The sequence below is a fragment of the Lygodium microphyllum genome, chromosome 2, assembly GCF_053477565.2.
Source record: "Lygodium microphyllum isolate KBCC chromosome 2, Lygodium_microphyllum_v1.1.10, whole genome shotgun sequence".
Taxonomy (NCBI): Eukaryota; Viridiplantae; Streptophyta; class Polypodiopsida; order Schizaeales; family Lygodiaceae; genus Lygodium; species Lygodium microphyllum.
The window spans coordinates 47,812,997-47,957,175 of record NC_141136.1 but is presented as its reverse complement, the minus strand read 5'-3'; the positions used below and the strand labels follow the sequence as shown (position 1 = coordinate 47,957,175).

General features: G+C 42.0%; 1 protein-coding gene across 4 annotated transcripts; it reads left to right on the top strand.

Annotated features, from left to right (window-relative positions):
- The first annotated feature begins 49,789 nt into the window (after window positions 1-49,789).
- Window positions 49,790-139,778, top strand: CAT9 (cationic amino acid transporter 9). 4 transcript variants are annotated; one of them, XM_087693215.1, is made up of 10 exons: window positions 49,790-50,165; window positions 86,833-88,993; window positions 89,189-89,704; window positions 89,806-90,218; window positions 122,052-122,228; window positions 122,343-122,567; window positions 122,665-122,841; window positions 122,946-123,182; window positions 137,687-137,776; window positions 137,986-139,136. In XM_087693215.1, exons 3-10 carry the CDS (start codon window positions 89,671-89,673, stop codon window positions 138,148-138,150), a joined length of 1,518 nt encoding a protein of 505 aa, XP_087549341.1. In that variant the 5' UTR covers window positions 49,790-50,165; window positions 86,833-88,993; window positions 89,189-89,670; the 3' UTR covers window positions 138,151-139,136. The 4 variants fall into 4 exon arrangements, 3 of the variants coding, with proteins under 3 accessions (XP_087549341.1, XP_087549332.1, XP_087549321.1); XR_015693170.1 differs by lacking the exons at window positions 86,833-88,993; window positions 89,189-89,704 and adding an exon at window positions 139,246-139,778 and having other exon boundaries at window positions 137,986-138,261; XM_087693206.1 differs by lacking the exon at window positions 89,189-89,704 and having other exon boundaries at window positions 137,986-139,140.
- Window positions 139,779-144,179: the final 4,401 nt, after the last annotated feature.

The following is a 144,179-nucleotide window of genomic DNA, read 5'->3' as shown; positions in this document are numbered from 1 at the left end:
TTTATAGCAACCCGTCTTGCCCTAGCCGATAGAGTTGATCTGTTATTAATTGATAGGGTTGGATTTTGAGAATGAGCCGCCACAGTCCGGCCTTTTCTATGGGTCGGTCGTGCAAGTGGTACGTGCTCCAGTACTTGGACTATGTCGTCTGCCCATCAGTATGGCATCAAGTCAGCTCTAAACAGATCTCTTTCGTTGGATAGGGTGAATAGATGTGCATCAGGTAATTCATCTCCAATGCCCTGTCTACAGTGGCTTCTCCCATGGGTATGCAAGACATATGATCAGCCATATAGTGTCGCTTTCCCTTGCGTACAATGACAAAGAAGTCAAATTCAAGAAGCTGAAGTAAATATATGCATCATGTGGCACACGATTTTTTCACTAGATATAACAAGGTTTGATGGTCAATGAAGAAAATAAAGGGTGTAGCCAAAAGATAATGCCAAAATTTCTTTATGGCAAACACCATGGCTAACCCCTCTCCTTCAGTTCTGGAGTATTTCATTTTTGTATCTATGAGTTGTTTGCTAGCAAAACTCACTGGATAGTCTAAATTGTGGTCACCAAGCTGGCACAACACAACTCCAACTGCGAATTTGAAAGTGTCGATATGAACATGAAATGTTACGCTCCAGTCTGGGGCCCTTAAGATTGGTGCGGTGGTTAGATCCTTTTTCAATTCCTCATATGTGTGCTAACATTCTCGAGTCTATTCAAATATTATCAATAGCTTGTACATTTGGTCTAGCAATCAATGTATAGTTTAGCACAAACCGTCAATAGTACCCTGTATGGCTAAGGAAGCACTGAATTCCCTTGTAATCAATTGGGGGTGGAAGATTGTTAACCCTCAAACAAATGAAAGTGGAAAATCCGGAAAAGCTAAAGCAGAAGACAAAGACAAAGGCCAAGAAAAAGAGAAACGGAAGACAAAGACGCACAAGGAAAAGATTCTTAAATAAGGGAGAAAGGCGCATAAGGAAAAGCGCAAGTCAAAACTTTTGTAAAAGAGTGCAAGTGCATCATGGTTTAATTCAAGGAGCGCCGGGCTCTCACCCATGCAATTTGTAAATGTAGATGGGCGGTGGAAAGGAAGCTAGGAAGATAGAAGGACAATGGGAAAAAGGGCCTAGGCTACGGCCGGCCATGTAAAAAGGGGAAAAGGGGATGACCGCCCAAAAGGGATTTAGGGTTTTGTATATAAAGTTGAAAAGTGAATGAGAAGCTCATTCTTGTGTGTGGCCAAAAGTAGCTCTCCTCTTCTTCTTCTTCTTCTTCTTCTTGCTTGCTTGAGCTTATGCTTGAGAGAGGGAGTGTGAGAGTATGAGGGAGTGAGTGTGTGAGGGTGAGGGACCGAGGAGGAGAAGCTCTCCATCTTCTCCTCTCTTCTTCTCTTCTCTTCTCTTCTCTTCTCTTGCTCGCGGCAATGGAGCTTGGAGCTTGGAGCTTGAGAATGGAGCTTGCTTGAAGCTTGCACTTGGATCGTGGAGCTACCGGAGTGCGTGGGAGAGGAGTAACTCGAACGGCACGGAGGTAAGCTCACTACACCCGTAGATATGGATGGCACATCGGTTATGTGAGAGGTAGCCATTAGTGCTTGGCTTGGAACACTTGAAGCAATAAGCGGTCCGTGGGTCTTGGCGGTTGAGCGAAAGCTCCACATTTTGGTTCCCTTGCTGGGACCAACGGATTCAAGCCTTGAGCGCTTTGCGCGCTTCGAATCGAGCATCAAAGTAAGGGGTTTCCCCCGAATCGGTACTTGAGTTAGGTAGGAAGGGAGGGGGTTGAAGATGGTATTCGATCTCCTTGGCAAGTAGGTTTTTTGCTTTCTTGAGATTTATGTTGTGGAATGAAGTAGTGTAGGTATTTACTTTGTGATTTGGGTGCATTAGGGTAGGAAAAAACAAAGAAAAAGAAGAAAAACAAGCATCAGGGTTTCTGCTGTCATAACAAGGCATGAGGGTTTGATTCATTTGCTGATTTGTGTTTTGGAGTTTATTGACTATCCCAGGTATATAGATCTCTTCCCCATCACTCCAGCATCATTCCTGTGGAATCTTATAGCTTACAATAAACAATACCCTAAGATTTTGGACGATTTCATGCTCGAAAGTGCGTTCGGGTCGGCAAAATCGGATACCCGATTCAATGTCCGAGTCTCAGAATCGGACGTTCGATTTTGAGAATCGGACGTTCGGACGACCGTCTGATCGGACCAACCCATCCGATTTTGGGACTCGGACCACTCAGACTCAGACCACTCGGAACAACCTTCTTGATCGGATGCCTCGCCCAATCAAGAAAATCGGACCCACCCCTATCCGAATCGTAGAATTGGACCAGTCCAAAATCAGATCAGGACCACCCTGTCCGATCCGATTCCCAGAATCGGACCACTTTTCGATCCGACTCCCAGAATCGAACGTGACCAAAATCGGACCACTGGGCCAATCGGACCAACCCAAAATTGGACGTCCGATTTTAATAATCGGACTCCTGAAAGTCGGACATCTGAGAATCGAACAAAAAACTATCAAAATCAGACAGGTATCTAGAACACAAATTTTGACGCATCTAAACCCCGAAATTGACCTCAAAGGCTACGTAGAGCTAAAGGCACATCACAGATCCATCACTCGATTGAAACTTAGAGCAAGTAGTTCAAAATTTGGCTATAAACGGTCCTCCAAATTGCGCATGGTGTTTACCGTAACGGCCCTGCGGGCCGGGAGGGACTGCCCCCCCCGGACCCCCACAGAGGGGGATCTGCCCCCTCCTCACCTCCCCCAAGGAGGTTGGAGAGAAAATGCGCGCCGTGACAGGTCCTCCAAATTGGACCCTAGTGTAGTAATGGCTCTACACGAGCATGGATTCTCCCTTGCAAAGGAGCGACCAAAAGCCCGTGCCCGAATAGAGACAAACAGAGACCCTAGAACCTCAAAGGGCCCATCTAGCCAACAAGAGCAAAAAGGCCACACTGCAAAAACACATACGTATTGCATTCGGACTGCATCTAGTCAAAGCGGAAAGCAACAACACCAAGCTACAATAGCAAGAATGACTAGATATGACAGTCCTGACGATAGATGCTCCTTGAATAGCACTGCACAGACAACCCAAGACATTGGTGGAGAATCCACGTCTGGTCATGCAAGTGGGGACTCAAGGGCATCTGTCAGAAGGCTTAAATTTACAAGCCAGGACCTAGAAGATGAAGACATAGTACCACCTGCTTATCTTAGGGTCAAACCCACCGCAAAAAGAGAGCATAGTGTTGATGCTCTCATTGATGAAGAAGCAGATTTCAATATCTTGACTTACGAAGCATGGATTCTACTAGGTCAACCAGAGCTCAAACCGACTAATGCAACTCTTAATCCTTACGGGGAACACCCACCACAAGCACTTCTAGGAAAGTGCAGAATCCTTGTAACTATTGAAACGGAAAGCTTGCTAGTGTTGTTCTAAGTTCCTCCAAATAGTGAGAATTCTAGAAAGGAAATCCTCCTAGGAAGACCCTTCAAAAGGGCGGCCAAGTGTGAAGCCGACTATGTAGCATAGAGGATACACCTGATACTACCGGGTGTGAGGATAGTCACAACCTTTAGCAAGGGTGACCTCATCAAACCTCGAGGGAAAGGCAAGAAAGGTGCTGATGTAATAATCAAGCCTACTAACGAGAGCAAGTTCTTGTTGGAAAAACTGATACAAGCACATGTCGAACAACGAGAACCAGTGAGTGAGGCCAGGCCTGGAACAAGAAGGTCAAGAGACAATGCCGAGGATGGTGGGCTTTGGACTCACAAATATCGTAGAAGACCCCAAAAGAAGCCCAAGCCTTATAGACGCAGGCATCGATGGAGGGTCAGCACAACGCCGCGATGGATATCCAAAGCGTTGCTACGTGCTCAAGGGTATTATGCAAGTAATCGATGGATTTGGGTACCAAAATCCCCTGCTAAACCACCTCTATCAGCTGAGGGCTAGAGTGCATCAAAAGCAACAAAGCACAGGAGGAAATCTAAGAGAAACTCTAGGTCTCGAGGCAAGAAACCAAACATGAGTGTTCGAAAGAAAGAGCCACAGCCTAGCATGCTTAATAAGCAGATGTCATGTGTAGCCATTGAGCATGCCGAAAAGCCATTAGTGTCCAAAGAGCCTTTGATTTTTCGAGAGGATAACAAGCATCATAGGCACAACATTGCTCAGGGCAAGGCTGATGGCTCAACAAAGCAAATGGCACAATCATCTAATAGCCTCGAGCAAATCATTCAGCCACCAGTGCCAAGTCCACCTAAGAGTCCTAGATCTCCTACATCCTCTTTTTCCAAACGGACACAGGAAGCACAACAGCGTTTGTCAAGGGAAACTGCTCAATTCCAATCTCTATCTCCATCTAAGCTTCCAAATGTCCAAGAGGTGGGACATGACGCCATCTGTAGCTCTCGACCCAAGGATATGCATGAGCAACCTAATGTGACTAGATCAACTCATGCTCGATCTACACAAATGAGTGCTCAAAGGGCAACAAAAGACATGGCCACTTCCGATCGCCCTAGGGATTTGACACCGCAATCCACCAAGGGTAGCCAGCCCACTGAACTAGCTACTACTACTTCCAATCAGGGATCATAGCAGTCACAACCCTTGGCTGTGACAAGGCCCCTTGTGGAATGTGTCCTTAGTAGTTTACCTGTGGAGGAGGTGTCGCAACCAAATCCCTCGACAACTCCAGCACTTTCAAAGTGCCTAAAGCCTAGGCTGGAGGAGTTAAACACAAGGGAGTTGGCTGAAGAGCTAGACTCTCCGAAAAGGGAGGTAGTTGTGTTCTCACAACCTAGCGAGGCTATTCAGTAGGCCACGGCCATGACTAGGTCCCATGAGGACACATTAGAGAAGGGAAATGCTGAGGCCCAACCAAGCACATCAGCGGTTGACCTAGCCCAGGGTACTGAGCTGTTAGATGCACCTGCACTGACCAAGAAAAAGAGGAGAAAACAGTGAAAACAACAACCGTTGCAGATGGTTGCAGACCCCAAGGACATTGGGATGAAGAGTACTGGAGAGCTGATGAATAAAGCATCGAGTCCATCCACCAATGAGCCCACTGAGGCCTCTCCTAATAGCAGTGAAACCTCAGACACATCCGTGTGCTCTGAAAAATCAAAGCAGCCATTGCCATCAATAGTTGCTTTCAACACTCAATCCACCGACAATAGAACTCACATCGATCAATCAAGAGTGGATACAACGTCGTCACAACAGGGTGACAAATCTATACCAGTCACATCCGAGAAGAACCATGACAAATAGCAGCAAAACCTCAGGAAGAACACACAATCACTGAGAGCATAAGCAATCCTAGCGTTAACCAATCTTGCTCATCTAGGCCTGAACCCCCAGCTATGCTAAAGCCTAGACAAATTCCTAGAACCTTGCATGAGATGGCAATCGAGCAAGCCCTCGTTGAACATAGAAGTGTCGCAGAATGCTTAACTGAGTTGGATGCTAAGCTCAAGGTGTTTGCACGAGTTTACGTCCTTGCGGACGTGGGCACAATCCCCAAGGAACAGCTTGGAGACTACTTGCCCTTCCCTTTATCTTGGGAAGAGCAGGAACACCTTGATGGGCACTATAGCAAGCTCCTACACGAATGCTTGCAACTCGTCTCGGACGAGGAGGCTGACAAACTGCGCTTAACAGTCACGTTCAATGAAGTGCTCTGCCGATCGAATCTCATAGACATAGAGCAACTAAAGCGACTATCAGCAGGCCAGAGTCAATTTGAGCAGCATTGCTGCGAACGCCGCGTTGTAATGGCCGAACTAGGGGCTCAGATCATGACAGTCTCTGAGGAGCAATTGGCCAAATGGCGATCCCAAAGGGACCCAACCTAAGTAGCACCAACTTCCCTTCGCGTGCTGGCTGCCATTCAGGGTATAGACTTGGCTGAACCTAGTCAAGAAAACTATTTGTTGGATAAGGTTCTCACTTAGGAGGAGCTACATGTTGCCAGTAGACTCGGACAAGGGTCCATGCTGCTTGATGTGGCAAAATATCTATCGGTACTAAGCTGCCACGAGTGCTGGATGTGTGTGCCATGCTCCAGTACAACCCCGAGTTCTACAATTGGTTCTTATCCCCGTGAAGTAACATGGATTCATAAATATGTATATAAATAAACATTGATTTTTGTGTCACCGTGTATAAACAATATCAACACACACAAGCAATGATAGTCAAGCGCAGGGAGAAGAGTTGGGTCTGACAGGCTAAGCTTCTCAAGTCCTCCTCTCATCACGCATTTAAGAGCCGTGTCACCATCCCCACCTCCAAGTGAAGGGCATGCAACCCACATTACTGCCATAGGAAGCCTTGATCAACAACTCTGATGATGTAGACAGGGTGTAGTCCTTTTCTATACACCTTCTTCCCTTTCCGATCTATCCTTCCAAGGTTGAGCCCTGCCTAAATTCATGACCACCAGCCGACGTAACTCAGCATGAGCCAAGATCTACTAATGGCAGGAGGCTAAATATACATCATGGGGGCCATCCCTCTACAACAAGCACTGCATGCCCCACCCCTCCCCTTCTCGTCCTATGCGCTTGATAACATGCGCTATAATCCCTTACATATGAATGGTCTTATCATGTAACAATCCTAATCCTCGATTTGCATCTTACAGGCCACCCGCAAGGAAAACATGGAGAACCAAGGGCAACTAGCTTACAAGGACACTCTCCAGCCGACGGGAACATGCAGCACACGCCCCTTTGCCAATGCGGTACGTGCCCACTCTTAAAAGGTATGCCAAGAAACGCGGCCCCAAGCGACACTGCCCCGAACAAAGGCCGAAGAATCTGCAGGCCAGGGGAGTGGACGCTCAAGGAGGCACACAAAATGTGGCAATGCCAGTTGCACAGACCCCCAATGCACGCTCGGGTACCAGGTGCTCACGAAGTGACAAGGCGGCCAGGGATAGGGCAGAATTTAATGAATTGTTTAAAGACATTCTAGAAACGGTAGCGTTCCGGGACTACACCATTCATGTCTCGGCCGACATGTTCCTTGCCCAGCCTCACAGGAGCCCTGCACTAGCACTGCCTCGGTCGCCCAGCCAACCGGACTCACCCCGCCTCGTACCTATCGACTAAATCCCTATGATGTACAAGTAGCTCGACAAGTCAGTATGCCAGAACATTTTGTTTTTTTTAATGAAGTAAAGGGACAAGATCCCCACTTGTACACCTTCCCGTTACTTCTTGTTAATGCATGCGACCTTAACAAGCAATAAAATAGGCATCCCAATAGACATCATAGAATTCTGAAAAATTATGTATTATCATGATTGCATTTGTTTGATACACTTAACACAAGCGAGCATATACTCTCACGAAATGACAAGTGGATGCAGGATAATATAGGTCCTTGTGCGAAAGTGTTCAATGCCCGATCATCGCAAGACCATTGACCCCACAAAGAGCCGTGACAAAGCCACGCTGCCGAAAGCAAAAATCACCCTTGCCGACCACCCACATCGCATGGCCCAACGCACATTCATGGGCCACGCTCCCTATCTCGGTCAAGCTCTATAGTTGGCTCACGACAGTCGTTACCTCAATTGTACCAACATCGTGTGTGTTGCAAGGAGGTTTGCAATATCTCAAGTGTATCTCCCCATCTCAACAACTGCTTCTCTAACAACGAGGCTAGGGCACAATCATCACTGTAATATCCATTTCTTGAGCCTTCGAGCTTGACATTTTCCAACCCACTGAAGGGCTAATAGCCTCAACATATTGCAATGGTTGTACTTAGGCAAGTCAAAAAAAAAAAGGAGAAAGAAAGAAAAAAAAAGCACGAGAAAAAGCAACAAAAATGAAAACAAAAAATAAAGAAAAAAAAGAGAGAAAAAAAAAACAAAGAAAAGAAATGAACGAAAAGAACCACCCACAATCACATCACAGCACCTAGGGGTCCTCAAATTAGGTACGTCCAGTGACCTTGATCGACTGGCTCCGTCCCTAGTCCCCTAGCCCTTTAGCATCACCCACAATTGTTCAAGGCACATCAAGGGCAGGACATACCTAGGGAGCTTGTCTCACCTATGGTTAGACCTGTCACCCTGACCCACTTGCACAATTCCCTCTTGCACTTTGCCTTAATACCATTGCAATCAATTGTGGTAAGCACCGCATGATTGGCCATGAAATGTACACTGTCCTCATCAAGCAAGTCCAATAGCTTTCAGCTACCGAAAGTGCGGTGTCCCTGTATTCAATTATGCTCCGTCATGCAGTCACAATGCAAAGGATGTCTCATATAGCTTCACGTGAACTTCTTCTCAACATGGACAACTTTGCTACATCAACACATTGTTACGAGAAACTAACCCGCGGTCTTCTAACTATATAATATCTAAATATGCACGAGCACTCACATAATATTTGCACCGAAGTATATACACAGTTTGGGTCCTCAAGTGCAGGATAATACTCTCAGCTTGCTTAGAGTTTGACCTCTCTCCCAAACTAATCAAAATATGTCTTGTGCACAATAGAGAAGACTAGCACTACCCATAGGGAGAGACCACATGAGAGGTTTTCAATTGCAGGTGTTGAAGACTCCAACGAAAGTGTCATTTGCTCTTCATCAACATCCAACTCTGAATGCTTATCCCTTACCATCCAACAAGCCTGCAAAGAATTGTCATGTGCAAAATCCCCAACAAACCAACACTTATGCTGGCCATCAATGCAATCCCCAACACAAAATAGCCCTACCACCAATTCCAACAACCTTCCACCAGCCACCTTGGCCACCAACAGGCCCCCAGGACCTTCTGCCACACTACCACCAACACTCCTCCACGAAAACCACAGGTGTCCTTGTCACCCATGTCTTCGGTGCATACTCTAGCCTGCTACCTACGACGGTGAGTGCCATGGGACTGGCACTCGTCTAGGAGGGGGTAATGTTAACCCTCAAACAAACGAAGGTGGAAAATCCAAAAAAGCTAAAGCAGAAGACAAAGACAAAGGCCAAGGAAAAGAGAAACGGAAGATAAAGATGCACAAGGAGAAGAGTCTTAAATAAGGGAGAAAGGCGCACAAGGAAAAGCACAAGTCAAAACTTTTGTAAAAGAGCACAAGTGCATCATCGTTTAATTCAAGGAGCGCCTGGCTCTCACCCGTGCAATTTGTAAATGTAGATGGGCAGTGGAAAGGAAGCTAGGAAGATAGAAGGACAATGGGAAAAAGGGCGTAGGCTATGGCCAGCCATGTAAAAAGGGGAAAAGGGGATGACCACCCAAAAGGGATTTAGGGTTTTGTATATAAAGTTGAAAAGTGAATGAGAAGCTCATTCTTGTGTGTGGCCAAAAGTAGCTCTCCTCTTCTTCTTCTTCTTCTTCTTCTTCTTGCTTGCTTGAGCTTGTGCTTGAGAGAGGAAGTGTGAGAGTGTGAGAGAGTGAGTGTGTGAGGGTGAGGGACCGAGGAGGAGAAGCTCTCCATCTTCTCCTCTCTTCTTCTCTTCTCTTCTCTTCTCTTCTCTTCTCTTCTCTTCTCTTCTCTTCTCTTGCTCGCGACAATGGAGCTCGGAGCTTGGAGCTTGAGAATGGAGCTTGCTTGAAGCTTGCACTTGGATCGTGGAGCTACCGGAGTGCGCGGGAGAGGAGGTAACTCGAACGGCACAGATGTAAGCTCACTACACCCGTAGATATGGATGGTGCGTCAGTTATGTGAGAGGTAGCCATTAGTGCTCGGCTTGGAACGCTTGAAGCAATAAGTGATCCGTGGGTCTTGGCGGTTGAGCGAAAGCTCCCACAAAGATCGACAATAACCCTGACCTTTGAGAAGTCAATGGCAATGCTGTTCTTGGACACCACATGCCCTAGAATGCATGTGCGCTTTACCTAGAACTAACACTTTAAGGGGTTCAATGAGAGATTATATAGTATGCATCGTTCAAAGACTACTCGGAGTATATCTAAGTGTTCCTTCCAATTGGAGTGAGCACATAAGTCATCAACAAAGACCTCTAACTCTTTCTTAAGCATTGTCCTTGAATATTGTGCACATGAGCCTTTGAAAATTAGCATGTGCATTAGTCAACCCAAAAGGCATGACTATGTAGGGAAAGACACCCCACTTAATGGTGAATGCAGTCTTGTGCCTGTCGTCAAGGTGCACTTGCACTTGATTGTATCCTGATAAGCCATCCAAAAAATTGTAGGACTCTTTGCCCACTACTCTCTCAAACATGTGTTCAGTGTATGGCTACTTGTCCTTCTTGGTAGCAATGTTTACCTTCTTGTAGTTGATGCATACTCTAATCTTTGCATTCTTCTTCAATACAATCACTCTAGGTGAGACCCAACCCATGTGTTCAATCTCATAAATGAATCCTACCCTTAGCAGCTTGTCAATTTCTTCCTTGACAGCATGAGCATGCTTGGGATTCATAGGGTACGATCACTGCTTGATCGGCGTTGTATCGAGGGTCATGGGGATATTATGAGTCACGACACTCGAATCGACCCCTTTCAGCTCACTGAGGGACATCCATCTACTCTCGCAAGAGAGCAATGAGACTTGCCTCCTCTTCCTTGATCAATTCATCTGCAATAAAGACGGGTCAAGATGTCTCCCCCTCCTTAGCTAGATTAACCTCCTTGACTTTGGATGGTCCTTCTATTGGTTGACTTGCTTGCCCTTGTTGTTTGGCTCCTAGCAAGATCACTATCCTACCACCTTTCTTATACTCAGTAAATCGTTTTGGCAGATCTTGTGGCTTCATTTGCTCTTCAACTTGTGTATCCCTAGTATGCTTATGCCATTCTTCCTTCAACCTTCAGTGCCTCAGATGCACTCACAGGTTCCCTTTGGCATGTGTGGTTTTAGGTGGTTGTGGCACCTCAAGATCACTATCTGAACTTACCTCCGACTTTGAATCAAGCTCTCCATCTTCGCTAGAAGAGGGAGTCTCGCCTGGTGGTCATAGTTTAGATGTTGAATCTATCATAAACACTGACAAAGCACTTGGCTAAGCAATGCCTACTTGTTCGTAGTCAATTGCCCCTACATGCTCTAGCCAATCTTGATCACAATCAATGCGCATGACTCCTCTCTCAATTCTAAAGGCATTCTTCCTAGGCGGTTTGGAGTAAGCTTGAATTTTCTCTATCACCCTTCCCTCGATGTCATATTCTACCATGTCCATCTCTCCTTTGCTTCCATCACTGAAGCAACAACAATCCTCGTATTCTTTGCTAATAGAACCATCCTCCTCTAACTACTCGTCATCTCCTAGGTCTTGATAGGGCCTTTCCTTTTCATCGGTGACTAAGGCCCAATTGTACATTAAGTTTAAGTTATGCACTTTGGTCCATCGCCACTTAGGTTTGTTCAAGAGATCTTGGAGAGTTTTAAGGTTAGTGGCTAGATTGCTAACCAGCTTGCTTGTCAAATATTCTAGGATCTCAATGAGTTCTCACTTGTTACTTGGGACATGGATTTTGATGGGGTTTGATTGTCTACTCAAGCTTTTGGCCATCATGCAGATTGGCACTAAGGGTGTGTTTCTGGGCTTATCAACTATCCTAGCAGCTTGTACTCCTCAACTATTTGAGAATCATAGATCGATCATGGCGAGCACATGCATCCAATCCCGTTCATCTACAAGACAAGGGATGTACTTGGTGAGTGGACCATACAATTTTCTAATTTGTGTGTCACCCTTTAGCAGGGTGGAGATGGCATCTAGGTCGGCTGGTGTGGTCTTCCATGTATCCATCTCTACTTTTATTGCATCGGTTCGATTGCCTAAGAAGATTAGATTGTTACCCCAGTCTTCTATGACACGTGCATTGCGCATCTAGGGCCGGCCTAACAGGTTGACATAGTCTACTCCCTTCATGACTATAGCATCAACAGAGAATTGATTCATGCAATCTTCAATGGCCAGTCCTTTAATACTCCAAATGGCCACACTTTCATTCCATTGGCTAGGGTGACATTGAACCTAGCATTCTCAACAGGTGAGTTACCCCAATCCTAGAGTACTCCATGGCTCAGCACACTAACTCCTACTCCCATATCCACAATTCCCTTTCTCGTGGTGTCTCCTAGAGCTAGGACAGATAAGATTGCATGCATTTTGGTGCCTTCCCAAAAAACATTGAAATGCAAAGACTTAGGCACCGAGTGCAGCATCAGGCTAGGTATCTGAGTTACTACATTATGATCATGTAGATCCACTGCCCCTTTCTCCTTTGGTCCTTCAACCCACTGCTTCTATTGTTGCCATAATGTCGAATATTGCCTAAGTAGATCTCATACACTTAGAGTCACTGGGGTGGTCACTAGCATGATGAGGAGGTTGTTAGCTGCCTCCCTCTCTCCTAACTCTGTGTTTCTTGGCCAATTGCCTCAACTAGTTTGATGGCCCGTAGCATGTAGGCTCTGTTTAAGCGGCACTGCTTGTGGTATGGTTGTGTCCCCCTCAACTTTGGTCATGGAGGTGAGGCTAGTGTGCTTATGCTTGAGAGATCATCAATCTCATCTTCCAATATGGACTCAGCATCCTTCAAGTGCTCTTAGGCTTCTTTTACTCATTCCTTGACCTTTTGAATGGCCTCGAGTTGGCGCTTCGGGTTGGGGTACTCCTCAATCTTTACGCTCCCCTCTCAGCCATCTTTGGAGATGACGTTTCTGCTTCTACATTTGTCACCTTTTTTTCGGCAGGTAGCATCGAGGCACTCTTGGTTTTTAGCATGACCTTAGCATCAGCTTTCTTTCTCCTTCACCTATGGCTCTTCTTTCCTATTAAGGATGCATCTAAGTTGTTGGGTCCAAGTAGTGATATGACGGCCTACTTTGTCTATGCGCGGATCATGACATGCAACGGGATGGGTGTTTCCTCTCCGTTAAATGTCCCAACTCTGAATAGCCCCAAAGGTATAGATGGTTCGTTTGTTGCATTAGAGGATGGCCTTCATCTAGGGCATTTAGAAAATAGGTTAGTGATTTCACACTATGGGCATCTAAGATTGGCATTTTTCCAATTAGCTTGCTCCCATTCAGAGTAGTGTGAGGAGATATTTCTAGGTAGTGACCGCAATTCCAACAAGAAATCGGTTCTTGGGTTTGCCTTCCTGGGCCTCTCACTCTACCCCTACCTAACACTATCACCGGTACAGGTCAGTAATCCATAAGGATTGCATTGCCCTCTTTGTCATATGACATGTAGGGGTGTACATAAGGATCCTCATCATTCGACTCCTCCACGTAGTGGACTGGACCATTGATCGGTAGATGGGTTACATAGGGTCAAGGTAGTCTATGTATGCCTATGGGGTTTATCTCCATCCTAGGAATGGCTAGTTTGGCGTCATTAGGTGCCGGGAGAGCCAATGGGGCTCCGCTTTCGAAAAAAATTTACGGCCTATTCTCTAGGTAAGGCTGTCCATATGGTTGCAAGTACGGGAGTCTCCTTGCTAGCGTGCAATGAGGGTATCATGGTCGAACCTACTGCAATTGGCACAAGGTCAAGACCTTGGGTCCTAATACTCGACTCGCAGGTGGTTTCCACCGTAATACACTCATTGGACGTGAGGGCATGTTGGTCGTCTCATCATTTCTTGTAATTTGGCTAGCTTTGTCTTCATCTCCGCTAGCTCTTGACTTGAATCTGTGCCCTTTCCCTTATCCTGAGTGCATGGGCCTGATTTTTCACTTGACGTTGAAACTCTCTCAGAGTTTCTACCATTAGTCTCCTCTCATGTTGAGCTCTTGAAGCTTCTCTCTTTGAGCTGGTTTCCCACTCTAATCGCCTCGTCAAAGACCCTAGCTAGCGCATCTCACTGCAAGCTTCAATTGCCTGCCAAAGCCTTGTAGAGTTCCTCGCTCCGTATCCCATTGATGAAGACTAGGAGACTACTTTTTCGATGGGTCGCTCATCGACTATGCATGTGGGTGACGTAGTCTCTGATGTCCTCCTTGTCTTTTTGCTTGACTTTCATCAATCATACTAGAAGGTTATTGGAGTACCCAAGCTTAGAGAATCTCTTAATGAAGAGACTCTTGAGATTGTTGAAGTCAATCCACTCAGTAGCATCCAGACTCGTGTACCAAGTCCTATCCTTATCTCCTAAGCATAAATCGAAATCTTGTGATCGCAAAGTAAGTTTAGTGAGGCCATTGGCCTCGCAGACTTGCTCAAACTGCTCTACGAAGCTATATGGATCATCATTTGGCTGGTACTTGTCTAGTTACTTAGCCATGATAGGGATTCTTGATTGGCTCATAGAGCCCCAATTAACTCCTAAATCTACAAGCAATGAGGTTGCCATTGCAATGGTGCTCTGCTCTACTACTGATGAGTTTTCTAACAATCGCTTCATAAGAAGCTTGATCAATGTGAGATCACCTTTCAGCACTCTTTCCCTCTCTACATTAGGGCATGTCCTATTTATGCTTGCTAGGGATAGCACTCGTTGAATCTCGCGCATTTCTATGTTTTGTTGCAAGCTTCTAGCTTGTTGTTCCTTATTGTAGGCCACTATGCCTTGCAATGCTCTAGTCTCTTCTCCTCTTTGAGGTCCCCTATGATATCATCGAATGTCCTACCGTGGTGGTTTGTTCGAGTCTGTAGATCGCAATTGGAGACTAGCCATTGGATCTCTATCAAGAAAGTGCTTGACTCTGCCATGTTCACGCTCTCGTGCTCCACCAGGTTGTCGATGAGATTGATCAAGTCAGAGGTAGATCCACTCCTCCAATGGTGTTGGTCTTTGCTTCATCCTACGCTTGGGGTTCTCGATCACCTGACTACATTTCAAGTCTTCTCCTACTAGTGGGTTCATTTTGATGGCTAGGTCTGAGTGAGTTCCTTATTATTTACAAACAAACCTCAACTTAAACTCACTCGATGTGTGTGTGTGTGTGTGTGTGTGTGTGTGTGTGTGCGTGTGCGTGCGTGTGTGCGTGCGTGCGCGCGCGTGCGTGCGTGCTCTCTTCCGTGCACCGTGCGAAATCAGGCCTTCAGCTTTTCTTAAGTGCACTTCAAGTGTTGGAAAACAATGTGAGTGTAAATAAAAAGTGACAATTGCAAGTTTCACACTCTCATCTATGTACTTGGCCTAATGGGACTCTAGGCTCCTAGCCGCTTCTGCTAGTCTCTAGGGTCTGTGCTACGTTGTTCATCTTGCTTAGGGTCAAATGGGGTCTACTAGGTGGCCTACGGCTCTAAGTGTGTCAAATATGCTAATGTGAGTGTCAGCACTATGCCTATCCATTCGATTGTGGTTTTTAGGGTTAGATTTGCCTGTGAGTCTTGCGGTGAATTCTCTTATTGTGAGTTGTGCTCTCTGTCGTTCTCCAAACGTGCTAAATTTGTCAATTTTGATGTGTCAAAGTCTGGTCCGATTCTAAAGTGTCCGATTTTAGGAATCAGACATCCGATTTGACAAGTGTTCGATTTTGAGATGTCTAATTCTGAATGGTCCGATCATGGGATGTTCAATTCTAGGAATCGAATAGGGTATGTCTGATCAAATAGGTTAGGATGGTCCGATTTGAGTGTGTCCGATCTCCAAAATCAAACATGGTGGTCCGAGAGTCCAATTTTCAAAATCTTTCAAGGTCAAGTCCGAGTGTTCAATCCTCAGGATTGGATACGTGGTAGTGGTCTAATTATTGGGTGTCCAAGTCTGGCGTGTCTGAGTGTCCGAGTCCAATTTGTTGGGTCCAATCGAACCGGTCAAGTTGGTCCAAGTATTGTCCATCCAATTCTCAAAATCAGACGAGTGTAGGGAATCCAAGTGTTTGATTCTAGGAATCGGATGCCTGCGGATCATGTCTAATTCTGCTGGCACGTAATCAGTGGAAACAAAAATCACTTTGCACCAATGATTTTTTGCCATGCATGCTACCAAGATTCACCAGAATCCAAGGTTAGATACACATAAAGGTTTCTACACACCTGATCCAAGCAAAAAACTCCTATGGCCTTTGATTGATTAATTGGAAGCACCAAGTCTTGCACAAGCTCTCTCTCTCTCTCTCTCTCTCTCTCTCTCTCTCTCTCTCTCTCTCTCTCTCTCTCTCTCTCTCTCTCTCTCTCTCTCTCTCTCTCTCTCTCTCTCTCTCTCTCTCTCTCTCTCTCTCTCTCTCTCTCTCTCTCTCTCTCTCTCTCTTGTGTAGAACCTAAATATGAGGTCTCCCTTACCTCCCAAGGTCTTAAACCCTTGTTAGACTCAGCCTTAATCTACCCAGTGCAATATTAACACCTCTCCAAGCACTCTTTTTTCCATTTTTCTCCATGTTTGTGCCCTGTTTGGGCCTGTTTAATAGCAGAAACCCTAAAGATTTTTCCTTCGATTTCTTAGTCCTAACCTACTCTAAATGCAACAAAAATCAAAAGTAAAATGCTGAAATGATTCCTCCTACTTGCCTAATCATCAAAAAAAAAAAACTTGCTTGTTGCCAAGATTAAAAACCCAAAACCTCCTACCTATCTCAAGCTTCCGGTTTGGGGATGAAAACCTTACTTTCTTGCTCGATTTGAGGCACGCAAGTGCTCAAGCTTGAATCCGTTCGTCCTAGCAACAGAACCAAAATGTAGAGGCAAGCTCACGCTCAACTGCCAAGACCTACTGACCGCTTATTGTTCAAGTGTTTCAAGCAAATACCTATGGCTATCTCTCACCTAGCTGATGCACCTTCGATCTTACCAGGGTGTAATAAGCTTATCTTGATGCCCAAATGAGTTGCCTCCTCCCTCAAGCACAGGGGTAGCTCCACGATTTGTGATGTGAGCTCAAGCAACCTCAAGTCTCCACCTTCAAGCTCCATACTCTATAGCCACGTGCGAGACAAGAGAAGAGAAGAGAAGAAGAGAGAAGATGGTGGAGAGCTTCTTCTCCTTGATCTCTCACCCTCACACACTCACTCTCTCACACTCCCTCTCTCAAGCACACACAAGCAAGCAAGAAGGAGAGAAGAAGAGAAGAAGATAAGTCCACTTTTCCGCACACTAAAGAATGAGCTCCTCATTCACTTTTCAACTTTATATACAAAACCCTAAATCCCTTTTGGGCAATCATCCCCTTACCACTTTTTTACATGGCCAGGTCCTTTTTCCCATTGTTCTCCTATCTTCCTAGCTTCCTTCCTACCATCCATCTACCTTTACAATTTTCACAAGGGAACTTGGCGCTCTTTTACAAAAACTTTTAGGGGCGCCTCTCGCATTTAAAAGTGCACTTTTGCCTTTGGCTTAGCTTTTGAGACCACCCTTACGCTTTTGGCCGTTTCCCTTCTTGCTTCTTCTATTGTGTCCGATTTTCTTCTGGGATGCCTCTTTTAGGTCCCGACTTGCGCTTTTTCACTTTTTTTGCTTTTTCTTGTAGTGCAGTTAAGAGGGTTACTATTTGTTGGTGGAGCTTGATGAGGAAGAAATAGTTTATAAGTGGTTTCCCTTGCAAAATGTGCAAAGGAACTAACCAAGTCAATAGGCTAGAGTAGGTAGGTTTTATCACCATGGATCACTCTAATATTGGGGATCTTTGGGAAATTTACATATCATACTCCCTTTCTTGATACTGTTGGACATGCCTTCTTGGGTAGAGATAAAAGAGAGGATTTGCCCACTATTCCTTTCAAGAGTACATGAAGGATTTCTAGGTCATCTTGTTGCCTTCCAGGAATGGGATAACACCATTCTAGTGTCATGCCCATACTTTCCTAGGCTCTAGTTTTAAGTAGCCTCCCCTACTTTCTTGAACTCTACATGACATTTGATAAGCTTTCACATCTAAAGTTTCCAGCCACAATAATATTTTGAGTTGTCATATAAGCAACTATATAGTGTGAAATGGGAGTGGCTTCCTAAATCTACTCTCTTTATTAACCTTGAAGTCAAATTTCATAGCATTGTTGGTCTCATGTGTCTGATGTTACTTTTATACTCTCTTCTCAAGGTTTTCTCCTTCTTCCTATGGTAGGAACTCAAGGGAAATGGGTAGCACTATTAGTCTCTTCAACTGATCTTGTAAGGTTTGGATCATGGCCTTGTAGGTCCCCTTTTTTTTTTGGGTCCTTCTCTTAATCTATTGGATACTATTTTGACTCTTGTGTGTTAAAATCTAGTAAGTCTAGTAGATATATAGGGAGCATCATGACTATGGATGGCTCTAAAGTGACGTGAGAGATTGGATAGAACCATCGAGTTTGCATCAGACATGAAGCCTTGACTTCATGATCTTCATGGTCTTTCTATCTGAATTATGATATTAATCTATCCTTGACCCTTTTATCATCACATCGATCCCTTGAATCCTCTCCATACTTTCCAAGGTTTTGGAGAGCAATCCTAGTTGGGTTTTAAGCTCTTCTAGATTGTACATGATCTTCATGATCTGTCTACTTTAATTAAGAGATTAATTTCTCCTTACTTGGCCATTTTGGCATCACATTGATCCCTTGAATCCTCCCCATACTTTCCAAGGTATTGGAGAGCAATCATAGTTGGGCTTTAAGTTCTTCTAAATTTTTCGCATTCAGAGATACAAGTTGTCATCATAGCTTTCATGAATAGCTCTTGCTGCTTCACCATGACCAATTTGTAAGCCTCCAACTAAGCTCTATGCTAGCTTTGCTAAAGGTTGCTTCTAGGTCATTTGAGAGCTTCATGAAGGTGGTATCGTAGAGCCTTTGTGTCTCATTTTCTAACATACTCATATGCTGGAGATGGTCTTGTGTAGACTTGCATATGAGGTACTCCATTGGCCTTGTATCTGCTAATAGTCTAGATGCCATCTATCATACATATCTATCTTTGCTTTCTCTTGGGCCACTTTGATTTTAGCACTAGGGAGCTAGTGGTTGATTTCTATTAGCTTTGGCCGTTTATATTATGTAGCTTGTGAGTGATTGGTCTTGCTCCTTAAGTCTATCTTGAATCTCATTCATGGTGGTCTCCTATACTTTAAGCTAATTTTGGAGCTTTTAAACATTGAATCATGCTCCTTTAGTTGATTTTCAAGCTCTTCCATATGTTTTTCTTGAAGATTCTTTAGCACAGTGTCACACTCCATTAGTTGGTTTTGGAGATTCATGAGTACCAAGTTGTACTCTTTTAGTTGGATTTGGAACTCCTGATCTTTTGTCATTTCAAGCTCCTTTAACATATTATTGCATTCCTATAGCTAAGCTTGGAGCTTCTCAACCTACATCTCAAATTTTATCAAGAAGCTTTTATATGCCACTTTTGTCCTCTCCAATCTTCCTTGGAACTTCTAGTTGTATTTGAGTGCATTCGCTTTGTCTTCTTTAAGTTTCTTGCATATCCACTTAAGGGTTTCTATTCTTCCTATTGCACTCTATCCCTTAGAGGAATCTTGTGCCTTCTTCGCAGTATCAATTGGGTGAGAACTCTCTTCTTTTGGATTAGTTGTGGTGACTTTCGGTATGGGTCTTCCTTTTGCCAATTGAGATACTTTTTCCTTTTTAGGCGACAAGATTTGCTACTTGCTATGTGATGGATTGGTCCTTGCTATGCATGGCCTCTTCTAGAGATGCTCTAGTGGCTATTTCATTCTCTTCTTGTGATCGCCTCATTTTGGCTTCTAGTTTTCTCCATTCCTTCTTTGACTTCTTTTAGCAACTTGGAGATCCTATTTTGTGTTCTTCATTAGAGTCCTTTGAAGACGAGTTCACTTCTTCATCTTCTTCTTGCTAGTGTCATGATTATGCAAGGGTTTCCTTCCTCTTCTCTTTACCTGTTTTCTCTTTCCACGGTATCCTCATATGAATCCTTGGACAATGTGGGTGCTTAGGTAATGCAACATAGTGTGAATGCATAGCCATACCCAACATGGAGTCATTTAAACTCCAAATTGGCCATATATCTAGAGTCTGCAAAGTTCAAACCATAGCACAAATCTGCATAGGGAGTAGCAAACCCAATATAGGATAAAAACAATCAAGTTGCGAGAGAGGATCCAGACCTAGTGGAGTGAAGAATTTAGGTAGTCACCCTGGGATCCACAAAGGCAAGTAGTCAGAAGTTTATCTTGACAAGCAGAAAAATCGATTACTGGATGATAACCTCAATAAAGAATAAGATGAATCCAAAAGATTACCTTGGTCAGAGGTAATTTAAAGGTCTGGATGCTGACCATGATAGAAGTAGAAGTCATCAGCGTGGTGCTAAGCACACAACAATAGACCGAGAACATACCAAGCACTTTAGCTGTTTTGAACTCATCCAAAGGATCAATCAGATGGGGACATGTGAATATTACTATGTAAAGTCTAGGTAACCTCTTAAATATTGTCCCAACTTTCAAGGGTCACCTTGTGAAGATGATTCAATCGGAGTGTCCTATATTACAAGAACTAGAAGTAGCAACTATGATAGCCCATGCTCTAAATGCAATAGTTTGAAAAATTCAGCAAGAGCTAGTGTCAGCAAAGCACGGCCCCTGTCTAGTCTAACCATTCAGGTTATTCCTGTTTGGTGCAATGATTGAATCATCCAAAATGTCTTACTGGACAGTGTATCATATCAATATCATCCGCATTGGCCACTTGTCAAGAATTGGGATTGATGGATTGGAAACTAACTCCCTTCTTAGTAAGAATGGTCAATCAATAATAACATGTAAGACCTCTTGGTATCATCTGCTTTGTACTTTTGGAAATTGCCACAATTCAATTTTTGGTTTCCTTATTTGTGTTGAATATGGAGTATGCCAACGAAGAATTATGCCCACTATTGGAAACACCTTGGCTATGCCAAGCAAGAATTAGCCATAACTGGGATAAAGATTAACTTATGATCCATAGGAATCAATATAAAGTAACTATCTTCTTGACTAGTGTTGCCTCACTTGCCCTAAACTACAAACTAGTTATCACTAAAACAATCATGTTCTACAAATTAGGAAGTAGTACATGCAACCACAAAGTCTATAGTCTAAAGTCCTAGAGAAGGAATAAGAGGACAATAGTTCGAACAATTTCGAAACTCAGAACCTAGACTGTGGAAAAGATAATACTAATGATGATCAGATTACCAATGCTTATATCAAAGAAATCCTAAATCAAGAGTGTGAGTTTGAGGCACAAAAGCAAAAGGTCACAAGGGTAAATGAAGATGAATTCGACACAATATATCTTGGTTGGAAGAAAAGACCAAACTAGTCAAGATTAGTGCAAACTTTTGTCAATAACTCATTGATTTGCTGACTAAGTTCAAAGATGTTTTCACTTCGTATACTTCAAGATGAAAGGACCATATCCTCACTTCTATCATCGCCAAATTCCTCTAAGACTAGATGCTATCCCAGTCTAGATGCAATGCTATTGCATGAACCCTCACATGGCCAAACAAGTTAAAGAGGAGTTAGATTATCTACTGTGAGCTCGCTGCAAGTTGCATTCATTGCTCCAGTAGATTGAGAAAATTGAATTTTCCTAATTTTCATAGTTTCGAAAAAGAATAAGAAGTTGTGAATATCAATAGACTACAAAAAGCTTATGCAACCACAATCCAAGATCCTTTCCCCATCTCCTATTTGGATACTATATTGGATGAAGTGGCTGGCCACAAGATGTACTCCTTTCTCAATGGTTTTAGTGGATAAAACCAAGTTCGACTTGCTCTAAAAGATCAATTAAAAAAATAGCCTTTATCACAACATTGGAAGTATACGTCTGTGTAGTACAGTAATGTGGTTCGACCTCACCGGTCTCTTTTCAATAAGACATGATGGAGAACTTTGAGCCTTATTTGATTGTTTTTATGAGGGTTTTTTTGGATGATTTTAGTTTCTTTGGAAAAGCCACGCTCCATCTAACGCACCTCCAGCTCTAGCTCACACATTGCTGCAAGGTAAGTTTAAGTTTAAATCCTCTAAAATGTGTGTTTGTTGTTCGAGGTTGCATTTTACTGGGCCACATCATTTCTCAAGATGGCATTGTTGTGAACCCCACCAAGGTGGCCGCAATCATGCAAGCTGTACTATCATATTTACCATTTGTGTTACTCAAATTCGTGGGCCAAATTCAATGGCATGGCTGCCACCTTTTGGCACACTTGGTTGTCCCCTTGAATAAATTGGTGCATGTGGCCAAACCAATCCATTAGTTGAATGAAGAAGCTAGCTTAGCATATATGTGGCCAAACCAATCCATTAGTGGAATGAAGAAGCTAGCTTAGCATATCTTTCACCTCCAACTATTACTCTCTAGAGCCGCAATCGAGATCCCACTAGATTGGGTGAAAACTTTCCATGTATTTGTTGATGCCTCCAATAAGGCTATTGGTAGTGTGCTTATGCAATAGGATGCTAATGGATGGTTTCGACCAGTGTTTTATGCAAGCGGACGATTGTCCCATGCAAAGAGAAACTATTTAGTCATTAAATGAGAATGTCTTGGTATGATCTACTCAATCAAGACGTTTTGGCATTATTTGCTCCAGTAGGCTTTCGTTTTTCATGTGAATCTTTCAGCTTTACTCTACTTGGTCAAGTAGTAAAAAGTCATTGGGCGACTTGCAAGATGGATTTTGGCACTACAAGAATTTGAATACACAATAATATATCACCTCAAAACCTAGCATGTCATTACCAACTTTCTATCCCTCCTTAATTAGAAAGAATCTCCAATTGGTGTCAAAGGTGACTTCCTAGATGCACAATTATTTGCAACAGAAATGGATACACCAAAACTTGAGCCACCAAACCCTCCTTGGTCATGGTATGAAGAAATGATGGATTTCCTTGAAACCAACGTGGGCCACTTGTATTACCGCACTCTCTCTGGAGTGCTACAAAGAGTAGTACTCCCAATGGAGTAGTCTGGTATCCTAGAGGCCCATTAAGGAATTATTGGTGATTACTTCGCTGCTAAAGTAGAAATCCACAAAATCCAACAAGTTGGCTTGTGGTGGCCAACCATGCATAGTGATGCCTGCAAGTGGGTCTAGCACTGCAATTCCTATCAAAGGTTAGGTTGGCAGCCTGGAGCCAGAGATTGCTTGTTGCTTTGACTAATCCTACCTCTGAAACCATTCCAAAAATGGGGACTAGACTTCATCGGTCTTGTTTCTCCAACTATTGCTTACACAAAAAATAAGTATATCTTAATGGCAACAAATTATTACACCAAATGGGTAGAAGCATGGGCTTTACCAAACAACACTGCCAAATCAGTTACTAGATGTTTATTCCCGAATATCCTCACCAGGTATGGCACTCTGATTGAATTGGTCAGTAATAAAGGTACACATTTGATCAATTAAGTCATCAAATAGCTCACCTCATTTTTTTTCTCATTGTGCATAAAAAGTATTATTCTTATTATTCTCAAGCTAATGGATTAGTAGAATCAACCAATAAGGTCCTGTATAAAAGTTTAACCAAGTTGGTGATCAAAATAGAAAAGATTGGGATACTAAGCTTCTTGCAACAGTATGGGCCTTCTAGACTTCCTTCAAGGTTGCTACCAACATGACTCCATACAAATTAGGATTATGTCTAAAATCCATTACAACCTTGGAGTATGTAGTACTAAGTTTCCAACTCAAGGTACAAGATCGACTCATTCCAGAGGAATCACTTCCATTCCAATTGGAAGCTATTGCCCAACTAGAAGAAGACTAGATCTGCAACACCTACATTCTATTTGAAGTTTAAGCTCTATCAAAAACACCAAGTCAAACAACTGTCCAAGAAAACATTATTCTAGAAGGGCCAACTCATCCTAGTCTTTAAGACCTAGATGGGTAAGCTTTTGGGAAAGCTCAAGTTTAGATGGAGCGGTCCTTTCTAGATATTTCATAATTTCAACACTAACTCATTCCATCTGACCAATTATAGGGTAAGCTGTTGTTGTTAAAGCTTGTTAATGGATTCCATCTACATCACTATCATGATGAAGGCTTCTAGTGCCCATTTCCTACCACACCGAATCTCCTTACCACTGATTTGCAATAAAGTTTCATATTTACTTCCCCTTGATTGCCCACATGCAAATCAAATGGTTGCTAGATGTCACTACTCTTGCTGATGTGGTGTTCATTTATGAAGCCCACTCATTAGCTCATACCTTGATGGCGCTATGGTATCTCAAAAAACCCATTCTAATCATATCTAGTTATGGCTTGTTTTGTTGATGTGGCACACATGCATTGGCCACAATCCTTTCATATTAATCACATGGTCTTTTATTCTCCTCTTTAACACCCTTGTTTCTTGCCCAACACTTGTGCATAAACCTACTTTCACTTCTCTTGCTTTCTCTGTGTCTTGCCCTTTCTCCATCCTCTTCCCATGGCATCCTCACCACTGAGGAAGTTTCACCCCCCAAACCCTCAAGCTCTTATAGATGCCTTGATTTCGTGTAGCTCACCAACTTCATCAACCTCCCATGGAGTGCTACCCTAGTCCACCCCAGCACCCAAACCATCTTGGAGTAGCTCCTTACAAGCTCCATGGTCCACATTCAAGGCTACAAATATACACTCTCTACAAAGAGAGTGTAGGAGAAGTTGTGCTTGCCCAGCCATGGTGTAGCCAACCCACTAACACTCTCCATTGTGATCATTGAGGACATATTTGGCCCAATTCTCAACAAGGAGTACCAGCTGAGTAACCTCATTGAGACACCCACAAACCCAAGCTCGACTCCCTCAAGTTCTTGGTTGAGCCACTTTACCTGCAAGCCAAGGTGTTTAGCATCTCTAAGCAAGTAGCCTCTCTTTTCTTCTCTCCTGATACCCCCATTGCCTACACCCATGTACTTCAAAAATGCATCTTCATTGAGGCGAGGCACCTATCCCACAAGTTTTCCTCCACCAAAACCATGAAGGCAATGTGAGGAAAACACTTCACCACCCTGCTCTTCTCCCCACCCGCCCTTCTTGTCCCTCCCTGCCAACTTTCCTCACCTACGGGCAAACATCACCTAGTCCCACCTTAACATAAGAACCATGCCAAAGCCCACCCCTGCCCCTGCCGAGGACCCCATGGAGTTGCACACTAAAGACCAAGTCCTCAAAAAGGAGGACCAACCCACCAATACCACTGCCTAGTAACTCGTCGAGTAGGACTTACCACCCCAAGAGTGCCAACCTCCCCAGTTCTCCAAGAAGTCCAACTCTACTACCATTCTCTCCACTAAAATCCCCCTCATCAAGTTGAAGAGCCAAAAGAGACAGTGGGAGGAGGAGACCACAGAGGACAACAACCCCCCGCTCTCACTTCTATCCTCACTAGTCCAGATGGCACCTCCTCTACTACCACGCCCCTCACTGCCAACTTGCCCCAACAATTGGTGCCGATTCCCCTCGAGTTCAATGAACTACGAGATGGCTCACCAGTCATAGAAATTTATCAATGGGTTATTGACCACCAAGTAGTAGCATCAACAGCAAGACCTCATCACCTAGGTCGATCGCCTCAAGCAAGTCAATATTGCCCTCTACATGAGAAACTCCAACAAAAGGACACTACTATGGAGGCATGCTAACATGTGTAGTTGACCTTTGCTAATGATGTCAGGAGTAGAGTGCAACAGTTGGAGCATGATGATTTTTTTTCCAAACACATATGGTTGGAGTAGAGAACTACAACTATGAAGTGGAGTGACTTGACAAATGGGAAAAATCTCCAATGATAGCTTCAGGCTGCCATCATCGACTCCTGCTCCAAGCTTCCATCCCTGCCTGATAAATTGAATGAGCTAGACTTCAATGCCAAGTCCACTCCCCTTGTCCACCATCAGCCACAAACCATAACTTCACCCCATCCACCACAACATGATGACAATGCACCTACTACTAGCTTCAATCCCTCTCACTCCCACTCTACATCAAGCTTCGCATCAAATTTCAAACTTGTTGCCTTGCCTCGGACTGGACTACCCACACTTTAGATCCTTGTAGATTGGTCACCTAGGGAATAAGTAACAACGTCAAGTGCCCCCTACCCACTAGTAAAGGCAAACATGTTGCCATGAAGGAGCCTGTTGGCACCGTGAGCACCAAGCTACTTGGACTAGATAAATTCGCCATTTTCAAGAACAAGCTTGGTGTATGTAAGTAGACATTTGTACTTTAGGGGGGTGAAGAATTATCCTTATAATTAGTTCTATACAAAATAAAAAGTACATATGAAACGAGATATGAAAGGTAGTTTTGAATAATTGTTGAAAGAAAATAAGCACTATACACGGTAGTTCTAGATAATTCTTTATAAAAAAACAAAGTACATATGCACATGAACAAAATAGCTTTACATGTACTTCTCGATAGTATAGGTACTTTTAGATAAAAAAGTATAATGACTTATAAATGGAGACCAAATCATTATGGGATGACATGGCATAAGATATTCCATTGTGATCTACTATTTTTACACATGAATGCTCAAAGGATGCCTATATTCTAGGCGCAATTTTTCTTAGATATCTACTTTTCCTACATTTTAGGACTACAATATACACCTAACTTCTTGGGAAAATCTAGAATAATCTAGCTATTGGAACAAATTGATGTCTTCTAAGAATTGTTTCTCTACTCATGATCTATATGCTCACCAATCATGTTGACCATATTTTACTCCACCTAATATAGAATCAACATTTGTTGATTTGCAGATTTCAAATAGTAAAGTAGTCTACCACATTCATTGTTATATATATTGAGCTAGTCTCGATGCATTGTATAGGGATTGTATGAGGGATCATATGTGTGAGAAAGAGAGTGAGAGAGTGTGAGAAGACCAAAGTTGTCTCTCTATTCATTGTAGTACTTAACTTGAATCAACATGTTATCTTCTCAAGCGTGTTCAATCACTTCTATTATTGCTAAACTATTTGCTTCCATTATAGTGTACTTGATTGTGAGCTCATTCCAATCAATTGTATACTTGATTGTGAGCTCATTCCAATTAGTTGTTCTGTCATTTCCCTATTATCTACTTTCAAGTGAGTTTGTTGAAGTGTTGGACATCTCATTCTCAAAATCTTATGAAGAGAGGCTTGACGTATCACATTGATTTAATCAATTCTACACACTCAGAACATAACCTATGTCTCACCTAGGTCACTCAATATTCAAGTTCATTGCTCCCTCTTACCCTACACTCCTATCCCAAGAATACAAGCTATATAAAAAAGAAAGTCGCCAAGATGTACAAGGATTCATAAAAGTATTAACTCTCATCATTATAGTCTAGATGGTTATAGAACAATGCTTTGATAGCTTCTAGGGGGACTTCTCATCCACCAAGGCATATGCTCCACGACTCCTCTAAATCCAATGTCTCTAATGTCTCCTTCAATCCATTTCCTCCCCCCACGAGTTAAAAAAAAGGCAAGAAAAATATATAAGAGAGGGAGATATACAAGCAAGAGGGGAGAAGCCTTGCATCCTCAAGCTCAATAACCTCAAAATCTCACTTAGTTACCCTCACCCAAGCTCAAGCTATGGTCCATAAACAATAAAGAAACAGATTGAGAGATTTGAAGCCACAAGATAGCACATACAAGACTCAAATTTTTATCTCTTTTATAACCTTATGTATGGGATGATTATGATTCCAACCTAAACCTCTTACTTTAATCCTTTGGTCCATTTCATTTGAGTACAATACCTAGCTCTCAATCTAGGCCTTCATGGTATATGCCCACAAGATGTTACATGTTTCATGAGGGAGAGTTGAATGCTCAAATTTAAAATGGATTTTCATAAAGACTATAAAATAATAAAAATATATTAGCTAAATGAACAAACATTAGAGTTTGTGTTCCATGATTGATGCTTGAGATCCATTTAAATTCTATGTATATGTCATCCTTCTATTTTACTTCCTTTTTCATGCAACAATTTCTCCCTTATCAAATGCATGATTGTTATTTTGGCTATTTATTGAATATTTTCCATGCCATTTGTAATAATCATGTATTGTAAACTACATGGTAATTGATTTATTTGTTGCATCATGGTTTGACAAATGCTTGGTTAATTTAACTTATACAATACTCAACTCGTTAGGCAATTTCTCTATGCTAGTGCTAGCATGTTTTTATGATTCTAATTGTTCTCTATTTATGTAATAGTTAACAAGTGAAATAGCTGCAATACAACTACAATCTCAAAAGGACAAGTCTACATAGTTATAGGACACTCCATTTTCAATGGCTCATGAGCTATTTGGTGTTAGAAGAAGCCTTGTTTCATCATTAAGATGATTAATATGTGTTGTTGAGAAATGTTTGGAAGTTTCTGTAATGTCTTTCTTTGTTATCATTGACGAGCTTTAAGAATGCTAATGCAATGTCTTCTTTAACTCAAACATCTCACTTTTCATATTAATAAGGCTTCTCTAAGTGATATTGAAAGTTAAGGCTATTATTCTTCAAGGATTTCAAATTCTCATGACCCATAGCTAATCATAATTGCAAAGGTATGTGATTATGAACAATTTTCCTAAATTATTTTAACAACCATTGCACTTAACTATATAATAGTTATAACAAGTAGAAAATATAAAGTATGACTTCTATTCAATACAACATAGCTTGATGTATTCATTGAGTGCTTGCATTCGAGTGCTTAGCTTGAAAAGTTGGAGCCATGAACCTATTTGGCTTTAATAATGCTACATTTTGCAATGATGAGGATGCAAATTTAGGCAGAACTCCCTTCTTAGTTACCTAATTTCCTTTAGGATAACAAAGGGCGGTCTCATTACGATATGTAGTGCATAAGCATTGTTGCACCCCTAATTAAGTTCAATGTCAAGATGTCAATAGAAAGGGACACCCAAGTGGGGGGAGATTGTAATCCTCTATAGTCTATGCTATGTATGTATATATGTATGCACATGTTTAATATATAAGCATCATTTTATTACTTGCTACAAATGGGTTGCACATGCAATCAAGCATTACCCTTTGATATGTGAAGACAAATCAAAATGGCTCCAAGAAATTGAGGGAAACTTTTAAGTTATGTGCTAAGAAAAATGCATACAAATAATTTATGTAGGGTTTCTTTGGAGTTTTGAGATAATTTCTCACAAAACTCATGAATTTTACATGCCCAATTCATTGGAAATAAATTGAGTGCACAAGATGGAAACACTCAAGTAACTATCACAAACATATAATAAATCAATGGAATTTACATACCCAATTCACTAGAAAGAAATTGAGTGCACAAGATGGAAACATGCAAGTAAATTTCACAAACATATAATAAATCACGAGTTTTCATGAGACTTACTTACAAATTAAGATGTGTTGCATGATTACAATGCCAAACAAAGAAGTCAAAGGCAAGATAAAGAAAGTCAAGAAGCATATACTCAAGAACATTGGCTCTAGCATATGGGATAACTTGATTAGGATCTAAGATTTAGACCATGTAAGAGAGGATTTACGCAGTATTGGTAGGCCACAACAAGTGGCAAATGGAAAGACCATTCTACCACATACACAATATGTATTGACAAGAAAGAGGAAAAGCTTGTGAAAAAAGGCATAATAAAGTTTCGTACACCCATGGATTGTATGAGATGTTAAAAGAGGGCAATCATAAAGACTAGATGAAGGAAGAGGTGTGGTGTAGAAACACTCGCATGAAATTTTTGTATCAATATATTACGTGCTCACTATTTACTTTTGCAAATGGAAGGAAATTGATTAGAATAATATCAACATCTTGACAAAAATAGAAAGAATAAGACAAAGAATGTGGGTCCCCTTTCCTCTTTCCATTACCACAACTCTACCTCTTGTCATTGTCACACCTTCCCTTCCATTATTCTTGCTTGTATGCCATTTTGTTCAAAGTATTGTCTTTGTGACATTGGTAGTCATCTCTACCTTCCTCAATCACACATTGTCGTGACGCTGCGCGTCTACCACTAAGAACCTGAGGGCGAAATTTCCTACCAAGATATTGGACTCTTAAGCCAATGTCATTATGAGTTTATTTTTTGTTGTGTGTTTCTTTTGTGTTTGCATAACGCACGACAACATGTAGTTAGGCTAGGCACAAATTCCTCAATGCATTCATAATTTTGTGTGAAGCATCGCTTGATTGATTGCATTGCATGGAACCTAATTTGTAGACTGCATGAGTGATTGGGCACGAAGTTCTTTCCCAAAGCATGTTCTTGATAGGGCACAATGCATGGGAAAATTGATTCACATAAATGATTCTACTTTGAAGATTTAAGGTCTTGAGGAAAAGATTGTAATGATCCTTCACTTTGGATTTTTCCCATGTGGCTTGTAATTTGGATGTTGCGAGTGCAGATTCAAGGTCTCTTCAAAGGAAAACTTGGTTCAACATTAGCAGCCTACAAAGGCTAAAAGTTATCCGCTCATATCATGGCCATTTAAGTGGAGTATTGCTACATCCGACACTTATATTCTTTGTAACGATGGTGTGAAGTTAAAACATACATTTGGTATTGACAAAGCTCATCGAGACTACACATACCTTGGATAATGGTCTCTCTTGGTATCTATTGAGATGTGAGATGGAAGGTTCTGGTTGCACCATTCGGACAAGCAAGCTTTAGAGCTAGCAGAAAATGCTTGGAAAGAGAAGCTCTTTGAGATAATTAATGTAAATCATACCTACATGCTTTATTTAACATCGCAAAAGCTTTGAGTGCTCTCAAAAACCTTAAGAGTTTGGGGCAACTTGTCTTTGTCTTACTATACAATCAACAGGCATTGGTGTAAACAACAAAAGGCAATTGAAGTGATGGGGGTTAGTCTTGTATGGTATTATATGCTTGAGTGGGATATGGTGTCTAAACATGTCTTCTATTTCTGGTTAAACGAAAATACAAATGATGACAATGGAGGCTTGGTGGCATGGATCCTAGACATTACATTGGGCAACATACTTACGTGCTAGTCACATGAAAGGGCTACTGAGCCAACGGGAATCATAACAGCTATAAATGAGGCAATCAGAGAGTCATCCATGATGAAAGCCAGGGGGGCAAAAAAAATTAATGCTTTTAATAAGTTTTTTTTAAAGGCGACAAGATTGACCTAACACTGACAACTTTTCAGAAGCTTTTCTCGGGAAAAAAAAACACAAGCTTGTGAGCATGGATGACAAGTTTAAAAGGAGACGAGATCAAGACACACTGCTTCGTTTCGAATGGTGGACGTTACAATGCTACAGGAGCGGCTTGGCCACTGGGCATGTTCCATGTGCTGGGAGGCATAGAAGAAGGAGGAACAATGACGAAGCGGAATTGAAGAAAAGCCGGCAAGCATTGCAAAAGGCGAATAACGAGAGCTTGTAGATGAACGATGAAGGTGACGCAGTGAAGGTGAGTTTGGCATACAGAGGCGAAAGCGAGGTCGGTAGGCAGCAATGAACACAGCAATCAAGGCGGAGTAGAAGACATGTAGATGAAGATGGCAGACGAAGCTGCTGCTGAGCGAACCGACGGGAGGAGACACATCAAATGAAGAGGATGAGGTTGTGATGCAACTCAAGAAGAATATAAAGGCAGAAGAGGACGCATGACGAGGGGCAGACTTTGGAAAGCTCTATAGATGACACAAGGAGGTGGCAACGGCATTCACACGTAAATGAAACGTATTGGTATAAATAAAATATCTTGACATTCACACATAAATTATATTTATATTTTGAGATTCACACATAAATAAAAAATATTGGCAATATTCACACACAATTGATGATCTATTAACCCATTTGAAAAAGTTAATAGTGATAAGTATACTTACGCATTTGATGTATCCAATGCTAACAATAGTTCTCCTTCTTTCTTCTTCTCCACTTGAATCAATTGACATAGAACTCTAACATGTCGCGAAATATCTTCATTATAAACTACATACATCAAATAATAAAATAAATAATTAGTCAAAGAAGGAAGTATCATCACAATAAACAAGAGAAAGCAAGACAACACATAGCTACCTTCCTTTATCCTCTTCATCCATGTCTTCAACCTATGATTACCATCCCATACCAAAAACTTGCACCCTCTTAAATCAGCCCACTCATCAGTCAATTCATCTTCAAACCTTTGGTATACTTCTCTCCAAAGAGAGCCCCACTCTTCCAAATTTTGGGGAGATACATCCATTAGCTCACCAGTGGGCCTTCTCAAAGAAACCAAAAATTTCCCCATTGTTTCCATATACGAAGCATTATTGAAAGATGAAATCAACCATGTAGCAGAACTAGATGCAAGCCTTATAGCCTCCGTTGTTGTTTCCCTCAGCGTCGACAAGTTTTTTTTTAACCCTTTGATTGTTGAGCTTAGCTATACAGCTGCCGCCGCTCGTGGCTATCTTGGCTATGGATCTCTGCTAATCGTGTGAAGGACGCAGATATGGAAGGTGATTCACAGGCAATATGAACGTGAGGAGTTTTGAAGTTGATATTTAGAGCTTTAAAGGACCAGTTCATAGTCTTGATTCCAAGGAGTAAAGGAGGGGGCAGTAAGTTTGGAATTCCACCTTAGACTTTTCATGCAAATCAACAAAAGTTAAAGCTGAAAGAAAGTGAAGGCTCTAGAGCACTTCCAATCATTCTGAAGTTGTCAAGTGATGATCGAGTTATTTTGAAGACTAAAATAAAATTATCCATGAGCATAAGAAGCACATATAGAATTCACAGGCTCCTTTCAAGAGTGTCCTTGATCCATTGGCTTCCCTTCTTTGTATGAACCATTTTAATCTACCAATAAACAAACTTATCATTCATGATCACCCATCAGTCTTGTAAACCTTAAGTCCTCAATCTTGCATTCCTTGTTCTCAAAACCAAACAATGAGAAGCCTTAGAAGAATCCATTGCACATAATGCAAACATGTGTGCCTTCAAAGAATCCTCTTATGAAAAGAAATCTAATGTCTATGATTCTAATGTCAATGTGTTTACCTTGAGTTAAGCACTCTTGTTCATCCTTGTTCCCATCTCAAAGCATCCCTGCAGCAAGCAACTATCATGAACCCCATGCGTGAATCCCGTGTGACACCTACTGAACCCGACATGAAAGAGTCGCTTATGAATGTCGAGATGGGAAACTCTTCAAATACACCACCCACTTCATCATCGAGTGCTTCTTCCTTTTCGACCGATGAGATGAAGAATTTATTGCAAACTCTATCTTCGGCTATTATGATGGAGAATCAGCCAATGCAGTTATCTATGAGCATCATCATAGCTGTTACATCAACAACAATTGGATCAACAAAACGAATGCTACATTAAGAACAAGAGCATACACATGGAACAACCAAAGTGATCGAGGCCGTGGTAAGTGAATGTAAATTATTTGATGGCCGGAATGTCTCAACTTATCTTAAAACTTTTGAAAGCCAGATGCGCTTCTTTGGAGTTCCTACCAACTGGAGCAATTATTTGTTACAACTTGTCACACCTACTTTGCAGGTTAGAGTGAGTGATTTATTTATGCAAGATTCAAATTGGAATGTCTTCAAGAAGGCACTCAAAGATGAATATTTCCTAGAGGATTATGGTATTGCTACACTCGAAAGACGTTCAGAGAGTGGATCTATCAGCCCAACAAAGAACTTCTTGCTTCTGAGTTATCGTGCGAGTTTGAAGAACGTTACAACCAGTTGGATGAACTTGAACAAAGAGCCCTAAACTTAGAGAAAGTAGTGTTATTCTTGCAGGCAGCTGATCATGCACTTCAAGATGAGTTGGGAGAACTTCTTGAAGACCGTACGTAGTCTATGGGATTGAAGATGGATTGGCAAGATGTTGTTGATGCGGTCTCCACATTAATGAAGAGGTGAAGATGGAAGGCTCGCCTACAAAACGGTATGCAAACTCCCCTAACGATGTCTTCTCCTACCTCCACTTCTCCTACTTCTCCTGTTGCTCCTTCCACTTCCTCTCCTACTTCACATCCCATGTCTATGCCTACTTCTATGCCTATGCCTATGCCTATGCCTATGCCTATTCTTGCGGCAGTTGTCAGACCATCTACCAAACCAACAGTCGAAGACATGGTGGAAGAAATTTCAAAGAACTTGAAGAATCTTTAGATTAAGATGGCCAGAAGAGATCAACAACCACTTAACCGAGCTCCAACTACTATCCCATCCTCTTCTACTCCTATGAATTCTTCCAGAAATGATCGTGTTCACCATTGTATAAGGTGCGATAGTCCAGACCATGAACGCAAGAACTATCAAGACTTCGAAGAGGTGAAAAGACTAAAGTTGGTGGTGTGGAGAGACAAGATAATATATTTCAGAGACACAGAGCAACCACTCAAAACAAATTTCGACAAAGGAGGTATGAAGAAATTATTAGAGGAAACTCTCTTACATTCTTCTTATGTGAAGCAAGAGGCGGCAAGAGAAACTGTTGCCTATAGTCTTCAATTGGAGCAATTACCGAAAGATAAGTCTCCTTTATGGTCCTATGCATAGCATGCGGAAAAGAAAGGTAAAGCTTATTCATCTAAACTTTCATTCATAGGAGATGTGATTAGAAAAGGAGCCGAATTGAATGATCGTGTAGATGTCTTCTCTATCTATGCTTATATTACAAAATCTCAAGGATTTGAAGCACTTGTTGAAGAAAAGCGCAAAAGAGATAATGATCAATCTGAAGGTTCAAAGAAGACAACTAGGATGAGTGAACTAGTTCTTCAGCCTTCTTCTTCAAGATCGGAGCAAAGTATGACTGACGTGCAAAAGCCAAAAGTGCAAGAAGACCAAAAGGCCCCAAAGTTAAAGAATTCAAAGCTAACGAAGCAACTTGGATTCAAGCTGCTATCCGACATCGAGATATCCATAGACTTGAAAAAGATACTTGAGGATCAATTTCTTAATTGTAAAATTGAATTTACACTTGGAGAAGTTTTGGGGATTGCCAAGAGAGAGTTTCATGATGTTATCATTGACATCATAAAAAGAAAGCACCAAATTATTGAAGAACCAATGCAAGATATGATCCATCGAGCGGCTTATTCTCTATGGATTACAGATCGAGGAGGTTGATTCTGAAGAAGAGATCATCGAGGAATCGATAGATGGAGCTCTATGTATGCAGTCCAAGAAGTCTCTTCATCCTTTACTTCATCCCATGCGGTATGATGAGAGAGAAGATGCGCCTAGATTGGTGCCTCGTAGCCATTTTTCTCGAAGTCAGTGGGCTCATGCAACTACAGAAACTATCATCAAGCTTGATGAGACTGAGACTCCTTGTGTTGCTCTTTTGGATCATGGTTCCCAGATTAATGTAATTGTGCAAGGTTTATATGATATTGGTAGATGGCCAGTTGATGTTGATCATGGTTGGCGCATGTGTGCGGCCAACAACACTGTAAGAGATTTATATGTTGCTTGTCCAAATATGAAGATTTCTATTGGAGATGTGGGTGAGTCTTATCATTTCTTTGTACAAAACTCTTGTTCTTATCCTATTATTTTGGGGCAGCCATTTATTGTTGAGTCTCGGATGGAGACTAAGGTTCTGGATGATGGGTCTGCCTATGCATGAATCTGAAGCAAGTATGGGAAGAGAGCTATTCAGCTCATGATTATTTGTATTAATCATCAATAGAATAAAGATTCTTTGAGGGACTCCCCAGGAGAGCTGGATTTTTGTTAGGTACCATTGTCTTGCGAGACGATGGTGGTACAAGTCAGGGAAAGCTCTCGCCTCCTGGCAGGGGCAGTTTTTCCTCATGTGGTTATGGTGTATCCACTGAAAGTACTTTGTGTTTTCAGCATATTTCTAATATGCCTAGAGCTGCCACACAGTATGTAAAAAGAAAAGAAAAAAAATTAATGATTACGTATGTTTTGCAGGAAGAAGACCTGATAGATGGTCTCTATGATGGCCTTTCATGCTCAGATACCATGGAAGAACTTTTGGTTTTGCTAAATGCTAATAATCAAGAGATGTCATATGTCTTATAGGTTCATTCTCTGGCGATGTATTGTGAGATTGTTGATTTCATGCTTCAAAAGAATATGGGTGCTAAGGATTCTCAGCAAAAAGAATTCCTTGTTGACATATTTCAGCAAAAAGATTTGGGTGTTACTGTTTATACACAACAAAATTTGTGTTTCCCAGGGTATTTTCATCGAGGAATGAAATCTGCAGGTTGTAGCAATGAAGCTAGAGTTCAGACAAAGTATAAGACAATTGATAAGAAGGTTCGTCGACCAGTTATAGGACTGCTACCTTTGGACAATGATAAGATGATTAGAAGGGCTACTATGCAACCTCATTTGTGAGATCCTACAGGTATTGGACATAAGTTTTCAGTTGAGACATTGAAAGAGATGAAGATTGGGACCAAAGATTTTCTACTTCCTGAAGAGGTAAGATGCTGTAAAGAGATGTTATGCAGACATGAAAAAGTTTTTACTTTCTTTCCACATGAGATTTGATGCGTTGATCCTAGGGTTGTGACACCTATGGTTATTTTTACCATTTTACATGTCCCTTGGAATCTACGGCCTATTCTTGTGCGGAGGGCTCACTTGCCCAAACTGGTAGAGCTCTTGCATGAGTGGATTAGGATGGGAATTCTAGACCCATCTTTAGCTCCATATTCCAACAGGTGGTTCACAGTTCCTAAAAAGAATGGGACGCTCATATTCATATAGGACCTACAACCAATTTTCAAGGTCACTATTCGAAATGTTGGTGCAGGACCTATTGTGGATGAGTTTGCTGAGGCTTTTTCTGGCCGTGCTATCTATTCTCTTGGTGATCTTTATTATGTATATAATCAGTTTCAGCTTGCTCTTGAAAGCAAAGATTTGACTACAATGAAGGCACCTCTAGGTCTTGTCCAATGTGTACGCTTACACAAGGAGCCACTAATTCGGTTGCTCATATGATGAATGGGATGAACAAGGTTCTACAAGATTTTAATCATGAGCTTACTATGCCTTTCATTGATGACTTACCAATCAAGGGTTGCTTGAAAGAAGGTAAAAATGATTCTTTAGATGCTCATGGATGCAGATTCTTTGTGGCTTCACATATTAGAGATGTTGAGAGGATTCTTTGGTTGGAAGAAGTAAAATTGACATTCTCAGGATTGAAGTTTGTTTTTCGAGCCAGAGAAATTTTGATTGTAGGTCATATGTGTGGATACTATGGCAGGAAGCCTTCTCATGCAAAGGTTGATGCCATAGAAAAGTTTGCGGAGACTTTCTCCTCTACTTCAGAGGTTCGTAGGTTTCTTGGAGCTTATGTATTCTACTTATTTGGATTCCTCACTTTGCTTATATTGTAGATAATCTTTATCAGCTCTTGAGGAAAGGGCAATGTTTTTCTTGGGAGATAAAACATATTAAAGCCATGCAGAAACTGAAGAAATTATTGAGAGCTGCTCCGACTCTTCAAAAGACTGATTATGAGTTTCGGAGACCTATTGTGCTTATTGTTGATACTAGTCCTATTGGCATTGGATGGGCTGTTGGCCGTTTGGGCTGTTGGCCAAGATGATGCAGATGGGAATAGGTATGCTATTTGGTTTGGGGCCAAAGTTCTAAACGAGCGACAACGAATGTATCCTCAAGTTAAAAGAGAGCTCTTGGGAGTTTCCACGGCTCTCAAGAATGACAGAGAGTACTTCATTGGAGCTGCTGTGGTGGTTGAGACTAATTGTTTGCCTCTTCCAGGAATGATCATGAGTTGTTCTACTCCAGATATTGCCATGCTTAGGTAGATTGGGTACATAAAATCCATGAATCCTGAGTCCAGGCACATAGCCGGTAAAGACAGCCCAGTAGTTGATATGCTTTCACTAGCGAGGTACGATGATATGGATTTTTCTTGCATTGATGATGCTGATGATGGGGTTGATCTTTCAACCTTGCCTGCTGATCATGTTTTTCATGTCTTTGCTTTGGAAAGCTTTGATGAGACTTTGTAATCAGGAGAGTATTTGCAGATTGATCGTTATTTTAGTATTATGTTCTAGACAGGATGGATGAACTAATGCAGACTTCAAGAATATTAGAAGAAAAGCTTATGGTTTTTTCTTGTGAAGTGGGCTACTTTGGAAGCATCCACGAAAGCGAGGAGGTCAACCATTGAGAGTTGTTTGTGATAGAGTTTCGTAGGTGCGTATCATGAAAGAATTCCATGAAAGTCTTTGGGTTGGGCATCGAGCTATTTGGGCAACCTATGAGAAGATCAAAGAGCGCTATTGGTGGAGAGGAATGTATAGAGATATTTCGCAATTTGTTGAGACATGCTCTGATTGTTAGTTGTTCTCTTCAGTGAGACATAGAGATGAGCTTCATCCTACCTGCCCACTATGTATTCATTACAAATGGGTTCTTGATTTGATTACTATGCATGTTGGTTTATGGGGCAGATGTGCTACATTGTTTTGGCATGAGAAGATCTCACAAATCAAGTGGAAGGAAGAGCATTACAAACAAAGTCTACTTCAATGGTTTGTAAGTTTCTATTGGAGGATGTCATTTGCATGTATGGATGTATTAGAGAAGTTACTACAAATAGAGGTTGGATGCTGATGAGGCTAGGGAGTTTTTCTCTCGCCTTGGCATTAAAATTGCTTTGACTTCGGCATATAATCCAGAAGGCAACAAGAAGAGCGAAAGAGGCCATCTGCCAATTGTGAAAGCCTTAGCCAAAGCATGTGGTGGACGGGTTCGAGAGTGGCCTATGTTGTTACCTTATGTCTTATGGGCCGATCACACTACTCACAGCATGACTACAGAATATATGCCAGCTGAGTTGATGCATGGACAGAATCCAGTCATGCCTACAGAGACTTGCACACTTACTCGGAGTGCTTTATCGTGGCAGCAAGAAGACATGTCTAGAGAAGATCTTTTGACTCTTCATATTCATCTGTTGAAGAGAAAACTTGAAGATATTGAGAGGCCAGAATTCGCAATAAAGACCACTTCGATAACAGACACAGATTGAGGTCTAAATAGATTAAAGAGGGAGATTGGGTGTTGGTTTATGATAGTAGTCTAGATAACCAGTATAGTGCTATTCGTAAGGTTTCCAGATGATGGTTTGGCCCCTATCTAGTGCAACATGTCCATGACAATACTACATATTCCTTAGTAGAACTTGATGGTACGACCTTTCGAATTCCAATTACAGGGAAGAGAATCAAACTCTTCAAGAGAAGAGATGCTTTAGCCTATGCAATCGCGGAGTTGGATGATGCAAATTACAATGGACTTGAGCCAGGGGAGGATGAAGATGAAGATATGGACATTGAGGATGCTTTTGTAGAAGATGATGAGATTGCATTCACCGTTGAGCTTGGCGATGATGTGGATGGGTAGTTGTGGCCCATCCGGAGGATGTGTAGGTTTGGAGGGGGTGGATGTTGTGACTTTGCATGTCTACCACTGCAAACTTGAGGGTGGGATTTTCTGCCAAGATATTGGACTCTTAAGTCAGTATCATTATGAGTTTATTTTTTGTTGTGTGTTTCTTTTGTGTTTGCATAACACAGAGCACATGTAGTTAGGCTAGGCACAAATTCCTCAATGCATTCATAATTTTGTGTGGAGCATCACTCGATTGATTGCATTGCATGGAACCTAATTTGCAAACTACACGAGTGATTGGGCACGAAGTTCTTTCCCAAAGCATGTTCTTGATAGGGCACAATGCATGGGAAAATTGATTCACATAAAGGATTCCGTTTGAAGATTTAAGGCCTTGAGGAAAAGATTGTAATGATCCTTTACTTTGTATTTTCCCCATGTGGCTTGTAATTCAGATGTTGCCACGCAGATTAAAGGTCTCTTCAAAGGAAAACTTGGTTCAACATTAGCATCCTACAAAGGTTAAAAGTTATCCACTCATATCATGGCCATTTAAGTGGAGTATTGCTACATCCGACACTTATATTCTTTGTAAAGATGGTGTCAAGTTAAAACATACATTCGGTATTGACAAAAGCTCATCGGGACTACACATACCTTGGATAATGGTCTCTCTTGGTATCTATTGAGATGTGAGATGGAAGGTCCTGGTTGTACCATTCGGACAAGCAAGCTTTAGAGCTAGTAGAAAATGCTTGGAAAGAGAAGCTCTTTGAGATAATTAATGTAAATCATACCTACAAGCTTTATTTAACATCACAAAATCTTTGAGTGCTCTCAAAAACCTTAAGAGTTTGGGGCAACTTGTCTTTGTGTTACTATACAATCACCATGCATTGGTGTAAACAACAAAAGGCACTTGAAGTGATGGGGGTTAGTCTTGTATGGTATTATATGCTTGAGTGGGATATGGTGTCTAAACATGTCTTCTCTTTCTGGTTAAACCAAAATACAAATGATGACAATGGAAGCTTGGTGGCATGGATCCTAAACATTACATTGGGCAACATACTTATGTGCCAGTCATACGAAAGGGCTACTGGGCCAACGCAAATCATAACAGTTATAAATGAGGCAATCAGAGAGTCATCCGTGATGAAAGCCAAGGGAAAAAAAATTTAATGCTTTTAATAAATTTTTTTAAAAAGGCGACAAGATTGATGTAAACAAGGACAACTTTTCGGAAGCTTTTCTCAAGAAAAAAGCACAAGCTTGTGAGCATGGATGACAAGTTTAAAAGGAGACAAGATCAAGACACGTTGCTTTGTTTCAAACGGTGGATGTTACAGTGCTATTTGAGTGGCCTCGCCACCGGGCATGTTCCACGTGCTGGGAGGCATAGAAGAAGGAGGAATGATGACGAAGCAGAATTGAAGAATGGCTATCTTGGCTACGGATCTGCTGATCGTGTGAAGGACGCAGATATGGAAGGTGATTCATATGCAATATCAACGTGAGGAGTTTTGAAGTTGATATTTAGAGCTTTAAAGGAGTAGTTCACAGTCTCGATTCCAAGGAGTAAAGGAGGGGGCAGTAAGTTTGGAATTCCACCTTAGACTTTTCGTGCAAATCAACAAAAGTTAAAGCTGAAAGGAAGTGAAGGCTCTATAGCACTTCCAACCACTTTGAAGTTGTGAATTGGTGATCGAGTTATTTTGAAGACTGAAATAAAATGATCCATGAGCATAAGAAGCACATATAGAATTCACAGGCCCCTTTCAAGAGTGTCCTTCATCCATTGGCTTCCCTTCTTTGTATGAACCATTTTAATCTACCAATAAACAAACTTATCATTCATGATCACCCATCAATCTTGTAAACCTTAAGTCCTCAATCTTTCATTCCTTGTTCTCAAAACCAAAGCATGAGAAGCCTTAGAAGAATCCATTGCACATAATGCAAACATGTGTGCCTCCAAAGAATCCTCTTGTGAAAAGAAATATGATGTCTATGATTCTGATGTCAATTTGTTTATGTTGAGTTGAGCACTCTTGTTCATCCTTGTTCCCATCTCAAAGCATCCCGGTGGCGAGCAACTATCATGAACCCCACACGTGAATCTCATGTGACAACGTCCTTTTGATTCCCCTTCTCAAGGCAATGGAATGGTTGAGGCCATGATTAAGCTACAAAAATTTAGGTTAAAACAAATCCATAAGTATTGGCCAATTGATTTAGTATCGAATAATGATGCTAGGAGGCATATTCCACGGTGGATTCCGTGAGGTTTTGCGGTGGATTTTGTAAAATTATATTTATTGCTGAGGCTCATACACAAGGTGGATTCCTTGTGCAAAAAGTCGATGGGGATGCCTGTCCTTTTCGGGCGTCTTGTTAATTTAATGTGCAAGTGGGTGATTCCATAGCGGGTGATTTTGCAAAATACATATTTAAATTAATAGACGTTTATGAGTTTAGAGTGCGCACTCGTAATAAATTAAGGTTAGGATTGAGTTCTAACCAATTTATTTATTTTGTAGCTGAAGATTGCTAGATATTCACTTTTGTCAATTTAATTTTATTATTTTCTAACAATTGTGAATGCTTCAATTGATGTGTAGAGCAGGCAACGGTGGCGTTGGAAAGTACTGGGCGATAGCATGTATTCAAGTTATTTAGAAAAAATTATCATTTTTGATGGGCGCGAATCTTAGGGGTGGCACCAATATTTATTTTGATGCACTTATTTATTGAAGCGCCTGATATTTATTTATTATTTTGTATGCGCATGGACACACGATTTAAATATTTGTTATTGGACATTGTATTTGGGCACAGTCCGACTCTTTGGGCGGCCAATAGCTTTAAATATTCTGTGGGACAAAAGCAAACACAAAAGCTAAAGCGTGCTAATTGTAAATTGGACTATTTTTTGAGCTTGGAGATGAATAATATATCAAATACATGCTTTGTGGAGCGCTCACACAAGGCATGGGGGGAGATTGTACCCAATTAGTCTTTTGCTTCATGTTGTGCAAGTTTTCTCTCTTGTTTTTTGTGCAAAAGTAGAGTTCTTATGTTCTTGGGGACCTTCCGACACTCGCTATGCACGCATATAGCATCCGATCTATGCATCAGTGGTATCAGAGCGAAGCTGAGATCGAGAGCTTCCAGTTGCTTACCATCTCGCGCGAAGGCAGAGCTCTTGGAACAATCGAGCTCTACAGTCAGTCTCGTGGCGATCCGTCAATACCAGCGTGTTCTTAGCAGTGAAGAACCCCCTACTACGTTGTTGGATCGCGAAGGACCAGCCTCTACAGGCAGAGGACCATGTGGGAAGCTTCTTCATCAACACGTTTTTTTTTCTCAAGACCAGAGAAGCAGATAAGTCAAATTCATAAAGTTTCATTAGAAAGCTTAATAAGCTTTCTAATGAAACTTAATAAGCTTTCTTATTAAGCTTAATAAGCTTAATAAGCTTTCTAAAAAGCTTATATCCAATAAATTTCGACGTCCGCGGCGACAGGACATACTTCATGCCATCGACGTCATTTGAAAGATGGCGTCGTCTTAGTTTTAGAAAAAACGATTAAGTTAAAGCTTTAAATACTTAAAGCTTAAAGCTCAAACCTTACAAAGTTTCAAAGTTCAATTTCAAATCTCCCAAAGCGGCAGTTCCCACACTGGATCAAATACGAATTCATCTTCAACCTTCTGGCAAGCCCCTGTTCACACCTATGGACTAACAGAGCCAAATTCTAGCAAACAAATTGCTATACGCAGTCTGCCAATACGAATATCCTCTTGGAAGAAGACCGTGACATCAAATTCTGCATTCGCAAAGAAGAAATACTACAAAAAGCCATTTTTAAAAAAAGAAATAAGCCTTGTAAACCTGACTTTGAGCTACGCTCATCCCGCTAACAAGTTTTCGAGTATGTGAGGTCTTTTGGAATTTTGCAAGATGTTCGATCAAACCATGGAAGATTTTATGGTTGAAGGTGACCTACCCGATGGCTGAAGGTGACCTACCCGAACCAATGATGGAACAAAAACTAGATTTGATTATGATGCAGTTTCAAGAGGAACGAAGAGCATGTCAAACTTTGCAAGCTCAAATGGCCAATCTGCAACGATCTACCGCCGACCAAGATGGACCGCAATCTTAAAATCTTGTACGACGTACGATCAATGCAACACTTGAAGTGCAATCTATTCGGAAAGAAATAAAGATAAGTAAAAGAAATTTCAAATTTTGTACTTTCAATGGGTCACGTGATGGAAATACTGTACTTGCTTTTATCAGTCAATTTGATGATTATTTCCATGAAGAACAGTATGCTGAGAAAGACAAAATTAAGTGTGTTACTAATCAGCTAGTGGACAGAGCATCCCTATGGTGGACTATTGTCCGCAAGAGCATTGATTGTCCTACTACTTGGGAGAATTTTCAAAAGAAATTTTTGTAGAATTTCCTTCCACCCTAATTCCACGAAAAAGTAATCAAACAATGGGATCTTTTGCAACAGAGGAATCATGGCCTATTTCACAATATATCGAGCGTTTTTGGAATGCTTTATGGCAACTGCGAATGCTTGAAGATGTACCTGAGGCAACCCATAAACACAAGTTTATGTCTGGCTTACTTGGACATTTTTATGCGAAGGTGAATATGTTCAAGCCAACGACTTTTGAAGATGCAATTTCCTTAGCCCATGACACTGAAGACAAAATTCGAGGACTAGAGAAGCGACCACAACAATTTCAAACTAATGGTAACTTTGGTTCAAAACAATCCAATTCAAATTTTCAAAGATTCAATCAAAACCGTTTCCTTCCATCTTCATTCCGTATATCTTGGACACGACCACCTGCTTTACCATCAAACACAAATCCAAACCCTAAGCCATCATTCCAGCAAAATCCCAACATTCCTAAACTTCCCGCTATTACCAATAATGTATCTAAAGGCTAACCCATAGTTTGTTACAAATGTCATCAACCTGGACATCTAGCAGCGAATTGTCAATCCAAAAAACCAACTATACACATCAATTATTTGGGAGTGACAGAAGATGAAGAACATGAAGAAATGCCAGATTTCACGGAAGATGATGACGATATCGGTACTACTTCAGATACTTTACCAGGTATGCCAAATCCCCATTCTTTATTAATGATGAAATGTCTTGTGCATGGTAAAGAAAAGACTGTTTTACATCATGATGGGAGCACACACGACTTTATTTTTGCAAAATTGGTCAAATAATTGAATTTACATACTGTTTCTACACATTTTTGTATCAAGGCTGCATTCTTAGGCACTAGATACGATGGAACACAAGAAGTGCATAACTTAGAAATTAAAATTAGTGATTATGTTGAACATAGAAATTTCTTAGTTGTGTATTTGCAATCTAGTGACATTATCTTAGGAATGCCTTGGCGTCATCAGTATAATCCCGATATAGATTATTCCACGCATTCAATGAAGATTCATTCTAATGGGAAACAAATCACATTGCATGGTATGCACACTTTCGATAATTTTCCATTGCTTAGTCATACACAAGCTAAATGTGCATTACGAAAAGGTAGCAAATCTTATTTAATATGGGTGAATGAAATTGTAGCTAAAGAAAATCATATGCATCCTAGGCACGCACAATTTCTTTTACAATTTCAAGATTGTTTTGCTGCTAACTTACCACCTGGCTTACCACCTATACGTCCCGAAGATCACAAAATAGACCTAATTCCTAGATCACAACCACCATGTAAAGCACCATATAGACATAACCAAATTAAACAGAAAGAAATTCAAGCCCAAGTTGAAGATTTGTTAACCCGAGGACTCATTAGACCTAGTAGTTCTCCATTTGGTGCACTTGTCCTATTAGTGAAGAAGAAAAGCAATATCTATCGCATGTGCATTGATTATTGTGCCCTAAATAAGATCACCGTTAAGAATAGATATCCGATTCCTAGGGTAGATGATCTTATGGACAAGCTACAAGGATCTGCAATATTTAGCAAGATAGATCTTAAATCTGGATACCATCAAGTAAGATTGGACACATTTGATATATTTAAAACTGCATTTAGAACACAATTTGGACACTACGAAATCCTTGTTATGCTTTTTGGTTTAACTAATGCACAAGCCACATTCAGTCGTATGATGAATCGCATATTTTTGAAGCATCAACATTGTGTCATTGTTTTTTTTAATGACATATTGGTTTTCAGTAAGAATGAGAACAAGTATTATTTTTAAATTATTGAAAGAGAATCAATTATATGCTAATCCTGAAAAGAGTGAATTTTTCCAAACACAAATTGAATACCTAGGACATCTTGTTTCATCTGAAGGTATTAAAGTTGATCCTAAAAATATAGAAGCAATTTTGAAGTGATCAATACCTAAAAATGTGCACGAATTACGTTCTTTCTTAGGTCTTGCTAGCTTTTATAGAAAATTTGTGAGAAATTTTTCATTGCTTGCATTACATTTGAAAATTTTATTAAAGAAATGTATTGTGTATCATTGGTCTGATAAAAAGTCATTTGATTTACTGAAACATGCTTTAACTCATGCTCCTGTATTGCAATTACCTGACTTCAATATACAATTTTTCTTAGTAGTCATTGATGCTAGTGAATCTGGAATAGGAGCAGTCCTTATGCAAGATTCTCATCCCATAGCCTACTCTAGCTGTAAACTTAAAACCTCTGAACTTAAGTATTCTAATTATGATAAGGAATTGCTAGCTATAATACAAGGTTTACATCAATGGAAACACTATTTAATGGGATCTGAATTCATGATCAAAACTGACCAATAAAGCATTAAAGATCTCCTTAGTCAACCACAAATATCTGACCGACACATTAAATGGGCTGCTTTTATTCAAAGTTTTCATCCACTCATACAATATCAACCCGAAAAAGAAAATGCTGTGGCCGATGCTTTAAGTAGAAGCGACTATTCATAATATCTCTGTGATATCTTTTGACTCTCTTTTCCCTATGAAAGATACTTATGACCAAGACCCTAGTTTTCAAGCTGATTGGAATAAATTAGTTGCAAATAACTGGATTCCCATTGATTCATTGTCCTACACTGATGGATATATGTTTTATGAAAAAAGATTATGTGTAACTGTTCCATTTCGATCATTTGTTTTATATGAAATTCATTGTCCCCCATACCAAGGCCATAGAGGAATTATTTTTACTTTGCGTACACTAATTGAAGATTTTTATTGGCCACACATGAAATCTGATGTATCTAACTTTGTGTCTGAATGCTTAATTTGCCAAAGAGTTAAAAGACAGCAAGGTAAACAATATGGTTTATTAATGCCTTTACCAATTCCAGAACGACCATGGGAACAGATCTCAATGGATTTTATCACTGGTTTGCCTAACACTACAGCTAATCATGACATGATTTGGACTATTGCCGATAGGTTTAGCAAACAAGCATATTTTATTTCATGAAAGAAAACGTTAACTGTAACTCAAGCTGCTTAATTATTCTTAACAATTGTTTTCACTAATCATGGTTTGCCAAAAGTAATTATTTTTTACTGTGATTCTAGATTCTGCAATAATTTTTGGATTACTTTGTTTGCTAATTTAGAAACAAATATTGATTTTTCATTTGCATTTCATCCTGAAACAAATGGGCAAATAGAAGCTAATAACAGTATCATTTTAGATCTTTTGCGTACATACACAATTTCAAAACCATAAACATGGGATACACATTTACATTTACTTCAGTTTGCATACAATAACACACCACATACAGCTACATAAAAAGCACAATTTGAAATTATTTATAGTTATAGATTACCTACACCTGTTACATCATTGTCAAACAAAGTTCAAGGTGCTGATGATATTGCTAACATGCATGCTACTATTTTCAATGAAGTTAAAGATATGATTGCGAAAGCCCAGCAATCATACACAAAACAAGCCAACAAGAAAAGAAAAGCTATGAGTTTCAAAGTTGATGATTATATTTGGTTACATATTGAAAAGCGAAGATTACAAAGTGTTGACAAACACCCTGTTGTAAAGTTAGCTCCTAGATTTTATGGACATTTCAAGATCATTCACAAAATCAATGATAATGTATTTAAACTAGAATTACCACAACACTGGAAAATCCACAACACTTTTCATATTAGTTTGTTATGACCTTTTAGAGGCCAATTACCTGTACATCCTGTCTATGAAAAGTCTCCTTTGCTAGAAGAAGAAATTGAAATCCTTGAGCTTGAAACTATTCTAGATACTGACTTTATGATCATTAGAACTGGCTGTAAATATTCTAGATATTTGGTTAAGTTTAAAAATTATCATGTTGAAGAGGCCCAATGGATGCACGCTCGAGACCTAAGTGCTTACCCCTCGCTGTTGGCTCCACATTGAGCTAATAGTACTTGAGGACAATTGCTTTCCCACCCCAAGAATATGATGCCAGGAGGTATATTCCATGGTGGATTCTGTGAGGTTTTGCGGTGGATTCCATAAAATTATATTTATTGCCGGGACTCATACACAAGGTGGATTCCTTGTGCGAAAAGTCGATGGGGACACCTGTCCTTTTTGGGCGTCTTGTTAATTTAATGTGCAAGTGGGTGATTCCATAGCGGGTGATTCTGCAAAATACATATTTAAATTAATAGACGTTTATGAGTTTAGAGTGCGCACTCATAATAATTTAAGGTTAGGATTGAGTTCTAACCAATTTATTTATTTTGTAGCTAAAGACTGCTAGATATTCACTTTTGTCGGTTTAATTTTATTATTTTCTAACAATTGTGAATGCTTCAGTTGATGTGTAGAGCAGACAGCGGTGGCATTGGGAAGTACTGGGCGATAGCGTGTATTCAAGTTATTTAGAAAAAATTATTATTTTTGATGGGCGCGCATCTTAGGCGTGGCACCAATATTTATTTTGATGTGCTTATTTATTGAAGCACCTGATATTTATTTATTATTTTGTATGCGCATGGGCGCACGATTTAAATATTTGTTATTGGACATTGTATTTGGGCATAGTCCGACTCTTTGGACGGCCAATAGCTTTAAATCTTCAGTGGGACAAAAGCAAACACAAAAGCTAAAGCGTGCTAATTGTAAATTGGACTATTTTTTGAGCTTGGAGATGGATAATATATCAAATACATGCTTTGTGGAGCGTTACACAAGGCATGGGGGAAAATTGTACCCAATTGGTCTTTTGCTTCATGTTGTGCAAGTTTTCTCTCTTGTTTTTTGTGCAAAAGTAGAGTTCTTTTGTTCTTGTGGACCTTCCGACGCTCGCTACGCGTGTATACAACATTCGATCTGTGCACCAAATAATGTCCTACTTATTCCCCTCCTTAATGGAAGGGAATGGTTGAGGCCAAGTATGAGGAAGAGATGATTGAGCTACAAAAAGGTAGGTTAAAACAAATCCTTAAGTATTAGCCAATTAATTTAGTAGTGCATTATAAAACTTGCAAATTGGGTTTTTATACTACCCACCCATATTAAAGGGAGGCAAGGTAAGTTATTTTCATCTCATCATCTCTATTGTTAAGTCATTACCTATTGCTTTGATGACTTGTTTGTTGGAATAATGTAGTTGTTGCCCCCTTTGCTACTTTAAAATATGATGTGTGTTGCTACTCCCTAATGCAACCATTTCTAGCCCCTCTACTATATGTATGCTGGAGGTTCTACCAATAATGGCAAGTCAATCGTTCAAGTGCAAGTGAGAATTTAGTGGACCCCAACATGGACAAACAACCATTTACCATTCCCCATGTAGTAATTGACTTCTTAAGGTTCTACCATCATGTTGGCAAGTCAACAATCCACACGCAAGTGAAATTTTGGTGGACTTTAGAGTGGACAAGAGGCCTTGAGAAAATGTATTGTGAATAGAGAGAGGGCCTAGTTTTTTGATGCTGAGATGCCACATGGCTAACATTCATGGAAAATTGAGGTATAATGTAAAAGCCAATTGCAAAAAGTTCAAAAATTGAAGGTTTAAAACCTTGAACTTTACATTTGAGTCATAGAAATGGAAAACATTGTACTTTGATTAAGAAGTCATTCCAAACTTTTGACTTGAATTTTTTGTGTATGTACCAAAAAAGTCTATTGTGAAGATTATGCATAGCTTGTGACTTTGACAAGTTAATGGAGTACTCCATTAAGTCCAGTGGGTGCCCTAAAACATGCAATCTAAGTTGACGATTCAATGCCGTATACTCGCTCGGTGACAATTGAGCCTAGCTCACGGAGGCAAGCTGCGTGGGAACGACTCTAATATCTCAAAGTGGGAATCTAACCAAGATTCCAAATAGTTGACCAGGTGGCTTCTATTAAGGAGAAATATGAGACACATGGATCATGTGGGCGGCGGGCGAGGGCGGGAGCAGGGGATCATGCTGATTGGCAACCCGAGGAAGAAGAGGAAGCATCGATGGCGGAACTCTATTAGTCAAGGATCCATCTTCGTTTCTTCCATTTATTGTCTTCCCCTTTGGTGTGCACGAAGGGCGGCTGCCATGGCCTCCGGAGGCAGAGGTTCGTGGTGGGCCGGTTTCGGGAGGGCCGCCCTTCGAGTGAAGAATCCTGCTGTTCGCGAGAGTGCGCCTCCTTCCTCGGCGTCCCCAGACCAGTCTGGGCTCGACCGACGCCTCGGTGTGATTGATCTAATCCTCCTCGGCATTGGAGCATCCATCGGTGCTGGCATTTTTGTCGTCACAGGAACTATCGCCAATGATGCAGGCCCAGGTACTCTCTTTTGAGAGAGAGAGAGAGAGAGAGAGAGAGAGAGAGAGAGAGAGAGGTCTCAATTTCTTGACCTACTTGACAATGACGCAGGGCTCTGAGAGAGAGAGAGAGAGAGAGAGAGAGAGAGAGAGAGAGAGAGTACCGTCTGTAAAAGGCCAAATTGGCCTATGAGACCCAAAATCACATACATATATCCATGAATATTGACAGTCTATCAAGTGATACATGATGGAACTGAATATAAAAATGAAAGCAATGTCTATGACTCTCCAGGGTGCAACCAATAAAAAGAGGGGTGGGGGGGGGGCACAGGAGGGGATTCTACTATGGTATCAAATGGGTGCCGTCTGAAAATTTCTCATTGGATGCTGAATATACGGAATAAGGTATTGGAATCAAAGTAGTGTGGTGCCTAGCTCTTGTGGTAGGTAATAGTTGCTTTGATCTTGCTGTGCTATCGTGGTTGTACTTGAGGGCATCTTGGATGGGGAACTTTGTGCACTATATCTCCAAAGCTCAATCTAATGTCACCTCCCTTGAGTGCATTGAGGGCTCTCATGTTAGCAGTGGGAGCATTCTACAAGGCCTTTGAGCATTCCCTATATTTGTGGAGCTCTTAAAGAAAGAGCCTAGGACATCTTGATGGGACAACTCCATGCTATGTTGAAAGTGGCCAAAGCAACTTTGAAGAGGCATTGAAATCTCCCTCACATCTCATTATAGTTCAAGCATCCACAATGTAGTGCATAATTGGCATGTTTGGTTTGTTGAGACTACTGTTGCTACTCCATATCTAGTTGTCTCTACTTGCAATTAGTGGAATGATGGGCGGATATACTAATTGTAAATGTCAAGCCATGTGACAACTATGTATCCTTGAAATTTGGGTGTATGATAAATTTCTTAATGCATGGAGTAGAGAAAATGCCTTCAATAGAAGGCCACTTTCTTTCTTGGTGGCTCAACTGATGTTCTATATTTCCTTTTGGTATATGGAGAAAATGGTTCAATAGAAGGCCATCTTCTTTCTCAGTAGCTTAATTGATGTGCTCCATTTCCTTGGGTATGTAGCATGGTGATGTTTGCTCAAATCACCTTTCTTAGCTTTAAGTAATTGGAATCAAATAAATGGGTCTCCATGCTGTATTGGGAAGGGGGAACTGCAGCTGCCCATATACCATGTACATGAACCAGGTACTCACCTTTGCATACTAATAGTATCTCACTTCTACGGCTGATGTGGAAATGTCGATAATCTAATCAAAAGGGTTATTGTTTGAAACAAGGACTCATTCACTAGTGGAGTTGCACGTAGATCCATACCGTGTTGTTGGTCAGTCCATGTGGTCTTCATCAGTAGGCAACCTAGATTGGGGGGATTTCCATTGCATCATTTGAAACCAGCCTTTCTTCTCGGATAGGGTGGTAAAACCTGATCAAGCACATAATTACAACAATTAATAACTGAGCATAAACCGAAATGCACACATTACCTTAATAATGTTGGACAACAGACACCCGGTTGGCCCCAAAATTGGCATCCCTTTCTATATTTCTTTAACTTTGATTGCTAATGGACAGTGTACAAGTTGAGATTCCACAATGTTCTTTGTTGATCCAAAAGCCCCTTGCTGCACATACAATCAACAAGTAATTTGGGCCAATTGCCCCTTGATTTTCACCTAGGACCTATACAACACCAATCGGCCAAATGCTGCCCCAATTTACAATGGATGGGTTGGCATTTGAAATCCCCGTCAATTCCATGAATTTCAGGTGCTTATTTTAGTGTATGATGCCTTCTCCTATTGGCACGGGTTCCAAGGTGGTTGTCAAACCCTAATTTCTAGAAAAATTGAGGGTTTACAGTAAAAATCCTCTTGCTGTCCATAAAATCTGGCCGAGATCAGCTGAGAATTATTGAGAAACATTGAGATCTTTTGAGAAATTACTAGAGAAGGTGAGAGAAAGCAATATGAGAGAGAGAGAGAGAGAGAGAGAGAGAGAGAGAGAGAGAGAGAGAGAGAGAGAGAGAGAGAGAGAGAGAGAGAGAGAGAGAGAGAGAGAGAGAGAGCATCGCTTGCGCCTTGTCGCCATCACCTGCAGGCCCGTCGCCTGCATCTGGAGGCCTGTCGGCTGTGTGTTCCGCCCTGGTGTTGCCTGTCTGACCTGCAGGCTCTGCTCTTGGTCGTCGCCTGTCCGCCCTGTGTGTCAGGGCTTCTGCCGTCGCCGTCAGACTTGGGCCCTGTGGACCGTTGCTTGATCCCTGCTCCGCAGCGCTTCTGCCGCTGACTGTTCAGCCTTGCCATTGCCTGTCAGCCTTCCTCCTTAGCGTTCTGGCCCTTGTCTGCCCGTTGGCCCTGTGTTTCGCCCTCTGAACCTGCGCTGTTAGGGTTGCGCCCTGCCCCACGCATTATCTATACTCTCTCGAGACAGGCCACGGCTGAGACCGATAGGTAACAAACAGGTTCAATCGGCTGTGCTTGCAGAATACGCCCCGGGATAGCGCCTCTGCACAGGGGAGAGAGAGAGAGAGAGAGAGAGAGAGAGAGAGAGAGAGAGAGAGAGAGAGAGAGAGAGAGAGAGAGAGAGAGAGAGAGAGAGAGAGAGAGAGAGAGAGAGAGTTATATTAACGTCTTCTAAAGACCAAAACTGGCCTATGAGAAACTGTGATACAACTGATGAGGTCCAGCTATCCAAAATAAAAGTGCTGAATGAAAAGCTAAAAACTGGAAACTGAAAATACGGTGCTGTGAGTGTGATAAGTGTCGTGTATGTGTATGTGCGTATGTAGCTCTGGTACTCCAGATAATGGCTACAAAAGGGGAACAAATGTCGGCTGTGATAAAGTGGTGCGATGTGTATATGTAACAGATGCAGGGAGATATACTATCCTAGTAGTAGTCGTCGAAGTCGCTAATAGTAGGTGATCCCTCCTGGATGCAGGATGTGGTACATCGGCGGTGGAGAAAGAGCAAACTGGAGATCTGAGATCCAATGTGTCGAGTGTCGTCGGATCTTAGTCTGCTGTCGATGTAGATCAAGAATCCTCCGGATCTCCTGTCGGTGTGGTTGTGGGGTACGAAACCCGCGGATCCTCGTGCGGCGTCGGGTACGCTGGTCCTCAGCCTGTTGTAGTGTGAGCCCGGAGGTCTGGCTGGAGGCTGGTACAGTAGCTCTCACTCTGTCTGTCTGAAAGAACTGTGTAATAGTCGTCTGGGTGGGCCCCTCTCTGACTGGGACCCGCTGTGTGCTCTGCTCTCTGATGTGCCATGCCTCTCTCAGAAAACGGCCAAATGATCTCTGATCCATATCAGTCATACATCCCTGAAGTGAGCTGCTCAATGTGTATCTAGATCTCAACTCTGAGTATGCCGGGCATCTAAGAACAAAATGCTCCTCACTCTCCACCTCCGATCTACAAAGGGGGCATATCCTCTTCTCCCGCGGGATGCCACTGGCTCTGCCACTCTCAATCATAAGGTGATGTGATGATACCCTGAGCTGTCCAATAAGAACTCTCAATCGATGTGGCATATAGATCTACATATATCTCGGAATCTCTATGAATCCCTGCTCTGATATCCTCAAGAACTGTGTATAATAATGTGCCATCTTCGATGGCAGTGGCTGTGCAGGGCTGACCCATGTCCTCTGTATATAAATATGCCATATCTCCTGTCTGATGACTGTTCCTCTCAGAGAGAGAGAGGGTGTAAGTGGGAGCCTGAGTATCATATAGAAGAGGTGGGAGTCTATCAATGTCCAGCCCATGTCTGTCAAGCCAAGCTCTAGTCTGTGCATACCATGATGTGGTATCCCTCGCTCGAGCCATCTCCTGAGAGAGAGAGAGAGAGAGAGGTTCAATCGGCTGTGCTTGTAGAATACGCCCCTGGACAGCGCCTCTGTACAGGAGAGAGAGAGAGAGAGAGAGAGAGAGAGAGAGAGAGAGAGAGAGAGAGAGAGAGAGAGAGAGAGAGAGAGAGAGAGAGGGAGAGCGGCCTGCGTTCGTTTCTACCACCCATGAGCTCCTGGCTTTGCATTTGACCTGCACAAGTGGTGATTCAATATGGCTGGTCTGGATATGGCTTTTATCGACCAAACGGTGGCAGCCCTTGGTCCGGATTTTGATACAGAGGAACCAGAGGATATGGTTCCTTGCACAGAGGAGATGCCCCTTGGTCCTGATTTCCAGCCTGCGGGCAAATGTACCAAGCATACTTCGGAAGTGACAATGGATCATCAGGAATGTTCTTATGCTCAGGTTGCCTCTGGTTCTGTGGATTCTCAGGATGTTGACTGGGAGCATTTGCTGGAATTTGCCAACACTCTGCTTGGCGATTATGTCCAACATAATCATGAAGCTTTTTCTGACTCTGGAACTGAAGATGTACTGGAAGCCACGGTGGACCCGAAAAATGTATTGCGCTCATTTTTGGTGTTTTATGACCGTGCTGTTATACTCTTCTTCACTGGCAGGATCCCAGTGCTTTCCCATATTCGCTAGTGGCTGCACAATCTACTACAAGGGGAGTGTGTTGAGGAGATTTTTGTTGGGCCCCGAGGCTTCTATGAGGTGCTGTTGAAATTTAAGAAGCACCGTGCTGATCTCTTGTCTAAACTGCCATTGTTCTTTGATCGCCGTTTGGTCCATGTTGTGCCGTGGCGCCCAATGGCAGATTTTCAGCGCCTGCTTCAACGTGAATGCCCCATGTGGGTTGAAGTGGAAAATTGTCCGGCTGTCTATTGGCCATTGTTAAAGGATGCCATGGCTGTTGTGGGTACTGTTCTGGTCCCCCCGAGCCTAAGGGCCATGAATCGTAATTGTTTGTGTATGTTATGGGACACTGCTAGGAAAAGGCCTGCTTGGTTACGTCTTAATTACTTTGGCATGCATCCTTTGCACTTTCGTTTGAAATGGGGCAACTTTGCAGGACATTGCTTTTCGTGTGGAAAATTGGGGCATTTTATGGCCGAATGCCCAGAGAAGCAACATACTTCAGATGTTGAGCATGTTACGCTGCCCATGGAAAATATGGTGTGCGATGCTCCGTCGCAGGATGCCACCCAGCCACCTAAAATTTTGGATTCGGGTTGGATTCTTCTGGCAATGACTGGGTGAATGTACGTGCAAAAAAAGGTAAAAGGTTTGATGCTGGCCTGGCGGATAATGGGCCTAATGCTTCACAAGATTCCATGCGCACTTATATGTACCAAAAATAGATATTGTCTTCAGAGCATCCTGCTCATCATATGGTTTCTTCTGCACCTCGTAATCATTCTACTAGGAAAGTATATTCGGACGGTCCAAAGGGCCCACCTGCTAAGTTGGCTTTTGATACTAGAGGTAACGTGATTACCCCATGGGATCGTCGTTATCCCCGCTCCATTCCCAAGACAGTGGATATTCCGTTTACCTCTAAATCTGCTCGTCGGAACTCTTTTACCGTGTTAGCTGATTTTTTGGATGAGGGAGTCCTTGACATTCTAGCAGAAAAGGTTAAATCGAGGCAAGCTTTGCCTTGTTCTTGATTTTCTTTTTTGAATACACATGAAGATAGCCACGTGGAATGTGCGAGGCATTTGTTCTCACAATAAGCAACATGCTATGTGGAGTTTATTGCATGAGAATCAGTGGAATGTCTTGTGCGCTGTTGAGCACAAGAGTCACGGTGGAGCAGAAAAAGTTGTGGATTGCCATGGGTTTCGCTTGTTTTATGCAGGGACACATGCCATGCATTATTCTGGTGTGCTTATGATTGTACATGAGAAATATCAGCCTGTTCTTATTAAAAATGATGTATATGGTCGTTTTGTGGTGATTGAAGTTTTATTTGAAGGAGAGATCTTATGGTTACTTGGGCTCTATGCTCCAAATGACCCCTTATCCCGCCGGGATCTTTGGAATACTTTGCAGACCTCCTTGTCACTTGGCAGATGGGGTTTTTTGATGGGGGATTTTAATATGTGTGTTGATTCTTCACAGTCCACATCAGAGCATTCGGTGATGGACGCTTCGGAAAGCCATGTGTGGAATGTGTTTGCTCTTGCCGTACTTGAGCAAGTTCTCTGGTCGTGGCTACACCCTTCTTCTACAGGGTTTACTTTTCATTCTGCGCAGTATACAACTACATGTTGCGGTTGGACCGCATGTACATCATGCGGGATGATGCTTTTCTTCCTGAGATACTGGAAATGAAAGTGTTGCAGCAATATGCCTTGTCGGACCATTTTCCTCTACAGCTTGAGATGCTTGCACAACCGATTGCACCTTTTAAGCAATTTCTAGATAGACTCCCACTCCCTTTGCATTTCAACTCGTCTTATTTGAAGCACTCAATCTTTCAGGGTTATATGCAGCAATTGATTGATAGATTTTTATTGGACTTTTCCTTTGGGGGCAATGCTTCTTTTGAACAATTGCTCTCTAATGTGCAGCGGGTTGTTCGGCAGTATGGGATTCATCATGCCTCTCTTTGTCGGCGGTGTTGACAAGCAGCGGAGGAATTACTGGCTTTGGTTTGTTCTCTACTGGTGGAGACTCTAGATGATGCAATTCTGCAGTCATTGGCGATGCGTTTGGCTGATCTTATTAAAGGGTTTCAGTTGAAATCTTATCAGCAGGCCAAATTGCAAAATTTGACTGAGAATTTGTAAGACAGTGCTTGTTAGACTCATAAGTTCTTTCGAGCTCTACATGTATCTCCTGCTCGAGAAAATATGACTAGACTCCAGGATCCAGAAGGTCGAATGGTCATTGATTCCCAGACTATTATGAATATGTGCAGGAATTATTTTATAGACCTTCTTGGTTCTTCTCCTTCACCTTCTGACAAAGTTACTCATGCACGTTCAATTTTCTATGATTTGGTCCGCAATCAGGTTCCACTTGATATGCAAACTACTTTGGAGATAGAAATTTGTGAGGTGGAGGTTATGGATGTTCTGTTACACCTGCCCAAGGATAAAAGTCTCGGTTGGGATGGTCTCACCAATGAATTCTTTGAGATTTCTGCTACCCAATTGGTGAAACCATTAACGGCTATGTTTCAGCAGGTTTGGGAAACGGGGTTCATGCCTTCCTCATGGAAAGAAGGTCTTCTCAAACTGCTTTCAAAAGTCCCTTCGCCGTCAATGTTGAAACATTGGAGACCAATTTCTTTGATGGGTTCGATGTATAAAATCTTTTCCAAAGTGATGGCGAATCGGCTCCACAAGCATCTTCCAGCCATTGTGCATCCTCTTCAATATGGTTTCATTAAGGGCCAAAACATTTTGCACAATATCTTAAATGTGCAAATGGCTATTGACTATGCAAGCCACTCTAATCAGCAAGTGGTATTGATTCAATTGGATTTGGAAAAGGCTTTTGATTATTTAGACTGGTCTTTCATTGCAGAACTTATGTCTACTATGGGCTTTGGTACTCGGATGTCCCGCTTGATCTACACCATTAGTATTGCGGCTTCTTCGCGAGTTATGCTAAATGGTGGTGTTACCAAGCCATTTGTCCTTGCACGCTCTGTGAGACAAGGTTGCCCTTTGAGTCCTCTCTTCTTTGCCTTAGCTGCTTTAAAAATTGAGCATAATTTGATCATAAATTGATCACTTGTTGATCTGAGAAATGATCACAAACTGTTGCAAATGTGACCTTAAACTGATCACAAATCGATCGCAAAAATTGATGAGCAAATCAATGCAAAAATTGATGCAAAACCGATCGCAAAAGTGACCATAAATGGTTTTGAAACTAATAAAAAATTGAGCTGAAACTGATTAAAATTTGATCTCAAAACTAAGGCAAAAACTCATGCGCAAGTAATCCTGAAGTGATCCCAAATTGATGCAAAAGTATAGTCTTAGAGCCGCTGTAACAACCATATTCATCTGCATACATCTCACAGTGACTAGTACATTGAGTAGTGACCTCATGGTAGATATATGATCAGCGCAGTACCTTTGATGCATGCTTCATACATTCGAGATCCACTATATACAAAAGTTGTCCACAACAGGAGTGGAAGTGCTATCTCCCCCCTTGAGTATAAGACAATACTTCAGATCCCTACTCTGTTGAACTTGACCGAGCTTGAATTGAAGTCGGCTCTAACTGAAAGGCATCTTGGTAAAGCTACTTCCATTCATTTTGCATCCATTGGTGAATAATTTTGAAACTTCACAAAATATCTCTTGGAACTTTACCTTTGATCTTTCTTTTCTTATGTGCCAATATCTACTCAAGTACCAAGATCTCATCCAACTCCTTAACCTCAAGCTGAATTTTAGTAGACATATCCTCTAACACATTGCTATAAAAGGGCCTTAATAAACTGACATGAAAAGCATTGTGTATCTATCAATGTGGAGGTAATTTCAGTTGATATGCCACATTGTTGATCTTTTTCAACACCTAGAAGGACCCATAGTATCTTATACTCAACTTTGGATACAACCTCTCTTTTTTTTTCCATCTTTTTCAGCCTTGTCTTTTCAAAAACACAACTATACATAATCGTCTTCTGCAAACTACAAAGCACATCTATGGTGATCAGCATGATACCCATATTCTCAAACAACCCCTTCCAAAATAAACTGGTCATTTGAGGGTCTTGATTACTAACAATTGGCTCTGACATACCATGATACTTAAAGATATATTGTAGAAACAAGAATGCCGTATGATCAACCTTTATTTTCTTCATTACCGAAATAAATTGGGTCTATTTGCTAAACCTGCAAATGATAGTCCATATTCCATATTTTACTACAGCTGTCCTAGAAAGTTCAAAAATAAAGTCCATTGCTCTGCGCTGCCTAGGCCTATCAGGAATATGCAAGGGTTGCAACAAGCTCGGCATCCTTTGCCAATCATGCTTTACCTTTTAACATACGATGAATGCCTCGACAAATTGCTCTACATCAAGTCTCAAAGTTGGCCAATAAAAGAAATGCTCCACTACCTTGACTGTGGTATCAATACCTCTATGTCTTGCATACGGAGGAGCATGACTTTTAGTGATAACTCTAGGCCTTAATTGTGTCTTGACACATAGTTGTCCATGCATCATCAGAAATACATCTCTAAGCACAATGTGCTCATGCCTTTGGCCATTGCAGAGTTGATCATAAACATTAGCAAAGTTTGAATTAACAACATATTACTCTTTCATGGCATCCAACTTAGTGTGATAAACCATGTTGACAGCTGAAATTTATGGCTTATGTGATAGTGCATCATCCACAATATTCTTTTTACTATCAATATGTACAATCTAAAAATGAGACATAGAGAGAAAATTTGCCCATCTCTTACGTTTCTCTGACAACTTTGTTTGCATCAAAAAGTACCTCAAAGTTCGATGGTCTATTTGCAGTGTAAAATTCAGCAAACTCGCGCACATACTTCCTGTAACCTAAGAAGTTGTAGATCTCATGTACATTTCTCAAAGCGCAATTCATGCAAAAAGAATTCACTTTTCTTGTCATTGATAACGAGCTTGTGCTTATGTAGTTCATTAAACAGAATGTCCAAGTACTTTCTATGCTTTGTCTTATTAGCTAACAATCATGTCATGAAAGAAAGTGTCCACAAATCCTTTATGTGGCCTGAAAATGCGGTACATCATTTGATTAAAAGTGGTAGGAGCTTTCGTAAACCCAAAAGGCATGACAAGAAACTCATATAACGCAAAAAATGTCTTAAAAGCTATCTTAGGTACACTTTTCCCTTTTAATGTGTATCTGATAATACCCACTTTTCAAATCTATACGGTTGAATATGGTTGTTTCCTATAATCTATCCAAAATATCATCGATCCGAGGCATCAGAAATCAATTCTTCATCACAAAAAGGAGATGAGCTAGGATGAATCATCCCTTTTACTAATAACTCCTTCACCTAACTCATAATCTCTTGCTTTTGCAGGAGAATCAATCATTGCATGCATACGGTGACATTATGGCTTTTTATTGTGACATTATGCAGGAGAATCAATTCATTTTTTATTGTGTCATTTTATGGTCATATTGGGCATTTATTGCTGGCTGACTAGCATTAAATGTTGGCCGACCTGACATATTTTATGTCATTATTTGTGCTTGTTTATTCTGGACTCCTCCTCAGTTGGTCAGTTCACCACCTTGAGGTCCTGTGGAGAGAGGAGCCGGTGCCGGTGCCCATGTAACCAGTGACTCACTATTGTATGTGACAGTCTCGTGTTTGATATATGGATTCCATTTCCTGAGCATACGTTTGAGTTCTCATCTATATTTTGTTTTTTCTTTTCCTTTCTCTCTTGTCTTGTGTTTCAGCAGTTTATTACAGCTTATGTTTAAGCTTCCATTGCTGCACCACTTCTGATATGGTATCAGATTTCAAGATTTGTGTTCCTGCTGTGTTTTCTTGTTGATTTCAGGACTATTTATACCCTTGTTGATCAAGTGACTGCTGCTCTATACAGGCGACCTGTTTTACATGCGTTTTTTGTAGATTTGCCATCACCTGCTGTCTATAGCCCCTTTGTTGCCTGTGTTTTCAGTTTTCAGGCTGCTGTGACAGTTTTTCAATCTATTCGTGGCAGTATTCAGCCTGCGTTTTGGTGTTTCTAACTCTTTCTTGGTTGGGTGACTGTACTTTCAGGCCGTTTTTGCTGTTTTTGGCAGTTTTTGATTGATTTTTTGATTTTTTGTAGCAGCTTTTGTCTTCTTTTGGTCAGATTTTGGGTTATACTATACGTAAACTCTTGGTTTTTGCAGTCTATGCTCGTGTTTTGGCTGTGTTCCCTCTCCAAATACTTTCTTTTCTCTACTTCTCTTCTACATTCTCTATAGATGGCTCCTCTATGCACATCCACTAATGACAAGCTCCATGGATCCGATTATTACACGTGGAGTGTGGTGATAAAGGCTTGGTTTATCTAGAAGCGGTTATGGTACGTGGTTGGCGGAGCTATTGCACGTCCTCAATAGCCTTCTCCTGTTCCATTTGATTTTGATGAAGACAACCATGAGGAGGCAGTGCTTACTTAGGATTCGGATGATGCCCATGCTTATTCGATCTTACTTCGATGTATTTGCAAAGAAGTCCTACCTGTGGTCATCTCCTATAGGACAGCTTCAGACGTATGGTCGAAGTTGCAGTTGATGTACGAGGCTCCTTTTACCATGAGGGTCTTTACTCTCTATGGCCAACTCCAACAATTGAAGTTTGAACCCAAAGATACGATCCAATCATTCCTACTTCGAGTTACCCAAATCTAGGACCAACTTTACACTATGAGTCTGCCCTATCAAAGACACATCTTGCTGGTATGGTACTCTACAAGCTTTCTCAGGAGTTTGATGGAGTGGCGAATGCTTTACGGGCACAAACATCTACGACTCCTGTTAGTTTTCTTCATATGTTCTCGATGCTACTTGAGCATAAGGCGACTTTGCGACTATAGGGGTGGCTTCCATCACGTTATGGAGGTTCAGGTGAGGCTTTTACAGCTTCAGAGAGGGATTCGAAGATGAAGAAGTCGAAGGCCTAGTGTTACCACTATGGCAAGAAGGGCCATTTACAGAAGGATTGCAAAGAGTTAGCGGCTTCCAAGAAGAAAAAGGAGTAGAAGACGAAGCGGGATGTGGACTCCTCCGATGAGTCATCATCTGTCTCAGATTTCGACTCAGATCCTCCGGCCAAGGCGAAGTCCAAGACATGGAAGGGATCCTCTTCTTCGGATCGTGGGAAGGGCTTGGTGGCCCCTTCCTTAGGTGCTTTCTAGTGGTAGTGATGAGGTTATTCCTCACGACTCTCCAGTGTCAGAGAGGAAGTGTGAGAGGGTGTTGAGATGGAGGAGCCGTGCCTCATCTATATTTCTATACAGATGCACAGGATCTAGAGAGGGACATCCATGATGCATCTAATGAAGTCTGACAGATACAAATCTTGGAGCTAGGATTGACATCTAGGTTCATGATGGGCTGGTTATTTGACAGAGAGTGGGTGGCTTTCGTTTGGAGCTCACATGAGGGGACACTTTGGCAGTTTGGCCAAAGAAGGGGAATCCATGGTCATTTATGCGCTACGACATTGGTGACAAGAGGGTCACGTGTGCTACATCAGAGGCATCGTTGACAGACATTGAGAGTTGCTATGATCTTCTCTTTTTTCAGGAGCTAGTATGATCGACATCAACATCGACATCAGGTTCTCTTCGAGGCACCTTGGTGGTGGCTTGATCCCATTGCTTAGGTATCCATGGTTCTACTTGGTGGTTCTATGTTGTATGGTTTATGATTCATTCTCATTGTATCATTGTATTGTATCAGATCACCCATGATTTGAGAGAGGGTATTAGCAGATATGCCAGCTCATGTGTGAGTCTGAGCTGTAAAGGCTTGGGCACATTATTTAGGTTATTTAGGCATTTTTTATTGTGTCATTTTATGGTCATATTAGGCATTTATTGTTGGCCAACCAGCATTAAATGCTGGCTGACCTGACATATTTTATGGCATTATTTGTGCCTATTTATTCTGGACTCCTCCTCCTCAGTTGGTCAATTCACCACTTGGAGGTCTTGTGGAGAGAGGAGCCGGTGTCGGTGCCCACGCCGCCAGTGACTCGTTGTTATATGCGATAGTCTCATGTCTGATATACGGATTTCATTTCCTGAGCATACATTTGAGTTCTCATCTGTATTGTGTTTTTTCTTTCCCTTTCTCTCGTCTCGTGTTTCAACAGTTTATTACAGCTTATGTTTACACTTCCATTGTTGCACCACTTCTGATACCTCTTTGATGCCTAGATGGGCTACCATGACAATATAGATGAAGTTGGCTTGTGCACCATTATCGAAGAAAATCAATGCATGTTGATCCCTAATTTTGCCGCATGCTTTGCACAACTCAGTAGCATATTATTAGAATGATCACTAATGACATTAGGCACCAATCCCATTGATGTTTTAGGGTTCTTTCCCTTCAGATCTCTGTGATGTTTTGATTTTCCAGTTTGTTGCCTATTGGGACAGCCCCTTGCAATGTGATCCTCTTGTTCACAAATAAAGCATTTATTTGCAGCCATCGATTACCTATGTTGTGCCAATGTTTTCGAGCCCTTTCTTTGCCTTTTTGGCATTTTTTAAGGCTGATTTTCAGATCTACCCCATTTCTTAGCCTTAAAACAACTTTTTATTCGCTTCTTCCCACTCTCTAGGAAGCTTGAATCCTTCCCATGCAACAAAGTATTTCGTGTAGCAATAGTCTCTATGAGATGAGACATGCTAGATACGGTAGAATTAATGCAAACATTCATGATTCCTTTTGGCAGCTCACAAATATATTTTTCCACTTGCTCATGAAGGGGTATGGGGCAATAAGAAGTGACAGGCAACAATGCATCCCAAAACTTCTTCTCATATTGCCCCAAACTCTTACATTCCTTAGCATCCAACTTATTCCAAACTATCATGATGTCCATCTCAAAGGTACTTGTCAAACAATTCAATGCAAACATTTGCTTGTTGAATTGTACCCATGTTGACGGTGCTCTACTCTTGTATCGAAAGAGTGGACCACTGCTGCAATGCATTCCCCTTCAAGAAAGTGGTAGTTGCCTTTCAAATCTTCAAGGACTCAGTGAAGTTTCTCCCTAAATAGGTTCCATCAAATCGTTAAATGAAAGTCAAAGCTTTCAACCTATCTTGTGCACCACTGAAAGACTCAAACTTCATTGCTTTTCCACCCACATCATAGTCTTTGGCTGCCCCTTGGTGTCAAGTTGTCATACACTGGCTGCTGTAAAAAGGGTGCATTCGCTGAATTCACATCAAAACCAACACGAAATGGAGCATTGGCATGATCAATACTCATTCCTTGAGCCCTATAAGCATTCAGGGATGCAAATGCATTACCAAACATGCTAATTTGTTGCCCAAGTATCAAACCAATGCTGCTATACATAGGGTTTTGCAAATTTCCAGCCATACTTGAATACATTGGGTCTTACACACCATGCATTGGCTGCTGTATACTATAGGGATTTGTGCCATACATTCCCATTGCATAAAAAATCGTGCTACAACTAAACTATCATGGTTGTCCCATCATAGCATGCATGCTCGACTGTCCAAAATCCATTGGATTGCCACTTCCATGATGGCCTTGCATTTGCATTCCTTGCCCCGTAGGTACTAACTGTTTTGCTTCCATAGCATCTCTGGGAGCTTCAAATGAGGGCTTTGGCATTTTCTTCGATGCACTTTGCTGTCCCGAAGGTGTAGAAGATGAATTCTTCTTTTTTCCCTTGTCGTTTGAAACTAGCCTTCCTTCCGTGGGTGGTAATTCCCTGATTACAACTTAATTACAAGAGTAACATTTATTGCAAAACTGAGAAATGCAAATTAACTTACAATCTTGGACAATGGACACCTTGTTGGCTCCAAAATTGACACTCCTTTTGGTATTTCTTTAATTTAATTGAAGAAGAAGTTAATGTACAATGGTTTTTTCCCAATCCCTTTTGGTATTCCAACTTCCCTTGCTGTCCAAAATGACATGCAAGTCTTCAATTTGATTTGCCCCTTGATTTGGCAGTTAGTTGCTTTTTACCCGCTTTGATGGAGATGGAAAATGCCCCAAATTCATCAATCTGCTGGTCCCTCCACTTGAATTTGATTGAAAAATAGCTTCAGCTTTGTTGAATCTAAGACTTGGAGCTTCCAATATTTGACATACTTCTCGAGGTTGCTGCTAAACCCTAATTTCTGCCTGCAGATTAAGGTTTATAGTAGAGAAATCTAAAATTTCTCAGCTCTGGTGATCTCAATGTTGTAATCTTCAGAACAAGGTTGTAGAAAGGTTGGGAGATGAGAGAGAATGCTGAGAAGAGAAAAATTCAGACTTTCTTCATGAAGAATTGAAGAAAATTAGTCATTTATTGTTGCTGCCCTGTCTCAATAGCCTATAGATGTTGTCACCTATTGTTGATCGGTCTTCTCTTGCCCCTGGTTGTCTTAGAACGTCCTTCAACGGCTGTAGATCAGACCGACAACTCCTCCTCCCTCTCTCTTGCAGGCTGAATGTACTAAAATGTCTCTTTGCAGCTTCTAAATACGTTTTTCAGTCTTGCATGGGCATTTTTGATAAGCGAAAGCCTTTCCAAATGGTTTTTCTAGCATTATCCATAATTAAATATTAACTTTTATTCTTTAAATATTGAAAATTAATCTAATAATTATTTCGATACCTTAAAAATAATTTGACTGGCCAATAATTAAATTGGCTAGGCAACTTCCATTCTCGAGTGTCTCTGCGCTAGCTTTGACCATCAGATTGGTATTAGGTACCATTAAACTCCACTTTTCTAGTGTCACCAACCCACACTTATGGCCAAATGAATGACCTAGGCCAACTCACACGTATGGCCGAATGAATGACCTAGGCTAACAATTGTTACTTGATACCATCGAGTACTTGTGCGGCATAACTTAACTGGTAATCAAATTCATTTTCACTTTGGTGGTCACGTGCCATTATGCCTTAAAGGCCCTACATCTTGCCCAACAACAACATTTTCAGCTTACTATTCATGGTTTGAGCCTTGTCCAAGATTTGGCATTGCATTTCTTTCATTCCCATGTGAATGTTTATACTGGGAGGCATCATCACTACTCGATTCCATCTCATGGTATGAAGACATATTGTTGTAATTTCTCGGTGAGAGCAAAAATCAACACTAGCACAAAGCTTTGCTTTGCAATTAGGTGTCTCAGACCCATCAAATCAAGGAATTGAGTGGTATCCTAGCAATGGAACCATGAGACTAGCCTTTATTCTCGGATAGTGTGGTAAAACCTGATCAAACACTTAATTACAACAATTAGTAAGTGAGCGTAAATTGAAATGCATACATTACCTTAATAATCTTGGACAACAGACACCTGGTTGGCCCCAAATTTGGTGTTCCTTTTGGTATTTCTTTAACTTTGATTGCTAATGGATAGTGTACAAGTTGAGATTTTGCAATGTCCTTGGATGATCCAAAAGCCCCTCGCTGTACATATAATCAGCAAGTAATTTAGGCCAATTGCCCCTTGATTTTCACCCAGGACTTGCACCAATGGAATTACCAATTGGCCAAATGTTGTCCCGATTTACAATGGATGGGTTGGCATTTGAAATCCCTATTAATTCCATGAATTTCACGTGCTGATTTCAGTGTACAATGCCTTCTCTTGTTGGCACGGGTCCCAAGGTGACCGTCAAACTCTAATTTCTGCAGAAATTTAGGGTTTTCAATAAAAATCCTTTTGCTATCCACCGAATCTAGCTGAGATCTACTGAGAATAGTTGAGATCTTTTGAGAAATTATTGGTGAAGCTGAGAGAAAGCAATATGAGAGAGAAATCTGATTTTCTTTGTGAGAAAACCTTAAAATCTACCTGTTGCTTGCCCCAACCTGCATTTAATGCAGTCACCTAGTGCCAAGCATCTCCAAAATGCGTTAGCTAATCAACAATGCTATTGCTAGGTCTTGGAAGGTGTCTCCCTATTGTCCCCTATCTGTTGAGGTCTCCAAACGGTTGTCTTTTGCAGTAAATTGCTGTTCTCTAATAAGAAAATGGAGCAGTAGCTCTCTCTCTTCCTCGCCCAAGCTGCAAACTAGTTGAATGGTTGAGACCCAACCCCAAAAACGTTTTCTTAGTTTGCATGGGCATTTTTGCCAAGTGGCAACCTTCTAAACCCATTATTCAGCATAATCTAGCCATTTAGTTAATTTTCAACATTAAGTAATCCGAAAAATTAATTTCAGCACTTCTAACCCAGCTCAAAAATTAAATGTGCCTATTCATAATCAAATTGGCTAGGCCATTTGCAACTTGGAGTGGTCCCCAACCTCTGTTGACCCTTAGGTTGGCATTAATTAATTAATAATGCTAGTCCATAGTGTCACCACCACTGACATTGATTGCCCAAAAAATTGTCCTAGGGTCAAAACTGGCACCGATTGACCCACAACATCTAACTAACATAACTTATTTCAACTTTTTCCTTTGACACCCATTGCGTCCTTGAGGTCCTTGGCCTGTTACCATGAAATAATTGCCATGTGCATCACATGGGCTACAACCTTGCACATTTGATTAATAACTTAATTAAATGTTATCGACAAGATTAAAGCATCTCAAAATTTCACGTCTCGGTGATGTCATCATCATTATCTCCAATTGCCATCTGTCCATGATCCTTTCTCACACAGGTGATCTGATTTTGAGCCTGCTATTGCTGCGTTTGCTGTTTTGACAGGCCGCCTAGCTCTTTTAGGTCTTATACTACAGCCATCTTCACTCTCCACTCCACACTTATTGGTGTGACAGACTGCCCAACATGCCTGCATCATCCTTGAGCTGTAATCATTGTATCAGCTGCTGCATTTTGCTGTGTGGAGGTCTTCTACAGCTGCTACATGTGTTTTACATCCAAGCAGGCTGCCCTATTGTTCACCTAGCTATTTGCCACTTCTCGGACTGCTGAGTTCATCATTCGGTCAGCCAGGTTTGCATTTTCAGCATTTTGGATGGTTCCTCCATCTCCCTCTCTTGTTGTTGGGGCTCCCTTGTAGCATATCTCGATCCCCGCAAGGGAAAGTAGTAGAGGGCAATGTATAGCACCTAGTCTTGGGAGATCTCTACTTTGATCCCCATGTACCGTGCCTCGGGATCTCATGCCATGATGCAGACTCTATCTTGTAGCTTTTGTTTAATTAACACTACCACTCCTGATCCTCGAGTGGTGCCTTGATGTCTCGTACAACAGCTCTTATATGTGGACTCCCAACTTCCAGATAGTAGTCTATACTCTAGGCAATCCCTTCTTGGGACTCTGATGCATATGTGATTAGAATCAGCTCATGGTTCTGCATCACCCGCTTCAACCTCCTTAGGTGTGTCCATAGTGAGTCGTTACAATTCCGTATTGTTATCAGTATCTCTAAGGTATTCGTCTCATAGGCCACACATCCCTATTTAACTGCCTCGCCATCAATGAAATTGTCTCTATACACTGTTTTCTTGCCCTCTTGGCCTTGATTATTTTGGGCATACATGTATGTGTATGCTTCACTTCTATCATCATTGTCTAGGTAGATGGGATCCCTTGGGAGTATGCGTAGTATGGCCTTCTTCTTCATTAAGGCGATCCTCTCTGTTTCATCTTGGAACCTCAGAATGAGTGTACTTTTGCAGTTCTTTTCCAACTCTTCAGACTTTGGTAAAGGGAACTGTATCTTCCTTTGTGTATGCAAAGTCTATGCACAAAATTTTTACGATCCTCTTTGGGCGATGAGTCCTTCTTGTCAAGTATTCTAGTTACGATCATATTCAATCCCCTTACTTGTCTCCTCTTTTTTTTGAGTGTGGTGTTGATGATGTGCACCTCCTCTTTTTGATCATCTTTTTCTGCCTTCTTTTCGATATTCTTCTTTACTATCTCTACTCGCCCTTTTGTTGCATGGTCTCAAGCTTAACATCCACTTTATGGAGGTTATTGGATCTTCCCATTCCCTTGTCTGGTACTTTTTAATGCCACTATCATGAGGACATGTATTTTTGAAACCTCACTTAACACGTGGATTAATTTTGAATCACATGGTTAAGTAAATGTTGCACATGTGAGGTGTATTTGGAGCTAGAGTAAATTTACGAGCTCGAGACCCGAGGAAATCACGGGATGTCAAAGGTAAAAGTTGCTATAAGTTATGCTGCAAAGGTATTTGGAGGTATTTGGTGTTAGCTGTTGGCCCAGGTCATTTATTTGGCCATAAGTATCAGTTGTTGGTGACACTAAAAAAGTGGTGTTTAATGGTACGTGACACTAATCTGATGGTCAAAGATAGTGCATAGACATTCGGGAATGGAAGTTGTCTAGTAATTTAATTATTGACTAGTCAGATTATTTTTTTGGGCATCGAAATAATTATTCAATTACTTTTTAGTATTTAAAGATTGAAAATTAATATTTAATTGTAGATAATGTTGAAAAGACTATTTTAGAAGACTTTCACTTGGCAAAACTTGCCCATGCAAGTGGAAAAAACGTTTATAGGGGTTGGTGGAGTCTATTCCAGCCATTGTGAGAGGGAAGGAGGCTGTTGGAGAGTAAGGAGAGGCCGGTTATGTGATTTGTAGCCACGATGGATCAGCCCTATAGCATGTGATAGTAGTTTGGAGCCCTCCGGGAGTAGGTGATAGTAGCCCAAGGTCCTTTTGGTGCAGATTACAGCATATAGGAGGGGGCAACATTTTTTCAGTGGTCCTAAATTGCAGGTGACAACATCCTTTGCTGTTTGAGCAGGGGCAGCAATAGTTTTTTACTGTTTCTTGCGATGAAATTCTAAAATTTCTCTCTCCACAACACTCTCTCATCCCCCGACTATCTCTCAAGTTATCTTAGCATTTTCCAGCAGTTTGAGCCATCATAGGAAGAGATTTCAGTCAATCTTTGCTGTAAATCCTAATTTACAGCAAGAATTAGGGTTTTAACAGCCACCTCGAGAAGTGTGCTAAAAATGGGAAGCTCCAAGACTTGGATTCAACAGGGCTGAAGCTGTTTTCAGTCAAATTCAAGTGGAGGGACCAACAAATCAATGAATTTGGGGCATTTTCCATCTCCATCAAAGTGGGTGAAGGTAAAAAATCAAGGTGCAAATCAAACTGAAGACTTGTTGGTCATTTTGGAGAGCAAGGGAAGTTGGAATACCGAAAGGGATTGGGACAATTTCATTGTACATCGACTTCTTCTTCAATCAAGTTAAAGAAATACTGAAAGGAGTGCCAATTTTGGGGCCAAGAGGGTGTCCATTGTCCAAGATTGTGAGTTAATTTGCTTTTCTCAGTTTTGTAATAAATGTTGCTACTGTAACTAAGTTGTAATTAGGGAATTACCACCCATCCACAGAAGGAAGGCTGGTTACACGGTTCCATTGCGGATGCCATCAAATCCTTTGAATTGGTGAAGGCCCATGGCACTTGATTATAGCTTGGGACTATTGCATTTGTAGTGACGGTAAGCATGAGGATCGAGATACCCAGGGATTGTTAGCAGCAGAGAGAGAGACAAAGAGTGAGAGTGAGCACGATCTTTTTGGGTACAATGACAAGTGTATCACTTTAGGTTTTTAGATAGATATATATGATGAGTGTATCAATGACGAGTGTATCACTTTAGGTTTTTAGATAGATATATATGAAAGTACAAGTGCTAAGGGTGTATTCACACCCGAGCACATTTAAAAGGCATGAGGGCCTTTATTCCCAACAACCTCCCATCTAAAGGCAATGTGCTTTAAGAGGAGAAAATAATCAGCTAAGTCTAGGTATGCACAAAGCTGAAATACATATATCTATCCAACTCCCATCATTTGTCGGCAATGAGCAAACGGCTCTACTGGAAGACCTTTCATGAGAAGGTCTGTAGGATTATCATTTGTATGCACTTTGACAAGCTCAATGCTCTTGCTGTCAAGTACATCTCTAATGAAGTGGTACTTCACCTGTATGTGCTTCGTCTTTGCATGAAAGACGGGATTCCATGCTAGCATGATAGCACTTTGACTATTACAATGGAGAATAGGTAACTTTGTAATGCGAATCTCTCCCACCAAACGTGAAAGCCACAAAGCCTCCTTGCATGCCTCAGTGGCAGCCACATACTCTGCCTCTGTAGTAGACAATGCAACACACTTTTGTAGCTTGGAGATCCAAGAGATTGCTCCTCCTGTGAAGGTAAACACATATCCAGAAGTGGATTTTTTGCAATCCGCATGACTAGCATAGTATGCATCCGTAAAGCCAACAACAGATGCCTTCTACTTTTCAAAGCAGATGCACAACTCTTTTGTGCCTTTGAGGTATCTCATAATACCTTTCATTGCTTCCCAATGCTTTTTACCAGGGTTTGCCATGTATCTGCTAACCACTCCCACTGCAAAGGCAATGTCAGGACGTGTAGCAACCATAGCATACATTAAATTGCCAACAGCTGAAGCATATGGTATCTTGGCCATTTCAGCCTTCTCATCATCAGATGTAGGGCTGTCCTTTGCACCGAGTTTCACATATGGAGGCAATGGAACCCCAATTGTTTTTCCCCTCTCCATATTGAAACGCTGCAAAACCTTGGAGATATACTCCTGCTGAGATAGATAGAGTAATCCTTTTGACCTATCTTTGAGTATTCGTATGCCAAGAATGTGATTTGTTTCACCAAGATCCTTCATGTCAAAGCTGCCATGAAGACTTTGCTTCAGTGAGTCCAAGGCATGAGTATCCTTGCCAGTAATCAGCATGTCATCAACATACAAAACCAAGATAATGAGGCTGCCATCTGCTGCCTTCTTGGTGTACAAGCAGTGATCCACTTGACTTCTATGAAAACCTTAAGACTACATAAATGTATCAAACTTGTGATACCATTCTCTTGGTGCTTGTTTCAGCCCATATAAACTCCTTTTGAGTTTACATATCATCTTTTCTTTCCCTTTTTCCACAGACCCTTCAGGTTGTTGCATATATATGTCTTCATGTAGATCACCATGTAAGAATGCAGTTTTTACATCTATCTATATGAGCTCCATATCTTCAACTGCAACCAAGCCCAAAATGGTTCTCAATGTAGTCATCTTGACTACAGGAGAGAAGATCTCATCAAAGTCAATTCCATGTTCCTGCTTGTACCCTTTCGCAACCAATTTTGCTTTGTACTTTGGCGAGAAACTAGAAGTGACCTTTATCTTGTAAACCCATTTACATGGAAGGGTTTTCTGCCTGTTAGGCAACTGCACCAGGTCCCAAGTGCCATTCTTCTCAAGAGATTCCATCTCTGACAACATGGCTTTATACCATTTCTTGCTGTCCTGTCTGTCCATTGCTTCCTTGAAGGAAGATGGTTTACCACAATCTATTAACATGACATAATCAGCCACATTGTTTGCACCAGGAACAAATCTATTAGGTTGTCTAGTAGCCCTAGACGATCTCCTAACCCAATGATCATTGTTTGCTTGTTGTTTTTGCAAATTTCCATTTTCAGCATGCTGTCCTAGCATTTTAGTCTGCAAATCAGCATTAGCAGCTTGCTGTCTTGGCTATTCTTGCACATGTAGTGGCTTATTATCATGGGCAATAGCTAGCTGATCATTTCCAGCATAATTTTTTGCAGGTTCATTTATAGCAGGTATTTGCTGCTGTACAATGGGCACATTTTGTTGTCCAAAAGGTATTTCTTCCCGGAATACAACCCTATGGACCTCCTTAGTCTTTTTGGGTTGTTAATGCATGCGATCTTCTCGGAAGATAACATCATTGTTGCATACTACTTTCCTTTTCTCGGGATCCCATAATCTATACGCCATTTCATCCTCGTCACCATATCCTAGGAAAATGCATTTACAGGACTTTGGCTCAAGTTTGCTGTATTTTTCTTTACAAATGTGCGCAAAAGTCTCGCAGCCAAATACTTTCAGATGAGCATATGAAGGTGGCTTGCCCGACCACGCTTCTTAAGGAACTCCCCTCCCCAAAAGACTTGTTTGGTGACCGATTAATCAAGTGTATGGCTGTCATAGCAACCTCTACCCAAAAACCATGGGATAATGCAGTATAAGACATCATCGTATGGACCTTATCCTATATGGTCCGATTCATATACTCTGCAACTCCATTTTGGGATGGATTATGAGGGGTAGTGAGCTCCCTCTTTATCCCTTTGTTGTCACAAAATGCCTGAAAGGCCTTGGACACATATTCCCCACCATTGTCAAAGCGAAGACACTTAAGTGTCTTATTTGTCTGATTTTCAGCTAATGCCAAGAATTTTTTAAACTTGTCAAGCACTTCATCCTTGCTACGAATAGGATAAACCTATACCTTTCGTGTAGCATCATCGACAGAGGTAACAAAATATTTTTTTCCCCTTAAAGATAATCCTGGGATCTGACATACATCTGAATGTACTAACTGTAGAGAAGAAGATTTCAGGGAAAGAGACTTCTTGTGAGACATCTGTGCATGTTTACCATAAACACAATGATCACAATGCTCAAAATTAGCATAATGAAGATAAGGCAAGTAACCCAAACGAGAAAGCACTTTCATTTCTGTTTGACTCATGTGTCTCAACCGGCCATGCCACAAAGAAACACTTGGCTGCTCGGTCACGGCAACAACATGATCACTCACACTAGATACATGGAGAGGATACAAGGTATCACTTTTACAACCTTTGGCAATCACTCTAGATCCCTTACAGATCTTCCATTTCCCATCACCACAGGTGGTATGAAATCCATCATTATCTAGCTGCCTTGTGCTAATCAAGCTTTTCTTGAGCTGAGGTACATGCCGTACATGCTGAAATGTGAAGACAGAACCATGTTGAAATTGCAAATGTACACTGCCAATACCTACAATGTCACATGCATAGTTGTCCCTAAGATGGACAACACCATGTCGACCCCTTGTATAGGCAGAGAACCATTCACGATGAGGGGTGACATGAAAGGAAGCACCTGAATCGAGAATCCAGGCATGCATGTCATCATCTGTATCTGCAAGTAAAGCATGTGCACCAAAGTGTGAAGAGACCAAGAGTACATAATTTCCATTGTCACTATCATGAGTGATTACATTCACCTCTTCAATTTTGACACTGCTCTTCTTAGGTTGACCCTCTTTCTTCTCTTCCTTGCTATCATCTGTCTTCTTTTCCTTTCCTTTCTCTTTCTTCCATTTATAGCAGTCACGTTTAAAGTGACCCTTCTTGCCACAATGATGGCATTCAACATCTTTGCCATGTGATTTACTGCGTCCCTTGCTATGAGATTTGCCTTTCTGCTGTGATCTGCCCCTAGTATGCAAAGCACTACAAGACTTACTGAATGCATTATTCTGCCTATTCATTTCTTCCATGAGTAGAGCACTCTCTACATCAACATACAAAAGAATCGCATTAAAATTGCTCATAGCAGTCCTAAATGTATCCCAACTCTCTAGAAGAGTGCAAAGCAAGAACGTAGCCTTAAAATCTTCATCAATCAAGAACTTTAAGGCAACCAGCTGGCTAAAAATGGAGTTAAACTCACTCAAGTGAGTAGACATTGTTGTATTCTCTTTCATACGTAAATCCATAAGCTTTTTCAGCCAATACACTTTGCTTGCGGCACTCTTCTGTGCATACAGTTCTTCTAGTTGAGTCCATATAGCATATGCAGAATCCAAACCTTCAATGTTGAACAACAAGGCATCAGAAATCGATAGCTTGATGGTTGAGCGTGCAAGCTCATTTAACTCATCCCAATCATCATGTTCCATATTTGCAGGCTTTGCCCCTTTGGTCTTAATTGGCTTTGCCTGCTTCTTTTGCAACAAGATATTGTAGCACTGTTTTTGCCAAACTGCAAAGTTATGTGCTCCTTCAAGCTTCTTTATATGCATGAGATTATTGCTGTCACTGCCGCTAGCCATGATTTTCAGCCCAAATGTGACAAAAAAATTCAGCAAATGCAAGCCCAAACTGTCACACAAGTGACCAAGGTACAAACAAGTACCAACCAGCAATAAACGACCACGTAGAAGCAGAGATTTCAGATCTGTAATTAAATTTTCAGAAGCACCAAACCATGTGCTACAGCATTCCACAACTGATTACAGTTGTTCCAAGGGTAAATGCATCACATTACATGAGAAATCCCAAATTTTAGCTGCAATTTCTGTTGTACATGTACCCAAGGGCATAAAATTTGACACGCACGATCAAAAGCCCCAAAATTTTTGTGCTTAAAGTATTAACCACACATTTGCATTGTCTCTGACATGTGTAGAACATGCCAATTTTGCCAAAATAGAGCAATTGCAGCAAAACCCCCAAATTTTTCCAAGTGTTAGATGTCCAAATTGCATGGAATTAAACGTGAATGTACATAAAATGACCAATTGGCACACAAATTTCAGCCCAATTTTTACATGTACATAAAAAGCCCCAAATTTCAAAGACAAAATGTCACAAATTCTTGTAATTTTTGAGACCCACAAAATTTTCGGTCCAAGATCGCACAAATTTCAGTGAAATTGACTCATCCAAGCAAAAAATTTCACTTGCATTTGAGAATCCCGAAAAATTTCTGAGGCTTGTGCATTCAATGTTTGCTATTTTTGGTCCAAAGATCACTACAATGTGTGTTAGGCACCAAATTCGGGAAAAGCCTCAAATTTTAAGAGACAGATTTGCACAGATTTGCACTTTGTGCTTCTATGTGTGAACACTCGGTAGAGAGGTGAAAATAAGGAGTAAATTGAAAAAAAAATAGGCCGTTGACCTTCTCGAACAAACCTCGTTGCCCGTCACGCTGAAGCTCTTCGGTCCCGTCGCCTCCAGCCTCCATATCGTGTTGCTGCAGTTGTTGCAGGTCGTCCTAATCTTTGCCTATATTTGTCGCTTGCCCCGTCACCAGCTCGTCACCAACTCGTCGCCTGATCGCATGACGTGCGTCTGACCAGATATGATGTCGTTTGACCTGCTTCTGCAGTCGTGTAACTGAGCTTGACCAGGAGGTGACGTTTTTAACCTGCGCCTGTAACATGGAACTGTCGCTTGGTGGAAACGTGACTTGTTGACTTGCACGGACTCTGAGAAACGTGAACACCTTAACCGCAGCTTTGATACTAGTTTGTAGTAACGGGCGAGCACGAGGATCGAGACATGCAGGGATTGTTAGCAATAGAGAGAGAGTCAGAGAGTGAGAGTGAGCACGATCTTTTTGGGTACAATGATAAGTGTACCACTTTAGGTTTTTAGATAGATATATATGAAAAGTACAAGTGCTAAGGGTGTGTTCACACCCGAGCACATTTAAAAGGCACGAGGGCCTTTATTCCCAACAACATTAGTGCTGAAATTTCTCTTAGCATTGAATTACAACAAGCATGTCTTCACATGGTGATATGGGATCAAGTGGAGAGGATACATGACTCCTTGATTAGTCATGTGGTGAAGGGGGAGATGCAATGACCGATGTTGGGCATGGTTCTCAGCATGGACAAGAATCTGAAAATGTGGGAAATGACCTAAATGTTGGCACTTCAATGCATAAAGAGATTGATGACCAACAATTGGCCGAAGAATTTGATGATAGCTTCAAGGATTGAATGTGTACAACAACAAATCTTTTTGCTGAATTGGCAAAGGATCCCTAGTTTTCTCGACTCGTGAATGCCCCAAGGAAGGACAACAAAGGCAGAGAGAAGAAGATAGCTTCTATAGCTTCGGGACAGCCACAAGAACCAAAGGAAATGCCTAAGCCTTCTTTGGAAGAGCCCAAAATGCCTGACGAGCACAAATAGTTGGTATTGTGGGGCAGCAAGTGCAAATGCATGGCCAACTTGGTAGTGCTAATCCATGGGAACATGGGCAGCAAGGTAATTATGCATGTGCAAGAATGGGACAGCAAGGATACTTTGGTGGTGGTACTATTTTTTGTGCTATGGTTGGATAGGCACCGCATATGGAAATGTATAGCTCAAATCCCTATGGTATGCAGCAGCCAATGCATGGCCCACAACACCCAGTGTATCTGGGTAATGCAAGTGGAATGCCTAATCCCATGTATGGCAGCATAGGCATGATGCTTGGGGTACAAAGCGGGCCATATGAATATGTATGTGCACCCCTAGGGACTGTTGGAGCACAAGGATTTGGTCCTAGTCATGTAGGAGCATTTGATAGTACTAGTTATTATGTAGATACAACAAATTCATCCTTTTTGCAACAGCCTATTTATGATAAATTGATTCCCATAGGTCCGTCGAAGGACTATGATGGTGGCAGCAAAAGTGTGAAGTTTGAGCCTTTTAGTGGTGCACAAGATAGGCTGAAAGCACTTGTTTTTATTCAACAGTTTGATGCAGCCTACTTTGAAAGCAACTTCACAGAGGCATCTAAGATATGAAAGGCAACCACATTTTTGAAGGGAAAGGCATTGCAGTGGTGGTCTACAGCTAGTTCAAGCAAATGTTTGCTTCAAATTGGTTGATAAGTATCTTTAAAGTAGACATTATGACACCTTGGAATCGGTTGAATTCCAAAGATTGCAAGAACTTGGATCAATATAATAAGAAGTTTTGGGATGCATTGCTGCTAGCCACTTCTTGTCACATAGTACCTCTCCATGAGTAGGAGGAGAAGTATATTCGTGGTTTGCCAAAGGGTATTCGGGTTTTTTGCATTAAGTCCAGTGTTTTCAGCATGTCTTTGTGAGAGTGCGCTGCGGAAGAGGAAATACGAACACGGAGGGAGAGAGAGAGAGAAAGCAGAAAATAAGGAAGAGAAATCTGCACTGACTGAAATGAATGCTGAATACACTGAAATGGACTGATCAGTCCCTGCACGCAGCCCACAGCGTCAGTGAGGGCACTAGATCAGGCTGATGATGATGGCAGCACCACCACGGGGGAGAAGGAGTGTCGGAATCTGCAAGAAGACAAGTGACCAAGTGGGGAGGGGGGCTGCCAATAAATAGGCAAAAGGACAAACCCTAACCCTAACCCTAAAATGGGCGCAAACCCTAAAAATGCCCTAAAATGGGCGCCCCACATCAGTGACCAAAAAGTGGCCGGACAGCCAGTGGCTGCCCACTAAAAGAGGCCAAAAAGAAATACACAACCTAAGACAGCAAGTCGAGAGTGACTAGCCTCCCCCATCATAACACATGACAGACATGTCAGAGCTCCTAATGTCCTCGTCTAACTCAGACTGAGGCTCACAGGCAGGAGATGACAAGGCATGACAAACATGACTGCTAACACCCCCTCTTAGATCCTGGATGTGGCCGAAGGCCAAGGGAGAAACGGATCCTGGGGTGGCAAGAGGAATGCCAAGGTCGGTGAAGTCCGTCGATGTAGATTGCCGCTGAAGGAGCTCCTCACGATCTTGGGAATCCCCCTCTAAAACACTAGGGGCCAGGGAATCCACAGCCGCATCACCAAGATCGTCCCCCTCAGAAAGGGATGGGGGGTACGAGGGAACCACCGGAGGAGAAGGTGGGGGATGGGAAGAAACCTGTGGAATAGAAGGTGCACAAGCGGGAACGGGTGTAGCAATAGACTGCCTCGGAGGACCTTGCATCAAAGAAGGGGAATGGAGCCTGTAAAGCCCGCTCTCCTGCCAACCTGTAGATAAGACAGCTCCTGTAAGAGAATCCTCAATAACAACGGCATGCTCGGTGAAGATCACTCGTGTGCCAAGCCTCGTAAGGCCATAAACTGAGAGGAGGGGAAGGCCAAATCCGGAACATGTAGGGCCCGTGAAAAGGAGCTCGAAGGTCGGTCAGTAAACAAAGGCAGTGTGCCAACACCACTAATAGGCACCGAATAAAATGTCACCAACAGTGACTGAACCCTCTGATGGACGGAGATCCTGTAACAAATAACCTCGGGGAGTCATATGACTCGAAGCACCATTGTCCACTAACCAAGGCTGCGCAGAAGACACTGCAGCCACGGAAGAAGGATCCTCCTCCAAAGCATGGATATGAAGGAATACTGACTCATGGGTAACAGCTGGTGTAGAGGTAGAAGAAGGCTCCGATGTAGATCCACCCGCCGCTCTCGGACGAAGGTGAGGGTACTTCTTCCAGCATTTCTCCTTGGGATGTGTCCCTTTCCCACAGTGTGGGCACTTTGGTCTCTCTGAATCTGAGTCAGAGCCTGAAGAACTGTCCTTCTTCTTAGCCTTTGACTTCTTCTTCTTCTTCTGTCCTCCCGAACCTGCAACAAAAGCTCTAGTGGAGTCGGATCCACTAGCACTGACCTCTCTGAGTCGCTCGTCATGCTCCAAGACAAGCAGGGATAGCTCCTCCCATAGAAGCTTCTCACGGGTCCTCAATGTAAGAAGGCTGGTGTAGAAGACATCAAATCGAGGCGATGGCAGCTGAGTCAAAAGAATCATAGCCATGTCTTCAGAAGATATCGTCCGACCGAGGGATGCAAGCTCATCCCTCATATCCTGTAATCTGTTGATGCGGTCCTTCATGGAAGGACTATCATCAATAGCGAGCATCCGCAACTTCTTTTCGAGAGATATCCGGTGGGCAAACGCCTTCTGTTGATAGAGAGACGCGAGCTTTCTCCACACATCTGCTGCAGTCTTCAACCTGTGAACATGAACAAGGACAGAATCCTGCAAACTCAGAAAGAGGAAAGATCTGGCTCTAGAATTAAGCCGATCCCATAAGGCTGCACGATCCATAGATGTCCCATCTGCGGGATCCACCTTAGGTCGAGGAATAGGAACAGAAACAAGCTCCCAAAGATCGAAGGAGTCCAAGATACACTCCACCTTGCAGGACCACAGAGAAAAGTTGGAGCCATCCAACCGGTCCTCTTTGGGCAGCTGAGGAAGTACGGGTACCTGTACAGGGGTTACCAAAGGCTGCATCTTCGGCCCACTGGAAGTGGCTCGCCGAGATACATGAATAGAAGGGGGACGGGAAAGAGGAATAGACTCCGGACGACGGTCCTCGTGATAGAAATCACGCCTCCGTTCAGATGAGTGTTGAGACAAAAGCTCGTAATCTGAGTCATCAAAGCCTGTAAACTGATGAGAAGATATCTTCCAATCTGCAAAACACCAAAACACAACAAGGGAAGGTTGCCGGTGCCGAAACACAAACACCAGAGGCTCCTGAGCTGGCCGCCTTGCACAGAACGCAAGGATGATGTCAAACGCAAATGCCAACGATGCAATCACCACAGAAAAACAGCCTCCTGCCTCAAAACGCAGCCTGGGAATAGGTCGCCAGCAGGGAAAGAGCCGCCGGAAGATGGAACAATAGCCAGAACAGCAAGGTGCAGGCTGAAGGAGTGTCGCCCAGCTGGAGGAGGGCCGCCCAGGCTGAAAACGCAAGCAGGAAGAGGTGGGTGATGACGTGGCAGCCACTGGAGAAGGCGCTAGCAGCAAACGCAAATATGTGACACCAAAATAGGCCGCCTTGATCAAGGAGATGGTGCAGAAGGTGACGCCTCAGCTGTTGGAGACGTCTTGACCAGCAAACGCAAGGTTGTGGGTGTTCTCCCGCGTAAAACTCAGCTCCGTGTACTCTCCTTCGGCTCTGATACCATGTGAGATTGCGTTGCGGAAGAGGAAACACGAACACGGAGGGAGAGGGAGAGAGAAAGCAGAAAATAAGGAAGAGAAATCTGCACTGACTGAAATGAATGCTGAATACACTGAAATGGACTGATCAGTCCCTACACGCAGCCCACAGCGTCAGTGAGGGCACCAGATCAGGCTGATGATGATGGCAGCACCACCACGGGGGAGAAGGAGTGTTGGAATCTGCAAGAAGACAAGTGACCAAGTGGGGAGGGGGGCTGCCAATAAATAGGCAAAAGGACAAACCCTAATCCTAACCCTAAAATGGGCGCAAACCCTAAAAATGCCCTAAAATGGGCGCCCCACATCAGTGATCAAAAAGTGGCCGGGCAGCCAGTGGCTGCCCACTAAAAGAGGCCAAAAAGAAATACACAACCTAAGACAGCCAGTCGAGAGTGACTAGCCTCCCCCATCATAACACATGACAGACATGTCAGAGCTCTTAATGTCCTCGTCTGACTCAGACTGAGGCTCACAGGCAGGAGATGACAAGGCATGACAAACATGACTGCTAATAGTCTTAGCTTATAGAAACTGCTATTACAGCCGACACATTGCTGTGTGGAAAGGATACACGATTTCAAGATAGTGATGCCAAGCCACATGTCACTAAGGCCAAGGCTGAGAAAAAGGGTAAATTTGAAAGTAAAGCTGAAAATGAGGGTAGTTGATTGTCATAGGCATGCTTTGCATTTTGCAAAGGGCGATTATGTATTGCTGCGGTTTGAAAAGGTACAGTTGAAAGAGATGAATGACAAAGAGCGATTGTATCCAAAGCTTTTTATGAGATACTATGGACCATTTCAAGTGTTGGAGAGGATCATTGATGCATACTATAGGCTGAAATTGCCTCCACATTGGCAGATACAAAATGCCTTTTATGTGAGCTTTCTTAGGTCTTTTTATGGTGATGTGGTAGAGGATGTATTTGCTGAAATTCAGCCTGAGGTTGAAGAGCTCGATGAAATATTGATACCAGAGTAGATTTTGGCGCACAAAGAGCGGAAGATTAGGGGTAAGGTTTCCAAAAGGTACTTGGTGAAGTTTCACAATTATTCACCAATGGATGCGAAATGGATGGAGGATGATTTGGCAGACTATCCTCAGTTGTTGCAACTTTACCTTGATGCTTTCCAGTTAGAGCAAACTTTAGTTCGGGCTCAATAAGGCGAGGAGAGTAGGGGTCTAGATTATTACTTGATGCTCATGAGGAAGTTAGCACCTCTGCTCCTCAGTGATGGACAGCTCTAGATATAGTGGATCTTGGATGTATTCAACATACATTTAGGGTACTATAGTTGACAATATGTTTGCTAGGAGATCACTATTTAGTGTACTAGTCACTATGTTTGGTATGCAGATGGGCCTTGTTTTCATTGCAGCTTTGAAATTATACATTTGCATTGATAAATAATCATCGGAGACTAATTAACGAATGTTGGTTTTCAGTGTGTATGATCATCAATATTCAGTGATATTCAGTTGGTTTTGTGGACAATAGCATATGTTACGACGCCGTTGATGTTTTAGCCATGGTTTATACTTGGTTTATGCTATGCTATGGTTTGGTTTTGCCAAATGAGTTGGGCTCATGAGAAATAAACGTATCACATGATAATCTCGCAATATTTTTGAGATTCTTTGTGAGTCTTATGTTATGTTACGTTGACTAGTAATTTTCAGCATGTGTTGGGCATATGGAATGCTTTAGCAGCAGTGCACAATGTTGTGCTAACTATGATGCCATGTGGAAATTCCAGTCCACTATTTTGCTTTTGATGCATTTGATAGTGCAATTGAGGACTATTGCAAGGATTGTAAGGGGGAGGGTTGTCATGAAGACATGTATTTTCGAAACCTCACTTAACATGTGGATTAATTTTTAATCACATGGTTAAGTAAATGTTGCACATGTGAGGTGTAATTGGGGTTAGAGTAAATTTACGAGCTTGGGATTTGAGAAAATCACAGGATGTCAAGGGCGAAAGTTGCTATAAGTTATGTTGCACATGTACTTGGGGGTATTTGGTGCTGTTGGAGGTATCATTCTCTGGATAGCTCTGCTGCAGCAGGCATTACAAACAGTACAGGAGGAGCCACGTTAGTAGTCGCAGTGTAGGAGGAGCCTTGTCAGTAGTTGCAGTAGTGCAGTCGAACTAGTTGCCACGTGGCATAGCGGCAATCAAACCGTTTTTATGCAGTCGGCTGCATTAAATGCAACTGATCTGATTCTGGCTATTTTTTGTGGTATTTTTCTGCTATTTATTTAGTCCTCCACCGCACTCTGGTCACTTGCATCTGACAGAGAGCCTGTTGAGGCTGACATCATGCGGGCTGACGGATCGAGGTCCTCAAGGCGGAGACATACGCATATATTTTCTATCGTGTATATTTCTGCATTTCTATACAGCATTCTACACTGCAAATTTTTTGCGTTTCACTGTCTCCTTTTCTCTCTCTCTTCTCTCTATGTTCACTCTCCCTCAGTCTTGGTCCCACGCTTCCGCATCATTGTACTCTGACATGGTATCAGAGCGGTGAAGATGGACTGATTGATTAAAGAACCTACATGAAGAGGAGATTTTAGCACCACAGAAGGCTGTGTTTCTAGGATTCAAGGGCGAGCCGGAGGGTTGCACATAGGAACTAGGCTGAAGCGAGTGTGGGCGTGCGGAAAAGGAGTCCAGTTGGTGAATTTGCTGCAGGTTGTTATTGTTTATCTTGTATGTTGATGATTTGATTCCTACAGGTGACCAGGCACAGAAGGTCCAAGAGATCAAGATAGCTTTACATCAGACGTTCAAGATGACAGATTTGGGACTTCTTCATTTCTTCTTGGGTCACGAGATTTATCAGTCTCAGAGGGGGATTTTCATCTCTTAGTAGAGATACATTTAGGAGCTCTTGGTGACTTTTGAGATGTCACACTTCGATTCTCCCTTGACGGATGCTTCTTGCTACCATCAGTTAATTGAATCCTTGATTTGGCTACTCAACACTCGTGTTGATCTTTGTTTTGTTGTGGGTCTTTTGGCGGGGCTCATGAGTGAACCCAAACAGGTGCATTGGTAGGTTGCCCTGAGGATTCTTGGGTATTTGAGGGGGCCCTCTGACTTAGGGGTTTCTTATCTAGCAGGTACAGATGCTTCAGCTCTTGTTCTTGCAGGTTGGAGCAACTCGGATTGGACTAGCGATGTGGACCACCAGTGGTCTACTACAGGCTATTGTTTTACCTTGGGTATAGGTGTTATCTCTTGGAGTAGCAAGAAGCAGCCCACAGTAGCCCTTTCTTCTATTGAAGTGGAGTATCGGGCCGTGTCTTCCACCACATGTGAGGTTGTGTGGGTTCGGAGATTATTGGAGAAGCTTGACTGCCCCCAGACTTGTCCTACTCTTCTGCGGTGGGACAATGAGAGTTGCATTGCCTTGGTACGGAATCCTGTATTTCATACCCGGACGAAGCACATTGAGATCCAGTATCACTTCATTTGTGAGAAGCTTTTGGATAGGACCATTGATGTGGAGTACTGCAAGATAGAGGATAATCTTGTAGATTTGATGTCAATAGTCGTAGTGCAATTGGACCAGTTGCCACGTGGCACATCAGCAGTCGGATAGTTTTTATGTAGTTGACTGCATTAAATGTTGTATTAAATGCAGCCGACCTAATTATGGCCATTTTTTCGTGGTATTTTTCTGCTATTTATAGCAGTCCTCTAGCACACTCTGGTCACTTGCATTTGACAGAGACAGCCTGCTGAGACTGACAGCACGCGGGTTGACGGAGATCGAGGTCCTCAAGGTGGAGACATACACAGATATTTTCTCTGCACCCGTGTATATTTCTGCATTTCTATACATCATTCTACACTGCAGATTTTCTGCATTTCACTGTATCCTTTTCTCTCTCTCTCTCTTCGCTCTGTGTTTACTCTCTCTCAGTCTTGGTCCCATGCTTCCGCATCACTGCACTCTGACAGGTGCTAGTTTTTGGTCTATGTTATTGATTTGGCCATAAGTGCTAGTTGGTGGCACTAGAGAAGTGGTGTTTAATGGTACCTAACACTAATCTGATGGTTAAAGATGGTGTAAAGATACTTGGAAAAGGAAGCTGCCTAGCTAATTTAATTATTGGCCAGTCAAATTATTTTCTGGGCATTGAAATAATTATTCGATTACTTTTCAGTATTTAAAGATTAAAAATTAATATTTAATTATGGATAATGTTGAAAAAACCATTTCAGAAGGCTGCCACTTGGCAAAAATTGCCCATGCAAGTGGAAAAAACGTTTTTAGGGATTAATGGAGTCTATTCCAACCATCATGAGAAGAAAGGAGGTTGTTAGAGAGCAAGGAGAGGCTACCCTTGTGATTTGTAGCCATGATAGATTAGCCCTACAGCATGTGGCAATAGTTTGGAGCTCTCCAGGAGTAGGTGATAGCAGCCCAAGGTCCTTTTGGTGCGGATGACAGCATATAGGAGGGGGCAATAGTCTTTTTGGTGGTCCTAAACTGTAGGTGATAGTATCTATGGCTATTTGAGTAGGGCTACAACAGTTTTTCAGTGTTTTTTGCGATGAAACTCTGAAATTTCTCTCTCCACAGCATTCTCTCTCATCCCGCAGCGGTCTTTCAAGTTATCTCAGCATTTTGCAACAGTTTGAGCCATCAAAGGAAGAGATTTCAGTCAATCTCTGTTGTAAACCCTAATTTACAATAGGAATCAGGGTTTTGACATCCGCCTTGGGAAGTGCGCTGAAAATTGGAAGCTCCAAGACTTGGATTCAATAGGGTTGAAGCTTCAATCAAATTCAAGTGGAGAGACAAAGCAATGAATTTGGGGCATTTTTCATCTCCATCAAAGCGGGTCAAGGTCAATTGATTGCTCAAATCAAGAGGCAAAGCAGATTGAAGACTTGTCGGTCATTTTGGACAGTAAGGGGAGTTGGAATACTGAAAGGGATTGGGGACATCTCTTTGTACATCAACTTTTTCTTCAATTAAGTTAAAGAAATACCGAAAGGGGTGCCAGTTCTGGGGCCAAGAGGGTGTCCATTGTCCAGGATTGAGAGTTAATTTACATTTCTCAGTTTTGTAATAAATGTTGTTGCTGTAAGTTGTAATTAGGGAATTACCAACCATCCATGGAAGGAAGGCTGGTTTTAGCCACTCTCTCTTCTTTTTGTTGTTGGATCTCTATTAACATGGACCTCTCTGCATATCAGCGCCAAATCTTTGGATCTCCTATGGGTGTTGATGGGTGTGGCTTGAGTCACTTGTGCCATATGGTGGCTACATCCTAGGTCATGAATAGATCGTACAAATCCCAATGTTGCATGTGCTTGTATGCTTACCTCTTATGGTGAGTAAGGGGGTCATCATTTGTCTGCGGGGTTCCTTGTTAGGCTGTTTGTGATCTGCCTTAGTATTCCTCGGGTCCGGAGGTGTTTCTAGAGCTCTTTGCACTTGTCATCATATTGTCTATTTTTGGGGCATGGCCCAAGGCGGAACATGTTCCCTAGTGTGTGTGGAGTGTGGAAAGATCTGGAGGGCAGTTGAGTGTAGGATGCATGCGAGTGTTGCCAAAGTAGTGTACTCAAATTGGGTAAGAGCTTTGCAATAATTTGAGTAGTGTGGATTGTTGGAGCCTTAAGCTCTTTGCTATCTAATCCACCAAGAGAAGCCCATTGGACAGTGATATCAAGTTCTAACAACCTTTGGCTCCCTTATTCACACCTAGTTGCATCCTTGCATGTCCCCCGAAGTTATTCCACAATCAAATATCTCAGTTGGTAGAAAAAGATTTATTGCTTGAGAGTGTTTTTCTTCCGAACTTCGAAAGTATGTTGTCCAAATGTTGTCTCCCACCTCATAATAGTAGCATCCCACCTTCTCATTGTAGTACTTATTTTTTTTTTTCAAAAACACTTAAAAGATGCAACTTATACAACTTCTACATGCCACAAATATGATAGATACGCATATGAAATCCATAACATGCAGCTATGCAAATAATTTCCCACCATGAATAGTAAAAATAATTCATTATATATGCACATTTCCTTGTAAGTGATTGTAAAAATGTAAAATTTCCATTACTTATATAATCTATTGTCTACTCACATTCTGTTATAAGTAATTGTAAGGTGCTCACAAACATGTATTGCCAAGTCCAAAAGATAGATCAATGTAACTCTTGAAAATTTTCAGCATTTGCTAGTTCCATTTTTGACTAATTACTTTCACTATGCCTCCAACATGTTGCTATATCTTTAAAACTCATATGTGGAATAGGGGTAATTATTCCAGCCATGTTGTTTTGTCATTAAAACTCATGTGTGGAATATGGTTACGTATTCTTCATGCCTTTTCTTTTGAGTATGCCCTTAATATATGTTAAAGACTGCATTGCTCACATCATAGCACAGCTTTAGTAAGAAGTTGTTATAATAAATGTGACTTTGGCAAGTGGTTGCAGGCAGACGTAGGTTGTCAATTGCTGGCTGGTGGGCAGGGCAAACAGGCTGACAGCAAGCTGGTGGGGGGACTGGCTGACATGTGGTTGATGGGGCAGCACCGACTTGCTAGCGATTGGATGATATGTCTGAGGGGGAATTTCATCAAGCTGTTTGGCTGTTGTGGTTGTTGGGGGAACTGCTTGCAGTGTGGAGGCTGGTTGAAGTTTGACCGATTCTGCAGGTGGATGAAGGTGTACACCGAAAGGCAACTGAGCAGAAAGGCATGATTGGCATTGATTTGCAGGGATGCCGTGTTTGTTTGAAGCTGGAATGTAACGGATTGGTGACAGCACTGGGTTCTTAGCACACAGCAAGGATGGCCTGGAACACCAGAGATTCCTAGGCATTGTTGTGGCAAGGATCGCCAGTGTGGTGGGCCTTCCAGCCCAGCAAGAACGACCTTCTTTGACCCTCAAAACTGCATGAAAGAGAAGATGTGAAAGAGAGGGAGGGGGGGGGGGGGAGAGAGAATAGACATGAACCAGAATGTTACTGAATTCCATGTGAAATGAAGAGCATACATAGGTTGATGTAAGAACCTTGGCACCCTTTGGCACCACACAACAATGCTTTTACATTGAGAAGTGCGGTGTGCTCTTTCACCCCCTAAAATCCATTGTGTGATCACCACTCTTAGACTCTTGGCCCATTGGCTAACGCATCCATACACCGGGACTGTGTGGACTAGCAGTATGAGACGCCAACCATTGGGACGTGGCCGTGACCCGGAGTGCTGCTAGCTCCCAGGTGTGGGGGTGATCCTGTTTGGCTCTATGGTTAGGAGGCGAGTTTGATGTCTAGTCCCTTTTATTGTGAATATAGCTTGTGTCATGTCTTGTGTGCAAGTTAGATCCTAGGGGGATGTTTGATTGAATAAAAGGAATTGGACATCAGACTCACCTCCTAACCATAAAGCCAAATGGGCTCACCCTTAAGCCTAGGAGCTAGTAGCATTGTGGGTCATGACCACATCCCAAGGGTTGGCATCCCATATCTCTAGCCCACACCATCTCGGTGTGTGGATACGTCGGCCAATGGGCCAAGAGTCGAAGAGTTGTGATCACACAATGAATGTGCATAATAGGGCCATGAGTCCTATAAATAGGACTCGGCTGCCCTAACCTCGAAGTGCTTTAGTGCATTGCACTAAGTCACTTCATGACCATTGTGACCAATGGTACTAGCTCCCATCTAGACGTCTAGGGACGTAACAATAGGGATTGAAAACACAGCAAATTAAGGGGGAAAACATGGTAAAAAATGGCTATTTGTTTCTCAATTTGGTGATGATACCATGTGAAAGTGCACAACAAAAGAGAAACACGAAGAGAGGAGAGAGACCAGAGATAAAATGCAATAGAAATAAAAGGTTCGCTCATCTGAAAACATTGATACAAGACTGCATGCTATCAGCCCTTGGACACTATGGAGGTGTGTCACTGCAGGGTGCTGGAGTGATGGCAGATTATCTGATTGAGGAAGATGTGGGAAGTGATGATGGTTGGAAGGGTGACTAGATTTGAAAATGGGAGCCATGGACTGGGCAGCTATAAACAAGGAGTGACCAGCAAACAGGCCAGCCTAATGATGATGATGTCTTAAGAGCTGACCTGACCACCCAGCAGCTGAAAATAGGGTGCCTCTACTGCCATGTGTTATATGTGGCACTCATGTGAACCGGCTCAAGTCAACTAGTGGCAAAAGCACTCTAATCTCCACCTAATGTGCCTGGAATGAAGAGGACTGACAGATGAGCATGTATGACAGGCTGAGACAGGGATAAAACTCCCAAAGTTCTCATCTGACCCAGATTAAGGTTCACAAGTAGGACATGTGCATAGAAGAAGATGATGTATAATATATCTGCTAACAGATTTAGTACTTCCTGGTTTGGCTTGGATATCAAGGAAGAAGATTGTTCACCTGAAATTGGACTTTGAGGCTTTGATGTGAAAAAGAAGTATCATCCTTCTTGTCACCTTTTCCTTTAGTGGCATAAACACCTTCATGCCTTTAGACACATGTTTTGCTTCAAGATCAGAGCATTTAGCTTATCACAACTAGGCAGATCAGATTGCAAAAGATATGTTGGAACTGAAGAAGACTTTTATAAGTTAGCAGGTAACTTCAAACTCATCTTATTTTAGAATAAGCCTTCACACTAGCAGCATGCTTGCTTCTTATAGTAACAATCTTACAAAGCTTGGAGATTTATCTCCTTCTTGAATGCTACTCCACTGAGCACTTGTGTTTTGTTTGTAACTCCTCTCATACTTTCTTTTGATGGCCTTCAAAATCTGCTTGGATTTCTCATAGGTGAAGGTGATCAAGAAATGCTGGAAAGAAAGAGGGGGAAGATGCTGTGCATAGGGCCTGAAAATGAGGGCTGGCTGGGTGCCTGAAAGATAGGCAACCGATCACAAATATTATCTACCTTCTTTTGCTATTTCTTGTCTCTGGCTCTGGCAGCTCTGAGTTTCCTTTCTGCAGGCTGTCATTATGTAGTTTGATAGATGATAGTTTAGTTAGATGTTAGCAATAGTGGGTGTCTTTAAAAAAGGATCAGAGTGTCAACACACGGACACCAAAGACCTGCAGTTAAATTGGTGTTTGTAACAATAAAATGTATAAATTTTGTTAGAGATGACTTTGAAAATAGCTCTTCAAATGCTGATTACAGATTTGGCAAGCACACTTACTCTTTACCACTCATTGGACTCTTGTTTGGTGGTTTGTTCTTCTTTTCATATTTGGGTGGGGAAAGGCAGTGTCTATGGGAATGCAAATACCTTCTCCTCATGCTTTTCCATTTTCAACCCATACTACATTTTAGTGAGTTTTTTATTAGCCAACTTGAGAAACATGAGGGATTTGCATGCACTTTACTTGGGCGCTCTCTACATTGGATCTAATGTGAACCTTGGCTGTACCAGGTGTGACTGTAAGCTTTGGACTTGCTGGTTTGGCTTGCGTTGCAAATGCCTTGTGCTATGCAGAACTGTCATCTCGTTTCCCAGCACTTGTTGGAGGGGCATACCTTTATGCATACACAGCTTTTAATGAGCTCGTGGCATTTATGGTTTTCTGCCAGCTTATGCTTGACTATCATATTGGTGCAGCCAGCATTACGCGGAGTCTCTCAAGCTACTTGATAAACATTCTAGAACTGATTCCTGCTCTGAATGGAAGGATACCAACATGGTTTGGTCCAGGAGGCAAATCTCTTCTAGGTGGCTTTCTCTCTGTAAATGTTGTTGCTCCAGTTTTGCTATTGATAATGACCTGGGTTTTATGCCAAGGAGTTCGTGAATCTGCTACTGTGAATGCTATCATGACTGTTACAAAGGTACGAAGTTGGTTGTTTTGTGGTTGCATGTGCTCATTATGAAGGTATGACATTGATTATCTCAAAGTAAGCTTTTGCTAAAACATCATTTTGGTACCTCTTTTTCTTTACTGAGAGCTTCCTTGTAACAGTAATGACCCTTGTGCACAAGTGTTTCTTGCTGTGCAGTCTTCTGGATGTATGACATCTTAGATATTTTGTAGTATACATATACTAAAGCACTTGTTTTTCATTCTGTTTGATTTCAGAGACAGGATAAGGTGTTGACTTTTTAATTTATCTCAAGAGTTAGCATTAAGTGAGGGTTTTAAATCAATGTTCGTTCTATTGAGTCAGTGTGCCCCGAAGTACGGAAAATAAGGATGGATAGTCCCTACTACCTTCATAATACAAGCAAAACTATTCCACACACCACTAGGATAAGTGCCTAGGGATTACCTAAGAGTGTGTGTGTGTGTGTGCGTGCCAATTATATGGAGAATATGTGGAGAGACAAGCAATACGACGTATTAACAAGCAAGAAAGCAAAGCCAACAAGCAAGCATAAGAAAAAAAACCGCCTTTGGAGATTGCCACATGCAATGCTACGAGTTATGGTGGATTCAGACTCGACAACTTGAAGGGTGACTGAAAAGGAATAAATACGCATAGATGCATGTTTACATGAACAGAATGCCAATGCATGGGGTAATACAAAGGAAGATGCAAGTTTCCATGCCCATGCGGAATGCAATGCAATAGTGTTACTTGGATAGTGTCCTTACAGGGGAATGGTTCACTTGTCCAGGTGCCCTTTTACAATCATGTCATCCTGACAGTGCGGATGAAGTTACAAATGTCCATAATGTATAATACAAAGTAAATAAATATTTGAGAGTGAAAAACTGTAAGTATCATCATTGTCACTATCAAGAGAAAGAAACTGCCCCCTCTTTAAGTGGAAGGAGAAGTAAGAGGGAAGCATCCTTTCCCAGTCAATCTGAAGAAGTAGAGGAGAGTATACCCAAGTTGATCTTAGGGTAGAAAGTATTGGAGAACTGGCCTGTTGACTACCTTGGCCAAAATATCTACAAAATTATCACTAGAAGGCACAATTTAGATGAATAGTACCTAGCGTTGTCGTCGTGTTAAGGGCTGAAGCTCTACCACCGGGGCTTTAGTGCAGAAGAGGAGTTTAGGATTCAGAGTTCAGGAAGGGGAAATAGATTGGGGTTTAATAAGATCCGGGATTTAGAAATGATTTAGGTACGGAAGAAGAATTCAAGCTTTTTCTCTATGTATTTAGCATACATGAACGGAAGAAATAACTCTATCTTGATTACATCAAATGCCTCTGGATACATACATCATATCATAAATGATATTTTCAGATTCTCAATTCAATTATGAATATCAAATGTAAGTTCTAATGGCTTTTATTTCAAGTACATAGATGGATTTCAACCCTTTGGAACAAGTATTATGTTGATAGACTCAAATACATTCAAGATTTGGGCCAATGATACATGAAATGAATTGAAGAAGCATAATTTTAGCTTCAGCCCTGTTTTAAAACAGAAAATTCCAGCCCATAATCAAGCTCAAAATGAGTGCATAAACTCATGAAGAAGCTCCTCTAATCATTAATGAACAAAGTCCTGATGAAAAGAGGTAATTTCCGTCCATTACAACCACATAAATCTCTTGTTTGCTCATAAAAATGGACAATAATAATGGGCTGCCCTGTTTATGACTGGTTATTTCAGCCCATAACAGCCCATATACCTTCAAAATCCTCACCCTTTGCTTGCCCCAAAGTCACTCAAGTACTTGGGTACAAGTTGGGCTTCATTGGACCAAGAATGAGGTAGATAAAATGAGAGAAGTCGTGCATAAGAGCAGGCTGAATACTTTTCTCTCAGATTTTCCCCTTTTATAGACTGTTTCAACATGCATTTCCGTCAGACCAAATGGGCAGAGAAGTGGAGCTTTCACCGTGTTTACATCTTCAGCTTTTGGGCCTGTTGATCTTCAGTTTGCATGCTCCAAAGCATGCACCATAGCTTCAGCTTTCTCCAGTTGTGCTTAGACTGTGCAGCCCGCATTTTGCGCCGAAAAATGCGGGCTGCTTCCTGCTCAGGCCCAGGTCACTTTTTGACTTACCCAGGTCACTTGCTGGTCACTTAAGTCTATTACTTCAGGTCCCCTGTGAACTTAGTGGACTTTTTGCAACTTTTGGCATTTTTCTTGAGTTCTGACCATATTCTTGCACCTGAATCAATGTGATTTATCTTGCAGACTGTCAATTACTTCCAGTTGACCAAGTTGTAGGTTCCCATAGACTTATTTTTCATCAATATACATGGTATAACTGAAAATTATATGCTAAATACAAAAGAACTTATGTAACTAAGTTGGTTATTGGATAACAATGTCTGAATTTTGTATGCAAATTTCTCATATAATTCCCAGTGAAGTTCTTCTGTGTTCATAAGAATCCCATGATTTATATTATGAACAGTAAACTCTTTGACAGCGTAACTTGCTTTCTGGTGAAATCAAAATGAATCACCACATGCCGTGTTCAAGGGGTGATGATTGGATTGCCCACAAGAGCAATGGCACTTTGGCTGTCGCAGTAGACAACTATAGGTACCTCACAAGAAAATTGAATTGCAGCTAGCAAGTTTCTCAGATAGATGGCCCCTCTATCACATTCACCCATGTGTGCATGTCATTTTTTAAACTTTCCAGCTCTTTCTTTAATTTTGGTGCAATTGGCATTGTTGTTTATGCATCCATCATTGACTTATGTGTCGCTAATTCTTTCTTACATGCCTCTAACTTCCTTTTCAATTCAGTAATCTCCATATCCTTGACTGCTATGTGTGCATTTGTATCAGGTTTCAATGCATCCATATCTACTTTTCAGGCATCACTTTATTCAAGTTATCTGTCATATAACCCTATGAGTCAGCCTTGATTTCTTTCTATTTTGCATCATCTCAACCATTAATGTATGATTTTCCATTTGCATCTATCGCAGCACTTAGCTCCCTTTTGAATGTCTCCTGCAATTTGTCATATATGTCTTTTTGCTTTGTATCCATGTCATTCATCACTTTTTGTTGCATGCCGCCTTACACCTTTATACATGCTTTTAGGTTTGCATCCATTTTAGCATTTAATTCATTTCTCCATGTTTCTTGCATTGCATTCATGTCTCTTGTTACCTTGTCAATCATTGGTATACATATTGTTGCAATCTCAGCTCTTATGAGGGCTTTCACGTCATCCAAACCATTTGTTGCAATTAGCCTATGCATCTTTGTCCATCGCTTGGCACTTGCTGGAGTGGCATTTTCACGAGCTCACCTTCTGTTTTGTCTATAGTAGAACTTTTTCATCTTTAGTTGGAGTCTTGTACCGTCCCTTTGATGGAGTGCCTCCTGTGGTCAGCCCAATTGGTTATGTGTCAAGTTCAGTTTCATGCCCATTGGTTTCTCTTTCAATAGTCTCTGCCATCTAGCAAACTAAGACATCCACTCAATGCCAAGAAAGTAGGCCCTTCTGTCTGTTTGACTGATGAGCAACCCCTTGTTGGGAACAATCTCACTATTGTGCTAGGATCAGACTCACTGTCTGTCGGTCAGTGCATTGATCATGATAGATGTTCATGTCGGTACCCCCAGAGCGGTCACTGTCGCATTAGCACATTCACTTCAGTCAAAGCTTCCCTGTCAATCAGAGCCGTCACGGTCAGTCAGAGGCATCACTATCAGTACCCCCTCATCAGTCAGAGCCGTCTCGTTCAGTCAGAGGCATCACTATCAGTATTCCCTCGTCAGTTAGAGCCGTCATTGACGTATCAGTACTTTACGTGAGCATTCACACATCAATGCATACATTGCATCAAGTACATTCAGGTCAGTATTCATGCTCTGGTACAATCGCTTCAGGTACGTTCACGTTAGACATCAGTTTTGTTAGATGTAGATACGCGTGTCATAGACATCAGTCGCATCAGAGACTGGTACATACGTCAGAGATAGGTCGCGTCAGGTACATGGTTGTGTGTGAGAGAGAGAGAGAGAGAGAGAGAGAGAGAGAGAGAGAGAGAGAGAGAGAGAGAGAGAGAGAGAGAGAGAGAGAGAGAGAGAGAGAGAGAGAGAGAGAGAGAGAGAGAGAGAGAGAGAGAGAGAGAGAGAGAGAGAGGCCATTCTGACCTAGCGCGCTGCCGTTTTGCCCTCTCGACAGGAGCCCTGACGACGCCCCGTCTTGCGCGACCTGTTGCCGCTGCCTGCGCGACCTACGACTCGCGTCCCCAGCCGTCGCCCTTACCTGAGCCCCCTCGCCCCGTCTCGCCTGCGCCCTCTCGCCCCAACTTGACCCGTTGCGGCACCGCCCGTCTGACCTGTCCGACCCGTCGCAGGACCTGCACATCGTCCTGTTCGCCATCAGACCAGCCCTCGCCTGTCAGACGCCATCGCCTGCCCGACCTATCCGCCCTCGCCTGTTAAACGTCGCCTGACAGACGCTGCCCGCTCCTGTCAGCCACCGCCCTGTCTACTGCCTGTCCCGCTGAAACGTCTGCAGCCGCCCCGTCTACTTCGCCTGTGCTGCCGTTCGAGGCTCCTCCTGCGTGCGTTCCTCCTTTCGTGCAGAGGCGCCCAGCTCCTGTCAAAACCTGAACCTGACCATCGTCAGAGAGGCAGCGTCCGGGATAGCGTGCCCCCTGCTCTGTACACAGAGAGAGAGAGGGAGAGAGAGAGAGAGCGGTCCCGCTCTGCACTGTCGGTCAGCCCTTCTTCGAGATCAGCGCGTCATACACGATGGCTGGTTTGGATCTGGATTTCATAGACCAAACAGTGGCAGCACTTGGCCCGGACTCTGATGCTGAGGAACCGGAGAACATGGTTCCGTGCACTGAAGAATTGCCCCCGGGTCTTGACATCCAGCCTGCGGGTAAACGTACCAAGCATGCAACGGAAGAGATAGGTGTTACTCCGGATCCTTCCTATGCGCAGGTTGCTTCGGATTCTGTGGACTCTCAGGAGATGGACTGGGAGCATCTGTTGGAATTTGCCAACACTCTGCTTGGTGAATATGTTCAACATAATCAGGAAGCCTTCTCTGACTCTGCTCCAGACGATGTTCTGGAAGCTACCGTCGACCCAAAAACTGTCCTACGCTCCTTTTCGGTATTTTATGATCGCGCGGTGATACTCTTCTTCACTCGTCGAATCCCGCTGCTTTCCCGTATTCGCCAATGGCTGCAGAGTCTGCTACAAGGGGAATGTGTTGAAGAGATTTTTGTTGGATCCCGAGGTTTTTTTGAGGTCCTCTTGAAAACCGAGACGCACCGTGCTGCTCTCCTGTCTAAACTGCCGTTGTTTTTTGATCGTCGGTTGGTTCATGTGGTTCCATGGCGCCCGATGGCAGATTTCCAACGCCTCCTGCAACGTGAATGCCCTGTGTGGGTAGAAGTGGAAAATTGTCCGGCTGTTTATTGGCCGCTATTGAAGGATGCTATGGCCGCTGTGGGCACGGTTCTGGTCCCTCTTAGTCTCAGGGCTGTGAATCGCAACCGCTTGTGCATGTTATGGGATACTGCAAGGAAACGGCCTGCTTGGTTACGCCTCAATTGCTCTGGCATGCATCCGCTCCACTTTCGTTTGAAATGGGGCAATTTTGCAGGCCATTGCTTTTCCTGTGGACAGTTGGGGCACTTTATGGCTGAATGCCCTGAGCAACAACACGTTTCAGATACGGGTCATGTTGCTCCGCCCATGGAAGATATGGTGTGTGATGCTCTGTCGCAGGATACTATCCACCCGCCCCAAGCTCTGGCCAAAGGTAAACAACAGGTTTCGGGTCTGGATTCCCGTGCCACTGATTGGGTTGACGTACGTGCCAAAAAAGGCAACAGGATTGGTGCTGGCATGGAGAGTACTGTGCCTACTACCTCACAAGATTCCATGCGAACATACATGCGCAGGAAGGACATGATGTCTTCTGAGCGCTCTGCTCCTGCTATGGTTTCTTCAGCTCCCCGTCATCAACCAGCCAGGAAAATGTATTCGGATCGTCTAAAGGGCCCACCTGCACAGCTGGCTTTTGATACCAGAGGCAACGTCATTACTCCGTGGGATCGTCGTTACCCACGTTCCAACCCCAAGCAAGCAGATATGCCGTCTACTTCCAAATCTGGCCCTCAGAACTCTTTTGCGGTGTTGGCGGATTTCTTGGATGAGGGAGTCCTGGACATTCTCGCCGACAAAGTCAAATCGAGGCAAGCTGTGCCTCGTACCTGATTGTGTTTTGTATACACATGAAAGTGGCCACGTGGAATGTGCGAGGGATTTGTTCTCGTCACAAGCAACATGCCATGTGGATGGCATTGTATGAGAATCAGTGGGATGTCCTGTGCGCTGTTGAGCACAAGAGTCACGGTGACGCCGGTAAAGTTGTGGATTGCCATGGCTTTCGTTTCTTCTATGCAGGAACACAGGCCATGCATTATTCGGGTGTGCTCATGATTGTACATGCCAAATATCAGCCTGTTCTTATTAAAAATGATGTTCATGTAAAATATTACACGGCGCAGCGAATAGAATCTGAGAAAGAGATAGAGAGTACACAACATATAAGAGGAGAATCAGTAAATTCTTTAACTCCAAACAACTGATACAAAGATGGCTCTGTCCACCCGTGCGCTTCCACTGTGTGAAGCTTAGATGGCGATCTAGACAGAAGATAGGTGAAGAGCTTAAGGCTACCTGGAACAACAACTCTGACTGGGTGAAAGATGAGTGTGTGATGGCTGCGAAGGGGTTTAGCTTTTATAGCCCGCGAAGGTCGTTAGGTCGGCCTGCTGACCGACCTACCATATGAGCCTCCACTAGTCGGCCAGGGAATATTCTAGGGAATATTCCCTTTACCATCGGGCCGAGGGCGCTGCCCCCGGACCCCCGCCAGGGGGGCCGCTGGCCCCCCTGGGACCCCCCCAGCCAGGGGCCGCTTCCGCGGCCCCCGGACCCCACAATAGGGGCCCCTTTTAACTCCCTTACCACGCAACTCAATGCAATGTGCCTCGAGTTGCTACCAGCTTAACCACTCTGTCTAACCAAAAGATTAGACCCACAATAGTCACCTTTTTGCCATCCGGTCACATAGACCTCATCTGATATACAAGTCAGGACTCAACCAATGTCCGGGCTCACATTTGGCTTCTCCTCATAATGGGGGCCTTACAACTTTGAGCACCATGGATCATTAGTAGCACCTAATGAGGGTGGGGCATTGATCATATCTAACACCCCCCCTCAATGTCCACCCATAGGTGAACTATCTCCTCGGCCCAATGCCGAGTCTCTGAAGATGAACTTGAAGCAGATCCTTCGTAAGTGCTTTGGTGAAGATATCTGCTCCATTTTTCTCTGTTGGACAGTAGACCAATTCCACTATCCCATCCTCCATCAAATCACGCACATAGTGATACTGGATCTCTATATGTTTGGTGCGTGCATGAAACGCTGGATTTTTGGCAATGGCGATGCAACTCTGATTGTCACATCTCAGCACAGTTGGTTCTTCATCTTGCACTCCCATATGCCATAGAATCCTTCTCAACCATACGGTCTCACATGCAGCAAAACAAGCTGCCTTGTACTCTGCTTCGGTAGAAGACAATGCCACTGTTGGTTGCTTCTTACTAATCCAAGAGAAAATTCCTGAACCCAAAGAGAAACAATAACCAGAAACTGACTTCCTGGAATCAATGTCTCCTGCCCAATCTGAGTCACAGTTCCCCACAAGAGAAGTTCCGAAACTGTATGTGATACCATAATCAAGAGTTTTCTTCAAGTATCTGAGCACCCGCATCCCAGCCTTCCAATGACTCTCATGAGGCTTGTTTGAGAACCTGCTCAAAACACCAACAGCAAAACTGATATCTGGTCTGGTGTTACACAAGTAGATCAGACTGCCGACCAACCTCCTATACCTCCCAATGTCTGCTAATGCTGATGTATCCTCGACGGATAACTTTGCATTCACCTCCATAGGTGTAGCTATCTCCTTGCACTCGGTCATGCCAAATGCCTTCAAGATCTCCCATGCATACTTCTTCTGAGAGATGAAGATCTTTCCTGGCTCTTGCCAGACTTCAATCCCCAAACAATAGTGCAGCAAGCCTAAGTCTGTCATTTCAAACTCAGAGCTCAAAGCCTTTCGAGTTTGGTTGATCATATCTTCATAGTCACCTGTAATAAGAAGGTCGTCCACATATAGGACAATTACTACAGACTTTTTACCATCCCTGTAAACATACAAGTTAGCATCTGAGGCACATCTTTTGAAGTTTAGGTTTAAAAAGAACCTATCTATCCGCTGGTACCATGCTCTGGGGGCTTGTTTCAGCCCATACAATGCCTTCTTTAGTTTACACACTTTGTTCTCAGAATGGGGGGCCTCAAACCCTGGTGGCTGAGCCACGTACACCTCCTCCTTGAGGTCACCATTTAAGAACTCTGACTTAACATCCATTTGGTACACTGGCCACTTCTTGTGGGCAGCCACTGCAAGTACTGTGCGAATAGTGGTCATTCTGGCAGTTGGGGCAAATGACTCTTGAAAATCAAACCCTTCAACTTGTGAAAATCCTTGGGCAACCAGTCTAGCTTTGTACTTTTCTAAGGTACCATCAGCCTTGTACTTTACCTTCCAGATCCACTTGGTGCCAATAACCTTCCGCTTTGCTGGTCGATCCACTAGCTCCCAAGTGTCATTCTTCATTATGCTGTCATACTCCGCCTGCATAGCATCCTTCCATGATGGATCTGCAAGTGCTTCTTCTAAGTCAGTTGGCTCCTTTACTTCTCTCATAATCTCAACCATCAAGGCCATATTGACTATGTGAGCAGAAGCCCTCCTTTGCTCCTCTATTCTCTGAGACCTCCTTGGTCCGTCTGCCTTCTCCTCAATAGATGCAGGCATAGGATTATTGTGGTCATAGAGCTGCTTCACCCAGCGCGGCAATGGCTTTTCCGGTGGGGTGATGTCAGGTTGGTGAACTTTTTCCTCATCATCTGAAGATGATGCTTCCTCCTCCTTAAGGATAGGGATAGCTCTCGGGACAGGTTCATAGTGGACTACTTCTTCGCTTGATGATAAAGTGGAAGAACTTGCCTTCTCCTCCTCCACTTTATGCGGCTCCTCCTTGAACACCACATCACGGCTCGCGATGATCTTCTTTGCCTCTTGGTCATATAATTTGTAAGCCTTCTGCTCATCACTATAACCCAAGAAGATACATTTTCTGCTTTTTGGTTGTAACTTGTTTCTCTTCTCATCTGGAACATGTGCATAACATTCACATCCAAAAATTCTGAAAATTGAAACAGATGGTTTCTTACCAGTGTAAGCCTCATGAGGTGTTTTTCCCTTGAGAGCCTTTGTGTAGCTCCGATTTAGAATGTAGACTGCAGTATTAACAGCTTCAGCCCAAAAATGGTTAGGCAATCCCTTGCCCTTTAGCATGCATCTTGCCATCTCCACAATGGTACGATTCCTGCGTTCCACAACACCATTCTGCTGAGGTGTGTGAGGTGTCGTCAATTGACGCTTGATCCCTTTGCTCTTGCAAAAGCCTTCAAACTCCTTTGAGTTGAACTCACCACCACCATCTGTTCTAAATTTCTTCACACTTTTCCCTGTTTCATTCTCAACAAGTATTAGCCATTCTTTAAACTTACCAAAAGCTTGAGCCTTATCACGAAGGAAGTACACCCACATCTTCCTACTGTAGTCGTCGACAATCAACATAAAATAAGAAGATCCCCCCAAGGCCTGTGTAGGCATCTTACCACACAAGTCAGCATGCACCAACTCTAGAGAAGCCTGTGCTCTATTCTTGCTTTCTTGTGGAAATGCCTTTCTTTGTTGCTTGCCCATCATATAAGCTTCACATGGTTCCTTCAATTCAGTTATTGTAGGTAGGTGAGCAACCATACCTTGCTTTTGCATCTCCTTCAATACTGCAAATCCGATGTGTCCAAACCTTTCATGCCAAAGCTTACTTGTGCCCACTCCAGCGGTGGCTGTAAGAGCACTTAGCTCATACAAGTTGTTCCTTCTTTCTCCTTTGCCAACAATTGTGCCAGCACTATCAATAATTTCTGCACCTGTCTTCTTGAACCTCACTTCATGACCAAGATCAGTTATGGCAGCAACTGATAAGAGATTTCTCCTGATTTCGGGAACATACAACACATTTGAAAGCTTTTTGACTTCACCATTTGCAGCAACAAAAGAAATAGTACCTGTGCCTGCAGCAGGGCATTTAGCATCATTTCCAACCGTCACAGTGATGGATTCTTGTAGAGGCTGCATAGAACTGTATAGACCTTTCTTGTTGGTCATGTGACGGGAGGCCCCACTATCCAACACCCAAGAGTCAGTGGTAGATTCTTCTTGCGCCGAGGAGCACACTTCCTCAATGGTCGCCATGAATAATTCCAACTCTGCTTCAGCCGTATTGGCTGTCTCTTTCCCTTTACTTTTAAGGGTACCATTCTTTTCATCTGCCTTCTTGACACGACAATCTGCAATTGCATGTCCTTTCTTCTTACAGTAGAAGCACTCTCCTTGAAACTTCTTCTTGCCGCCCTTCTTCTTTTTGTCACCATCATTTTTGGTGGAGGAAACACCTTTGCCTTTTGCATTGGCAGAGAATGCAGCATCTCCATTGTTGCTTCCTTCTCGGGCTTTCAGCCTCAACTCCTCCTCCATTAATAATGCACAAAACTCCTCAAAAGTCAAAGCTTGAGGTCTCACCTGAGTATTAAGGGCAGTTACTAGTCCATCAAACTTTTGTGGACAAATTCGAAGACACCTCCGAGCTAGCTCTTCACTAGTCTTTTGTATCCCAGCGCCAGCCATCTGGTCGCGCAGATTCTTGATCCGAGTGATGAATGCTTCAATCGTCTCTCCTTCAGCAAACTTCTCCGCTGCTAGTTGATTCTCCAAGTTTTGAATCCTTGTTTGGTTTCGTGTTTCATACTGACTCCTTAGTACATTCCAAGCATCTGACGCTTTGGTTGTATGGTGAATCAGAGTCAAAACACTGTCAGAACAGCTTGTAACTAAGGCACACAATGCATCTGCATTCCTTCGTTTCCAAGCTTGTAGAAGATCTGCATTCGGAGGAATCATCACACTAGGATTTGATGGGTCCGGGGTAGGCTGTGGTTCTGCGTCACTCCCCAACACAGTCTCCAGAAGCTCATAAGAATCAAGGATAGTTGTAATTTTGAACTTCCACAAGGTGTAGTTTGTACCATCTAACTTGCCTTCGCTGAAGGTTGGTGGACGAATCCTCAGTGTTTGAATAGCCGGTACAGTAGCACCACCTCCTGCACCGCTTCCTGATGCGCCAGAACTGCTTCCCAGAGTTGACATCGTTTCTCTTTGCTGTTGAAGCCTTTGCCTCTTGCACGCTCTCCGATCTCTAGAGCCCCCTGGGCTCTGATACCATGTAAAAGATTACACGGCGCAGCGAACAGAATTTGAGAAAGAGATAGAGAGTACACAACAGATAAGAGGAGAATCAGTAAATTCTTTAACTCCAAACAACTGATACAAAGATAGCTCTGTCCACCCGTGCGCTTCCACTGTGTGAAGCTTAGATGGCGATCTAGACAGAAGATAGGTGAAGAGCTTAAGGCTAGCTGGAACAACAACTCTGACTGGGTGAAAGATGAGTGTGTGATGGCTGCGAAGGGGTTTAGCTTTTATAGCCCGCGAAGGTCGTTAGGTCGGCCTGCTGACCGACCTACCATATGAGCCTCCACTAGTCGGCCAGGGAATATTCCAGGGAATATTCCCTTTACCATCGGGCCGAGGGCGCTGCCCCCGGACCCCCGCCAGGGGGGCCGCTGGCCCCCCTGGGACCCCCCAGCCAGGGGCCGCTTCCGCGGCCCCCGGACCCCACAATAGGGGCCCCTTTTAACTCCCTTACCACGCAACTCAATGCAATGTGCCTCGAGTTGCTACCAGCTTAACCACTCTGTCTAACCAAAAGATTAGACCCACAACAGTCACCTTTTTGCCATCCGGTCACATAGACCTCATCTGATATACAAGTCAGGACTCAACCAATGTCCGGGCTCACATTTGGCTTCTCCTCATAATGGGGGCCTTACAACTTTGAGCACCATGGATCATTAGTAGCACCTAATGAGGGTGGGGCATTGATCATATCTAACAGTTCATGGCCGCTTCTTGGTGGTTGAAATCTTATTCGAAGGGGAAATCCTATGGTTACTTGGCCTCTATGCTCCGAATGATTCGTTATCTCGCCGGGAGCTTTGGCAGACTTTGAAGACTTCCTTATCACTTGGCAGACGGGGCTTCTTCATGGGGGATTTCAATATGTGTGTTGATTCTTCCCAGTCTACATCGGAGCACTCGGTCATGGATGCACCGGAAAGTCGTATGTGGCAAGAGTTGGCTCTTGCTGTTCTTAAGCAAGATCTTTGGTCCTGGCTACACCCGTCTTCTCCAGGCTTTACTAACTCTTTTCAATTGGAATTACTGGCAGTCTCGCGTTTATGATTTGGTGTGTTCCTGGAAACACATCCTTCAAAAGGCTCAGTGGCACCCAATGGAGGATCGCTTGGCTACTAACTCTTTTCAATTGGAATTACTGGCAGTCTCGCGTTTACTTTCGTGGGAAGGTAAACATGAGCTTAGACCACAATTCAACCGGATGGCACGTTTGGGCTTGTCTTCAGTCGCGGATGCCACCCTTGCCAGTCGCAATGTGCTTATATCGTTTCGTACTGCTAGGAGGCTCTTCCGGATCCCTCGTGGATACAGGCCTATATGGGAACAGCTTTTGACGGTGCTCCAGAGCAGACAACCCTTTCCTGCTCTTGCTTTGGATCATCCCTGGCAGGATTGGGACCTACAAGGCCGGCTGCATTTGAGCAAAGCTTCTGCTAATCAAGTGTATCATCTTCTGGTTAAAGATAATCAATGGCTAGTTACTAAAGCGAATGCTTTATGGGGATTGCGTAAATCCCGGTCATGGTGGAGGGCAACTGTGATGGAGGGCTGGGCCAACAAGACACCCTTTAAATACAAAGTCTTTCTTTGGAGAGTGATGATTGGGGGTCTTCCGCTTGCTTCGGCTCTTTCCAAGCGACGAATCTCCAATGGCACCTGTTTCTTTTGCACCACTACTATGGAATCCGCCCGCCACCGATTTATTTCTTGCCCCGTCGCTAAGAAAGTCTGGTTGTTTTTGTCGGCCGTTTGGCGAGGGGTGGTTGGTATCACACTGCGCCCCTTTGATTGGGTTTTGGGCCAGCCCAAATACCCTACTCCCGCACAGCCACATATGAAGCTCATGTACTACTTTCTTCGATACTGGGGTTGTTGGCATAACTGGACCATTCGGAATGCTTTTCTGTTTGACTCCGCCCATAATGTTCAGCAGCATATTGTGAGGCTTAAGGGCCTCTTGTATTGGCAGTTAGCTCTTCTCCATCGTTCTGATTTGCTCTCTACGGAGGATTTCCGTCCTTGGCATATGGCAATTTCCTCCGCATCCTTGCCATGAAATTGTAACTCGTAGTACTTAGCACCTCTTCACATGATGGCCTGGCTTGTCGTCATGTATCTTGTAATCAAGTAATCTTGTATTTTTTTTCGTAATTAATACAATTACCTTTTACGAAAAAGAGAGAGAGAGAGAGAGAGAGAGGATCGTCGATGGCGCCCTGTCGTGACCTGCCGCCTGCACCGTTTCGTCACTCCTGGGGGTCGGGGTCCCTGCCGCCGTCGCCCTGCAGTTCCGTCAGGCCTTGTTTATCGCGTCCTGGTCCTGAGCGCCGTGTTTGATCGTCCCGGCTTTTGTTGCGCCTATCTACTGTCCCTCACGCTGCCACGCCTGCAGACACCCATCTTGGTTCGACGATTGTGCTGTCTGCGGGTCCGCGTGCTCGCGTTTGTTCTTCTCTGCAGCGGCGCACAGCTATTGTCAACCCTAATCTCGACAGTCGTCAGAGAAGCAACACCTCGACCAGAGTGCCCCTTGATCTGTACACACACAGAGAGAGAGAGAGAGAGAGAGAGAGAGAGAGAGAGAGAGAGACGCCTGAACGAGTGCACGCCTGTTCGCCTGTGGTCCCCTGCTTTACGTCCGCGTGCAGAGCTAAGGAAGTCGAGAGCGAGAGAGAGGGGATCGCCTAGACCTACGCGCCGCCTAGAGACCCATCTGACGATTGCCGCCTGACGACTTCTTCAGAGAGAAGACAACAGTATGGCTGGCCTGGATATGGATTTTCTAGACCGGACGGTGGCAGCCCTTGGCCCTGATTCCGATACAGAGGAGCCGGAGGATATGGTGCCGTGCACGGAGGAGATGCCTCTGGGTTCTGAACTGCCGCTTGCGGGCAAACGCTCCAAGCATACTTTTGACGAGCCAATGGGTCCTCAGGAACGTTCCTATGCGCAGGTTGCCTCTGATCCTGTGGATTTGCAGGAGATTGATTGGGAGCATTTGCTGGACTTTGCTAATACTCTGCTTGGCGATTATGTCCAGCATAATAATGAAACTTTTTCTGACGCGGGAACTGATGTACTGGAAGCCACGGTGGACCCGAAATCAGTCTTGCGGTCCTTCTCGGTGTTTTATGACTGTGCCGTTATACTTTTCTTCACTGGCAGGATCCCAGTGCTTTCCCATATTCGCCAGTGGATGCACCATTTATTGCAAGGGGAGTGTGTTGAGGAGATCTTCCTTGGACCTCGCGGCTTTTATGAGGTACTGTTGAAATCGGAAACACATCGGGCTGAGCTCCTGTCCAAGTTGCCATTATTCTTTGATCGCCGCTTGGTCCATGTTGTACCATGGCGCCCTATGGGCGACTTCCAGCGTCTGCTTCAATGAGAATTTCCGGTGTGGGTGGAAGTGGAAAATTGTCCGGCGGTCTATTGGCCATTGTTGAAGGATGCGATGGCAGTTGTGCGAACAGTGCTGGTTCCCCCAAGCCTCAGGGCTATGAATCGAAACCGTTTATGCATGTTATGGGACACGGCCAGGAAAAGGCCTGCGTGGCTTCGCCTCAATTGTTTTGGCATGCATCCTTTGCATTTTCGCTTGAAATGGGGCAACTTTGCAGGACACTGCTTTTCATGTGGTAAATTGGGGCATTTTATGGCCGAATGCCCTGAAAGGCAACCGTCTTCCGAGGATGCGCAGGTTGTGCTGCCTAAGGATGACATGGTGCTTGATGCCCCGACACAGGAGGCCCTTCAGCCACCTAATGTCGTGGATAAAGGCAAACAACAGAAGGGCATCACAAAAACAAGTCTATGAGGCTTGATGTAGAGATTATATCCCTCGTCCTTTTTGTTATTGTTATCGAGTTGAGTGTGTAAGGCTGGAGGTTGAACTTTTATCTCTCACCTTCTTTGATTTTGCCATCAAATTTCGGAGAGAAGATTTAAGGACGTGCTTTAAGCCCCTCGCCTACATCGAACATACCTGAATCGCTATGGGGATTGGCTTGAGTTGAGCTTAAAGCTTCTCGCTCATTTTTTTTGGAGTTCATCAACAAATTCCGTCAACATAAGGCTTTCGAGTCGAGCTTCGTGCTCCTCAAAATTTCTCCATTAAAGTTTGTCATCCCACCTTCTTCTCTCCTCTCTCAGATTGAGCATTCATCTTATTTTTTTCTAAACTCTTGTGATAAAAAATCGGGAATCTTATGTACTTGTGACTTACCAATATTTAATATCAAGAAATTGTTTCTCTCATGAACAATTCTTTTGGATAAATTTTATTTCGTTGACTTCTCCCATCTCAAAGCGCCCCTGTGGCGAGCGACTTCACGAACCCCGTGCGAATCCCGTGCGACATTTGGTGAACACAATGTGAAAGCATCGCTTTTGCTCATCAAGATAGGAGACTCTTCGAATAATCCATCCACTTTATCGACTGCTTCTTCCTTTTCGATTGATGAGATGAAGACTTTATTACAAACTCTTTCTTCAACCATTATGATGCAAAATCAGCAGATGCAATTATCTATACGATAGCAGCAGCAATTACATTAGCAACAATTGGATCAACAGCAAATGCTGCATTAAGAACAAGAGCATACGCATGGTGCAACCACAGCGATCAAGACTGTGGTTAGTGAGCGCAAATTATTTGATGGCCAGAATGTTTCAGCCTATCTTAAAGTCTTTGAAAGCTAGATGCGCTTCTTCGGAGTTTCATGAAAATTGGAGCAACTATTTTCTATGATTTGTCATGCTTGCTTTGCGGGTTAGAGTGACTGATTTGTTTGTGCAATACTCAAATTGGAATGTTTTTAAGAAAGAGCTCAAAGATGAATATTTTCTGGAGGATTATGGTACTGCTACGCGGAAGACATTCAGAGAGTGGGTCTATCAGTCCAACAAAGGACTTGTTGCTTCCGAGTTATTGCAAGAGTTTGAAGAGCGATACAACCAGTTCGATGCACTAGAGCAAAGAGCTCCAAACTCGGAGAAAGTGGAGTTATTCTTGAAGGCAATTGATCCTGCACTTCAGGATGAGTTGGGAAAGCTTCTTGAAGATCGTACATAGCCTATGGGATTGAAGATGGATTGACAGGATGTTGTTCGGTCTCTACATTGACAAAGAGGTGGAGATGGAAGTCTCGCTTGCAGAACGGAATGCAAACACCATAAGCAATGTCTTCTCCTACCATGACCTCTCCTACTTCTCATGTTGCATCATCCACTACTTCTTCTGTTTCTCATCTTGTGTCTTTGCCTACTTCTATGCCTATTCCTGCTACAGTTGTTAGACATCTGCAAAACTGACTGTCCAAGATATGGTGGAAGAAATTTCAAAGAACTTAAAAGATCTTCAAATCAAGATGACCAGAATGGAGCAGTAGCCACTTAGTCTAGCTCCAAGTTCAGCCCCAACTTCTAATCTTACAAATTCTTCCAGGAATGATCGCGTTCGCCGTTGCATGTGGTGTGATAGTCTAGATCATGAGTGGAAGGACTGTCAAGATTTTGAAGAGGCGATAAGGCTAAAGTTGGTAGTTTGGAAGGATAAGATGATATGTTTCGGAGATACATAGCATATCATTAAACCGAATTTTGGTAAAGGTGGTATGAATAAATTGTTGGAGAAGTCTCTTTTACGCTCTTATTATGTGATGCGAGAGGTGGCAAGAGAAGGTACTGCCTATGCTCTTCAATTGGAGCACTTGCCGAAGGACAAATCTTCTTTATGGTCCAATGCATTGCACGCAATGAAGAAAGGAAAAGCTTCATTATCCAAACTTTTAGCCATAAGAGATGCGATTAGAAAAGGGACTGGATGGAATGATCGAGTTGATATCTTTTCTATCTATGCTTATCTGGCAAAATCTCAAGGATTTGAAGCCCTTGTTGAGGAGAATCGGAAAAGAGATAATGATCAGTCCTGAAGGATCGAAGAGGGTGACTAGGAGGAATGATCTAGCTTCTCAGCCTTCTTCTTCAGGACCATAATAGAGTATGGCTTATGTTTATAAGTGAAAAGTAAAGGAAGATCAGAAAGCTACAAAGACAAAGGATCCAAAGCCAAAAACACAACCTAGATTCAAGCTTCTTTTCAATATTGAGACGACTACGGACTTGAAAAAGGTACTTGAGGATTGGATTCTTAATTGCAAAATTGAATTTACTCTTGGAGAAGTATTGGGGATTGCTAAAAGAGAATTTCATGATTTTATCATCGGCATCATTAAAATAAAATTACAGATTATTGAAGAGTCGACACAGGATATGATCCATCGAGAGGCTTTAGCTATTGCCGAAGCTATTCTCTATGGATTGCATATTGAGGAGATTGATTTTGATGAGGAGACTATTGAGAATTCTACAGATGGAGCTTTATGCATCCAGTCCAAGAAGGCTCTTCAGCCTTTACTTCAGCCTATATATTATGTTGAGAGTTGTGGTGCACCTAGATTGGTGCCTCGTAGCCATTTTTCTCGTAGTCATTGGGCACGTGCAACTATGAAGACTGTAGTCAGGCTTGGTGAGATAGAGACTCCTTGTGTTGCTCTTTTGGATCATGGCTCCGAGATTAATGTCATAGTGTAAGGTTTATATGATACTAGTAGATGGCTAGTTGATGTGGATCATGGTTGGCGCATGCATGTGGCCAACAACACTGCAGGAGATTTGTATGTTGCTTGTACGAATGTGAAGATTTCTATTGGAGATGTGGGTGAGTCTTATCATTTCTTTGTGTAGAACTCTTGTTCCTATCCTATTATTTTGGGACATCCATTTATTGCCGAGTCTTGGATGGAGACTAAGATTCTAAACGATGGGTCTGCCTATGCACGGGTTCAAAGCAAGGATGGAAAGAGGGCTTTCCAGTTCATGATAGCTTGTTTCAACCATCAACAGAATAAGGATTCTTTGAGGGATTCCCCTCTTCCAGCAAGAGAGCCAGATTTTTGTTAGGTACCACTGTTTTGCGAGAGGATAGTGGTATGAGTCAGGGAAAGCTCGTGCCTCCTAGTAGCGGTATTTTTTCCTCATGTTTATGGTGTATCCACTGAAAGTACTTTGTGTTTTCAGTATATTTTTGATATGCCTAGAGCTGCCAAGTAGTATGTGAAAAGAAAAGAAAAATAATTGAAGCTTGCATATATTTTATAGGAATCCACCGACAATAGAACTTACATTGACCAATCAAGAGTGGATACAACACTGTCACAACAGATTGATAAAACTATATCAGTCGCATTTGAGGGAAACCATGATACAATAGCAGCAAAGCCTCAGGAGAAGAGACATGAAAACCCCAAGGACATAAGCAATCCTAGCATTGACCAATGTTGCTCATCTAGGTTTGAACCCCAACTATGCTAAAGCCTAGGGAAACTCCCGGAACCTTGCATGAGATAGCAACCGAGCAAGCCCTTATTGAACATAGAAGTGTCACAGAGTGCTTGACTGAGTTGGATGCTAAACTCAAATTATTCGCACATGTCTATGTTTTTGCAGACATGGGCACATTCCCTAGGGAGCAGCTTGAGGAGTACTTGCCATATCCACTATCCTGGGAAGAACAATAATATCTTAACGAGCACTATGGCAAGCTCCTACATGAACGTATGTAACTTGTCTCTGACGAGAAGGCCGACGAACTATCCTTAACTGTGACATTCAATGATGCGCTTTGCCAACCAAATCTCTTAGAGATAGAGCAACTAAAGCAACAATTAGAGGGTCAAAGTCAATTCGTTGGTTTGAAAACTGCATTACAATGGCCGAACTTGGAGCCTAGATTATGATAGTCTCAGAGGAGGGATTGGCCAAATGGCGGTCTCAAAGAGACCCAACCTATGTGGTGCCAACTTCCTTTTGAGTATTGATTGCCATTTGGGGTATGGAATTAGCCGGAACTAGCCAAGAGAACTCTCTGATTGATAAAATTCTCATTGAGGAGGAGTTACATGCTGCTAGTAGACTCGGACAAGGTACCGTGCTACTTGATGTTGCAAAATATCTGTTGTTATTGAGTAGACTGCCACGAGTACTAGATGCGTGTGCCACACTCCAATACAATCATGAGTTCTACAATTGGTTTTTATCTTCACGAAGTGACATGGATTTATAAATGTGTATATAAATAAACAATGTATTTTGTGACTATGTATAGATAACAAAAAGAAGAAGAAGCCAGTACACATACAAGCAAGGATAATCAAGCGCATGTGATATGCATCGAAGTCAACACCATGGGATTCAGATAAGTGATGTCTCTTTGAGTTGCACCCGTTCATTATGGTTGAAGCATATGACTTGCATGTATTCTCACGAGCTGCCAAGTGAATGCAGGACGACACAGGTCTTTATGCGAAAGCGTTCAATGTCCAAGTCACCACAAGACTACCAACCTCACAAAGAACCATTATGGAGAAAGCGACATAAATACTAAGAACAAAGAGCCATGACGGAAGCCCCGCTGCTAGAAGAGGAAGTCACCCCTACAGAAAGCATACATTGCATTTGAGCATGGCCCAAAGCATAGTCATTGGCTACTCTCTCTTTCTTGGGCAAACTTTACATCCGGGGCAAGATTAAGGTGGCAAGCTCCCATTCAAGGTGGAAGAGCAAGCAAAGTACAACTTAATGGTGGATTCGAGGGGTGTCAGCTAGTTTACATTCAAGCTTACCCTAAACCTAAAAGATGTCATCATGGAGGAGCCAACCGTAAAACAACTTCTGGACCAGTGCAGTCTACAGAAGTATGTAGAGAAGATCCGGTAGGCTATTGATTATAGTAAGTGCGCAGAATTTTCGAGGAGCTTCGATGTTGAAAGAAACTATGGCGTGGTGATGTTAAGAAGAGGAGAAGAAGCTTGTTAAGTAGAGGTGGAGTGGAGCCCTGTGATGGTAGAGAAGGCCTTGGGTTTAGCCAATAGCAGGACTGAGAAACACCCAAGGAGGGATGTGTTGGGGGTCACCAATCCAAGAACAAGAGGGAAACAAAGTCCACAAGGAACTGTAGGACAATATGGAGAGAGTTACTAATAAAAAGGAGAATGACCGACCATTTCAACAGTAAGAGAGCAAGAGGACAATCCGTGAGTACCAAGGCTAAAAAATTGTCAAGTCAAGCGGAAAGGAAAAATCACACTCTCAAAATTTCCATAAGAAGAACTCGATCCACCTCCAAAGAAAATACAGAGCTACAAACGGTGGAGGAGGGATTGAAGAGATTAGAAGAAGAGCGCAAGCAAACGACAGAAGAGGAGGAAGAAAGACTAAGGAAAAAAGGGAGGAGGAGCTTACTCTAATGAAGATGGAATCAGAGATTTAGCCTACAAGCTGGCACATCGTTGCAACAGGGACTCCATGCTATGACACCTAAGCCTAACACTGGCTTAGGAGTGGAGGAGGAATGTGCTCCCTTATTCTCAATTGGATGAACCTCACAGGAACTCTCATTGCTAGGGGTTTGGGAAGCCAAAACAGCAAATGCAATCACCTCAATAGGAGCCATTGGAGCTGGTCCACGAAGAAGGGTATAACTCTAATTCAGATCAACGAAAGAAAGAACAAGTGCAGGAACCAAGCCCCCTCCATGGCTACAACAAGTATAGCCAGAAGAGAAATGGGCTCCATGCCAAGCCATGTATTCCTTGGTATATCTCTTAGACCCCCTTAGAATATAACTATTGTAGAGCATTAGGATGATGTCTAGCGTTCCCCCTCCCAATGCATCTCAAAAAAAAAAAAAAGAGAAAGAAAGAGAAAAGAGAAAACAAACAAAGACCCACACAAAGAAAAAGGAAATGAACAATGAGCTTTTTCATGTATATCAGAGTGCCACAAACATTGCACCTAGGGGTCCTCAGGTTAGGCATGTCCGGTGGCCTTGGTCAGCCGGCTTTGTGCCTAACTCCCTAGCCCTTGTTGTCCCCCCACTTCACACTTAGGGCACATCAAGGGCAGGACACACCTAGGGAGTTTGTGCTCGCCTATGGTTAGATGTGTCTTTCTAAGTGACACCCACAACATCTCCCATGTACTTAAAATGGGTCCTTAAGTGTGCAACAACACCACAGGACTTCTCGAGGTTTGATCCATTTCTCAGTTTCACTAGCATGAACACCATGCAATACTGCACAGTGAGGTAGATATGCCTCGAGGTAGTGCACTTTCTTTTTCTGTTTTTAGGTATACTTAATAATGGCAATTAACCACCAACATTGAAGACCCCCACTACCCGATCAAATCTAATCTCAGCCTCTGCAATCTAATCTCGGTGTCAATGAGCTTAGTTATACTACATCGTGTTGTCGAAATCACAAATGATGTCTCAAGAAGCCTTGAAGTGTACTTCTCCTCAACAATGATAATTTTTTCCACCCCATTGAACCCTTGCTTCATCCATGCATTGCTACAAGGAACCGGACCAACAGTCTTCTACCTACGTAATATCTAAGTATGCACGTGTACTCACATAATATTTGCACCACAATCTATACACAGTTTGGGTTCTCAAGTGCAGGACAATACTTTTAGCTTGCTTAGAGTTCGGCCTGTCTCCCAAACTAATCAAACTACGTCTTGTGCACGATAAGAAGACTAGCACCACCCCCAAGGAGAGACCACATATGAGAGGTTTTCAATTGCGGGTATTGAAGACTCCAATGAAAGTATCGTCAGCCCTTCATCAGTACTCAACTCTGAATTCTTATCCTTTATCATCATGCAAGTCCACCAAAGAATCGTTGTTGGGTATCTCACACGCCTTACTTACGCCTACGCTCATATGGGAGTGTGCGGGTGATCACTAGGACACTGGGGCACTTTTTACTCTCGGTAGGAGAGGTTTTTTCCCCCAGATTATGTGTACTATTTTGTATGTGCTTGTGGTGCACACTTACGGGCACTTACTGTGTTCGGGTGTGAACAGCCCCTTATAACTCTAAGGTATAAGGGTTATCATTTGTACTTTCAGCTAACACTCTATTCAGTACTATTGCATTGGGTGTCGTGCTCAACTCTGTCTCTCACTCTCACACTGTCTACTGCACTCCAGTTGCACCTCGATCCTCTCCGATCTGACATTTGGTATCAGAGCTCAGCTCAGAGCAGTCTTCAGTCTGCAGTCTGCAGCCCACTCCAGTTCAACCAGCCCCCGCCAGTTCTGCCCCAGCCGCCTGTACCTGTGCGTGTCCTGCACAGCGTGCTATCTGTCCTGCACAGCGCGCCCTGCCCAGCGCGCCACCTGTACCTGCGTGCTGCCACCTCTGCCCAGCGTGTCCTCTGCCCTGTGTCTGCCCAGCGTGCCCCTTCGCCTGTCAGTCTGCCTGCGCAGCCTCCCTGCGCTGAGCTAGACTGTGCCGTCAGCTCCAGCTGCCAGCGCGCCACCTGTTTCCACCACCCAGTCCTGGGTACAGCCTCCTCTGCCCAGCGCGCGCCCAGTCCTGCCTGCGCGTGTCACTGGACCTGCACGCCTGTACCTGTGCGTCAGTCCGACTGTACCCAGCAGTCATTATCTCGGGAATTGTGCTCGTCGTCAACACGCAGAGGTAACATTCTGCACTTTTCTTTTACACAGGAGTTCGTGCAACAGGTTCAGGTTCAGCATTGGGAAACGTGCTGAACAGCAGGTTCAGTTTTCAGCATTGGGAAACGTGCTGTGTCTGTCTGTGACACATTGAATGCACATTTTGGGGCTTTTGTAACAGACATTTGTGACAGAAATTTTGGGCAGAAAATTTTTGGGGCTTTTGATGTTTTAGTGCTGCTGAGCACTAATTGCACCTTGGAAAGCGTGCATCAGTGACAGTTTTTGTGACAGAGTACCCTTTGCACATTAATTGCAGACTTGTGTTTGCTGCAATTTCTGGAAATTTGCAGATTTCCAGCCCGTACTGCATTGACATTGCTCAATTGCCTTTTGGGAAATAATGGCAAATCAGGGAGGAGATGTATTCACCTATGTGTCCAAGGAAGACCGATTGGATGGGAACAATTATTCCCTTTGGTCTTTCATGATGAAGAATGTATTAGTGGCAAAAAATTTGTGGGATTATGTCAGTGGAGAGGAAGCACGACCGGGAGTTGTGGCTCCCGCTACTCCTCCTCCAGGAGGACGTGCAAGAGGGCAACCTCAGCCCCCTCCACCTCAGCCCGCTCAGCCACTTCCCCCAAGAACTGCAGCTCAGAAAACTTGGGATACACGGGATGCACAGGCTATGTCGCTGATTGCATTGGCAGTTCAGCGTTCTATCATTCCTCATATTCGTTCAGCAGCTTCTTCACAAGAAGCTTGGTTGATATTGGAGCAGATGTTTGCAGGAAAGAATGAGACTCGCATCTCTTTCTTGAAGAAAGAGCTAGAGACTCTAAAGATGAATGAGGGTGATTCTATGCAGGATCATCTCAACAAAATTCAGGACTTGCGGGAGCAACTCATGAATGTGGATGAGTACTACTCAGATGCGCAGCTGATTTCTACGACATTGAATTCACTGCCTCCCTCTTACTTGGCTTTTCATACTGCCTTGAACCTCACTATGAGGATTTCGAAAGAGCCCATCACTTTCATTCAGCTTGTCAGTTTGCTTCTAGAGGAGGAACAAACTAGACGGAACAGTGGTGTGGATGGTATAGCCTCTGAGCAGGCTTTTATGTCAAGGCAGAAGGGTAAAAACAGCCAAGGGAAAAATGCTTCGCAGAGTTCTGGTAGTAGTAACACTTCACAGACAAGTCAGAAACAGGGGGGCACGCAAGCCAAGAAAGGAAAATGCCATTACTGCAAGAAGCCTGGCCACTACATCACTGAGTGCAGGAAGCGCATCGCCAAAGAGAAGAAGAAGGAGTCAGGGATGTCTGTTTCTGCAGCTCCTTCCACTGGTAGTGAGTCCGTGTCCTTTGTTGCAGACAGGGACTATTGTTTTTACACTTGCAGTTATGATGTCTCTTGGGCTGATAGAGCATTTAGCTCTACAGAAGATGCTGACACTTGGTTCTTTGACAGTGGTGCTTCACGGCATATCACATCTCGTAGAGATTTGTTTGCTTCTCTTGGTGCACCTCCCGTTGGGAAGTCTGTTCAGTGTGCTAATAATGCATCATACCCTGTTCGTGGTATTGGGGAGATTCAGCTTACAGCCATTGATGGCTCTATTCTCCGCCTACAGGATGCTTTGTATGTGCCTGGCATTAAGAAGAATCTGCTTTCCATTTCTTCTATGGCACGTTGTGGTTTGCAGGTCACCTTTGATGATGACCGTTGCATGGTCCGTGACAAGGAACACATGACATTGGTCTTGACAGGTTCTCTGTGTCATGGGTTATATGAGTTGGATGCTCTTTCGGTAGATCAGTCTGCATATTTGACATCCACTCTTACTCCTGCTATGTTAGAGGCAGAGTTATGGCATGCTCGTTTGGGGCATGTAAACTATGGCAGCTTGATGCTATTACAGCGTACTCAGATGTTGGATGGATTACCTCTCTTGGAGAGACCTCCTGAGCATTTATGCGAGGGTTGCATTTTGGGGAAAATGCATCGTTTCTCTTTTCCCCGTGATGTTGCTTTTAGAGCAACAGCCAGATTGCAGCTTGTGCATTCGGATGTTTGTGGGCCCATGCAGACACAGTCATTGGGTGGTTGTTACTATTTTGTAACATTTATTGATGACTTTACACGTTTGTGCTGGGTCTACTGCTTGAAAAAGAAGTCAGAAGTGTATGATGCATTTTTGGCTTTCAGTGCACTTGTGGAAACTCAGTCTGGTTGCAAGATTAAGACTCTCCGTTCGGACCGAGGGGGGGAATACATGTCCTCTATGCTGAATTCTTATTTGCAGCAGAAGGGCATTATCCATCAGTACACTACTGCATATACTCCACAGCAGAATGGGGTAGCAGAGAGGAAAAATCGGTCACTCATGGAGATGGCCAGATGTATGCTGAAGGCAAAGAGTTTGCCTCATAGTTTTTGGATGGAAGCCGTCATGTGCGCTTGCCACATTTTGAACAGATGCCCTACCAAGGCCTTGAAAACCGTCACACCTTTTGAGGCTTGGCACAGCTGCAAACCTTCTGTTGGCCACTTCCGTACTTTTGGGTGTCTTGCATATGCCCATATTCCACAGGTACTTCGAAAGAAGTTGGACAACAAGGCTGTAAAATGCATCTTTATGGGATATAGCAGCGAAAGCAAAGGCTACAGACTCTATGATCCCGTGACCAAGAAGGTTTTTGTCAGCAGGGATGTTGTATTTGATGAAAAATCAGAATTATCCTTGGCTGGTTTTGATACATATCAGGCTGCCCGTGATGTCTTTGAAGGGCTGCTGCCCATCACATTTGGTGATTCAGCTGGTACTTCAGCAAATGAACCTAATGTTCAGCCAGCTGCTCCTATGGAACATGCAGTAAATCAGCACATTGCTGAAACTGAAATTCAGCAGGAACTTGTACACAGTCAGGAAGCAAGACAGGTGCCTAGATGGTACACGCAGACTATGAGAGATAGTCATTTGGAAACACCCTTGGCTGGTCGTACTCGAAGGCAAACTCGACTGCATGATTCAGCACATTCCATGGAGTTGGTTATGGCAGCATGTACTCATGATAATGAGGAGCCTGAATGTTTTGAGGATGCACGACATAGTGTGCATTGGATGGCAGCCATGCAAGCTGAATTGGATTCTATTCATAAGAATCATACTTGGGATTTGGTGTCTTTGCCAGTTGGCAAGCGTGCCATTGGTACGAAATGGGTCTACAAATTGAAAAGGAATGCAGATGGATCCATAGATAAGTACAAGGCACGGCTGGTAGCTAAAGGCTACGCACAGAAAAAGGGCATTGACTATGAGGAGACCTTTGCTCCTACCTCCCGTATGACGACCATTCGGTCTATGATTGCCTTGGCTGCACATTTTGGTTGGAAAGTGCATCAGTTGGATATAAAGACTGCATTCTTACATGGGGAACTTCAGGAAGAAGTGTATGTACAGCAGCCCATTGGTTTTGCAGTTGAAGGCTCAGAAAATTTAGTATGCAAGCTGAAAAAAGCTCTATATGGTTTGAAACAAGCTCCACGAGCTTGGTACGCAAAGATAGATGCCTTCTTGCTTAGTCAGGGGTTTGTAAACAGCCCATCTGAGTCTACCCTTTATGTACATAAAGAGGGGGGATCCATGCTGATTTTGTGTCTATATGTAGACGACCTTTTGCTCACTGAAACACGTGCTGATCAGATTTCAGCATTCAAAAATAATTTACAGCAAACTTTTGACATGTCTGACTTGGGTATTTTGCACTATTACTTGGGCATCCAGTTTGTACATGATGCTAGAGGCATTGGATTATGTCAGTCAAGGTACATTGGGCAACTTCTTGAGAAGTTTGGCTTACAGGATTGCAAGCCAGTTTGTACACCCATGGAACCTGGGCTCAAACTGTCATTACATGATGACAGTGATTTGTTTGATATCCATACTTATGCTCCAGCAGTGGGATGTCTCATCTATCTATGCCACACTCGGCCAGACATACAGTTTGCCGTTTCAGTTTTGAGCAGGTACATGCATCAGCCTCGTATGTCGCATTGGCAAGCTGTGAAGCGTGTGTTTCGTTACTTGCAGGGTACTAGAGCTCTTGGATTGCTTTATGCCAAGGGGGGACCACTGCAGTTGCATGCTTACAGTGACTCTGATTGGGCTGGTGATTTTGATACTCGTCACTCCACTAGTGGCAATTGTTTCTTTCTTGGCTCGTCATGCATTTCTTAGCTTAGCAAGAAACAATCCACTGTTGCCATGTCGTCATGTGAAGCTGAGTACAAGGCAGCCTTCACTACTGCAGTTGAGTGCGTATGGCTTAGACGCTTACTTGCTGATTTGGATGTATCTGTTACGGAGCCTACTCCTTTATATACTGACAGTCAGAGTGCCATTGCAGTGGCACGGAACCCTGTGTTTCATGCTCGCACGAAACACATAGAGATTCACTACCACTTTGTCAGAGAGAGGCTACATGCAGGTGATATCAGCCTTGTCTACTGTCCTACCACCAGCAATGTGGCAGACATCTTCACCAAAGCTCTTCCACGAGACAAATTTGAAGCATTTCGCGATGCTTTGAATTTGACGCCCTTTGGTGGCGGATGATCCTTGTACACTTGATCACTCTTCACTCCAGGGGGGTTTGTTGGGTATCTCACACGCCTTACTTACGCCTACGCTCATATGGGAGTGTGCGGGTGATCACTAGGACACTGGGGCACTTTTTACTCTCGGTAGGAGAGGTTTTTTCCCCCAGATTATGTGTACTATTTTGTATGTGCTTGTGGTGCACACTTACGGGCACTTACTGTGTTCGGGTGTGAACAGCCCCTTATAACTCTAAGGTATAAGGGTTATCATTTGTACTTTCAGCTAACACTCTATTCAGTACTATTGCATTGGGTGTCGTGCTCAACTCTGTCTCTCACTCTCACACTGTCTACTGCACTCCAGCTGCACCTCGATCCTCTCCGATCTGACAATCGTCACAGGCAGAATCCCTAGAACACCAACATTTGTGACAGCCATGAGTGCAACTCCTAACAAAGAACAACCCTATCTTCAACTACAACAGCCCTATCACCATCCAATTCTACCAACAAAGTACCCCCAACGACCTTCATCCACACCACCCCCACAACTCCTCCATGGCAAACCGCAGTATTCCCTTTCAACCACATCTTCGGTGCATGCCAAAGCTTGCTACCTACGACGGAGAGTGCCATGGGACTGGCACTCGTCTAGGAGAGGGGTAATGTTAACCCTCAGACAAACAAGGTGGAAAATTTGGAAAATCTAAAGCACAATACAAGGCCAAGGCAGAAGTGAAACGGAAGACGAAGGTGTGCTAAAAAAATATGGAAACACAAAAAGTGCAAAAAAGTCCTAAATCAAGGAGAAAGGCGCACAAGAAAAAGCGCAAGTCAATACTTTTGTAAAAGAGTGCAAGGCGTACTATGATTTATTTTAAGAGCGCCAGCACCCATGCAAATTGTAAAGGTAGATGGGCGGTAGGAAGGAAGCTAGAAAGATAGGAGGACAATGGAAAAAAGAGCCTAGGCCATAGCTGGCCATGTAAAAAAGGGGATAAGGGGATGACTGCCCAAAAGGGATTTAGGGTTTTGTATATAAAGTTGAAAAGTGAATGAGAAGCTCATTCTTGTGTGTAGCCAAAAGTAACTCTAATTTTTTTCTTCTTTTTTTTCTTTTTGTTCTTGCTTGCTTGAGCTTGTGCTTGAGAGAGGGAGTGTAAGTGTGAGGAAGTGAGTGTGTGAGGATGAGGGACCATCGTGGAGCAGCTCTCATTCATCTCCTCTCTTCTTCTCTTCTCTTCTCTTCTCTTCTCTTCTCTTCTCTTCTCGGGAGAGAAGGTAACTCAATCGGGTATGGAGGTAAGCTCACTACATTCGTAGAGATGGGTAGCACATTGGCTATGTGAGAGGTAGCCATTAGTGCTCGGCTTGAAACGCTTGAACAATAAGCGGTCCGTGGGTCTTGGCGGTTGAGCTTGTGCTTATCCCTTCAAGAGGTGACGGATTGAATGAATTAGCCGTAAGGAATGAATGAGAGAGTGGTCTATAAATAGGCACAGTCAGTCTAGGATGGCGCCCCTTTTGGGACTGCAAACCCTAAATGCAAAATGCAGAAACGCAAAAACGCAAACTGCGGAAGGGTTTTTCAATATCGTCGTCATAATGACCAACCTTTTGACAATGTTGACAATACCTATTCTTCTTAGGTATATTTTGCCATCCGGATTTGAGAGTTGATTACGTGGTTCCTTGGGATTCACTAGCCTTGTTTTGATTTTGATTTGATCTTTGTATACCCTTGCCCTACAGCCTCTTTTGAGAAGATGCAATGAGATCCCTCCCCTATTGAGAACGTGCTATGAAATTGATCGAACCTGTGCATGACGCAACAACTGATACTGAGACTGTGAAATCATCTACTACACAAAATGGAAATATTTTCTTGGTAACTTGTTAAGGAACAAGGTAACTTGATCGTCAAAGGACTTAGGAGGCCCAGTGGTTGAGAACTGGTGTAGATGATAGCCCTATATCTAATGATGGAAAGGTTGAGATGGCCAAGATTTCTTATGCTTCAAGTGTTGGTAGCTTGATGTATACTATGGTTGCTACACGTCTTGACATTGCATTTGCAGTGGGAGTGGTTAGCAGGTACATGGTATATCTTGGCAAAAAGCATTGGGAAGCAGTGAAGGGTATCATGAGATACCCTAAGGGCACAAAGGACTTGTGTATCTGCTCTGGGAAGCAGAAGTCATCTATTGTTGGCTTCATGACTGCAGAATATGCTGGTCATCCTAATTGCACGAAGTTTACTTCAAGATATGTGTTTACGTTCACAAGGAGAGTAGTCTCTTGGATATCCAGGTTGCAGAAGTGTATTGCATTGTGTACTACAAAGATAGAGTATGTGGCTGCTACTAAGGCATGCAAGGAGGCTTTATGGCTTTCACGTTTGGTGGGAGAGCTTGGCATTAAAGAGGTTCCTGTCTTCCAGTGTGATAGTTAGAGCGCTATCGTGCTAGCATGGAATCCTGTCTTTCATGCAAAGACAAAGCACATATAGGTGAAGTTTATTAGGGATGTACTTGATAGCAAGAGCATTGAGCTTGTCATAGAGATAGAGTATTGTGCCCACATCTAGCACTACTGGCCCCTCTAACTACTGTGCAATGTGTTAAGCTTAATCCCTTAGAAATCTCTAGACCTTGAGTGCCAATTGTAATGCACCCACCTAGTGATGCTCCTATCCATTTCATTGAAGAACTGATGGAAGAAGAGGAATTTTGCAAATCCTTTTGTTAGTTACAATGATTAAGGGTATTCGATCCGTCCTCATGGACTGCCACCTTGTATCCATTCTAATGTTAGAACACGACTGTGGTGAGGCATGCTTACAAATCGTGACCCCATTGCTGCCTGTTGAAACTATAGGCAGCCAAGCCATGTTTCCTTGAGATATCCACAAAAACAAGAGCAGTCTAAGATTGGTGATGTTGACTAATGTTGTCTAAATGCAAAATCACCCACATGTAACTAGATTGTCCACAATGTAAGACAAGAAATAGTAAGACAATTGTCTTTTTTTTTTGAGATTATTTGCAATGGAAATGATTAACAACAAAGACAATATTTCCATTCATATGTATTCCATCACTCATGCACAAACTAAGGTTGGAAGAGTGAGCATTGCAAGCCCATGATAGTAAATAGATTGATCATTGACAAAAAGAGCACTAAGAAAAGAATAAAGAGAACTGAACTCAATTGTGAGCTCTTGTCAGAGTCAGCCGGAGACATAGGAGCTCTGGCAGTTTAGGTGCATTTTCTTTATTTGTCGGCTTCTTGTGTGCATTCCTAGGCTGGTTTCTTTTTTCCATAGTTTATCTACTCTTGTCAGACATTGTCATTGTCATTGTCATTTGGGATTTTTTTGGGGTCTCCCCTATTTTTAATGACATTTTTCTCTTTAGTGACCAGCATTTATGGTCTTTGCAAGAGTAGGTCGGCCAGTTTTTTGGTGTTTTGGCTATTTATAGCTGCACCCCCCACTTGGTAGACACACTCTTCAGTCTTCAGTGGTGCACACTCCGACACTTTGACTCTTTTGTGTTTGAAACTAAGTAGGAATTCTTATTTTATAGCCACAAAATCTTGCCAAAAGGCTAGGAAAGTTACATTGTCTCTCACATGCATGTTTGATAAGTATTAGCATGTGCTTGTATTTCGGAGGTGTGGCATAATTGCTATCTTGAGCTGAGACACGCGCGTTCTTTTTCCTTGAATAACTAGAGATGGAAAATGGTAGCTTTAATAATTTGTTAGTGCTCATGCACACAGTGCCATCTATTGTGCTCAGCATTTTTTCTTAATTACTTCATGGGGAAGCTATAAAAATGGATGATGAGCTTTGGTATAGGATGTAACACAACCATCATAAAGTATTCTTGCACTTGCATCTTGATTTCCTGGATAAGAAGGAAATTATTTCTGTTCTTCCAACAGGATAATGATTAACTGCATGGTCTCGCAAGCTCAAGCTCAGGACTTTCCAACATCAGTCTAGAATTGTTTGTATTTTCATCTGATTAGCTGTTTGCAGAGATGGGTTGAAGCTTTGTGATATCTTCATGAGCATTCTTTGTCTACTCTTTTCAGGTGTTTGCAGGTGATTATCAAGTCTGACTGTACTGATTGTTTTGCAGGTATTGATTGTACTTGCAGTAATTGTGCTCGGAGCATTTGAGGTGGACCCGTCTAATTGGAGACCATTCGCTCCGAATGGTGTATCAGAAATTGTAACTGGAGCTACAGTTGCATATTTTGCATATGTAGGTTTTGATGCCGTTGCTAATTCTGCTGAGGAGAGCAAGAAGCCTAAGGTGATGCAAACACATGCAATTGTTTTTACATATTCAAAGCCTGTGTTAGCACGTTTTTGTGGCTACTAATTTTTCACTTTCAAAAAAGTACCAATATTTGTCATTGGATGACAGAGGGACCTACCAATCGGCATACTCGTTAGTTTGCTTACATGTGCTGTGCTGTACATTGGTGTGTGCTTGGTGATCACTGGAATGGTCCCCTACCAGGATCTTGCTGGTGATGCACCTCTAGCTGAGGCATTCTCAGAAAGGGGCCTGCCGTACATAACTGCCCTTATAAGTGTTGGTGCAGTTGCTGGCCTTACAACAACTGTTTTAGTGGGATTGTATGTTCAGGTACATGCCTATACTTACATTTGTGAGATCGTTAGATTGGCCTAATATACATTTGCATTTGACAGCTGTCATTGAAATGATGGTCTTTTTCATTCAGTCAAGATTGTACCTTGGTCTTGGGCGTGATGGACTCTTGCCATCCTTCTTTGCAAAGATTCACCCAAATCATCACACTCCAGTAAAGGCACAAATATGGTGTGGATTACTAGCTGGAATTTTAGCAACATTTTTTGATGTTAGCCATTTATCTCATATCCTCTCAGTTGGGACTTTGGTATGTTACATCTTTGCTGCTGAATTTCCGATGATAAAATTATTACAAGGAAAGTGCTTCTCTTTTACTGTCTTTTTGGCTTAATCAACTGTTTTTCTGAACAGTCAGGGTACACAGTTGTCTGTGGCTGTGCCATCATGTTAAGGGTTGCTACAAATAATGAGGAGAAATTTGAAAGAAGAGTGTTGACGAGATCCCAAGAAGCAGCCACTTGCATAGTTGGCATTGTGTTATGCAGCTTTATTATTGGTCTCTTCTTCAGATTTTCTTTGCATTATGCATACATGATCGTTTTCTTGGTCCTTGACATCTTCATTGCAATTCCCATTTACACACGTCAAGTAAGTTCTGCCGTCTTTCTTTCATATTAATAATTGCTACATATTAACTTCTGTTGGAAATGGGACCGACCGGCCATTATAAATGTGATTAACCTTATCAGATTATGCTATTTATCATCTAAGAAAGGGACTAGTATCAATTATGAAAACTTGCAAAAAGGCCAAAATGACCTATGAGACCATGAGTTACAATCATCTGTATGACGGTGCAACTGCCTGAAAAGAACAGTAAATGAAAATGTAATAAATAGTAGAAGAAGACTAAAAGCTGTAAGTAAGGCAAGCTCTATGCTGAAACCTCCTGGGTCTCTTGTGAAGAAATTCTCTACCACAAAAAACACAATAACAATTGTACAACAAGTGCATAGATTGATAATGCAGCAATCACACTATGCACGCTGACCCCTGAACTCCCATGTCTCAAGGATTGGGGCAAATAGTATGAGCCAGAGAGTGTGCTATACTTTGACAAATCGTGAAACATAGCAAGGTAGCCTCCATAGTGTTTGATAGCAACAATTGCAGCAGTGGATGCTAGATCAATGAGAAATGGTGGAGCAAAGACTGCAAATGCAGATGATGATGATGATAATGATGATGCGAAAGTTTGGGTCCTCCCAATTAGGGTTTATGCTTATGGGACACAAGTACTCTCTAGGAACATGTTTCTTTTTAATAAAAGGTATAATTAATTAATCAATTGAGTTTTGGGGCTATTTGAATAAAGCTAATGCATTTTTAGCTCAACACCCCCTCTCAAGCCCGAAATTGGAACTAGAAAGGGACTATACTAGCCGAAGGTCAAATTTTCTTTGCTTTCCCTCAAGGTGTCCCACCCCAAGGTAGGTAGGGCATAGGTTGTGAGAGGCCACATGATAATCACAAAGATCAGAGATTTCAACCCCGTTTTGAATGGGCACACACTCTTCTAAGGTCACACAAATCATAGTAGTCGTCTCCTCCCGCGTTTCTTAATCTCTCATTGGGCCCATCCTTTTAGCCCTAGGATGCTCATGATGGCACCATTAGTGCAGGTGGTGGTTCTTTCTCCTTTTCCCAAAGAAGACTAGCTGGATGGATATTATTTGTTTTAAACTTGTAAGGTGGAATGTATTTTTGGGAGTTTGTTATACACCCTATTTTCCATCCTGTGGAGGATCCTCGAGTGGGATCGACGATGGATCATGCAAACCTCATGGGGTCGCCTCAATTCTAGAGCCCGATCCTTCCTCCCAAGGAGCCTATAGGATTATGTCCTTGTGTATGTATGCATGCTGCAGATAGTGGTGGAAGTATGGATTAAAATTGCTTTGTTGTATCATTAGAAAACATTTTCCCATCGGATCACCCTAGGGAAGAATCTTCAGATGCTCAGTATTGATGACTCTCCTTCAATGAAGGATTGCATCAATAGGTTGAGCTGGTCGAGGTGGTCATGCTCTGTAAATTGCAATTGCCTTGTCTAATGTGACTCTGTGGCGTGATGTAGACACAATTTGGATATGAGAGATGGGGGTTGGTTGGCACCAAAGGATAATCACACTTGGGGCATTCATAAGGGTAAAGCTTAGTCAAAATCTATAGTAATAGTATGCTAGCTTAATAAGATCCCTTTCAAATACTATCCCTTTCAAATACTAAGTGTTTATTTAGAGAATGTTGGTGGGTGGTTTTTCTTTTGCTTCTACACTATCGAAACACAATATTTCCGATGGCTCTTGCTTCTTTTGGACTACTACTGAAGAGACGTCTTATCATCACTTTCTTTGTTGCCTATTGGCAACAAAAGTATGGTCACTTTTGTTTGCTATTTGGCACCATGTGATTGGAAATACCATGTGTCTAAGAGACTTGGTTTTGGAAAGCCAAAATTGATAGATTTTGTGCAATTGCATGTGAAGCTTGTTTTCCACTTTTTGTGTTCTTTGGGGGATTGGCATATCTGGACTATTTGGAATGCGTTTATTTTTTGTTTTACTTCCGGAGTGTACAATCAAAATCACATTGCTTACTTGAGAGGGCTTTCTTGGTATGTGATGGTTTCTTTAGTCTCATTGTCAATCATATAGTCCAATTGCGACCCTTGTAATGTCTTATCATATAGTTCGCTTCTATTTTGTGTATTTGGTAATGAAATTACCCTTTATGGATAAAAGAGGAAGGGGGGAGGGGGGGAAGGGAAGGAGGGGATTAAGATTTGCAAAAGGCCATAAAGATCTATGAGACTTGAATATGCTATACAGTTATAGGCGACATCTTATCATGATGTGCTTAGACAATGAGATGCATATCAATTGAAAAATACAAATATTAGAGAGTTTTTTGAACTATTTGGTCTAATCTAGAAACCGGGATGTACATAGTATTGTAGGATGGACAAGTCGAAAACAATATTTTGGAGTTACTGTTTTTGTCCAAAATGGTTGTTTCATTTTGATTAAGCCTAAAAATGTTTTGGGATACTATAACTACAAAGAGAGAGGCTTTTCTTAGGACCTGGGACTTTTGAGAAACCAAGTCATTCAATATGTTTTTTCTCCTTCTTTCCTATTTTTGGTTTTATTAATAGCCCCAAAAAAGCTTTATTTGGATCATTATTTAGTGTCGGGACGCTACTTGAGAGACTTTAGTGGATACCACTCTGGGCACTACTCGAGACAATCTATGCCTATAAATATAGCATTGACTTTTCTCATTCTTCAAAGTTCACCCCACACATTCATTCATTTTGACACACTCTTTCTCTTCCATATTCTTCTCTCCTTTTTCTGTTCTCTTATCACGATGATATGAAATTTTATTGCTTTGCTTAGCATTTGATTAAAAGTTAATCAAATGTACTAATGTGACTTGTACATGTGAGGTGTAAGTTAATTCTTTCACAGTGTGGATCCAAGACCGCGAGATATTGGCTGGTGCCAAAGGCAAAAGTCGTAATAAGTTATGTCTTGCAAGTATTAGATGGTACTTGGTGTTAGATTTGAGCTTTAGACCAATTTATCGGCCACTAATGTTAGTGGTGACATTAGAGACTAGACATTGATTAATTAATTAATGTTCGTATAAGTGGGAAAAACGTTTTTGCGGATTGATGGAAGTCTATTCCAGCCATTGTGAGAGAGAAGCAGGTTGTTAGAGAGCAAGGAGATGTTGCTGATGTGATTTGTAGCCATCAAGGACTATTCCTACAGTAGGCGATAACGGTTTGGAGCTCTCAGGGAGCAGGTAATAGCAGCCCAAGATTCTTCTGGTGCAAATGATAGTATACAGGAGGGGGCATCATTCTTTCCAGTGGTCCTTAGTTGTAGGTGATAGCTTCCATGGCTATTTATGCAACAAATCTTTTGTATATCAATTATTTCAAAGATATATTGGTTTAATGATTCCAAATCAATTTGATGCTCATGTACTTTAAAAGGCGATTTGTATTATTTAAGTATTTCAAGATATGATTAAATATTTATATTTTTATTTAAGGGTGGCCAATGGCTAGAACACCCTATAATTATACTTGGGTCGTCATTGACGAGATGTCTAAGAGAAATTAAAAGTTTTAGTTGGGCTGTCAGATTGACCAAAAAGTTGAGATGTCTAAGACTTTTACACTCTGATAGTCACATTGATTAGAAGCTTATGTAATTAGTGGTTTCAGAAAGTGAAAACAGATGCTCATGATTGAAGAAACAAACCATGAACTGGTGAACCAATATAATGAAGCTTTCCAAAAGCTAAATTTGGCAACTTCTAAAATTTGGGAGATTACTATTTTTGAAAGTTGCTCAAATGGAAATTTTGTTTGCACCAAAGGCTTTGGAATTTCGCAAGGAATAATTGTCTTTAGTAGCTATCTCAAATTCTTAACCATTTGAGAGATTTTTAGAGTAGAAGATTTGGAATCTTGTGTCTAGAAAAGATGTCTCATCTAGAAGAGGACGTGTGTCATTTTGAAGAGATAAGTGTCCCTACACTCGTCATTTTCAGCAACTTATCATTATGCTTATATGGTAAAGGTAGTTGAGGATGTTGAGTCAACTCGTGTTGAGAAGGTTGTTAGCCCTGCTCATTGGAATGTAGCATTGGATGAGGAGATAGTTACATTAGAAACTAACATGACTTGGAATCTAGTATCATTGCTTAAGGGCAAGAAAGCTATTGGTTATAGGTGGGTCTATAAAATATAGCATAGTGCAGATGGTTTTATCAATAGGTATAAGGCTAGGCTGATTGTAAAAGGCTATGCACAGATATATGGCAAAGATTATCAGGAGATAATTAGTCCAGTTGCTAGAATGACAATTGTTAGATGTGTGATTGGTTTGGTAGCAACCAAAGAGTGGAGTTTACAGTAAGTGGATGTGAAGAATGCCTTCTTTTATGGTGGTTTGCAACAAAAAGAGGTGTATTGGAACTGCCAGTAAGGTATCGGGATGTAGAGTATCCCACATATATTTGCAGGCTAAAGAAGAGATTCCATGGGCTGAAATAAGCACCTAGAGCATGGTCTGACAAGATTTGAGAGTATCTTGTCAACATTGGCTTTTATGTTATAGATGTAGATCACTCACTTTATGTGAGGGAGGGTGATGCAAGTTTGGTAGTCATAGTCATCTATGTGGATGACTTTATTATTATAGGCGATGTTGGGGATAATATATCACAAGACCATATGTTGTTGGACTTGTGAGTCAGTTTATGCATGTATCTAGGAAGCCTCATTTCGATGTAGTAATATGCATATTGAGGTATGTGAAGTTCACCTTGCATTATGGACTTCTTTGTGAGGGAGGTAAGAATATATAAATGTTTGGGTATATATATGCAAATTGGGCTGGTAGCAAGTCTGATAGAAAATATACCAGTGGATTCATGTTTTCCCTTGGTAATGCAACAATTACTCGGAGCAGCAATAAGCAACCAACGGTTGTTTTATCGAGTATGGAGGCCGAGTATAGAGGTGTTGCTATAGCAATATGTGAAGTGGTATGGCTGTAAAAGTTATTGGGTGATTTGGATGTGTAGGGAGATGGTCTAGTTGTCATTCATTGTGACAACATGAACAATGTATAGTTAGCTAGGAACCCGATGTTCCATGCTAGGATAAAATAGATTGAAGTGCATTATCATTTTGTGAGAGAGAAGGTACTTGCAAGAGACGTTGACTTAGTATATATCAGCACACAGGATAAAAAAGTTGACATTTTCACAAAGACATTGGATGCAAAGAAGCTTCGAAAATTTCGAAGCTTACTTGGAGTTGTAGAGCTACAATTGAGTTGGAGGGGCTGCCATCTCAACACACGCATACATGAATGATTGACCGTCCCGTTAGATAAGTCCGCATGTCTACACTTAGCACATTGGTGGTCATTATGATTATTACATAGCCATTGACTTATCACTTACTATATTTGGTTCGTTACACCTATCTATAGCTGGCATAGTTATAGCGCTAGTCAATTATGCACTATTTGACTTAGTAGGCCACTTTTATTTATATTGTACCTTGTATATAATTTGTGCACATTACATTGTGTGAGAAAGAAGGAAGAAAAACTAGTAAGAAAATGTTTTGGCCTTCATCTCTCTTTTTATGTTCTTGAGCGAGCTTTCTCTTGTGTGTATTATGTGTGTTTGGCACAGTAGCTTAAGCAAGTCTCCTTACCATGTGATTCATGACATCCTTTTGCACCCCTACCTAGGAGCGTTTCCGCACTTCGACTTGAGTTTCATTGATAGAGACTTGTTGATAGCCGTGTGTGATGGTGGCCACACACTTAAACTAGTACCCTTAGGGTACTCTAGGCTAGTCTCACATTACTTAGTACTCTTAGTTCCTTAGGCTAATGAGTTGGGCCCATAGGCTAATCTTAGGCTACTTTAGCTTTAGAATTTCCTTAATTTGTCTTTTGCTGCATTCACACACGAGTCTTGGAGCAGCATAGACATGTTTTGGGATGATTGGAGAGTAGTCAAAGACCTTCGACCAACTGCATGAACAACACCACCTTAGCTACCTTTGACCTTCACAAACACTCCTCCAGCCCCAAAGAGCTTGAGATGCTAGACCCAAAGTACTAGCATCCCCTTACAAGCCATAGATGCCACAACCCATTGTCACAAAGGATGCCTAGGCATCAATGGCCCCCCAGGAGACAAAGATGCCACAACCCCACATTTCAGACATTCTGGACTCAGTCGGTCTTGCTACTCCAAGTCAACCATTGGATAGTAGGCAGTGATTTCAACATAGTAGAGGCCTCGGAGAATAGGAAAGGCAGATCCATAGAGATCATTAGAGGAGAGCAGGCTGCCTCAGAGGAGGATATATTTCAGATAAGAGGACATGATTCCTGGCTCACAGCCATAGGTTCTCGCCCCAGTTCCTTAGGGGAGAAGGGGAGTAAGAACTAGCATCAACCAGTTAATGTGGATGACTAGGCTTGACACCACTCTAGTGTCAAGAATCAAGAGCACTTGTACCACGTTGACGATTTCAGATTGTCCGTCATACAATAAGTGGTAGCTCTTGCACGGTTGATGTCTTCTGCTGATGGCAGTCTGGTATTCAATACTTAGTTTGGTGCCTTGGCATAGGGATGGACATTTGAAATGCTAATGTGCATATCTGATCGTGGCTAGTGGTGCAACAGGGCTTTGGCATGGTAACTGCAGAAGCCCTTAGTCAATGATAAAGACTCAATGTGCCATTCTATAATAAAGACTTTATGTGCCACACATGATGACCATATAGAGGATTGAAGAAGAGGCAATAAGAGGGGTCTGAAGAAAGTGCAAACTTTCCCACATTAAAAAGGCCACATGCTCTTCTCTGCATGTGAAAGTCTGTATGACTAGCAGAGTATTCTCTCTCCCCAGTGGCAGTAGAATTGGGAGTTTCCACATCTGCAACTCATGTTCCATCGTCACATGCATAACTCAGCAATGATCAAGAATCCTTAGTCTGCAAGGGATTATAGATGCCATAAAACTGATATCAAGTGTGCAAGGATTGAGACAGAGTGCAGATCAGATTTAGTGCAGAGTTCAGAGTAGAGAGTGAGTAGAGAGAGTGAGAGCACGACAGTCAAAGTTTTTGGTACAATGATGAGATGTATCACTTTAGGTTTTGATAATATATATAAAGTACAAGTGTAAGGGTGCGTGCACACCCAAATGCCGTAAAAGGCACGACGAGCCTTTATTCCCAACAACCTCCCACCTAAAGGCAACGTGCCTGAAGGTAGAGGAAAGAATTAGCTAAGTCTATGTATGTACAAAGCTGAAATACACATATACTATCCAACCCCCATCATTTGGTAGCAATGAGCAAACCGCTTTGCTGGAAGACCCTTCGTAAGAAGGTTTGTGGGGTTATCATCTGTATGTACCTTGATAAGCTCAATGCTCTTGCTGTTAAGTACATCCCTGATAAAATGATACTTCACCTGTATGTTCTTTGTCTTTGCATGAAAGACAAGATTCTATTCTAGCATGATAACACTTTGACTATCATAGTGGAAGATAGGAACCTCTGTAATGCCAAGCTCTGCCATCAAATATGAAAGCCTTAAAGTCTCTTTGCATGCCTCAGTGGTAGCCATATACTCTACCTCTGTAGTAGACAATGCAACACACTTTTGCAGCCTAGATATCTAAAACCAGCCTTCCTTCCGTGGATGGGTGGTAAATCCATGATTACAACTTAATTACAGTAGCAAACAATAAATGCAAATCTGAAAATACAAATTTACCTACTAATCTTGGACAATGCATACCCAATTGGCCTCAAAATTGGCGCCCCTTTCGGTATTTCTTTATCTTTATTGAAGAAGAAGTTGATTTACAGTGGGATTCTCCTGATCCCCTTTGCAATCCAAACTCCCATTGCTGTTCAAAGTGACCATCAAGTCTTCAATTTGTTTTGCTTCTTGATTCGGACACTTAATTGGCTTTCACCCACTTGATAGACGATGGAAATGCCCCAATTTTAACGGCTGGCTAGTTCTTCACCTGAATTTAGCCGAAATTCACATTCCGCCTTGAAAAATCCAAGTCTTGGAGCCTCTAATTTTTGGCACCTTTCCAAGGCTGTTGCTAAATCCTAATTTTTGCTATAAATTTGGGTTTGCAGTAGAGAAATTTGCAATTTTTGAGTCTCCAAGGGTCCAAATGTTGAGATCTTTGGAGCAAGGCTTTGAAAGGGCTGGGAGATGAGAGAGAAAGCTGTAAAGAGATAAAATTCAGAGTTTTGTTGCCAAGAATGATTGAAAATCAGTCATATGCAGCTGCTGCCTTACCACAATAGTATTAAGTGTTGTTGCCTACAGCTGAGACATCCAAATCGGTTGTTATCTTGTACTTGGATGCAATCGCCCAGATGTGGAGGCTTCGAAACTGCAATCGCCTCCTCAAAACTCACTCATGGCTGGCTGCAATGGCTGAAAATAGGCTGGCCATGGTTGCTCATAGCTCTTCTATCTTTGCTACAGCAAGAATGATCTCGTTTTTCCTCTTCTTCAGTCTTTTACCAGCCTGTATGGGCAAGTTTGCCAAGTGACAGTCTTTCCTTACTAAGTGGCAGGCTTCCCAAATGGGGTTTTCAACATTGTCCATTATTAAATATTAATTTTCAGGCTTTAATTACTAAAAATTAATCTAATAATTATTTCAATGTCCAAAAGAATAATCTGATTGGCCAATAATTAAATTGGTTAGGTATCTTCCACTCCCAAGTCTCTTTGTGCCATCTTTGACCATTAGTTTGGTGTTAAGTGTCACTAAATGCCATATCTTTAGTATTACCAATTGATACTTATGGCCAAATGAATGACCTAGGCCAACAATTAACACCAGATACTACCAAGTACTTGTGCAACATAACTTACAGCAACTTTTGCCTTTGACATCTTGTGATTTTCTCGGGTCTCGAGCTCGTAATTTTACTCTAATCTCAGTTGCACCTCGCATGTGCAACATTTACGTAATCATGTGATTAAAAATTAATCTACATGTTAAGTGAGGTTTCAAGTCCTCATGACAATATCCAAGAGACTGCTCCTCCTGTGAACGTGAACACATATCTTGAAGTAGACTTCTTGCAGTCAAGATGACCAGTACAGTTTGTATTTGTGAAGCCAATAACATATGACTTCTGCTTCCCAAAGCAGATACAAAAGTCCTTTGTGCCTCTAAGGTATCTCATGATACCCTTCACTGCTTTCCAATGCTGTTTGCTAGGATATGCCATGTATCTGGTAACCACTTCCACTGCAAATGCAATGTCAGGACATGTAGCAACCATAGCATATATCAAGCTACCAATAGCTGAAGCATAAGGAATCTAGGCCATCTCAGCCTTTCCATCATCCGTTGTAGGGCTGCCATATACACTAAGTCTCACATATGGAGGCAATGGTACACCAATGGCTTTCCCTCCCTCCATATTGAAACATTGCAAAACCTTAGTAACATAGTCCTGTTGTGACAGATATAGAAGGCCCTTCGATTTGTCCTTGAGTATATGCATGCTAAGAATGTGATTGGCTTGACTAAGATCCTTCATATCAAAGCTACTGTGTAAGCTTTGCTTCAAGGAGTTGAAGGCATTAACATCCCTGTTTGCAATCAACATGTCATCCACATACAAAACCAAGAGAATAACGTTGCCATTTGCTATCTTCTTGGTATATAAATAGTGATCAACTTGAGAGCAATGGAATCCGTGAGATTGCATAAATGTATCAATTTTATGATACCATTCTTGTGGTGTCAGTTTCAGCCCATGCAAGCTCTTGTTGAGTTTACATACCATGTGCTCTTTTCCCTTTGCACCAAAACCCTCAGGCTGCTGCATATAGATTTTCTCATGGAGATCAACATGTAAGAAGATTGTCTTGACATCCATCTGTAGGAGTTCCATATCTCTTGATGCAATTGAGCTCAAGATAGTTCGCAAAGTAGTCATTTTGACTATATGGGAAAATATTTTGTCAAAGTCAATTCCATGTTCTTGCTTATACCCTTTAGCAACCGATCGTGCCTTGTACTTTGGTAAAGAACTAAAAGTGATTTTCATTTTGTAAACCATTTGCACGGTAGCACTTTCTGTCCTTTAAGCAAATGCACCAGATCCCAAGTGCCATTTTTCATGAGAGATTCCATCTCTGATAGCATAGCCTTATTCCATTTCTTGTTGTCTTTTCTGTCCATTGCTTGCTAGAAGCATGATACCACAATCTGTCAACATGACATAATCAACCACATAATTGACACTAGGAATAAACCTATCTGGTTGGCTTTGCACTTTGGTCGATCTATGGACTCAATGATCAAGATTTGATGGCTACTCAGCCTGTAAATTTGCATTAACAGCTTGCTGTTCAGCAGGGTCAGCATGCTATACAATTGGTTTTGGTTGTTTCAAAGTCATCTATTCGTACTGAATTTGTGGTACATCATGGACATTATCTTATTGATCATTTTCAGCATTATTCCCTGCATTTTCAGGGATATTTATAGTAGGTACTTGCTGCTATCTAGTGGGCATCCTTTGCTGTTATATCAGTGCGTCCTCCCGGAATACAACCCTTCTAACCTCTGTCTTTTCGGACTCTTTGTGCATGCGATCTTCTCAGAAGATAACATCATTGATGCGTACTACTTTTCTTTTCTTAGGATCCCATAATCAATACTTCATTTCACCTTCATTACCATATCCTAGGAAAAGACATTTACAAGACTTTGGCTCAAGTTTGCTGCGTTCTTCCTTGCGAATGTGTACGCCTTGTAGCCAAATACTCTCAAGTGAGCACACGAAGGTGGCTTGCCTGACCAAACAAAAAAAAAGGCCTATTTGGTGATAAATTAATCAAGTGTATGGCTGTCATAATAGTCTTTGCTCAAAATCCATGAGGTAAGGCAACATGTGACAACATTGTACGGACCGTGTCTTGAATGGTCTTGTTCATACGCTCTGCAACACCATTTTGGGATGGATTGTAAAGAGGAGTGAGCTCCTCTTTAATCCCTTTGCTGTCACAAAAGTTCTGAAAGGATTTGGACACATTCTCCACCATTGTCAGAGTGAAGACACTTTAATGTCTTGCTGGTTTGATTTTTAGCAAGTGCCAGGATTTTTTAAAATTTATCCAAGGTCTCTCTTTCATGACGGATGAAGACTTCAGAGAAAGAGATTTTTTATGTGACGTTTGAACATACTTACCATAAATACAATGAGCACACTATTCAAAATCAATATACCTCAAAGACGGCAAATAACCAAGTGAGAAAGCACTTTCATTTCAATTTGACGAAAGTGTCCCAACCGGCTATGCCACAAAGAAACAGTTGGCTGCTTGGTTATGGTGACTACACGGTCACACATGCTAGATATATGCAAAGAATACAAAGTATCACTTTTTAAGCGCTTGGCAACAATGTAAGAGCTCTTACAAATTTTCCATTTGCTGTCTCCAAAGGTGGTGTGATCTCCTTCATCATCTAACTGCCCTGTGCTTATCAAGCTCCTCTTGAGTTGAGGTATATGCCGCACATTATGCAAAACAAACACAGAGCCATGCTGAAATTTCAATTTTACATTGCCAATGCCTACAATTTACATGCATAGTTATCCCCCTCCCCGCTCCCCCCCCCCCCATGGACAACACCACGTGTACCACCATTGTAGTGAGAAAACCACTCATGATGTAGTGTAACATGAAAAGACACACTTGAATCAAGTATCCAAGTGTGCATGTCATCCTCAGAATCTGCAATCAATGCATGTGCACTCAAAGAAGAAGCAAGAAGTACATCACCATCACTGTCATTCTCATGAGCGACTACATTTACCTCCTCTATCTTAACACTGCTCTTCTTTGCAGGTTGTTTGTCCTTTTTCTCGGCCTTGTTGTCTTCAGTGTTTTTGTTATTGCCTTCCTCTTTCTTGAAAACAGTCCTGCTTGTAGTGCCCTTTCTTGCCACAATGATGACACTCCACATTTTTGCCATGAGACTTGCTGCGTCTCTATTTTGCCCTTTTGCTGAAATCTGCCCCTAGTGTGCAATGCATTAGAAGACTTGTTTGCTGAATTATTTTTCCTGTTGAGTTCTTCCATCATCAAAGAACTCTCCACATCAGAATATAACAACTGAGCATTTTAGTTACTCAAGGCTATCTCGAAAGTATCCCAACTTTTAGGCAAAGTGCATAGCAAGAAGGTAGCTTTGAACTCATCATCGATATGGAAATCCAAAGCAATCAGCTGACTGAAAATATAGTTGAGCTCGTTCAAATGTACAGACATGGCTGTACCTTCCTTCATTCAAAAGTCCAACTTTTTCAGCCAATAAACGTTGCTGGCTGCACTAACCTGAGCATACAATTCTTGAAGTCTTTGCCACATTGCATATTCAGCTTCTCAATGTTAGAGCAAGTTGTTTGACACTGAGAGCTCAATGGTAGAGCGTGCAAGCTCATCCAAATCATCCCACTCTTCTTGTTCCATACCTGTTGGCTTTATTCCCTTCACTTGATGGGCTTCACTTGTTTCTTTTGCACCAAGACATTGTAGCACTGTTTTTGCCATATTGCAAAATTATGTGCACCCTCAAGCTTCTTGATGTGCAAAAGATTGTTGCTATCACTATTTCCAGCCATGATTTGCAGCACTAAATTGACTCAAAAGTCAACAAATGCAAGCCCAAATGTCACACAAGTGACCACGGTATACTGCAAGTACCAACCAGCAGTGAAAATAAAAAAATGGCAGAAATCTCGGATCTGCAAATTGATTTCCAGAATTAGAGAATGTCTGCTACTGCACTCCATGAGCAATTCCAGCCACATTTAGAAGCCAATGCACTCATTACATGTGAAATCCCCAAAATTTTGCTGCAATTTCTATTCCATATGCATTTTCAGGCACAAATTTGATGATTTCGGTCAAAAGCCCCGGATTTCCAAAGACAAATCCCCGCCCAAATTGCATCAATGCATGTATCCAAGTGCATATACAAGGCAATTCTTGCACAAATTGATGAAATTCTGCAAAAGCCCCAATTTTCTTGGGTCTGGTGTGCACAAATTTCAGTGAAATTGAAAATTTCCTGAGCAGATGTGCATTGATTTTGCAATTTCCGAGTCAAATTGTCCTGTTCTCCATCAAAGTTCCTAAATTCGGGAAAAGCCCCAATTTTTTGGGTCAACAAATTTGCAATATTTTAAGAAAAAGGCAGAGAATTGACTGCAGATTTCGTGACCTGTGGCCTATTTGGTCATGATTGACATGTCGTGCCAGTTACAGCCCGTCGCAGCCCGTCACTACACAGGCCTGTTGCGCATGATTGCACTGCCTTCCTATTGCCTACCTTGCCACGTGTTGCCTGGCTCTTGCTCATTGTGCTTGTCGACTGCAGAATTTGTGCCTGTTGGTTCGACTGCTTCCGTCAGGCAATCGATTGCTGACTTTGACCTACACCTTCTGAGCTTGCACACACGTGTTCATTGTCTTGAGATGCGTGCACTCATGAGCTGCCTCTTGCCCGTTCTGATACCAGTTTGATGTCAAGTGTGCAAGGATCAAGACAGAGTGCAGATCAGATTTAGTGCAGAGTTCAAAAGTAGAGAGTGAGTAGAGAGAGAGAGCACGACACTCAAATTTTTTGGTACAATGACAAGATGTACCACTTTAGGTTTTGATAATATATATTAAGTACAAGTGTAAGGGTGCATGCACACCTGAACACTGTAAAAGGCATAGTGAGCCTTCATTCCCAACAGAAACAAGGGAGGCTTCTCTTGCAATTTTGTCTTAATTAGTACTTTGTCACAAAGTGTTTTTGACAAAATCGTGATTGCAAAGATATGTGGAGTCAAATAAGAAAAGCTCCAAACTGCTGTTTAGCCAGTGTCTCACTGCAGGAGGATGGACACATGCTCAAAAATTCCTTGTTAAGATTCATATGGTCTGAGTAGGAAATTCCTTGACACTTTTGCAGTGTGTCATAAATTCCTTCAAACCTCGTGCATGAAGGCACTCTTACAGTACTTTCCACACCTTCAGATTGCCTTAACACCATGATAAAATCTGCTTGTTTCATGCAACTACACTATGCATTTGTGTAGCATGCACAACTAAGAAAGATAATAACAATAACAAGTCTTACACAATGTGATAATATATCGATATCGGAACTTAGCAATCTTTGTCTGACGAGGCTTACACACTGATAATATCTCAATGGTAGAACTTTGGAATTGGTGCTTGATGAGTCAGAGGTTTAAATGTGTGGCATACACAACTTGCAAAAAGATGTAGAGACAAGTGGGCTAAAGTGGGAAGGCCTTTTTGAGAGAGTTATAATAGCTCATTAAACACTACATAGCTGCAAAGTATACTGCACTTCAATCTTTTTCTGTGTATTCGTAGCTCTAATTAATTGATAAAGAACTTAAATTTCTCCGTACTGGCAGTAAATCTACAACTTTTGGCTGTGTTGCGCAGGTGTATGAGCATCCTTCAGGGTTCCTTTGTCCATGGTTTCCTACTGTCCCATTGCTGGGTCTACTCTTCAATATGTTCCTCTTTGCACAGGTTCCCTGTTTTTGCTTGAATATTTCAAAGTTTCAAGAACTGCACGAATGAATTCAATTGACAGTTCTTTGCATCTGTGCATGTATGGCCATCTATGTTTATGAATGGATGTACATTACATCTTTGTTGTTTTTTAGAAGCATTAAGCATTTTGAAAAATTAGATGTTGACCTTTATTGTATGCTTCTGTGGAACTCGCAATTTTGCAGCTACATTGGGAGGCATGGGTAAGATTTGTTGTTCTCGGAGTCTTGAGTATTATATTTTATGCATTTTACGGACAGTACAATGCCCAGCATGGCTCGTTAGTGAAAAATGATAGCCATCATTATCTACCAGTTGCTGCACTGGATGCCGACTTCAATGACTGCTAATAAAATGATATTTGAATCAAGACGTTAGAGAATTGTATGCAGATTTGTTCATTGAGAAGTAATGGAGTTGTTGAAGCCAAAGTTGGAAGTTTAGAGGAGCAACAGGGCAAGGTGTTGATCCTCTTTTCTCAGTTTGCAGCAATGTTTTCCTTTCTTTATCCTGCTCACCTTAGCTTCCTTTCTGTTTGTCAACCTTTTCTGTATTGGTCTCTCCTACCTAATATGCAATGGAATCAACTGAGTGAGGCCCTTGTAAATTGTTTCAATAGCCAAGAGAAGTGATTGGGATGGAGAGCAAGATTCCAACTCAAGGAACTAGGCCTATTGCTGAAATGACTTATCATACAACAAACTTCTGTGTCTTGCTTTTGAAGTCCCATGCGTTCAAACATTTCAATTTTGCAGTGTATCATTACTCAGTGAAGTTGGAAGACCTCCAACACAGATGCCACATCAGAAGGCTCAAAATCTTGACATGATGTTCTTCCTGCATATTAGTATTTTTTGGGTCTCCAGTATTTTATTTGCTGTGTGTACATTTTTAGTTCGACGAAAAATCATGAATGATCACCTCTGGATGAAAATTAGGAGGATGAGACAGTAGAAAGTTCTCTTCATTGTTTCCACCTTTCTTTTATGTGAACAGATGTTTCTCTATTAATTGAATATCTTAGGCTTACATCCATACTTTGTAATCGAGAACTGCCCAAACCCATGATTACCAACTCATGCTTGTGGTCCCATTGCAACGTCCAACTTGGTAACTTTACAATTCAATCAGCACTTGGTTTGGTTAGTAGTATCTTCATCTTAGTTTAATGAGCAAATCAAACAATTTCATTATAGAAGGATCGGGTTATTACCCAACTAGACACAAGGGCAAAGCCTGTGAAAGCTCCCTTTGTACAGTATGGAAGAGATACAGCTCTCTCATGGTTTGCTTGCTTGCTAGGAGGGTAAGTGTTTTGAAAGATACATATATATGACTAAATGTTTTACACAATGGTTTTGAATGCACTTCTATATTGGTATGATTTTATACTGAGGACCAGTAACACTTACTCAAACACTACAATAATCCAAATTTTGCTGCAGTACAAAACCAACTGTTTATGAAGCAGAAAATGGTATGGTGGCACTACTCCCTTTCATGAGGAATTCTCGGAAGGACCTGTGCACTCCTTGAGCTATCGAAGGAAGATCTTCATAAGCTTTTTGTAGTGTGTGATGATCAGTCTCCCTATGACTCTATGACGATTTGGAGATCCCCCTAAAATAACCAACCAAGAAGCATACGATTAGCGTTGGCCATGGCGTCTAATTCTTTCATATCCCAAATGAAAGAAATGAAAGCTTAAGATTTGTCCTTTGTTCGCACGTGTATTCGTGTTTGTGCCACGTGTGAGTGCACGTGGGAAGGCCCTATAGCCTCATTTTGCTCTCAAGGTCACATAAAATGGCCCATATATACAATAAAATTTGACATTTTAGCCAAAACATCACCCCAATTGGCCCAAAATCAAGGCTTTCTAGTAGCATTTTGCTCCATTTTCTAAACTCTTGACCTTTGATTAACTAAACATCAACCACCTCTTCTAGTCAATATATTATGGGGGTCCCTTCACTTCTTACCTTCACAAATCCTAAAACCTTTTGCGACAAGTTGATATGTGTAAGCTTCGACTAAATCAAAGTCATGTGCACATAGTTATCTCTGATGCGATACATAAGATGTGATGTTTCTATCTTTGGAATTTAGTAAGTCAAAATAGGAACTCATTTAAGTTGGAAGATGGCCCAATTTCTATGAAATTATTGAGTGTGCCATTTTAAACAGCTCTAATTATATTGTGTGCTTTATAGAGATTAGATTATGTTCATTGCAATCTTCATTTATTGATTTGATTTATTTATTCTATGTAGCTAGTATATGTAAATTTGCAGCATCATTGAATCTACCATCTAGCATATCATGCTTATTCTTTTGTAGAGGAAGTTGCTCAACATGATGGCAATTGCAATTCTAGGAGGTGCAACTTTGAATCTCAATTAGCAAGGTAGTGTACTTGGTTGCTTGTAATGAAACACTTGTGGTACATGCAACCAAAGAACTAAATACAAAAAATGGGCTCATCATTCAGTTGAGCGGGACAATAATATAGCGAAATCCATAATAGAAAATCTTCTGTTGTGAATAGATTATGTCCATATACTTTTCTCTTCCTTTTCATGGCCAAACCCCTACAAAATCTCATCTAGTTATTCTCCATCTTTTCGTATTTCATGATATATTAGACACCGTTATCTTCCAATCATCAAAATAGTACAAGGTATAGGGAAAATTTAAATGAGGTTTTTGATTTGCATGTGTTCTTTTAAGGATCACAATCCAAGCTCATTGATTAAGAAATATCAAATATTTTAGCCTTAACAATTCATACATCTAGAAATTGAAGTATTTTGAATTTTCTTTTCATGGTTCTCAAAATGAAAACACACTTTCCATTGCTCAATGTTGTCAAAAAATAAACTTATGGATGCATACCACCATTTTCCAAGGGTTTATAGACCTCATTGTAACTTAGATAGAACTTAGATAAAACATTATGAGCTATATTTTTTTGTTTGACTTGATGATCATGCATTGAGTAAAGGCAAAGGGAGTACCATTCACTATGCTACTAAGGAGGGTGATGACAATAAGACAATAATGAAGAGATTAAGGAAGAAAAACTATGGATCTTGAAAGCAAGAATGACACAACACCACCCTTATATCATGGATAATTTTAACATCTTTGTTAGTCTCAAAATTATTAAATTTTTGGAATATACTCAATGTTTAAAAAAGGTATAGTAGATATAGCATGTGTTATTAGGAACCCACCATAACATACATAACAAACATGGAATTTTTATAGAATCTATGGTGAATCCTATGTACCTTTTCACAAAGTTTTTTGCAAATCTTCTTAAAAAGTTTAGACAAAACCTAGTAATATTTCAAGCTTGAACTTCAAATTTTGGAAAACTTTCCCCAATATGATATATATTAACTAGTAAAATCGTCCATGTCTCATATATCTTGTTGCCAAGGGACTCAAATAGGAAGGATGATTATCCCACTAAGACTATTTTGTGGTAAGTTGGTGACTTTAATAATCCAAAAGATATTTTGAGATTAATATGTCTATATTTCTTGACATCATGCTAAGGAATTTAGAATACATCTTTGCCTACAATTGTCTTTGTTAGAAATCAAGATTTATGCATATTGATCTCCATGCTTAGTTAAACGGTGAGTTCAAGTGTCGAAACCCAAAAATAGGAAAAACCATTTAGTATTAGCATTGGCTCTCCATTGAGCTTAGATAGCAAGTTATGTGTTGAATCCAAATATATACACACTATTCTTTATTGGTACATAGAAACTCATGACAAAGGAATGAAGCAAATGGAAATTTAAACGAACTTAAAATAAAATGTGTAGCTCAATGTTGATAATATTTTTTCTTTCATTCAAGTGTATAAATGTTATTACAATGCATTAGAAGGGTTAGGATGACTATACTTTTGATCTGCACTGTCAGGTTTAAGAGGGCAATGAGTATAACTAATTCACAAGGTGGCAAAGTGATTGTTATTGAGCTATGCATATATTAGGGGAGTTTTGAGGTCTCAAAAATATCTTTTAGGATGTAGATAGAGAGTGCTACCAATAGGAGTGAACTTTGTAATGGAATTTCTAGTTTTGAAAAATCAAAAAAGTATTTTTTTTAAAAATATACAAGTATTTATAATTAAGAAATTTTTCTTTGGATATTTGCTTTGTACCTTGTGTATTGTAATTATGGCATCCTTTATAATAATGCACTTCACATTAATGACATAATCGTGATTGTATGATAATCATATTCAATTTAAATTTAAATCATAAAAAAGTTGGATGCTTCAAATTTTCATATCGTCTTCTTACCTTCTTATTTCTTTTGTGTGCGTGCGCGCGCGCGCGCGCGTGTGTGTGTGTGTGTGCGTGTGCGTAAGCCATGGATGAGAAATTTGACATTTAACAAGTGTCCAAGCTCTTAGATCACATCCATACTAGTGTTAAATTCATTTCAAAATGATGAAAAATGGATTTATATATGATTCAACTTCTTTAATGACAAACATTTGTGTTGAAAAGTTTTGCAGATATGAAAGAGGAGAAGAAGAGTATATAATGCAAAGATATTAAAGCAAGTCTCTCTTTACTTTCAATACCGTTTTAGGTATTGATATTGAAACAAATCTCTTTACTTTTATCATACAATTTTACATTTCCTAGAAGAGACATCCTTTCTAGAATTTCTTTAGACTTTCTTTGATACTTTAGTTGTCACATGTGTGTTGAAAACATACCTCTAGTTTATTGTGGTTTTGTGTAGATCTTCTTTCTTGTCTACTTTCACACTCTCCTCCATGGCATCCATGTCTCTTTGGTTATCATCCTTTTTAATATCTTTTTAAATCTTCCTCTTGCCTTGATAATCTTTCTCTTGCTGTAGTTGGCTTCAATAGCAAAAATAAAAAATGTAAAATATTTTTTAAGTAGCAAAAGTTCAAATAATGAGAGAAGCCTTGAACCATTGCACTTACATCTTGGCATTTCCATGGGACCCTGTCAAAGAAATAATGAAATAACATTGCTTGGCCTAGAAAGTTTGACTAGGTTTAAGGACTAATGAATCTCCTATGATCGTTATCTAGGCTCATACTTTATCTTCTAGTAGTTGATTTTATCATTATCGTGGTAATAATGGTTTATAAAATAGCCAATTAAAAAAATTTACAAGGTCTTACTAGATATATTTTCATTGATTGTTTTGTAAAAAATCAAATGCTAATGATGGCAAAAATAACTCGAATCTATAGTATTCCATTACTAGTTTACAAATTTGGGTCCATCTGTATAGAAGATACGTGACTTAAGAATTTGGTGATTTTGACCCCAAAATTGAGCTCAAAAGGCCCAAAAACCTTGAAAATAAATGTATACATTATCTATTTGAGCTCAAGATAAATTTTCAAGGTTGTAGTCCTATAGTATGTCTTATGAAAAGCAAAATACTAAAGAAGGAAAAGTAGTACAAGCCATTATATTCACATTTCATAAGAGAATGGTAAAAAAGAACATAAAATTAATAATGTGTCTTATGAAAAGCAAAATTCTAAAAAGGAAAAGTAGCACTAGCCATCATGTTAGTGTTTCATAAGACAATGGTGAGGAAGAATACAAAATTAGATTCTTGAGTCCTTTTCTTTAGAAATGTGATTTTTAAAGTTGACAACTACAGATCCCTAAAGATTGTTTTTCTCAAGATAAGTGGTGATTGACTATCAATCTCACAAATCATACTTTTGTGGATTTATTCCATCATTAAAGTTAGCAATAGCTTATTTTTACTAATTAAAAGCAAGATATTCATTTTTAAAGAAAGTGAAGTTTGCAAGGATTGAAATCCTAGATAGCAATTTATTTAGTAACATTAAATATCGAAGTTCCACAAAAGCTTGGGAGGTAGAGATTAGATCCAATATTTTTTTACATATCCTAGTGGATGATATGTTTCAAGAGGTATGCAATTGCCAATACTAGATTTCTTCTAGTAAAAGTAGTTTTGAAATGCAATGAACTAAGTCAAAGTCTTGGTTTAAATAGAGAGTTACTTTATATAGGACTTCTCAAAAGGTATATACTAGGCTTTAAAAGGTATAGGATTTCTTCTACTAAAAGTAGTTTTGAAATGCAATGAGGATGGAGGGAGACATGCAAAAGTTCAAAAAAATCAATTGAGTATTCATTGTCACTTTTATGATAAAAGGTTAGATCATTATTGGGACAATTAGTGTCGCCTTTATGGAGGCCCCAATTTCTAGGTTTAATGTAAGCCATAAGATTTTTTCAATGATAAATTTTTAAAATTTTATATATTCTTATTTATAAAAAATATACTTGTTAAAAAACCACACAATGTTTTTTAAACCCCC

Bases quoted from the DNA above. Each gene is read 5' to 3' on its own strand.
- CAT9 (XM_087693195.1), top strand. From the start codon at position 49,814: ATGCTGATTGGCAACCCGAGGAAGAAGAGGAAGCATCGATGGCGGAAC. The intron at 122,229-122,342 runs GTGATGCAAACA...ATTGGATGACAG, and splicing joins AGGAGAGCAAGAAGCCTAAG to AGGGACCTACCAATCGGCAT. The intron at 123,183-137,686 runs GTAAGTTCTGCC...TGTGTTGCGCAG, and splicing joins TTCCCATTTACACACGTCAA to GTGTATGAGCATCCTTCAGG.